Source organism: Thunnus maccoyii, chromosome 4 (genome assembly GCF_910596095.1).
Source record: "Thunnus maccoyii chromosome 4, fThuMac1.1, whole genome shotgun sequence".
Lineage (NCBI taxonomy): Eukaryota > Metazoa > Chordata > Actinopteri > Scombriformes > Scombridae > Thunnus > Thunnus maccoyii.
Genome location: NC_056536.1, coordinates 26,018,105 through 26,124,955, shown reverse-complemented (window position 1 = coordinate 26,124,955; position 106,851 = coordinate 26,018,105). Strand labels below are relative to the sequence as shown.

Genomic DNA, 106,851 nt, shown 5'->3' with positions numbered 1-106,851 from the left:
ATAGATAGACAGATAGACAGATAGACAGACAGAAATAGATAGATAGACAGACAGAGATGGATAGATAAATACATAGCTAGATAGACAGACAGACAGATAGATAGATAGAGTACTTTATTGATCCCAAAGGTAAATTAAAGTGTTACAGCAGCCGCTTAGAGACTAGAGATATAACCATAACTACAATATACTATTTGGTGAGTATACATATCTAGTCGACATTGTGAGTGTATGTGATGTGCTGTTGTGTGTAGCTTTGTATTTTGTCTCCTGTGTGTTTTTTGCTTTGTACTGTTTGTTATTGTGCTGTTATATGTTTTATTTGTAAGGGACTGCAGATGAAAATAATTAGCTTTAAGGCTAACAACTCTGGTGCAACACATCAAATATTAACATTTATGTTTAAAACTTCACATCGTCCCAATAAATACAATACTATGACACTGTTCATGAATGGGATCACTGTGACATCCACTAGTGTGAACAAAAAGCAATCGTATTTGCAGAAAAATCTCTTTTTTTATATATATTATTTGCATCTCTTTGAGATAAGTCATTAAAATACACAGTGGGGATTTTCATGACATTAACTTTTTGTCAGACTGAAAGATGAATGTATTATATAAAGTGGATGAAATATGAGTTGAAGTGAGTTTATTAATGTGAGTTTCATCCATGAATATGAAATGGACCAAGTGTTTGTACTGAAACAGGTGACAGGTGCCTCCTGATTGTTCAGAAGTTACACGTTATAAAACATTTATGAGAAGCATCCAATCAGACTGCCCACACTGGCTATTTATACAATGAGTCCCGGTGGCCGTGAAGGTGTCACCTGAACACATATTCATCCGCGTAAAGTGTAAACATAAGATAGTCCACAAAGACGAACATTGTTCTACAAGTTTCATTTTACTGTTACTTAACAACACGATGCGGATTATTATCTGTGACTTTATTCACAGTTAGATACAAGCTGTTGTCGCCCTACAATAAAACTCTTAAACTGCAGGATGTATTTTTTTAAGAATTAAGACTCTAAACTATGGAGCAGATTCCATTATATAAGCCAGCTTCTTTACTTAATATGGAAATGTTTGAGTAGTGTGTTTATTTACCTTAAAGTATTCAAAATGAAGTAGGGATTCCAATCAAATGTTTAAATTTTGTGGTTTAGGATCAGAAAATACACCTCAATCCCAGCCAAGTTCATCCCATAGCCTACTTTCTGGCAATAAAATGGTAAGAGGTGTAATGTATTTTAGAGCTGCAACAATTAGTCGATTGACAGAAAATGAATCGCCAACTATTTAGATAATCAATTAATCGTTTTGAGTCATTTTAAAGAAAAGAAAAGAAAATTAGCTTTTTCCAGCTTCTTAAACATTGCTGGTTTCTATAGTCTTCTATGATAAACTGAATATCTTTGGATTGTGGACAACACAAGACATTTGAGGATGCAGCTTGGTCTTTGGGAAACAGTGATCGAACATTCTGACTTTTTATATGGACCGAACGACTAATTGATTAATCGAGAAAATAACTAACAGATTAATCGATAATGAATATAATCGTTAGTTGCAGCTCTAATGTATTTCTATTGAACGTTAAATTTAGCATCATGCAGTTAAAACCAAAGGTTGCACATTGTGGACACCAAGGAACCCCACATCTCTCATTAATTTCACAATAAATAAGGCTCAATCAAGTGCCAGGACACTGTAGAGCTGCAACAATTAGTCAATTAATCGATTAGTCACCAACTATTAAATTAATCGCTAACTATTTTGATAATCAATTAATCATTTTGAGTCATTTTTTAAGAGAAAAATGTCCAAATTCTCTGATTCCAGCTTCTCAAATGTGAATATTTTCTGGTTTATTTAGTCCTCTATGACAGTTAACTGAATATCTTTGTGTTGTGGACAAAACAAGACATTTGAGGACGCCATCTTGGGCTTTGGGAAACAATAATAAACACGTTATGGACCAAACAACTAATCAATTAATTGAGAAAATAATCGACAGATTAATCGATAATGAAAATAATCGTTAGTTGCAGCCTAACTAGATTGTGAAGTTACTAAAGTTTGAAGCTATAAGCAGATTAAAAATGAAAATGTGACAATATGGTGTATTTATATAAAATGGGGTGTAATGGACAAACAATAAACAACAAACAACATGTTTATTACACCACAGCACTGACAAAGATCCAAAACATTTACATAAAAACAACAATCAAACCGGCTCATCTCATTGAATTAACAATCAAGCACACATAGTCATCCTTTCAACGAGACATTAAAACAAACATTTTATTATTATTATTATAAATCAATCACAATTCATCAAGTATTCACAGCAAACTTGATTTTTGTTATCTTAATAAACATAAATCCTTGTATAATGACATCCAAGAAGAAGAGTGTAAAGAATATTACTCATTCCCTGCAGCGATTTCTACTTTAATCCAGGTTTACATTTTATTTCTCAAACCAGTTTTCACTAGTTTATACACACACACACACACACATACACACACACACACACACACACACACACACACACACACACACACACACATACACACACACATACACACTCTCACACAATTCAATTATGGTTCCTGAAATGTCTGAAGATACTGTTAAGAATATTTTTTTAGTGGACATGAATTGCACCTGACTGTGACTCTGTGCACGACTGTTATCATACTATCATACTTGTTTTCGCATTATAAGGCAGCATTAAAAACATTTGCTGCATATCGTGTTTAATAATTGTGTGCTGAGCAAACTGAGAAAATAACAGTTCATATAATATCATATAAGTGATCGCGTCACCAGTAGCCTGTGACTAAACTTAACACACGCATTAATGAAGAAGTGTGTGGTGTCTAGTTTTTTGAGCGGACGTGCTCACTGCCGTGGAACATTCCCCTCACTGTGCGTGGATGTGTGAGTGTGTGAGAGTGTGTGAGTGTGTGTATGTATGCGTGTGTGTGTAAAGCTGCCTCTTCTCGTGTTGATGTCGACCGAGTCTGACGGTGAACAAACGGGATAAAAAAAACTAAACACTTCAGGAAAACCGAAACACGGTGTTCCTTTTTTAAAAAAAAAAAAAAACCTAGCGACCTGTCCTGTCCTGTCCTGTCCGAAAACGATGAGCCAGCCCCGGCCGGACGAGTTCAAGCCTCCCCCGGAGTGCCCGGTCTTCGAGCCCAGCTGGGAAGAATTTGAAGATCCTTTTGCTTTCATCAATAAGATCCGTCCGATCGCTGAAAAAACGGGCATTTGCAAAGTCCGGCCGCCTCCGGTGAGTGTGTTAACCGCTGATTAACCGACGCGGATGCTGAGTTAGTTGACCGTTGAGACGGCCGTTGATGGACCGAGCGTCTCGGGGATTTAAAGGGACTATTCAACATGGCGGAAAGGCTATGTTCATTCTTTGTGCTGCCACAGACAGTCAGCTCACATTTTGGGGTTATTTACGTCGCAACCGCGTCGTTTTTAACAGACTCTGAGCTCGCTAGAAGTGATATTAATGTGTCAAAGTGGATATTAGTTGTCGTCCACCGTGTGTCAACAAAGCTTCGCTGGTCCGGTCATTGAGCCGCTCAGCTAGCAGGCTAACGTTAGCCAACAGCTACCTGTCATAATTCAGCACACCGCGTTGACTTAGGTGGCTATGCGGAAGCTGTTCGGCTGCGTAGAAGATGATAGTGATGATATAATCATAATTATATATTATTATATTATATTGTATGTTTGTATTTTTGGCCCTGCAACCCTGCAGTTATTAGTGAATTGTAGATATATTTGTTGACGAGCATCATGATGCAGTTGGGTCAGTCAGTATGTGTGTATGTGTGTGTGTGTGTGTGTGTGTATGTGTGTGTGATCCATCACCTCTCGATCAGCTGGCAGTTTCTAATAAATAACCGAAGCTGTGTGTGTGTTTATTCTTGAGGGCTAGGCTTAACCAATGTCCTCTTTTTGCGGTGGAGTATTTAAAAGAGAAAGAAAAAGAAAAAAAAAAGAGAAGGTCCCACGGTTGCACAAGAAGTACATGAGGTTATTTTAATTACGAAGACCACTATTGTTGTTAAATGACAAGTTTTTGAAGTTTATGTCTATTATACAACATTATTGCACGTTATTGTCATTTAAGTGTCTTGTGAAGAGGAGCCTGTGTTCATGTATGAGCCTGTGTTGTAGGGTGTTGTCCTCCATGTTGGCTTTGTGGTAAGCTGGGCTGGTGAGTGAGTCTTCCATCTGGCCATTTTGTGTGCCAGTGGGGGATGTTGGCTACTGACTTAAACCAAGAACTTGGGTCTCTCTCCTTTTTATGATTAGGGTATTGTCCGTACACATGCTTGACTGTGTGTGGTATGGATTGTTTCTCGTGAGCTAAGCTGGAAAGCTGGAAAAGATCACTGTGTTCTTTCAATTTCAGCAGGCCTTGCTTTTCTGTCAAACTTGATTTTCAGTTTAAAAATCTACAAATGTGATCTACTTTGTTCGTCTGCCTAATTTAAGTTTAGTGAAGTCACTATGTGTGAAGAATTATTTTTACAAATCCAAAATTTGTGTCCGAGCTTTAAAAAGCTATTGTCACAAGGTTATATCATCATGAAAAGAAAAACAAATTGTAATATGACTCGTCAATCCTAAAATCTGCCCACTGCATAACCACCCAGATTATATGCCATGATGACCTTCATGTGCTGTTTTGTGTATTTTTGTTGCTGTTCAGGGTTGGCAGCCTCCATTTGCATGCGATGTTGACAGACTTCACTTTGTTCCTCGGATCCAGAGGCTCAATGAGTTGGAGGTGAGCTTTGATACTCAGATACTCAGATACAGACTATATCTGTATGTGTGTGTCCCAGAAAATTCTCTAAAATTGTCAATTGTCTGTTTTCACCTCATTAATGTAATTACAGGGTATGTGCAGGCTACACTGATAATTACAATTATGTAATAAAGAACAATCATGTTATTAATGCCTGTAATATTGTTATGTAACAAAGGATAAACTGCAAATTAAGACTGGAAATGAATCCAAACTAATTTATTTATTTAAACAATAGGACACACCTCCTCGTTTTCTTGGATGAATATCAGCCTTTTCAGGTTATTTTTGGCGCCTGTTTTATTTTTCCCAGTACATTTCTTGGTTTTCTTTAAATGCCTTGAATTCCTTGTCATGGTTGGTTTGTTTTAATTGAATTTATTTGTAGCTGACTGATGTCATTGCTTGTATGTTTTCCCAGGCACAGACCAGAGTCAAGCTCAACTTTTTGGACCAGATTGCCAAATTTTGGGATTTGCAGGGATGTGCCCTGAAGATTCCTCATGTGGAGAGGAAGATTTTGGATTTATATAAGCTAAATAAGGTTGATGATTGATGTCATTACACCTCATTTTTATATTAATTTTCAAATACCACCCATACCAACAGTACCATTAAAGTCACTTACTGTCATTTTCAGCTGGTAGCAGATGAGGGTGGATTTGACATTGTCTGTCAGGGCAGACGATGGACCAAGATTGCACTACAAATGGGCTTCGCCCCTGGCAAAGCTGTCGGCTCACACCTGCGAGGGCATTATGAGAAAATCCTCTATCCCTACAATCTCTTTCAGAGTGGAGCAAACCTCCTGGTGAGTTGAGCACTGCATCAATATGGCTGCATATTGTGTTCGCGATGAAACACTCCAAGAGAAGCTGTCGCACAAACGGCAGTGAGTGGCTCATCTGGGAACAAAGACCTAATAATGCGTATCCATACCGCTTATTGCAACCAATTATTTAATGTTACAGTCAAAATTAAATTACAGATTCATATGTTAAAACCTTTGTGTTTCACTTTGAACAAGAAGCCACTAGTCCTATCAGATTTGAAGGGAATATGGATCGCATCAATACCATTTAATGGAAATGAATGCATTATTAGGATACGCATGTTTTGTGTTATATTTTATTTAGAGATGGCAGTTATTACTATTATTACTGTTTTGCGGAGCTCTTAACTCTGTTGTCTGACTAATACACTGACCGTGAATTTATCATCTGGTGTCTATTGATGTAATTTATCTATATTTGCATCCTAGTATTCCATAACATTTTACAAGAGAGCTTATCCAAGATCATTGGATTGGTACTGTGTGACCTCTTGGATAGGTCACTCTAAATCGTTTAATTACCCAAGCTCTCTCTTGCCTCAGGCACCAGAGGCAGCTTCCAAACTGATGCGTTTGGAGGCTGATCCTGAACTTGAAAAGGTATGTTTGTGTCATGGTTAAGAAGCCACTTGGCCTCACAATTAACAACATGCATGTTTATCTATGGCTGGGCAGTGTATTGTATTTGCAGCTTATTGTTGTAATATTTGCAGACAGAACATTGTGAATTAACCTGTCTTTTTTTTCAATGTTTAAATGACATTAGCTGGTTTTACAGCTAATGGATGACAATAAACAGGCTATCAGCACCTCTACAAGATAGTTTACTTTGAACAATTTACATTTATCTTGACTCAAATGTAAAAAAAATACAATTGGCAGCAATTAGATGATCATTATTAATCAGTACTATTATTATTATTATTGTTATTATTAGTAGTAGTAGTATTAGTAGTAGAATTTCTGTTCTCTTCTGTCGTTCTCTAGTGCTACTATAATTAATTAAACTGCAGCTCTCAAGAGTCTGACATTCATTACCCGTACGCTGCTGCTGCCTCAGCTCAAACGTGTCCTCCTTCTGATTCGGCATGTTCCTTCTTAGTTTCTGTGTTCCCTGTACGGGGTGACAACTAACCACATCCTTCTTATGGCCTATTTTTTCCCTTTAGGCTGCTAAAATGGAAACTAAATTAATACCAATTGATGTGTTTCATATAGGATGTCTCACCATCTGTCAGCCACATTTGACAGCTGCTTGTACTTCCTAGTAATTGTCACATACAGTAGTTATATTATTATCACTGGTAGACCGATGTAATAATGATATAAGTAGATCCCTTCGGAATGAAAGCTGTGGTAAGCTCACACTTCCTGTTTTAAATCTATCCAGTGTGTATTTGCATATTCATATTAAAAGCTTCTTTCCATTCATCCGTTTGAGCCTAGCCAAGTATTTCCAGGCACACAAATGCTTTTTTTTTTTTTTAAAAATAACCAGTGAGTTGTAGTTTTAAGGCAAGTTAAACTTTATTTTTACAGCACATTCATACACAGGGCAACACAATTTGCTTTACATAAAATTACAATAAGGTCACAACACAATCATAGAAGTGCAAGAGCAGAAGATAGATATGCATCAACAGGTGTTAGTGCGGTTATGCAAAAGTCAGTGCAGAATATACAAATGTCAAAATATACAAAAAAAACACACACACATTAAGAACTTAGCAGTAGACTGTAGTGAAAAGTATAGTTTTTATTTTAACTGGCATACTGTTTTCCTTCAGTATGTTCAGAAGCCAGTCCAGCCAGTGGAGAGTGCAGAAAGCATGGAGGGCTCTGACATCAAGGACTACAAGCTGCAGGACCAGGCTCAGAGGCAGCTGGTCCAGACTCCTGAGAACTGCCCCGGTGCTCGCAGAGCCAAACGCATGAAGTGTGAGGTGGGTGTAGTTGACGAGAGCCTCAGACACATGAAACCAGCAGTACTGACTGTCCCTCACATCCATTAACGTTTTGCCATTACAATTTAAGTAGTTTTAAGTTGTCTGTAGCCTCACTTGTCACTTTTTCTGTAGACCGTCTGTGTGAAGACTGAACCAGGTGAGCCAGGTGACAGCAGGCCGAACCTGAGGCGGAGGATGGGCTCTTTTGTTGCCAAGCCAGAACCAGGTCAGCCTCCAGTAGAAAAACATAGTCATAATGACAGCATTTATAGTATGTACTGCAGGAGTTCACATTAAAACATGACTAGGCTTGGTAACAGTAATATTTCCTGTCCTCTTGTAGAGAAAGAGATTCCCATTCCAGTGAAACAGGAACCAGTCGAAAGTAAGGAACCAATGATTGAAGTTGACAAATCCAAGCAACGGTACAAGAAATACCTCCCTCCAGTTCCTCCGAGTCCAGTAAGTCTTTTATCTGCTAATTGTGTCAAATTTCTTCAAAAATTAATAGGCTAGTCAGTTTAGTGCATCATTAAAAGTAAAATCTCAGCTGTAGAATATTTTTCCTTTGTCCGTTGTTTATATAAGTTTATCGTTAAAAGGACTCTCATTAGCTTCTGTTAATGTGGTTTCTTGTCTTACTGAGAAACATAAGTTTGCAATAGCATAAAAGATAAAAAAGATACAAGAAAAAATGAAAAATTGACAGGAAGAAAGTAAAAAGTGGCAGAAATTAAGGAAAATTTAGTTTTAAAACATGATTGAACTGTTACATAACTCAGAAGATCGTCTCTAAATTGGAAATTGACGTGACACAACATTTCAACTTTCACTTCCAGTTCAACTTTTTAATATTTGAAATAAATTTGGTGTGTTTTGGTAATAAGTTCCAGTCTGAAGCGGTTCTGTCCGAGTGTTTTACAGATAATTTATGTGACTTCATTGATTCATCACAAACCGCTCGTGTGTTCTCCAGGTGGATCTGGTCGTATGTTTGATGTGCGGCAGTGGGGGAGATGAAGACCGTCTGTTGCTGTGTGACGGCTGTGACGACAGCTACCACACCTTCTGCCTGATCCCTCCTCTACATGACGTCCCCAAAGGAGACTGGAGGTGCCCCAAGTGTCTGGCTCAGGTGAAGATAAACTGCACTGCGGTTAACTCGATGCACATTGACTCTTGATTCATGATGCGAGTTATAAAACCAATAAGTCTGTCTTCTCATAAAAGACAGTTTATGTTTATGAAACGGCAACAAAACATATTTGACATATTTGTTCAACTATTTTTTCTTCCTCGTAGGAATGCAACAAACCTCATGAGGCGTTCGGCTTTGAGCAGGCATACAGAGACTATTCCCTGCGTGCATTTGGGCAAATGGCTGATGCATTCAAATCTGATTACTTCAACATGCCAGTTCATGTAAGTAGAAAGGTTTCAAAGTAGGTTTGTCAGACTCTTTTATTATATTTTATATTTCAAATTTAACGTCCTTTTCATGTATTTTGCAGATGGTACCTACAGAGCTGGTGGAGAAAGAGTTCTGGCGCTTGGTGGGAGCCATCGAAGAGGATGTTACTGTAGAATATGGAGCAGATATTGCCTCAAAGGAGTTTGGGAGCGGATTCCCCATTCCGAATGGAAGATTTAAGGTTTCCCCGGCTGATGAGGTAAACAGATTGCCAAACACTGAAAATATTCCCCTGAAATAAGTCATCCAAAACCATACAGCTCTGTCTGTGGAATCAAAATGCAGCAGTCGTGTCTTTTTAGTGTATTTGGTAGCTTCAGTCTAATGTAACGTTAAGCAATATGAACTGTATATTGAACAGTAATTCCTTAGTTATTGATCTGAATGTGTCGTGTCTCTTGCAGAAATACCTCAAGTGTGGCTGGAACCTCAACAACCTGGCGATGATGAACCCTTCAGTTCTGACTCATGTGACAGCTGACATCTGTGGAATGACGCTGCCATGGCTCTATGTTGGCATGTGCTTCTCTTCCTTCTGCTGGCATATTGAGGATCACTGGAGCTACTCCATCAACTACCTGCACTGGTACTTCAGAAAAAAAACATCTGCTGATACTAAAGATACATTTCTAGATTTTGCCGTGGCTTCTGCTGCAAAAATCTGGTCTAGATTTTGTTTTTTTTCTCATTTTTGGCTCGAGTGAACTAAAGTCTTGTGTTTGTTTTATTCACTACTAAGGGGGGAACCCAAAACCTGGTACGGAGCTCCTGGTTTTGCTGCAGAGCAGTTGGAGGAGGTGATGAAGAAACTGGCCCCGGAGCTGTTTGAGTCTCAGCCTGACCTGCTGCACCAGCTGGTCACCATCATGAACCCCAACACCCTGATGGACCACGGAGTCCCAGTATGTGTTTACATGGCTGCTTTCACCTGCACTGATGCTTTTCATGTCTCATCCACAGCGACAAGCAGCTGATCTCTCTGTAACACAAACACAAACCATCTTTTTTGTCTCACCTGTTCTTCAGATTTACAGAACAAACCAGTGTGCTGGTGAGTTTGTGATCACGTTTCCTAGAGCCTACCACAGTGGATTCAATCAGGGCTTCAATTTCGCTGAGGCGGTCAACTTCTGCACCGTCGACTGGGTACGCATCATTTTATTTGTGTTAGCCTGAACAGCACGTTGTAGTTATTTGTAAAAGAAATAGAAAATCTGCTTCATGCATTATTTCATAAGAAGGAAGCCCATATAAAGAGAACTGATTCTCAGTATTCTTTTATTTATTCGTTAAAGATTTTATATTATTACACAAAAAAACAACAGCTAGTCTAAGTGATGGCTGAGCAACAAACACATACTGGTATGAGTTATTACTGGTTAGTACTTCAAGATGAAAACAGGTTACACAACTCTCCTCTAGTCCGCTACGCTTCATTCACTAAACATTTTCAGTTATCAGCGTTGTTCTGAGGCTGTTTTCAGTTTCAATTCATTGATCAGTGGTGTGACGGATGAATCACAATAGAAAACGTGTTTACAAAACATTATTAACATTCCTCTCTTAAAAAAGAATATTTACAAAACACCATTACTGTTGTTGAATCGCCAGAATATAAATAAATGACATATATTACAATCACCTTTGTTAGAATATTCTTTAACAATCTTTCATCTTAACCCATCAACGGGGGGAAAAAGGTTGAATATACATTTTTCAATATAATTCTGTATTCTTTCAAACACTTAAATCCCTTCCATTACTTAACATGTATGAATAACCCTGTTTTCAAAGCCAATCTGCATTTGACCGCAACACAATCATCCATTTTACTAAATTTCCAGTCGTTCTAAAAAAAAAAAAAAGACTGTTATTTTAGAGCAGATATAATCCAGTTGACCCTACGGAAATAATTTCAAAACTTCCCAATTTAGAAATCCAGAATGCCTCCTCCTTAAGCAGCAATTTCCCCAAATCTCCCCTCTCTTTGGCAGACATATCCTCTTAGTTCCCTTGTATTTGACGTAATCACCTCGATGATTCATTTCCATGTAATGCTCTGCAACTCGATAGGTCAATGAATTGTATATAAGAACTAGAGAACTGGCGCAGCTTGTTTTGTAATTTATCAGAAATAGATTACACATGTAGATTCGACACGCCTCCCAACTGTTTTTACAACCCATTTCTTTCTTTTCTGTCATACCAGATGCCTCTTGGTAGACAGTGTGTTGATCACTATCGAATGCTGCACCGGTACAATGTGTTCTCCCATGATGAGATGGTGTGCAACATGGCCTTGAAAGCAGACACACTCGATGTGGTCCTGGCATCATCTGTCCACAGGGACATGGTCATCATGATCCGAGAAGAGAAGGAACTGAGAAACAAAGTGAAGAAAATGGTAGGATACTTAGTGTGATGGTGTTGATAAAAACCATTTTACTGTACATATCGCAGATTTCTTAGTGTGCAGATTCTCTCTCGAGCTTTGTAGGTTTGTAATACAAAGGTCAAGGCTTTTCTTTACAACAATAACAAGTTAAACACAGTGTAAACAGATATCATATGTTCACTCAAGCAAACACACTCACCATTTCACACTTAACTTGCTTTCAACACCTTTGTTGTCTCACATCTTCAGGGGATGTTGCGTTGCCAGGAGGCAAAATATGATGATCTCCAGGACGATGAGCGGCAGTGTGTCAAGTGCAGGACCACCTGCTACCTGTCTGCCGTCACCTGTCCCTGCAGCCCAGGAGTACTGGTGTGTCTGCACCACATCAGCGATCTCTGCTCCTGCCCTATCACCAACTACACACTGAAGTAAGTCCCACAGGAGCTGAATGACAGGCGGTAAACAGAGATGAGAGAGCACAGGGGATCTGTGAGATGTTAGAATGTAATGAATATGTTTTTTTTTACCAGTGAAAACTCTGCACTTCCTTAAGTAGATTTGTGCATCTATTCAGGGTAAATTCATTGCTTTATTTCCTCCTGCAGTTACAGATACACACTGGACGACCTGTTACCCATGGTGAACGCTGTGAAGCAGCGAGCTGAACTGTATGATGACTGGGCCTCCCGTGTGGCAGAGACTCTGGAGGCTAAATTGGAAAAGAAGAAAGGTAAGAGAGAGAGAGAGCAAGTAAGAAAACAAAGCAAATGTTTATCATTATCACAATCACAAACAAAGCCATTGGTTTCTCAGTAATGTGTTGTTAAAACTGTGAATGTTGCTTTACGTGCCAGACTGTGATTAACGAGGTGTCCTCTCCCTCAGGCCTGCCAATCTTTCGTTCCCTTCTTGGTGAATCAGAGTCCCAGCGGTTCCCCGACAACGACCTGCTGCGTCGGTTACGTCTCGTCACACAAGATGCAGAGAAATGCTCCTTGGTGGCGCAGCAGCTATTGAACGGCAAGAGGCAGACAAGGTAGCGTTAATACACTTTACTACAACAGGTTTAGTTGCCTTCACATTTCCTTAGATGTTTCCTCTCGTCAGGAAATAATACTGAGGTTAATTTTTTCATCCGCTGGACGCCCTCCTCTAGGTATCGGTGTGGCACCGTGAAATCACGGAGCCAGCTGACGGTGGAGGAGCTGAGTTCATTTGTGCGGCAGCTGTATAACCTTTCCTGCAGTCTTCCTCAAGCCCCGTTGTTGAAGGTAGGCTGAGGTTGAGATACGAATCCTATGATGTAAAATTTAATTAATGTTAGACATTTAGACAACCACATAGTTTGCTGTGGGATATAATATATTGGCCAGAACGTAAGACAATATTTTAATCTTGAAATTATATTTGATAAAGTGTCTTATATAATATAAGACGATATAAGTGTCTTATATCGTCTTATATTCGAGGACTAGACAACACAGTCTGAAAAATGCTAACTGTCAGAAAAAATTATTTTGGCCACTTCGAAGAGCCTGACAGGAGAGAATGTGAATATATAACTGATAGACGAGCTTCATAAATATGGGATTTATGTTCTGCTTTAATGGAAGTGTTTCAGTTTTATGAGAGAAAAGGCTTCGAGGATGAGGACTTTTCTCTTTCTTCTTGTATCTCAGGGAAACTTTCCCAACAGGCCGCGTATGAAAGTGTGTCAGGACTTCAAAAAGTTGCGATTTACTGTGTAGTTTATTCAAAAAAATAAAATATATATATGTTTTGTATCATGATAAGGAAATGCTAATGAGCTCTGGCTTCAGCCTACACCTTTAATAAAGAATTATATTTACACTAAGACAGAAATCAGGTATGCAGAAGCATTAATCCTGAATACCATTACATTTGTTTTGATGTCTGTCTGTAGGAACTCTTGAATCGCATCGAAGACTTCCAGCAGCACAGCGAGAAGGTCCTGGCAGATGAAGTTCCCAGCGTCAGCGAGATCCAGAGCCTGTTAGATGTCAGCTTCGACTTCGACGTGGAGCTGCCCGAACTGCCCCGCCTCAGAGTGAGGCTGGAGCAGGCACGCTGGCTGGAGGGGGTGCAGCAAGCCAGCGTCCAGCCCTCCACCCTGACTCTGGAAACCATGAGGAGGCTCATTGACCAGGGAGTCGGCCTGGCAGCTCATCCGTCCGTGGAGAAAGCCATGGCACGCCTTCAGGAGCTGCTCACTGTGTCCGAGCACTGGGAGGACAAAGCGAGCAGTCTGCTGAAAGCCAGGTGAGGGCAGCACTGACTGATCCGTCATGGTGTCAGTGTCTAAGCTTCAAGGTGGAAAAACATCCAAAACATCAACAAGAACATGTTGTAATAGGTTGTCATGCTCTGTTAACACTAGCTTTAATCCAAAAAAACATATGCAAGTCATTACAAAAATGTTATTTTGTCAGTCTTAGCTGTAACTTTCTGTCCAGGTCTTTGCACTGATTGTACCTGAAAAATGTAATATTACGTCAGTGCTCCTGATTTTGCTTCATTTTAATTCCAGCTAGTGCAAAATGAGGCTGCTAGAATATTCAACAAGATCAACAAAAAGTGAGCATCATGTTTAGTTCTGCCCTCATTCCATTGTTACTCAGTGCTGTTCAGTATTAACTGTCACAAGTTGCTTTTCAAAGGCTTTTTAATGGCATGGCTGTCAGGAATGTGCATCTCTTCTCTCCATTATCAAATCAACTAATTTAAAGCTGGGGCTTAAATTTCTACATTTTCCAAAAGTGTTATGTTCCTTCACCATGCTTAGTTTTATCACAGCTTTGAATTTTTGAGCTTCACAGCATTTTAAGTGTTGTTTGAAATAGTATTTTCAAGTGTTTTGCCCGAGATGTTTGACACTTTTTATGACATAAAGGTTCTACTCCATGTAAAGAGTGCTGGTTTTCAATATAACTGTAGGTTTTAAGGTACCCAATAAAACCTGTGTGTACAGGATATTTCCAACGTTTTTAAAGTGTTTGTTGGAAAAAATAATTTTTTGAAAGCTTCCTGTGAGGATGACTGCAGAAAATGTCATGACATTTAGTTATTAACTTGGAGGTGATGGAGGTTTGTGTCCAGTTTTTATCACCTTCAGTATATCATGTCATTATGTTTTACTTCCCACCAGACCACCACACTCCATAGAGACCCTTAGTGCTGCTGCTGAGAAGGCATCTGGGATCCCTGCTTACCTCCCAAACTGTCTTCTCCTGAAAGACACCATCAGAAAAGCCCAAGAGTGGCTTCAGGAAGCTGAGGAGCTTCAGGTTAGTACGCTCTTGACATTTCTGCTATGGTTTGATTTGGTTTGACTGTAACACTGACATAACTCTCTGTTTTTCAGGCCAGCGGTTGCATGCCGTTGGTGGACAGTCTGTCTGACATGGTGCTACGAGGACAAGCCATTCAAGTCCACCTGGAGCCTTTAGACAGGTTGGAGTCTTTAATGGTAGAAGTGCAAGAATGGAAAGAATCTACAGCTACAACGTTCCTTCAGAAAGATTCAACCCTCAGCCTGCTGGAGGTAAAATCCCAAAAATGTTCAAATAAATATTACACTCATGAGGATATCAGGTCTCAGCCTCACCATTACTTTGTTCAACACAGGCCCTGTGTCCAAGATGTGAGGTTGGAAATGTAGGTTCTCCAAAGAGGAGGGCCAAGAAAGGGAAAGAATCACCCAAAAGTAACAAAAAGAAAACACCAAGGCTCAACACTCTCAGTGACGTGGAAAAAGCGCTTTCAGAGACCAAGGATTCTACCTCTGCAGTAAGTGTTCGAACACATCGTTCACACAGCATGAAAACAGCACGTTAACAGAGCTGCAGCATCAGTCCTCCATCGATATCTACACAGGATGTTGTAGGTCACCTGTGTTTTGGCAGCACTCAGAGTCCAATCAGTGTAGTTACACGCACAAAACCCAAGAAAACAGATTTGAAATTTTAAAAATGTCCTTCAGGTTGCAGTTTGGCAGGTAAAGCACCTGTGAAACCTGAGTAACTACACAGCCTCTGTGGACAGCTTTATTAATTATAATAAGAACGCATTTGTTCCATCAGACATGTATAGACACCGTGTAAGAACTGCTTTAAACATAAATATAAAAGGAGCTGAAGTCAAAGGGATTAACGAGCTGTCACCATCAGGAAATGCTCTGACTGTGTCTTTGTTTTATTCACCAGATGGCAACTCTGGAGGAGCTGCGGGTAAGGGAGATGGAGGCTTTCTCTCATCTCAGGGCAGCAAATGAGTCAAAGCTCCTTCCCACAGCGGACTGCATGGACCTGAAGGTGTGCGTTTGTCAGAAGGCGCCCATGGGGGCGATGCTGCAGTGCGAACTCTGCAGGGATGCGTTCCACAGCGTGTGTGTCAGAGACCCGTCAGACTCCTGCGAAACACAGCCGTGGCTCTGCCCGCAGTGCCAGCGATCAGAAAAGCCCCCCTTGAACAAAGTCCGCCCTCTGCTAGAATCTCTGCGGCACATAGGTGTGCGCCTGCCGGAGGGCGACGCTCTTCACTATCTGGTTGAGAGGACAGTTGACTGGCAGCATCGAGCTCAGCAGATCTCACATTCTTGTAACCTACCGGAACTGGAAGAGCGACCGGGAACTCCTCCGACTCTGACCAGCTGGGCGTCAGGCGGCAACGACACTCACAACAACACTCAGGTCATTCATCTTCTCCTTCTGACACTTTTTTTTTTGTAACAGTTCACTGAAAAAGTCTTATTTACAAATGTGATGTTTGGGATTTTGATGTTTTGGATGCAGGCTCCTTGTTTGACTCCAGAGTGGAATAGGACAAGCCATGCTCAGACCGTCTTCTACACCGAGCAGAGATGCATACCGCTGCAGGGTGAGTGTCGCCTCATTCTGAAAACTATTCCTTCCCATTGTTTCATGTGACTTAAATGGTCAGATTGAAAAAAGGAGTTTCGGTTAATTGTGCATTTTGTTCTGTGTGTTTGCGTGTGACAGGTTTGAGTCGGGAGCTGGAGGAGCTGATGGTGGAGGGGCTCCTGCTGCAGGTGTCTCTGCCCGAAGTCCAGAGCCTCTACCATGTTTTATTGGACAGAGCCACCAGCCAACACACAACCAGATGCATGTCGCCACCGCAGGACGATTCAGACTGTGACCAACACATGCAGTTTAACTCTCAGGGAAAAAATCTGCCACTGAACCAGGTATAAAACCTCACCACCGAGTGAACGCCCTCAGAAAACTTAATTTAAAAACTGAACGTCTGTTTAAATTTGTTGTTTTTCATTTTTAGGACGGCGTCAATGGCGTGAGGGAAACTATGACTGGCTCAGAGAAGAAAGCGAAGCGGCATCTGGAGAGAGAAAGTCTAGATGTAGAGCACAGAGGGAAGGACAAAAAACACTCTCACAAAAGACAGAAGATGAATAAGAAGAGGCCGGCCTCCACCTCGTCCTCCCTGCGCTCCGATTTCTCCCAGTCTGATGACTCTGATGAGGAAATGGCTGTTTGTCCAGCGGAGAGGTGTCAGCTCCCAGAGGGTGACGAGGTGAGAAAAATGTCTGTAGAAACTCAGATTACCTTTTCTCTGCAGAGGACAGTTTGTCTTCCACTTCAGGGGGACGTTATCTAAATACAGAACATATACAATAACTATCAAGTGTATCAGACTGTGAATGTATTGAGTTTAAGAGCAGAGGAAGACTTTGATGATTGGACTCCATCAAAAACAATAAAACATCATTATTAACGGGGGAGTTGGGTTTCACAACGGTCGATCTGACGGACAGAATTACAGGATCACAATGATATTTAAAGAGCAGCATCCAAGGACCAACTGGCTCAAGCAGAAAGATGATTGGCCAGATATGATGAGTGAAAGCGTGACAGCGTGGGAAAGTAGAAGTGACACATTAGAGCGCAATCAACTCACCAATAGAGGAATGAAAAGTAAACGTGGGAGGAAAAATCCTTCTTATTGAAATTTCACCAAATATATATAATTCATTAATATGAGCTACGGCTGCAACTAACGGTTATATATTATTGATTCATCTCCCGATTATTTTTTGTCCAGCAAAGTCTAAAATCTCAATATTTTCAATTTCCAATCATAAAATGAAAGAAAAGCAGTAAATCATTTCAATTTATAAGCTTGAACCAATGAATGTTTTTCAATTTTGCTACAAAAATAAAAAATAAATAATTGCAGATTAATTTTCAGTCGATCAACTAATCGGTTACATGTTTTATCTCTAATATAAGTACATGAACATGTATTGGTTCTGTGAAAATTACACTGATGTGTTTGTGTTTTGTTATTTGTCTTCTGAGGTCATAATTCATGTCTTTAATTTCTACATAGATTCACTGAAAGACGAAATATTTGGTTCTTTTTCTCAGTATCTTTATTTCCTCCAGCAGATCAGTATGATACTAGTAGGAAGACAGAGGTTGACCTATCCTGACTTTTATTACCTATTATGGGTTTAGAATCAAAAATAATGGATCTCACATTTCCCATAATGCAATTGGAAAGCCTCTTTATTTAGACCGTCCGTGACTAGTAAACACCCACGTCTTTCAAACTCCACATAACCACTTAGTAAAACAAGCACATCGAAGCCGACGCATCATCAGGGTTATTTCCTCCTACGGAGTCTGTTTTCATGAAGTCGATGAGTAAACCCGGAGGCTCGCTCTTCTCTTCTTTTATTTCATTATTACTGAAGCATTAAATTTTAATTATTGAATCGTTTCAGCTTAAGGATTAGAAGAGGGAAAGAGGATTTTAAAACAATAATTGTAAGAAAGTCAAGGCAATTTTATTCATTAAGCACAAATCACAAATTTGCCTCAAGAAGTTTTACAGCCTGTACAGCATAAAACACTCGTCTGTCCTCAGACCTGCAATGTGGATGAGAAGAACTTTTATAACAGGGAAAAAAAATGGAAGAAACAAAGAATAAAGATATTTGTGGAAGTGGGAAGAAAAGAGAGAAAGATCAGTGGTGTGACCCTTTAAATGTGTGCTTGTGTTTTGATCGAGATAACTGAGAAACATGATTTAGTGTTTAATCCAAGAGAAGCTGATTATTATTCTATTATTATTAACATTAAATAACATAAAGTTTATTTATATGGAGTAAAATACTAAATACACAGAAATACAAGAAGAAAAGATAAAAATAGACACAAAAATAAAGATATTTTACAATAAAAGTGAGTTTTCTGGAGCGACTGAAAACAAGATACTGATTTTTTTAAACTCCTGCGTCCTCCTGCAGGTGGACTGGGTCCAGTGCGACGGCAGCTGTAACCAGTGGTTCCACCAGGTCTGCGTTGGTGTCACGGCCGAGATGGCGGAGAAGGAGGACTACATTTGCGTCAGGTGTACACTGAACGACGGACACATGAGAAAATGAAGACGAGAGGAGAGATGTTTGTGAAGGATGGCTGCCGGTCGTCAGTCCGTCATAACAAGCCACCAGTCACTGATCCTGTATCACCCTCTACCCCCCCCCCCGCCCCCCCCCCATCCCCGCCCCTCCCCGCCTCCCACCCCCCCCGCCCCCAGTCCCATCTGTCCGACCCTTTTGTAACAACGGTGCTATCTCCTCTTTGACTTGGTGTCCAGAACTATAATGTTTAGTTATTTTTTTGTATTTTTACATATATATATATATTATATATTTCTTTCTTCTTATGAAATGTTTGTGGTTGTCTAAACGATAAAAAAAAACAAAAAAACAAAAACAAACACAGGATGTGAAGTGTGCTGCATGGGATTCCAATACATTGACGCAAAGGAGTCGTACAACAGTAAAGAGGGTTAATCAAGGGTTAATATTATCTTCTCTGGAACCTCCTTGCATGTTAAACCAGAGCTACAGGGTCGAGGTTTTCATCCCCTATCACCGCAAAAAAAAGACTTACATTTTTTTTTTTGTTTGTTTCTTTGAAATCCAGTGTTTAGTACGTGCATCTTAATATAATTATTCCCTTTTTTTTTGTAGAATAGGTTTATTTATCTGAGCAATAATTTTTTGTCTGAATTGACTTTAAACGGCTTGATCTTCTCCGCTGAGTTGTGTTGGTGCTTTTTTAGCTGATGGTGTGATGATGTACAGAAAGCTGCACAGATGGATGGATTCCAGCTGCGGAGTTGTGATGTAGCAGGACCGAAGGAACAGACTCTGCTCTCATTGTACCACCGTGGCGTGTAACCCGGCGTAGGATACTGCAGGAAGGACTTGGGGTTGGGGGTGGGCGGGAGGGAGAAGTGGGGGAGGGGGGGCGATGGGGTGGGGGTTAGCTGAAGATGTTACAAGTTTATATTGTGGAATAAAGCCCTTTTGTTCTATGGAGAAGTCTCGTCCTTTCACTGGAAAACGATTAAAAAAAAAAAAACACCACTAGATGTCCTCGTAAACTCAGAGGCAGCACATTAATCCATCTCTGTGTCTAATTAACGTTTACCGCAACACATGTTTTATTTAAGTAAAATTACTAACTCGGTTGTCATTGTGGGTTACATGAAGTTATTAAGAGTTAATAAAAGATACAAACAAAGAAATGTGACCTTTAAAGTGGAGCTATTATTTCATTGCAAAGACTTTAATTTCTTTCTGTGGGTGTCAATAAATTAGATCGGTGATGATATTAAAAAAAAAAAGAGAAACCACTCAGCTAAAACACATTTAAACAAAACCAGTTGAAAGCTTCAAGTTCAGTCTGGTGGATTATTATTCCTCTGGCTGTGCACAAGCAGCCTTTTAAGAAAGAATTTAATGACTTTAAAAGCCTTTTCTGCTGACAAACTTAAAAATATTACTTTTTTTATTCTTTTCTCTCTGACTTCAGTTTATGATTTTGCTCTTAAATCAATACATTTTAACAGCTAAACCTTGCTGCACTTCTAAGACTTTTTAAGACTTCAGACAGACTGAATGATCCTGCTCTTTAAAACGGGTCATAAAAGCAGAGAGAGAAAGCTACTGACAGCAGGTTCAGGAGGAAATCCATCAGCGTGAGACTATAAACCAGAGTAGTGATCATCCTCGACTTGCTGTGTTTTCAAAAAAAAAAAAACGTGATTTTCTTGCTCCACCGGCTCATCTGCCGTTTTTTTCTGTGTGTACCTGCTTTTTAGAACGAACCCAACTGTTGATTTTGTCAAACCAACAAACCTTTGATATCTCTCTGATGGATGTTTTCTGTTTTCTTCCACCCTCATTATTATCTTCTTCACTTGCACGGTCACCTCTTCGCTCCACCTCAATCTAAACTCTCAACCAACAATCAACTCTGAGCCGTCTGTGAGCTCTCTGCCCGACAAACACAGCAGCCAAGCGTCCAATTACTTTTGAACCCCTAATCTTTGGGCACTGTCTGTTAAAAGGGCTTCGTCTCCCAGACAGTGCTTTCTATACTGATGAAAACCTACTCAAATTAAAAACTGACACTTTAATGTTTGTATCCATTACTTTATTTCAAATTGATGTGCTGAAACACAAGAGTCTGTGTGTCCAAATACTGTCTGGACTGTATTTATACAGTATATATATCACAAAACGAGCAGTGACATCATTATCTATCTTATCTAATCACATTCAAGATGTCACAGGGCAAATAAATACATACATGTGAATAGACAAGTGATACAATAAGATAAAAACATGTAATTTTCTATAATAAGATGCCAGAGGTTAACAAGACACAAGAGCCATTACAAGAGACATTAAAAACATGAATTATGTGTCAAATTTTCAATTAATATGAATATAAATGTAAATAGACAAAGAGGAATATCACATGCTGTGTGTGCATTTAGATCCTGGATGGAAATGAAGGATTGTGTGTGTCAGAGGCTTTAGACTGTGTGACTATAAAGCATCGATGGCAGGTGTGAAAAAAGCCTTAATGTCACTCGTCATCAAGCAGCAGCGACGGGCCTCTCTGACGGCTGTTGAGTGATGAAGAACTGCAGGATAAAAAGGTTGTTATGAACAGTTTATTTCTATAGCAACTCTCAACAACGAGGAGGTTCAAAGTGCATGAAAAGGATTAAAGAGAAGAAACGCGATTCAATAGAAAAACACATAAAAATAGGATTTAACTGTAGAAAATGACTGATCTGATGTGCCATTAACTAGCTACAACAAGTGAGGTTTTATCAGGGTAAAAACATGTTGTGGTGTTTTGTTCTTGGAGGCTACAGGATTGAGATAAACCCCATGATCTATTATTATTATTATTATTGATCAAACGTACAGATCAGATACTTTACAGTGAGGCCTTTGTGGCACTTTTTGTCCTCTGGATCTTGAAACATTAAAACAAAACACCAAGTATCTCCAATGAGAGTTTAAAAAGACACTGAGGGAAAAAAATGTTCATGTCAGTGAGATTAGATGATGTTTTTTATTTTATCAACACAGTCACCGAACATAAACAACAGCAATGTGATTGTTTCAGATCTTGTATCATGATAAGTGAAATAAAGCTGTATGACATTAATAAATCTACTGTTACAAAAGCACAAAACTATTATATATCAAACTATTAATATTCAGAACATATTTCACACATTTCTGCTGGACTTCTATCTGGAGTCTTTTGTGTTTTGAGGAGAAATTTCCTCCTCTAGCAGCAGGAAGTGAAGCTCAAAGAGTGAAAACAGCTCCTGATGTGAAGACAAATTAAATTCCTTTACAGGAATCTGCTGCCAAACCAACGAGCCGTTTAACGACCAGACAGACAAAGACAATTCTTGTATATCTCCTCTGCAGCGGCTTGTCTTCAGTGCAACGTTCACAAGCACGACATTCACAACAACAAAAAAACAATGTCCACCTTCAGTATGTCTTTGTTGTACAATGAATGAATGAACATTAATTTAGCTGAGATGCTTAATAGCCTTTTAGACATTCGGCTCTTAATCTGCTTCTCACTGAAGGGGGAGCCAAAACCCGACAGAGCGAGAAGAGGAAGCCAAAATATGACAAACATGGAGGAGGGTCATGACAGAATAATAAATACTGACTCCACAGATTTAGATGTACAGTAAATAGTGTGACATTAAAATACATGACCTCATGCAAAAACTACCAAAGAAAATAATGCTGAAGCAGAAAAGGACCAAAAAAAGATTTTACTTAGACTTAAAGACCAAAGGGTCTATCAGATGTGACAACATAATACAAAACTATGCAGACAAACAGAAAAAAGGCTTGAACGACATTTTAAGTGAGTTTAATGAGACTCAAACTCCCCGAAAAAAGACCTTTAATGGGTAAAAACTGGAAACAAAATTAGGAGGAGCAACAGAGGAGGAATCTGTCCTCTAGGACAGACAGACATGAAATAGATGTTGTGTGTACAGAAGGGAAAAAAGAAGCAAATTGACAACATAGAAAACAGAAAACACATAAACACTGCTAGCTGCACAGACTGGAAATGTGTTATAAACAACAAAAGTTTAGTTCAGCGCCTCATTAACTTTAAATAATATATAATAATACAAATAACCTTGAATTCTGTTGTGTTCTGTTCAACTCGCAGCATTTCTGTATTTGGTTGTTTTCTGTATTTGCATATGAATATGTATGTGTTGTCAGATCTGGTGAGGATGGGAGGTACTCTTACCATATGTAGGCCTACTATACCTACATATATATATACACGTACACACACCATATAAGTACTCTCACTATATAGTAAACTGAATCTCAATAGACTGAAAGGCTGAAACTATCTACACTGCTGAACATGAAACAGCAAAACCACAAATGAAAACGAAGACTTTTCTACAAAGACGGGCTCCTGTAGTGTTGTACTCATGATTATAAAAGCTTGAACAAAAAGGATTCTGGATTATTTTGTCTGTAAATACTTGTTAACTCTAAGAATTTTAAACAAGTCCTGCTGAGATTAGTTGATTAATTGAACTATTGAATTAGTCGCCAACTATTTTGATAATTGATCAATCGTTTGGAGTCATTTTTAAGAAACAAAAGTCAGAATTCTTTGATTTCACCTTCTTAAATGTGAATATTTTCTGGTTTCTTTGATCTTCTATGACAGTAAACTGAATATCTTTGTGTTGTGGACAAAACAAGACATTTGTAGACGTCCCCTTGGACTTCCGGATACAGTGATTGACATGTTTCACCATTTTCTGACATTATAAGAACAAACAACAAATTAATTAATGGAGCAAATAATCAACAGATTAATTAATAATGACAATAATCATTAGTTGCAGCTCTTGTCAAAACAGCTGTATCATGAATGAATATCCATTAGCACCAACACATTAACAGGATGGATTTTTGTCTTTACACATTGTTGATAAAAAATAATAGTTAAAATAAAAATGTCTGAAATATATCAGATTTGGTTTAACTGGTTGACTCAGGAAGTGACAACAGCTGTAAGGATATTAAAACTTTTTTTTTTTATTCTCCTCTTGATAAACTGTGCGTCACTTCAGTCGATCCGTCTTTTATTCTACACATTTGGCTTGAAGCTCGATCACCAGTGTTGCACTGAAATGACAATAAGAGACTGTGAGTCTGCAGTTTGTGTGATGAGTCTGAAGGACGGTCAGTATTCATGGGGTCTGTTTGTAGGACGCCAGTGAAACGGACTCTTTATATGATCCTGTTTACTTTACTCACAATCTAATCATAAATCTGTCATTTATGACTTCTATATCTATAATATATGACTGTCACTGTGGTAATAACTAGTTAACTTGTTTGTTTGAATAAAAGCAGGAACATTTTTGTTTGACCAACACGGGAGCACTGTCCTCAGCACACAATCTATCAAATTGTATTTGCAGTCATAGGTCATGATGATGCACAGCCTCTGGTCTGTCATGAACTCAACATCCGTATTTAGCCGATGTAATGAGGAAGATATGCAGTCAGACAAACTCATCTGATCCATTCAGTCACTGGGCCGTGACCAGCTGCGAGTTTCATGTGGACGTTTGTCATGTCAAGAGTCACAGGAAGCAGACACACAATGACAGAGGAAATATGTAAATATAAAGTGGACGATCAACTGAGGGGAATATTTATATACTTCTGGTAATGTAACTATAACAACTACAATACAGAAGTGCTCAGTGTTTATCACAGAGCTCACAGTGAAACAGTCTGGTGAACTGAGAAAATAAAAGGTCATGAAAACAGTGAACATGTTGGTGTTTAGTTACATCAATAAACAGACTGCTTGGGCAACTTAGAATTGAGTGTGTGCTTTAAAAAGTGTGCTTAAAGGAGTTATCCAGCGATTTAGTGTTAAACTTCCATAAAGTTTGGGGGAGTTTCAAGAGACAGATTTAATTTTTTTTTTTTTTAAAGAGGACAAAACTGAAGCACCAGAGGCCGAGATGGTCTGTGTCAAACTTAAAATATGTCCTCATCTTTCAGTCTCTGTACTCTCAGCAGGTTTTCTGTCTCAAGTCTAACTCAAGATAAGCCCTATGACATCATCAGGGTTAGAAAACATTGGACGTCTGTTTACACAGAGTCGTACTTTACATGACAAATAAACTGATCTTTATGTGTAAAATGGCTTGATTGCCCCTTTATTTTATAAAGGTACCAAAAGGTGAAATGCTTAAAGGATAGCAACAACAGTCAGGAGCCCAAATGAACACTGACACATGTTTTTCTCGCTGTCATCATTCCTCCTGTTCATACTGGCCATGAGAAGATCCCTTCATAATGCACTTTCCATGTAAGTCCAGTCCATTTTATTTATATAACACCAAATCACAACAGAAGTTATCTCAGGGCACTTTTCACATAGACTGTGTTCTTTATTTTACAGAGACCCAACGTTCCCTCATGACCAACAGCAGCAAGAAAAACTCCCTTTAACAGGAAAAACCTCAAGTAGAACCGGGTTCTAGGTGGGCGGCCATCTGCCTCGATTGGTCGGGTTGAGAGAGAAAGAGGGAGGGAGGGGGAGAGCAGAGAGAGACACAGAGAAGCACAACAACAACAACAATAACAAACAATAACAACACTTATAATAACAGAAATATGTCTAATATCCACAGTCACCCTTCTGTGAAAGAATGTATTTAAAAGTTTATTTGAAGCTAATATGAAGCTTCAAGTCGATATCTGTCAAAGTCTTTTTAGTGCCAAACTCCGCCTTTTTGTTTTGATCCTTTGACTGCAGCTGAACAGGAAAACACTGTCCGTTGAGACACAAAGAGGGAATTTCTTGCTAAAAAGACTGAAACTGTGGAGGATATCCACTTTATTTGACTAAATCAGATGGATGAAGCCTCATTTTATCTTCAGATAAACTTTTAAATACATTTTTGCTCAAAACAAGGACTGTGGATTTTGTCCCTCATCACTTACTGTACATTGAAAGCACATTTTTAGGGGATCTTTTAATAGTCAGTATGAACAGGAAGAATGATTACAGCGAGAAAAACCTCTTTTAGAGTTCATAAAGACATCTGACTGTTGTTTTAGACTTGAAAAACTGTGAACATGTCCTTTAAGTCATAGATTTTATTATTATTATTATCATTCAGTGAGTCTGCATTGTGTACAATTCACAACAACCTCTCAAGGCAGTATGAAGGTGACTTAACTCTCCTGCAGCATTTTGCTGATCATCAGACACTCCAAACACCAAAACATTGGCAAGACAAATGTGTCATGACTCAGATGTGCTTCCTTCACCACAGTGACCACAGCTGGAGAGCTACGTGGGTGCAGCTAAATATCACATCACCTCTGTGTCCACTGACTGCTGGCAGGCGCTCAGTCTGCTCAGCAGCACCATGTGATCTAAAAGTTAAATATGTACTGACTTATCAGATTACTACTCGAGAGGGACACAGTACATATTGCAAGTGCATGTATTTCAGTTTAGGAAAGAGTCGACACCAAACGGCTGCATCACACATGTTACACGTGTTACACATGTTACAGATGTTACACACATGTTTTGAATGATCCATCCAGCGACGAGTGAATAACATCACAGGATTTTGATCTAAAAATACAATGAAACAGGAACAGAACTGACTCACATTCATGCTTTAAACCATATATATGACAGACACCTAAAACAACAAGCTGAGATCAGATGATGACTGTATAGATGTTGAATATTACATAGTTATGTTGTATAAACTGATCTCATTGCAAATCTAAAATGCCTACGGGCACAAATATGAGACTTTTTAAGTCACAAGGGGGGCATCTAAGCACTCATTATTGGATTCAACTTCAAACGTCACCTCAAAAATCACCTGCCAAGCACCAACTCTCAGTGCAGCTGTGCTATTTTTCACAATCTGAAAAACGTCGTGCAAGGTTCTCTCTGCAGTATATTTATATACATATCTTATCTTATATCTTATTTTCTTCTTGGAGTTTTTGTGCATCAGATATAATTTCAGAGATGTTATGAGATGTTCAGCTTTCTGAATAGGAATATAAACAAAGTGTATATTGTGAAAATGTGATATTTTTTTAAACGTTTAAACAGAAAACACGTGTTACTTTATATGAGATGAAATTCAAAAAGAAACATACAGTTAAAATATGCACTGCTGTTGGTATTATATCTCCTCCACTGATTCTTGTCACTGCAGTAACACTACCTAGAAAAGATGCATCATACACACATCAAGATAAAACCTTTTTCAGTCATTTCAGAGTCTTAGATTCCATAATCTTTCATATTTATCAGCTTGTTCATGAAATACATTTTCCTTCCAGATTGTATCATTACCACCTGTAAATACAATCAATTACTTTCCTGGTCTACTCCTAAAAGTAGCAATATCAAACTGTGAAAATACTTGATTATAACATATTAGAACAGAACAGAACACCTTTATTGTCGTTGCACAGCAGAACAACAGGATTGAAGGTACAACTTCCTGAAAGGTACTAAGAACAGGATGTTCTGTAAATAGAGTTACGAGAACAGATAAGTAACATACACTTGAATATACGTGATTCATACACCTCAGATACACAGTGTACATTCACACACCTGTTCTTGTGTACTTCATCTACGTGCTCACATTCATGCAGACGCACTCACTAACTCCTAGTTACATACGTACATATCAAAGTAAAAATAAATAAATGAGTAAATAAACTAGCATTGATGGTAAACTTACAGACATTCTCAGTTATTGGATGATCAGTATTGCACATAAAACATAAGGAAGCTGTGGGTTGGGGGGATGTTAGGAGGGCAGAGTTCAGTTCTCTGATGGCTCTGGAGTAAAAAGTATTCACGAGTCTGGAGGTGCTGGTCTTGATAGACATGTAGCAGGGCAGAAAGATGGTGGCCGGAGTGGGATGAGTCTTTGATAATGTTTGTGATGCAGCAGAGGCACCGGGTGCTGTAGATGTCCTCCGATGTAGGCGGATGTGTGTTGGTGATCTCCTGGGCATATTTAATGACTCTCTGGAGAGACTTTTTGTCAGCTGCAGAGCAGATGGCATACCACACCGAGACGCAGTAAGTGAGTATGTTCTCTATGGAGCAGCGATAGAAACTGGAGCTGCTCGGGACAGGTCGGCCTTCCTAAATGTCCTGAGGAAGTAGAGCTGCTTCTGTGACTTTTTCACCTGAGAAGTGGTGTTGGTTGTCAGGTCCTCAGAGATTTGGGTGCCCAGGAATTTGAAGATGGGAACTCTCTCCACTCTGTCTCCATTGATGTTTAGTGGAGCCAGATCCTCACCCTGCCTTCTGGAGTTGATGATCAGTTCTTTGGCTTTTGAGGTGTTGAGTGCCAGGTTGTTGTCGGAGCTCAACTCCACTAGTTTCTCCTCTCTGTAGGCTGACTCATCCCCATCACTTAAAGGTGTTTGTGCTGTGGATTGGAACACAGTCATGGGTGTAGGGAGCATAGAAGAGGGGGCTCAGCACATAGCCTTGTGGTGCACCAGTGCTGAGTACCAGGGTGGGGGAGTGATGGGGCCCTAATCTCACTGTGGGCTGACTGATACCCAGATTGAGCTGTTTGGTGACCATTTTGCTGGGGATGATTGTATTGAATGCGGAGCTGTAGTCTATAAACAGCATCCTCATGTACAGTATGTCTCCTGGTGCTTGAGTTGGGTCATTGCCGTGTGGAGGGCTGTAGCAATGGCATCCTCAGTTGACCGGTTGGATTTAATATGCCTTAGGACCAGTCTCTCAAAGCACATCATGACAGTCAGTGTTAGTGCCACTGGTCTGAAGTAATTTAGGCCACTGATGGTTGTCTGTTTGGGGACCAGAACAATGGTAGCAGACTTCAGGCGTTTTGGGACGGTGCACTGTGACAGAGAGCGGTTGAAGATGTTGGCGAGTACCCCTGCCAGTTGTAAACCCTCTCTTTTATTCCATCAGGACCGGCTGGTTTCTGTGGGTTGACACTACTTGGTAGGTTAACCCACAGAAAGGTTGGTAGTTAGCAGTGGTGTTGTCCCAGTTTCTACCTCTTCCACATGAGGGATCTTATAATGGTCAGTATGAACAGGAGGAATAATTATGGCAAGAAAAACCTGTTTCAGTGTTCATTTGGGCACCTGACTGTTGTTTTAAGTCAGACTTAAACATTTATGAACCCGTCTTCTAAAAAGAGGACAAAAGTGTGTGTTTGAATTTAACTTTACCTTCACCTGGACAGCTGTGATTGGCTGATCGTGGTCCAATCAGAGGCAGCTGCTGTCTTGTCCCTTCCGTACATTCACTCTGTGATTTAGCGCACACACATCGGAGCTCGGTGAGTGTCTTGTGAAGCTTTACTTCTGTCTTAAATAAGCAGTTTGATAGCTAATTATCCAGCATGTGACTTCATTAGTTTACTGATAAGTCCGTAAACATGTGTTTGAGTCCGATGAAGACACAAAAACGACTTCTGGCTGGACTAATTGTGGGTAAAGTAGCTTTAGCTCAGAAGCTAGAGGATCGTAGTTAGAGGCTAACGGTGGCTAACGACTAACTAACGAGCTGTCGATACAAACACGGGCTGTAGTTGAAGTGGTTTAATGTCCGACTGTGTCTTGTTCGCCTTCAATTTGGTAGTAGTTTATTCACATAGTAAACGGGAATCCGGCTGAGGGCTCAAAGCAAAGTTTGAAGATATATAAAAGGAGATTAGTTACTTCTTCTAATGCTAACTGGCGAGCTAACGCATAGCGGCGTTAGCTAAACAGTAACCGTTAACTTAATATGGAGTTTCATGTTTCTCAGACAAGAAATAGCGTCAAACTGTGAGACCAACTTTCTTTCCCTGGCGAGCCAACATGAGTTAAACCTCTGTTTGTGCTGCACAGCTCGCCGTATCTTATCCAGGCTAACAGCCCATAACGTTAGCTGGCATTTACCAAATGCTGCTAGCTGCATGTTAGCGGTCAAGCGGTAGTTTGTCGTGATTAAACTAGTTTTTTGCCAACGCCTGCTACCTCCAGACTTGACGTTAAAGTCACTTTTAATTTCTGTCGACCCCGTTAATTCTACAGACTGTGGTGCATTTATTTTTAACGGTGTTAGTCAGTCAGTTGCATTGGGAAACTAATAGCCACACCCTTCCTTTCGAAATCAACTACGCTGCAAGTTGGCACGAAAATAAGTTCATTTTCATTTTATTTAGCAATCAAATACCAACGTTGCACAACTCGTTTAACTTATAAAGTCGTACTTTTATAGAGTGGACTTCTAAAAAAGTTTTATAAAATGATGTCAGCTAGAAGTATGATTGTGCTCTTCTGCTATATTAAAATACATTTGTGGTTTCTGTATGTTGATATGAACCGAGGAGTTGTATTTATAGCCATAACAAGCTGAAAACATAGTCAGTGGTGGAAGAAGTATTCAGATCCTTTACTTAGGTAAAAGTACAAATATAGCAATGTAAAAATACAACATTTCAAGTAAAAGTCTTGCATGAAAACGCCTACTTTAATAAAAGTACAGAAGTATCAGCAGCAAAATGTAGTTAAAGTATTGCAGTAAAAGTAGTGGTTTGGTTCCTCTGACTGATATATTATTATATATGACATCATTAGATTATTAATACTGAAGCATCAGTGTTAGAGCAGCATGTTACTGTTGTAGCTGCTGGAGGTGGAGCTAGTTGAACTACTTTATATACAGTTAGCTAGTTTAGTCCAGTGGTTCCCAACTTAGGGGTCAGGCCCCTCCAAAGGGTCACCAGATAAATCTGAGGGGTCATGAGATGATTAATGGGAGAGAAAAGAAGAAAAAACAAAGTTCTGAGACATAAATATGTTCTCAGTTTTGGGACTTCTTTTCTAATCTTTGATTGTTGGTGAAATATTGGATCATTTGAACATTTATTGAAATGAAACCATGTGAGAAGTTTAGAGGGAAAAATCACTATTTGGTGGAGCTGTTAACAACTCATAGACATCTGAAACGTGACACCGACTACACACTGCTTTTTGTAAGATGTCAAAAGCAAAAAAGGTTGGAAACCACTGGTTTCATCTTAAACAATGTGTTGTATTTTAAAAGCTTGTTATATTATCCGTTGTGTCAAATCTTCATCTGAAAAGTAACTGAAACTGTCAAATAAATGTAGTGGAGTAGGAAGTACAATATTTCCCTCTGAAATGTAGTGGAGTGGAAGTATAAGGTAGCATCAGATGGAAATACAGCAACAGGTCTTTTAATGAGTAAGTTTTATTTGTTACGCAACATGTGACAACTGACCTCCTGACATAGCTTAGGCGCACACAGCACATTGATTGGCAATAAAAAGTTATCCCTCAAAAGCATTACGTGTGATTGCACACACAGCACAGCAGATGCAAAACTTGAGCAGGTGACTATAACCATTCTTCATGTTGGCTGTTTTTCCAGTTGTATCCGCTGTGTCTGCCTTTCTAAATAGACAAAATATTGAGTTTTGTAGTAAATTATTCCAGTTGTATGTAGAACAGAGCTGATTTTAATGTAATTGCATCAATGTTGTTATAATTTAGGGTCAGTTTCCTATCTGAACAGTTTGGTGTAGCCCAGCTTTCTGGCTCCCAACCGACCCTCAGCACCCTGTCCGCTGACATCAGTGTACCTGAGGATCCGCCGGCCCCCTACCCCGTCCCCCCACGTCCCCAGATGTAGAGGGAGTTGTCATCTGCAGTAGCCGTGTACACAGTAAGTAACCGGTTTTCACAGCATGAATATGTTTTTTGTTTCACTGAACAGATTTTGTGATAAGTCCACTTTTTTTGCATTTGTTAATGGGGTCAGATTTTTGTTCATGCATTGTTGTCAGTGTGCAACACAGTGTTTGTTACACAATTTTAGCATTTCAGCCTCTCAACAAGGAAGCACTCTTGTCAGCAAAGCCAGCAAAAATTCACGAGTAGGATTGGTGAAGGTTGTCAGCTCGAGTGCTTGATACTTGAAAATATGCGAGTCCAGGCTCATATCTTATCAGAGGAAGGCTTAGGTTTGTTATCTGATGTCAAGGCTTTTAGGCAAGTTTTCTGACACCCACATAAATGTGCATTTTAAACAGTATGATTTGCTTTTACGCACATTTCTAGGCTAACAAAAGCATCAGGCACATGTTTGCGTCATCTCTAGGTGCACCCCCTCGCCCCGGTAATGATTTCAGTGCAGTGTTCATGCATGCACCCTCTGATCTCTATTTTCTGTTTGTATGGTGCACTTGAGTAGAGGAGGGTCATTACAATGGCCCTTTGTAGAGGGCCTCGTGTGCCTGTCTCTCGCTGTGGGTTTCTGGTGGTGCTTCATACGTCGTAGTTAGAATTGCAAATGCCGGTCGAGTGTGACAGAGTGGTTTTTGTATTGTTTGTCTCAACGTTTGACAAAGGTCCCACAGACCTAAGTGTGATTAGTAGATTCAAAGAGGTTGTTAAATGAGAATTTACTGCGCATCACCCCCTCTTTGACATTTATACATCAAATGAATAATACATTTGCATTTTAGAATAGCGTTTAAAACACAGCTCCTTTTTAATTTTTCCATCACACGTGCTCGTACATGTTTGTGAACAGTATTGTTATATCATTATTGGCTGCCCTAGATATCGTTTTTTTTTCCTTTGCCACCACTAATTATCTCTTAACACCACCTTCTAGTTTAATTTAATATCGAAAGTGCAACTCAAGATGAAAATTCTGTAATTTCTCTCTCTCATTCAGTCAAGTCTCCTGTTTTTGTACGCTCAAAGTACACAGCAAATAAGGCAGGACTGCTTCAGTTTACTTTGAAGTACTCGCATATGAAACCCACAATGATGTCGGGTTTTATTATCAGTATGAGGACGTGATTGTACCAGCGTTCACACATTTTGACGACAAAGCACAAAAAGACACCTGAGAGGAAAAGCATTCTGTATCTTTCATTGGCTGCTTTAATGATACATTAACTATTAAACTTTTTAAATCTGCAAAGATAGAAAAGATTTTGCCACTTTAAATTCACTCGATGGTCTGACTGATTGTAAGAAAAAGCCTCTTTTCTTCACCCTAAACATTTTCATGCCTGTGACTGTTCTCCTGCCTGCCAGTTTTTTTTTCTAGGCCACGTACTAAACTGTGTCAGGCTGATGGAGTTGATGATGGGTCATCCTTCGTGGCCTTTCTCTTCCATATTGTAATGAGATTAAGTTATTTGTGGCACTGGAACTCTTACCTGCCAACTGCTCTCCCATTTTCAGGATCTATTGCGGTTTTTGGCTTCACAGTCTGTCTTTTAGGTAGAAGTTTTTATTATAGAGGCACTTTGTTATTCTCTGATGCCAGTCGGTGCTTCTATCAGGTGAAACACTGGACTGAACTCCTGGACTTCAGGAACCAGTCTTCAGTTTCTTTCAACCCTTCTTGAATTTTTTTTAAAAATGTTTTTTTCAGAGGCAACGCCCCTATCATCATGACAACTGAAGTCCCATGGTAGTGGGTGGGAAACAGCTCTTTTTTTTTTTTTGGCAGAGGAATGACGTTTTAATCCTATGATGACAGTTTGTTGTAGATACTGTATTGACAGGGCGTTCACACTGCCATCAGCGTAGTTAATGGTTTCAGTGCTGTACGTACACAGCAAGTAACTTTAATCTGCTGCAAAAAAAAAAATAAAAAAAAAATGTTTGGTTGCAAACAGACTGGACTTCAGTAATTTGTCAATGATGTTGATGACAGCCTGAAAGCAACGTTGGGGGAGATTTGACACTTAGCATTTCTTTTTACACCTCCTCAGTGCAAATGGAATATAGTTGTTCATGGACGCTGCAGTCAGATGATTAAAATAATTAATCAGCTTGTTTAGATTTAGCTGAATTTTTTTTTTTTTTCCCTGCAGCTGAAAATGACTCAGCCACCCTTTTAACTCACTTTAAGGACTCACTTCTCTGTCCTTTCACCGCAGACCTTTGTGCTGTCCAGTGAAGTTGCCTCACCATGCGTGAGTACAAGCTAGTGGTGCTGGGATCAGGAGGCGTGGGAAAATCCGCACTGGTGAGTGACGGCCGCTGCCGTGCGAGGCACAGAGCAGGACTGACAACAGTTTATTACAAATTTATAGTAAAGTGATGTTATTGATGTAATTGTGTTTTTTTACAATATTTTAGTGCTAAAAGTGAGTATTTTTACAAAGAAATGTTTAAAAATTGAGGTGGGGTGGGGGCGACAGTAAGCCTGAGACAGGAATCTTCAACAATATAAAAGATCTTTGTGTTGATGATGAATCGTAATATTCAAATATACAGTTTGGGTATTTTTATGTTGTAAAAGAGATTTGAATGAAATAGTGCAGCATGGTTCGCTTCAGTCTTGCTGTCTTTGCATCATGTTAATTGATAAGTGCACCAGTTTTTGACTAGTAATGATTTACTGTCTTGACATTTTCCTTCTCTTCATTCGTCCACTTCAGACAGTCCAATTTGTGCAAGGCATTTTTGTGGAGAAGTATGACCCCACAATAGAAGACTCCTACAGAAAGGTAAGCTCAGAAAAAAAACACTTCCTGATCTTTTTAAAAGCAACTCAGTGATTGGTTGTTTAATCCATAAAAATGTTCCTATTTGTTTTCCTCCAACAGCAAGTCGAGGTCGACGGGCAGCAATGTATGCTTGAAATCTTGGACACGGCTGGAACAGTAAGTCGAGTCAGAAACAGGAAGCAGATGCAGACGTACAAGATGAATGCAAACAGGCCTCTGATGGGTTCTCTCGTATTCTCGCTTTGTAGGAGCAGTTCACGGCTATGAGGGACCTGTACATGAAGAATGGTCAAGGCTTTGCTCTGGTGTACTCCATTACAGCACAGTCAACATTTAATGACCTACAGGACCTCCGGGAACAGATCCTGCGAGTAAAGGACACTGAGGACGTAAGTGTGATACTCCCAGTTACAGTTTTTATCTTTATCTTATCTATCAAGTAATTAAGTGGACTTTTTTACAGTAATTGTTGTAGCATAGAGGAATGTGAAACATGACAACATGGAAGTATCACATTAAGATACTACGGAAATATATAATTTCAATGTCTGTCTGATATATCTTATTCCTCTGTGCTATAGACCTGCGTTTTTGTCCAAAAACTATTACAAACACGTCAATGAGCTACACCAAGAGGTCAAGAGGTCGCAGTTTGTACCACAAGAAGCTGACAAAGCACTGTAAACGGAACCGCGCCCCCCTCGTACAAGGAACTTGTCTCCTGAGACTGAAAATGTGATCCCTGTCATTAGACTTTTGAATCCTTTCTAAACAAGCTACAGTAACCAAACTCTTTGTGGCGAAGGAACTTGTCACCCAGTGCAGCGGTGTGGCTCATTGGCGCGTTTTTAATAGTTTTTGGACAATGGAGGTCTATGACACAGAGGAATAAGATATATCAGGCTTTTCATACTCACATAATACGTGTAAGTAGGTTCAGTTCATTGCTGGCTCGGCTCTGCACAAGAGATTCGTTGATGATATGAAAAATATAGAAAATCTTCAGCCTTATCCTTTTAACATCAGTAAAAAAAAATCACATCATTTTGCATGTTGTTGCAAATCTTAACACAGAAGAAGAGACTTCACAAAACACTTGATCTCTCACTGTATCTGATTCAAAATCAAGAAATGCATAGTTTTTATTGGACAGCGATAATGTTATTTGATTAAACTGTATGTATCAAGATTAAAATGGTTAATTTTTCCCCGTATCTCCCGGCCCTGTAATACTGTACGACACCTCCTCGGTCTACAGAGAGTTTCTCTCCAGCGATAACCTTTCAGTGTCTTTCTGTATAATGTGCCTGTGTAACCTTGCACTGCCTCATTAGAGTGCGCACTGTGGGGGAGAGGGCAGAGCGAAGGGGGACAGGAACTTTGTGAACGAGGGTGGAAATGTCAGAGCTGTTGTTAGATGCTATCTGTCACTTTCAGTCTCGGTGTCTTCATCTTTTGATCTTCAGAGATCTACAGCATGCTGTGTGTGAGCGTTATTTATTTATAGCAGGTCGCTTAATTGGACTGTATATCCTGGTTAATGTCTCACTTTGCTGTCGAGTAGCATTTACTGTAAAGATGATCTTTAACCAGGACTGGGTGATAAAAACATGTGGTAGATACAATTTATTAATTTATGTTCAGCTGTAAGAATGAAAATGTTGTACAGAACAAGACTTGAGCTTCAAATAAACTTTTTTTTTTATGTCACAATCAATCAATCAGGTTCCCATGATCCTGGTGGGAAACAAGTGCGACCTGGAGGACGAGCGTGTGGTTGGGAAGGAGCAGGGTCAGAATCTGGCCCGTCAGTGGAACAACTGTGCCTTTTTAGAGACATCAGCTAAATCAAAGATCAATGTTAATGAGGTGAGTTCAAATACTACATACAGCATGTTCACCGCAGAGATGAGCTACTGAGGTAATTTGAAAAAGAAACCATGTGAGAGAAGGCTTCCTCTTACGTTTCTGCATTAACAGTCAACAAAAATCCAAGTTTTGCTAAGTGACTTTGTTTTATATTGAGAGCTGCAAGTCTTCCTTATTTCCTTTTTAGTATCCTCTTCTTCCATTCCATGATGAAATGACTCAGATGTTTCACTGCAGACTATTAGTGCTGCGATCTCTGAAGCAAACAGTTGAGACCGTCGAACTTTTTCCTTTGTTGCAGATTTTCTATGATCTGGTGCGACAGATCAACAGAAAAACGCCGATGGAAAAGAAGAAGACAAAAAAGAAGTCGAGTTGCACACTGCTCTAAAAACGCCCTCCCACAGTAGCTCCAGGCCAGGTGAGTGGGTGTCGAGACAGGACGTGCACGGCTCCCGCTGCTCACTGAGCTCTGGATTGTCACTTAACATTTAGAGGTCCGCTGCAATAATTGTTAAAGTAATTTCATTACTTTTGACAGCGAGCGACGAGGTGTGGTAAATGTGTTACAGTAATAAGAATAACACAGTAAATGGAGTTGAAAGCTTTATGCTGACTCATTTCTGTATGTTTAAAAGCAAGTTTGTTTGGTGGAATTGAATAAATTAAAGCCCTCTGGTTCCTTTTTGCCTTGTGGGACCTTTCAGATGTACCGTCCTCTGTTTTAAGATGTAGTGTTGAAGGTTAAAAATGTTACCTTTTATTTAGGGAAATCTGAATCCAATGTTCAGTGACAACCAAATTATTAAAATCTGAATATGAGGAAGTGCATTTTTAAGGCCTCACCATTAAATTTTATGCAAGTTTTATGTAAATAATGTAAATCTTTAAGCCTTTATTGAATGTTCTGGCTCCATCTGCTGTGGGAACATTGTAACTGTACTTCAGATAAACCAGTTTTTTTCATGTTCTGGCCCATTTACTATGATCGATGTACTGCTCTCATACACTACACTTAAAATGACCAGCTGCTATGCACCAAATTATTTTTGTATGTGGATGTAAATCATTGGTTTACAGTCCTCTCACTTTGATATGAAAACCAGCCTCTGGAGACTTAAAGCATGACTGAGACAAAGAATAAACTCCAAGTCAACACAATGTAGAAAAAAACATTTTTAAAAGTATGAAAACACGACAGCAAAATGTGTGTGATATGTGTTAAAGGGCAAAGATGTGCAAAAACACTGGTATGGTCCTTTTTTTTTCTTTGGAAATGTATTGATGAGTTCTGAGACCGACATGATCGGACTAATTTAGCCGCACAGTGTTTCGCATTTAGTGGATTGTGTCAACTCAAAATCTTCTGTGGTGTGACCTGAGAGGATGTGGTTGTCTCAACATTCACACCTGCAGTATTTGCAAGTAGTCAAGTACTTATACCTTGGTGACACATTTCCAGTTACTGCCACAGTGCCCGTTAAGACTGAAACCATGTGGAGGTTTATCAGATCTCACTGGGACACAATTGATCAACCAAACCATCGTGTGACTCACAAATACATGACTCAATGGAGCTCAGATGCTTTATTGTTTTTTTTCTAATTCTAAGTCATTAACGAATAAGTAGGAACAACTGTACATCATGTAAAAACACATAATTTTAAGTGTAAAGTACTGAAACGACAGGGGAAGCAATTAAATGATATCTAAAAACATATTGGCCTAATGATCATTTAAAAAGACATAACATGATATCTTAAATGCTTTCTGTCTGATAAAACTTGTCAGTTTAAGAGAAGGAACATATGACTTAAAATCATTGCTAAAAAGATATATTTAATATTTTTATGCCAAATATTATTTCCAGTCTCATCAAGAAGAAACTATTTTTGATATTAAGTGATAAGTGAAGTGATTTGGAACGAGAGTTCTGCCATAATTTAATTGTGATTAGACACAAATAATATTCAGGCTGAATCCAGAATGACACAAACAACTTTTATTTATTTTATTATTATTAGTCCTAAAACCAGTTTTTAGGCGCAGTACTGCCAAACACTGGACTAGAGTAGCATTAAGTGTGGGTGAAGTCTGCTGCATGTTTAGTCAACTAAACTTTATTTGTATCACATCTTTCATACAGGTTAGTATAATTCAAAGTGCTTTACAGATGACTGACGAGCTGATAATAAGACAGTACAGATGAAAACGGTAAACAATCCGAGACTAATACACAAGAATACAAATAAATATTTAATAAAAACAATAAAATAGATTTAATACAATAAAACTTAAGTAAAAACGTGATAAAATAGATAAAAGACTGACAAATAAAATAAGAGGGATTAAAACATTTTAAAACAAGCAGCACATTTCAGATGTGGGAATGAAAACACACATCAGCACTGAAAGTCTTTAATATTGTTCAGTCTATTGAAACAAACACAAGTGATCAGTTCATTGATCTTTTTAAAACCACTGTTTGGTTTATTTTCTCCACTGTGGAATAATTTCCAGTCTGTTCTTATTTTAATAAACACCCAAAACGGATTTAATCTCTAAAGCCAGGCTTCTGTTTCTCTGCAGACGGCTCATGTTCGACAGATTTATTCTAACAAGTTGTACTGACATTATTTTTTTTTTCTCTTGTACGCAGAAACTTGTAATGATTAACTGTTCCCAGTGGATCATGCCAGCATTCCAAGTCCTCTCCAGAACATTTTGAAAGAAGGCTGACGGAGAAAACTCACCGCTCGCAAAATGGCAGGAGACGGCACATAACTCAAGATACTCTTCTCTGCTTTTTAATGGCAAAGAAATCCACCTCTTTTTTTATTTTTTTTTCTCCTATCATCAGCCTGATGACAACTTTGTTTTTTTGTTTTTCTTCTTCTCCAAGGTGTCTTTCTTTTGGAAATATCAATGTTAAAGAAGAGGCCATGGGTTTAAATCCATATACTGTACGGGAGCTAAAATGTTTTTATTAAAAGTAACATCAATCTTTGGCATATTGTGACAATACGTTCGCATAAGATACCATGTGAAATGTTGGCCTTCTCTTACATCTCTGCACTAACAGTGTCAACGAAGATGCATCATTGTCCATAAGTTACTCGCTCCTACTTACAAGGATGTGTATTGACGATATAACATCTTTCCTAAGTGACTTTGTTTTATATTGAGAGCTGCAAGCCTTCCATATTTCCCATAATATATTCTATTTCCATTTTTGCATAATAAAGCTAAGGAAATTAGTATTTTATAGACTGATGGGGGGAAAAATGGTGCGTTCTGATTTGTGTCTTGAGGCTGAAAATATATTGTACTAAACCGACTCTAATATTGCTTCTTGTGTTACCCTGTCACAGATGATTTTCCAGCTTTTATGAATGATTAAATTTTAGTACATTTTCATTATTTTTGGTCTGGGTTTTTTCCTTATTGAAACTGTTAAATTACTTAAATGTTTTTTATTATTGTTTTAATACTTATGAAATGTTTCTCCTCAGCAGATAATAACTAGGAGCAGCAGCACCTCGACGAGCTGAAAGCGTTTCCTTGAGTCAGAAACGAAAACAAAAGTCAGCACAGTTTGTGAAAGAGGAACTCTTGACTGGAGGCCCTCAACAGCAGGCACAGAGGGAGTGGAGTGAAGGCAGCTAAAAGCAGAATAGAAACTGATCAGATGATGACTCTGGCAAAGTGAAGGCGGAAGGGTTTCAGTCAGCTGCTCCACCTCAGAATGATGGTGAGACACAAAGGGCCTCTTTACGGTGTCATAACACATAACTGCAAATATAATTTCCTGATGACCTGCGTCTGTATAACATGTAAAAGATTTACACCAGAACACTACGCTACAATAACATCTACACGCTAATAGGGGAAAAAGGTCTGAGTACCTAATGTTTAAATACTTTAGTGGGTAAATGTTTATCACTTCTCTTCAACAGACGTCACAAAGTGCTTTGAGTATTCCTGTTTTATGTTACTTCATACCTCTACTCCACTACATTACAGAAGAAGTTATTGTACACTCCGACAGCTGTAGTTACAGGTTAAAGGATGGGTTCAACAGTCAGCAGCCCAGATGAACATTTAAAGACGTTTTTTATTGCCGTAATCATTCCTCCTGTTCATACTGACCATTAGAAGATTCCTTCAAAAAGCACTTACAATGTAAGTGATGGAGGCCAAAACCCACAAGCCTCATTTTGAGCAAAAATGTTTTCAAAGGTTTATCTGAAGATTATATAAAGCTTCTGCGGTCTGAGTTGGTCATCCCTCTTTCCGTTTTCCTGGACAGGGTTTCTGTTGTTAAGGATTGTGAGAAAAATATGGAAATTTGTGCTGAAATGGCTGCAACTTTGAAAGATATCTACTTGATTTGACTCATTTGGACGGCTGAGGTCTCATATTAGCTTTAGATAAACTTTTGAAAAAAGGAGGCTTGTGGATTTTGTCCCCATCGCTTCCATCGTAAGTCCATTATGAAAGGATCTTCTAATGGTCAGTATGAACAGGAGGGATGATTACAGCAAGAGAAACATCTTTCAATGTTCATTTGGGCTCCTGACTGTTGCTTTAAGACTGACTTGAAAAACTGAACCCGCCCTTTAAGATTTTACATTTAGAAAAAATAAAAGACAAAGTCAAAGATTGAGCTAGTGGTTCACTCACTTTTTGACTTGTGACCTTCTGTCGTTTCAGATGTGAGTTGATCGTTGTTCCATTAAAAGTGCTAAAACTGCTTCTCAGACGATTTAAATAATTGATGAAGCTTAAAAAAGCAAAGTAGCCAATATTTCACAAAGCTGAATTTGTGTAGCAGAACTTCTATTTTCTTCTTTCCTCTCCCCTGAATCATCTCAGGACCCTTCAGATTTACCTCGTGACCTTTTTTGAGGGGGCCGACCCCTTGGTTGGGAACCACTGGACTAAACTAGCAAACTGTATATAAAGTAGATGAAACTAGCTCCACCTCCAGCAGCTACAACAGTGACATGCTGCTCTAACACTGATGCTACAGTATTAATAATCTAATGACGTCATATATAATAATATATCAGTCAGAGGGATGAAATGAGTACTTTCACTTTAATACTTTCACTTTTACTTAAGTAGGATTTTGAATGCAGGACTTTTACTTGTAATAGATTATTTTTACATTGCTGTATTGGTACTTAAGTAAAAGATCTTCTGCAGAACAAGTATTTCTATTTTTGATATTAAGTACATTTAGCTAATAATACTTGTGCACTTTCACTGAAGTAGGATTTTGAATGCAGGACTTTTACTTGTAACGGAGTATTTTTACGTTGTCTCACTGAAGTCATAGATCTGGGTCTACAAGGAAGAGGATTTCTGTTTCTGAATTTCTTAAAGGGCCCATGTCAGCACTCACAGTGTTTCTGGTCCTGCTGGGTAAGTGGTTAATTGTACCTGTGCAGGATTATGATCCAGAATAACTTCATGTGCCAGATGTGATCCAGCTTCAAGCCCCCTAAAAGCGGCGGATAAATCCTGTATCTAAAGGCATCAGAACAGACCTGCAGCTTTTACGTCGTCTCTACTAAATTCCTGTTTCTGTATATATGATCACCGCTGATCGATGAGCGGCGGTGACTCCCATCTCCCTCACCTACCCTGGCCCTCCTCCCCGCCTCCTTTCCCCTCCCTCTCTCTCCCACACGCATGCATACAGACCGACAGGCTACGCGACCCCCCCTCCCTCCCCCCTTCCATCATTTTCCCATCTCTTACTCACTCTCTTCCCTACAACAAACATGGCCGCGAAATCTGATGGTGCACCCGTCTCTCTACGAAACGAAATCCCACCCGAGTGTCCTGCCAGGTCGGACCCGCGGCCTCCCCAGCGCCGTCCCGCCGAGCAGCGCTACTCCCTCCCGGACTGCTGCTGGACGCTGTGCGCCCTTTTGGTCTTCTTCTCGGACGGGGCCTCAGACCTGTGGCTGGCCGCGGACTACTATCTAAGGAGGGAATACTGGTGCTTTGCACTGACTCTGGTCTTTGTGATAGTCCCGTCCGTGGTCGTGCAAGTGCTCAGTTTCCGATGGTTCGCCTACGATTTCTCGGACACCGCGGAGAGCGGCACGGCTGCGGCCGCCGTGGTGGCGGCGTCGGGAGCGGAGGAGAACGACTTCAGCACCAAGGACAGCGGCGAGCGGGGCGCTGGCCGCACTGCCGCGGCCGGGGTGCTGCCCAGGCCGGGCACCGGGGGAGGAGCCCGGGGCTGCTGCAGAGTATTCATGTGGCTCTTTCAGGCCATCATTCACATCTTTCAGCTCGCACAGGTCTGGAGGTAAGTCTGGACACTCAAAACGTCTGAGGGGAGGGGAAACTACACATTATGCCTCTGCCTTTGTGTGTGTGTGTGTTTGTGTGTGTATATGTGTGTGTGTGTGTGTGTGTGTGTTTGCGTGCATCTGTGTGTGTACAAGCATCCTTCAAGGCCCAGCATCACTCCCTGTAGCTTAAACGCTTACGAAATCATCCAGAGAGGACTGTGCCCAAAATGCCAGAATGTCTTTTTGTATTGTTTGACGTTTCTCCCCAGCTTAGAAAGGGAGAATTATTAGACTCCACCCACTCCCCCCCCCCCTCACCAACCCCAACCCCCCACCACCCCCCCTGACGCGCTTTTAGGTCAATCATCTCCCGGGAAAATCATCAACTCATCCTCACCAATCGCCTTATATAGAAAAATAAAAATTAAAAAAAATCCTTTGTCTTTTGGGGTTTGGGCGAGATTGGGCCAGACTGCTGAAGAAAATGAATAGTCATAAATGTCAAGAGAGTTGCTTCCTATTCGCAGAGATATGTGTAGCCTACTCGCCTCTCCATCACTGTTTAGTGTATTTTCAGTTCTTAGCTGGAGGCTTTTGCTCTTATGTCTGCAAAATCCCTATTCTCAAATCTCCCAACTGTTTCTCTCAGCTGAGCACAAACATGTTTAATTACCGGGCATGCCGTGAGACTAAAAACAAACCAGTGTACACTTTGGCATTACTCTCACATGGATGGTAGTAGGTCTGTAGGTCAGCTACTCAGTCAGTGATGGCGAGGCAGTGCTCAGGCTTAGAGTGCCCTGATCGGTTTTGACAGGCTTGAACTGCTGCCAGCCAGGAGGAGGCATTCAGCTGAAGTGTGGTGGGAGGAGGGTTAGACTAAACGTGATGATATTCATAGACAAGTCATACTTTATTGAGATGCTGGGATGTCACAGAAGCGTAAATTATGCGTTTATACATGAAATCAGATGCAAATCAATTGTTTCATACATCTGCAGGCCTGCATAATCTCTGTCTGTTTCTATCTTTGTGGTCTCTCTCTTCCTGCCTCTTTAGACAGCCCAGTGGGCAATATATATTGATTCCTTATTTCCTCCTGGAGACTTCTGTGTGTGTGTGTGTGAGAGAGAGAGAGAGTGTGTGTGTGTGTGTGTCCAGGAGCACATTAAAACATTGTGGCTGCACAGAATTACCGGTAATGCCATTAAAGCTGTTGTGTGTACTCCGTTCAATTGCTGCAGCTCTCAGACCAGCGTGTCTGCACATTAAGAGGATTACCGCTGTGTGTTTTACCCTCAGCTGTTAACTCAGGAATGATCCGTCACTGATACACAGCTAGTCAGGTGAGCCGGGATCAATCTGGGCCGGCTACCAGAATTAAGTGTCAGCGCACGCGAGATGTGATACGGGTTGTGTTATAAACAGAAAGTGCAGGATGAAGCCGAGTGTGTGTGTGTGTGTATGTGTGTGTGTGTGTGTGTGTTTCCTCCTGTGCGGCTGGGTCTTTGACCCTCATTACTACACGTATGCTCTATTTTCTCAGCGTGTTACATCCCAAGGCACACTTTGTGTAGCAGGAAGCAGAACAAAAAAGGGTTACACAGATTCCCGTGTGGTTCACTGGGCTTGTTGACATAGGGCTCTTCTGACCCTTCTCCCCGAGGCAATTACCGAGACATTTATAGCTTCAGTCCTCCGTGGCAAGCACCAGTCTTTTTCAAACATATACAGTCAAGTGCTGTGTAGTGATAAAGGTAATGATTTACACATTGTATATTTGCATAGTTCCAGTAGATGTCACATGTCACCTCATATCTTTAAAGAAAAACACATTTGTGCAGAGATATGTTTGCACAGAGCACGTGTGTGTCTACAAACGATGTGTGTTGGTTACACAAGGTCATTATAGAATAAGTTGAGACTGGTTGTGGGACAACATGTCAGCAGAGCTCAGGAGTTGAACAAGGGATTTACAGTGAGCTCTTTTTTTTTTTTCATAACCGTCAATCTGAAGGCTGGATTGAGAGTATTTATTTGGATTTCTTTTCTCCCCTCAGAGCCTCATATTTTGCTTTTCTGCAGCTTTCTGACTTATTTTATTTGAAGAGAGATCGCAGACAAGCTCTACATTCTCCCCCTCTGATGCCTGTACTAAAATTAAAACCACAGAGCTGCTTAGTTCAGTTTCAGTCTAATCTAAATCCCGGAGGAGCAAGTAACCAGCTTTTTGGCAAGAACTACTGACAGCTCCCAGAGTTTGGAATAATGAGTTGACTTCTGAGAGTCTATGTTTGATGTCCAAAAGTTTTTGAAGCACAGTATTAAGACCTAAAATTCTGACGAATCTCACTTTTTTTCAGCAATACTTAAAGCACTGATGAATGTTTCTGGTTTGTGTTCTCTGACGCACAGGTATGTCCACGCCCTGTACTTGGGTGTGCAGAGCCGCTGGCACGGGGACCCCGAGCGGCGCCACTACTACTGGCGCATGATGTTCGAGAGTGCTGATATCAGCATGCTGCGTCTGCTGGAGTCTTTCCTGAAGAGCGCCCCTCAGCTGGTGCTGCAGCTCTCCATCATGATCCAGGCCAGTCAGGTGCTGCCCCTTCAGGGTGAGTGCCTCCAAAATGACCGATCATCATGCACAGTCATCATCAACATGTCAAAAATAAATCATGATATAAGTCAATCACACATCTACAGCCCACGCTGTGCTTGATGACTCACTTGTGTTCACCTGCTCTGTGGGGGTACAGAGCAGGGGAACGTATATCTTGCTGTGCTAAATGTGAAGACAGTTACCCCGGAGCCATTTCCTTCCTGTCTAACTTCTCTTGCTCGATCTGTCTCCCAGGGCTTTCAGCCTCTGCCTCACTGATATCCCTCGCCTGGATGATCGCCTCCTATCAGAAGGTGCTGAGGGACTCCCGAGACGATAAGCTGCCCATGACCTACAAAGCCGTCATAGTTCAGATTCTGTGGCACCTGTTCACCATCGGGGCCCGCACGCTGGCCTTCGCCCTGTTTGCTTCAGTGTTCCAGCTTTACTTCGGCATCTTCATCGTGGCGCACTGGTGCATCATGACATTTTGGATAATTCAAGGCGAAACGGACTTCTGCATGTCCAAATGGGAGGAGATCATCTATAACATGATGGTGGGCATTGTGTATGTTTTCTGCTGGTTCAGTGTGAGAGAGGGGCGCACTCGCTGCAGGATGCTCATCTATAGCCTGACTGTGTTCATTGAGAATGTGGCGCTCACCACTGCCTGGTACCTGTACCGCGGCCCCCGTACCTCAGACTTCTACGCCGTCATCATGGTGTGCGTGGTGGCCAGCAGCTACGCTCTGGGCACCTTCTTCATGTTTGTGTATTACTGTCTGCTGCACCCTGACGGCCCGGTCTCAGGGTGGGGCTATATGGTGGAGAAGGAGGTGGCTGTGGAGTCGCTGGCCTCCCCAGCTTCTAGCCTCCCCCCTGACCTGGTGAGCAGCCCCCCCAGGACCCTCCAGAGAACTAAAGGGTCAGACAGAGAGCAGGGGCCTGGGGTAGACGGAGATGTGTTTCAGGTACGACCTCCTCGGGGAGCTCAGGCCCCAGTGCGCCCCCTCACACCCAGGACAGAGGGGCCCGTCATCCGAATAGACCTGCCCAGGAAGAAGTACCCCGCCTGGGACGCTCACTTCATTGACCGCCGGCTGCGTAAAACCATACTGGTGCTCGAAAGTGCTGCTCCGGTCACGCCCCGGATACAGTACCGCTGTCTGGGCACACCCAAAGAAGTGATGGAGTACGAGACCACCGTGTGATGTACTGAAGGTGCTGTGACTCAGCTCGCTGCCGCGTGGACGTCCTGTCTTAAAACGGCAGGTGGATGACTCTCACCGAGCAGTCTGTTTCAGCTCCGCGCCTACTTGCTTGCTCTCTGTACTGTCAAGCAGTGGAGACAAACAGGCAAAGAAAAGGAAGGAGTGTATAAAGGCAAAGTGCTGTGGTGTTGTCTAATGATGGTGCATATTTAGGTTTCTGTATCATTTCTCAGGTCAGGGTGTGGTACAGGAAGAGGTCGAGGTTAAAGAGTCAGCAGCAAAGCTCGCTGTCACATGAACTTAGAGAAGCACAGGCAGGAAGGGAGGTGGAGCTGTACGTTATCAATCAGAGGCAGAAAGTCCTCCTCAGTGAAGGTGCTTCAGCACATCTCACAACAACAGAGACGACCCTTCAACATGCATGATTATTTATGGCAGCTAGATGTACAGGAGTGAGTAGGTGAGGCATTTAAAGACGGTAAACTCGCACTGTAGTTTTAAACACAATCTACAATTAAAAAGAAGCCAACAACACAGATACTGATCTTCACAGTTTCTCCTAGGTATTCACTCATGTTGAAGGAGTCTCTAAAAATGCTGCTTCGAAGCTGAAGTTCAAAAGCAACATTTGAGTTGAATGTAAAAACAGTTGAAAATGTGATAATTTGTGACAAGGCTTTGAGCATTTTCATGCTGTTAGTGGGATAAACGACATTCCTGTGGTACTATATTTGTTTTTTTGTTTTTTTTGAGGTAAGCTAGAAAATAAAAGAGATATGTGTGTGTTTACAAGCAATCTGTTGTTTTTGGGCCATGCCATCACTATTATTACAATAAGATACACCTTCTTCAAGAATGTGTATGTACTGAACTATAGCTACATTATGATTTCCAACACATTTGCAGGATGTATTCTACTGACATGACTTGTATTTTCATACTGCATCCGTTACACAGTGAAGGCGACAGGTTAGACATTATTTTTCATGTAAATTAAACTCTACAAGGAAGATGAAGTTATAGAGGGACAGCACTGTCTGTAATTGTACTGTATCCATACGTTGTTGTGTGAAAAATGTAAAAAAAAAAAAAAAAAAAAACAAAGAAGAAGAAAAAAAGATATTAGCTGCAGACTCCAGACTCCTAACAGAATAGCTTTGATATTATCGATGGTACGGGCATGTGGTACTTTCTTTAATCAGGGTTGTTTTTTCTATAGATTAGTCACAAAAGGGAAGTTTCTGAACCATGTGTGTAAGCGTGTTTGCGTGTCTGTGTGCGTGTTTGAGCTCACATACCAGCATGTGTATGGGTGTATGTGTGTGGAAAGACTCCTGCCATGTGCATTTACGTTTAATTTGAAATTGTGTCACTGAGATATGACAGTTTTGTTCTAAACACTGTCCGGTCGTCAGCTCGTTTTTCCAGATGACACAAAAATAAATAAATTGCCCACAGATCACCTCTACCGGCCCTGCTGCAGTAACAAAAGCCAGAGAGGCTTTGATTATGGTGCTAACTGTTTGAGTCCATCATGTAACAACCACACGGTGTACCATAAAAGGAGCTTATTGTGGCAGGAGTTGGGCGGGGCTGTACCTCAAACACAAAGCTAGAATCAAAAAGCCTTAAACTGGTCATGCCAGACTGTTGCCGTTCAGAGCAAGATAAAAAAAAAAAAAGATTAACAAGAAGGTGAAGACAATTTCATTATGTTGTTGTTGCTAAAATAAAGAGCAATGTGTTTACCTGACTTGTGCTGAGCTGCTGCCTTTTTACACAGAAACACTGACAGACAATATGAGATATAGATAGATAGATAGATAGATAGATAGATAGATAGATAGATAGATAGATGGGAAATTTTCTGAGTATTTACAGCAAGACTAAGGGTCTACAGCCATGCTAGTGGTTCTCTTAGCTAATGTTGTTGCTTGTGTATCATTCATTAACTTTTATACCTTGATTTGAGTTTGGAATTAGTGTTTTTTTTTTTGTCATTGTCACCGTCTTAGTTTAGCCTGTCAGCATGCTAACATTTGCTAATCAGCACCAAACACAAAGTACAGCTGTGATGGGAATATTGTTAGTTTTGATACAAATTTTAACCTGATGATAGCGCTAAATATCAATGTATGTACCAAATTTTATGGAATTGTCAAGAAATTTCACTCAAAAACCACAAATGTCAACCTCAAGGTGGCACAAGGTGGAAAGTCAGTAGGATTCATATCATGAATATATAGCCAATCCATCTAGTAGATGTGGAGATATTTATCTGGATAAGTGAAATCTTTGACCTTGCTGCTGGATGTGCTAGAGGAGGAGATTATATCTTTACCAAATTTCATGGCAATCCATCCGATATTTCTTGAGATATTTCACTAAAAAACAACCTCATGGTGGCACTAATGGTCAGTAGGATTCATCCTCTGGGGACCATGAATGTCTGAACAAAAGTTAAAGGAAATCCATCAGATAGTTGTTGAGATATTTCAGTCTGGACTAAAGTGGTGGACCAGTCAACTGATACTCTATTGTTATCCCCAGAGCCGAGCCGCTAGCGTGGCTAAAATGGAACATTTTATTTATTCATGAACAGTTTGGTATTATTTTCTGTAAATTTTATCTCTACATAATGGCCTGATCATTCGGGAATAAGAGGGTGTGTCCAAACTTTTGACTTGTGCTGGTTTTGGTGGAGAATAATTTATTCCTTTCATCATAATTTAATTTATTCAGTTTTTTGTCCAAGCACAATCAAATTTAGTCTAAACATATAGTTATAAATTGATCAAATATATCAGCCTTAAAAAACCCAACATGTATGTGTCTAATTATAGAATGTAAACTCCTCCGCATATCATACTACCCCAAATTGTCAGAGAATTATCAAGTACAGTACTTCATGGTAGCCACAATCAATATATATATATATATATATATATATATAGCTAAAGATACTGTAGAAATAGATAGTTCTACTTCTAAGGCGACAGCAATCTTGACAGATTGTTCTGATTAGATTGAGACTAAATCCCATCTCTGTGTCGCAGTAGATCAGTGGATTAGCAGCGGCTCTGAAGTTGCCACTGATACCTACTGTAGTTTATATCCACAGAGGTCAGTGACCTCTCAACAGATGAACCTATTCTTCAACACAAACAGCACTCTTTGGCGTGCTCTTATCATTGTAATTCTCCTGAACAGTGAAGGGAGGATTTAGTCTATTCTATTGATCACTCCCACTGAGGAGATGTAGAAGCTTTCACACTCCGGTCTCTGTCTCTGAGAAACAGACTCAGGCTTCATGTTTGCAAGTCAATGGAGTGTGAAACCAGAATCAAAATCCTGTGCAAACTGTCCAATTAACTCCTGTTGCTGTAGCGAAATGAGAGAAAAAGCAGCCAAGCTGTTTGCCAGAGCTCGTCTTTGATCTCACAATCACAGTCTCACATTCCTCTGACTTGTTCACAAATGCTAAATAGATAAGATGAGATAGCTGTTGCCATTTTATCAAAAGCAAAACTGTTCTGATGTGAAAACCGCAGAGCTGGAGGCTGCTGTGGTTGGTTATTTGGTTTTATCCGAATAAATGCCAACAGATCATTCCTGGGCAACATATAAAAGAAGAGACGTTTTAATGATAGATAGAAACAGCATCAGAGGGTGGACAAAATAATGGAAACACCAGCCCAATCTTGTAGTGCATTCTATCACCTTTGTGGATCTCATGTTCAGTTGTTGATTGAAGTATGTGGTGATTTTAATAGCACCTTATAATAACACACCCTTTCTAAAGGATTTATAAGTTGTAACCAATGGCTTAGTAATAGTTTGTAAATGATTAAATGCTTTGTGGATCAGTTATAATCCATTAATATAGACAACTTTGGGGTGGCCAAGTAATGAAAAATCATTTTTACTGCTGTTTTATACACTTATGTGCCAGTTTATTAGGTACAGCTAGCCAAAACTCATGCTGTAATAAAACAGCCCTGCAATAATATCATACCCTTATAGAAGGTATAATGTTCTGAAGTGTTTTCTAAAGGTGTTAAATCAACTCTACAGTCATTTTGGAGGCTGTTGAATTGTATTATTTTATACTGGCAGATGTTTCTAATCTTTAATCCATCATATTTATATTGATGAGTGGAAAAACACCTGAAAAACACCAGCAGCACAAACTACACAGCCTCCAAAATAACTGTTTAGTTGAATCAACACTTCTGTAAAACAGGTTCAACAAAAACTGAACATTACAGCCTTGATGAGGGTGGGATTTATTGCAGGGCTGTTGTCTTAGACTGCATTGTGTACCTAATAAACTTACAACTGAGTGTATGACGCTTGTTTCATCTTTAGCTAATCCTTAGATCACTTAATTAATCAGAAAGGTTTGCATCTGGGCCAAAATCCATTATCATTTACAACTGCAGACTCGATGCATTATTGTATATACCATTTATAAGACTTATAAACATTTATAATACAGACTTGATGGCTTATCAGAAAACAATGAATGTTTATCACTAAAATGTATAACTGCAATATCACCAAACAGAAACCATAAACACTAGCCAGACTGATTGTTTACAACCTGGAAACCCAACACATTATTATCTGATCCATAAAGTTTAAGCCATTATACCTATTATAAAGGATTTTTTAAAAACTTTATAATGCTGCATGAAGAAAAGCATACTTTACAATCCAGTCTGTTGACTGTGGCCTTTTCTGAGGTCTTCATGCCACCGAGTGCCTGTATATTAAATATTTTCACTTTAATGCATTCAACATTCCCCTATTTTATCTTTGATAAGTTTATACTAATCTATTCGGCCCATCTTTTCCACTGTTTTTTGTGTATTAAATGGCTTTTGATACCACAGTTTGTGGGACTACAGAATATTGTTGCGTTTGTGTCATTCATCAGTTTTCAGACCTTAATTTGATTTTGGAAGAATTAATGGGAAATTTTATATGTTTAGGTTTAGGACAATAATGTACTGCGTGGTTTAATCAATACCTGTATAACCTATATATGCAAATTGGTGTCAGAAAAGTCATCAAATTGAAGTTGGTGTCTGTGAATATGTCTTTTGTTTCCAGCGTACCGCCCACTATTCCCACACAGCCAATCAACAGCGAGCAGGAAGATTCTATTTGCATAATATATCTATGATCCAATCACCTACGACTATGTATAGAGTAAACTTTGCATAATAGCTATCACAGCCAATCATCATACAGTGGGGGCGGGGCTACAGCGCTAGTACCGGTCACTCGTCGCCTTTGCGTTCAACAGCCACATTTCAAACTAGAATGGCGACCGCTTTCTGCGGTCTACAGTCCACCGGCAGCAATAGTAGACCGGCGAAGATACACCGAGAGCAACGGAGGAAAGTGAGGGACTCCAGAAAGAGGCAGGCGGCTTTGTTGTTCCTCAATAATATTTCCCTCGATGGACGGCCCCAGTGTCAGCTTAGCGATGGAAATTCCGACCAAAAAGCCGCCGAGGAGCAGCGACTCATGGAGAGAGACGACGGAGCAACGGTCGTGCCCCTGCCGGCGGATAGCCAAGCACCGGTCGCCCCGGTGACAGAACCCGCCGCGGCCGTTAGTAGCTCTTCCTTTAGTTTTCCAGGGGTAGTCAGTCCTACCCGACCTTCTTTGGTAATGTCTCCGGGTCCTGCTGGGGCAAGTGCTGTGGGGACCAACGAGGTATTTTTGGAGGGTTTCGGTGCGGCCGAGACGCTGCTCCCCGACACCCCTCTGTCTCCTGTGCCCGTCGGACACCAGCCCAGCTGCTCCCGTGTCAAGTCAACGCCCGCGCTGAGCCCGGTGCCGGCCGGTAATTCCCTGGATTCACGGCAGAGGTGAGAATATTAGTGGTCGGTGTTTCCCCCTCGGGCCTTTAAACGAAACTTCCGCATAAAATGAAACCAGCAGGTACCAACAGAAGAATTCACTTTGATTCTCATGTTGTAATGTTCCAGTATTTTCTTTGGTATAACCTCTTAAAATATAAAACTTTATGACATGTGAAGTGTAAATAGTGTAGATATATAGATAGAAAATGCAGTTTATCCTATGTTTACAATATGGTTGTTTCACTGCTCCTTGGTGTCCTGTGTTGTTAGTGTCTTGGACATAAATCACAATCACTTGCCTGCCTCAAAATAAATCATAACTTATGTATGAGCTGTCAGGTTTATGATGTGAGGAAGAAAATACCCTATTAAATCTTGCCTGTCTTGTATGAGGAGGTTTGGATTTGGCCTTCTACTACTACTACCTCTACTACTAGATTTACATTCAAATCTGTGTTGTAAAGAGATTTACATCACTGTACAAGTTCAGATTACAGAGCATGTGAAAGTCCTTTGTTGGGTTTGATGTTAATGAAGAGGTCTTTGTGTCTTTCTCGGTCTCTTCTCAGGTTGAGGAATGTCTCTGGTTCCCCTGGACCCAAGGTGCCAAAGAAAGTCCACTTTATCAAGAGTATGAGGCAGTATGATACCAGGGGATGTAGGTGAGTCTCCGAAAGGAATTTACATAAACATTTACATACAATTCACAATAGAGGAATTTACGAGAAATTCTTGCAACACCAAGTTTCCTGTCAGAGAAATTAAAAAAAAAACAACAAAGGCTGTGTTATGTTGGACTGTGAAATAGGCCTTCTCTAGCAGTGTTATACTCCTCCCGCTAGTATTGTAATAAGCTGCTTATCTCTGGCACAGCGACTTAGTTTGGCCCACAGAGGAATAACAGCGGTACAGCTGCTGAGTGGTGATTGCTACAGTGAATTTAATCACCCTTGGAAGCTTTGCAAAAGCCAAAAGAGGTGCAGTGAGGAAATGTAACACCCTATTTCAACAGTAAGGTTACCCCGAAGCACGACAGCACTGAAATATCACACTGCTGGCTTTCTGTGAAGCTCGTTGACCAGTTTAGAAAGTTAGAAAAACAAGAGTGTGGTAATGTATTTGTTTTAATTTGTCTGTAGACACTGACAAAAACATGTAGTTTTGTTCTTTTTTTAAATGCCCACTTTCAATACCATCAGTGTTTTTTTTCTTTAATTTATCCTGCATTTTCACAACATCTCGCCGTCAACCTCACATTCATACCCACATACCTGCTAATGTGTCATGTGTTTTCTGCTGGTGTGTGCTAAACAATGATGTAGCTATAACAAACGGGCCCTCGGGTCTGACTTTCTGTTTCTGTTTTAGGCAGTCACACAGCAAGCGCATGTTACTGACTGAGTTGAAAGCTCTCTAGGTTATATAACGAAGCTAATTAACACCAGTAGATTTTTCTGTGTTGCAACATTGTCCGCTGTAAGAGATTTGATATCTCTCCCTCAAGGTCTGGCCTGGCTGTTTACTGCTGAGCGTCACAACAGAGACTGCTGACTGTATGTTGTATTGATTGTTGTTGTTGTTGTTGTGAGGAGCTGAAGACCCCCCTTGGCGTTTGTGCAGTTTTCTTATAGTCCCAAAAAAAACACTGTTGTGTTCACTGGCTATGGTGATGTTTAGTAGGTTGTGATCAGTCGGTTTGTCCTCATTTTCGTCAGAAAAATAGGAGTACTGGTGAATGTGTAGCACGTTTGGTGGTTGCTTGTCCCTTGTTTTATCTAGTTCAGCTCTTGGCACCAGTTTGTGCCTCTCATGTATTAACATTATATTGAGTGTATGCCTGCGGGGCTGAAGAAACAAAAACAGAAGGGATAAGAAGATCTTAGAAAAACACAGAAGGTTGTTTAACAGCACTTCTGAGGGTATTTCCAGAATCCTCAAAGACTCTTTTAATCGTCTTCATGAAAAAATATTCTGTTATCAGATTAAAAAAGGTAATTTTCCAAGTTGACATCTCCTTGCTCAGTTTGTACAGCATAAACCAAATTGTCAAAATATTATCAGTTACTGTATGTTGGTATATGATGATTCAAGCTGCAATGATTGGTTGATTAATTAGTCGATGGACAGGAAATTAATCTGCAATTATTTTGATAATCGAATAATCCCTGTAGTCTTTTATTGAAAGCAATAAGGTGAAATGTTTGCTGCCTCCAGCTTCTTAAATGTGGGAACTGTATGTTTTTCTGTGTCATACACGACAGTAAACTAAATGTTTTTGGGTTGTTGACTGTTGGTCGGACAGAACCAGAAATATGATGACTTTGGCTTTTAATATTTACTGACATTTATAGATGAAAAGATAATGAAAATGATTGTTAGTCGCAGCTCTAATTTTGATGTTACTTTCTAATATTTTATTATTTTCACAGAAACTAAAGCAGTAAGTAGTGACACACCAAGCAGTAGTCGATCAATCGATTAATTACCAACTGTTAAATTAATTGCCAGCTATTTTGATTATGACGGACCAGTCCTTTAACCTGAGTGAGTGATGAAGTTACATCATTGGTCGGCCGGCTGAGTGTTGGAGTTTCCTTATTGGCTGATGCTTGTTCATAATGAATCAGTGTGAGATGATGGAAGCAGAGGACAGCAGTGATGCAGAGCGATGGTGTCTCTGCTCCGAGCTCAGACGCTCTCAGCTCCGATGTTAAATGCAGTGAAGTCAGTTAAACTCCTGTTTTAAACAGATATATACCAGCGTCTCTACCGTCTCCTCCTCTATTGTCCAGTGTGATCCACTCTGGGGCTGGCAACGCTGTCAGCAGCCGCCAGGAGAGATGCGGTGCGTTTTGATTTTATGAACTGAACTAATAGCAGGACGCACATTTCACATCACAAACAATGAACATCAGCATTAAAACACGAGTCTTGCAGGTAAAACATGCGACTCATGTAGCTGATATATCAGTTTAGTGTGGGACGGCTGCTCTGCGGGTGCGCTTGATTTGACTGTAACTGTGGTAACCGGGCGGAGATAAGCCTCATGAATTTGCACCCAAAGTGCTGTCAAGACATTCGTTTACAGTTTCCACCGCAGCCTACATGGACATTGACCAGGAAAGAGGCAGAGAAAAGGTGCATAGAGGCCTGAAAGAGAACAAACAGTTAAAGCCCAAATATCACTCTGACAAAACACTCAGTACAGAGTGAAACAGATGAAAGAGCAGCGGGAGTTAACAGATAATTAGAATAGTTATAATTAGAATTAAAATAAGTTCTATTTCAAATCAAACATCCCAAGATACTAGTGAAAAGTATTGTTCTTGCAACTACTTTTATAACTTTTAACCACATCATGTGATCTGCTACTTCAGTACTTTACCAGCAAATATTACTGGGACCACTACAGCAAGTTGCAGATAAACATTTAATATCCAGGAATTCACATTGTAGACACTACTGCTCACCATTCCTGTAACAACTTGGCCAGTGGCCACCATACACGGTTGGGCCATATACTAGGTTTGACCTGGTCTTGTTTGAGAAAAGAATACCCAAAGTCTGATTCCAGCTTCTCAAATGTGAGTCTTTTCTGGTTTCTTTACTTTTCTATGATTGTAAACTAAATATCTTCGGACTATTGTGGACAAAACAAGAGATTTGAAGACAAGAAAATTGAGAAAATAATTGACAGATTAATTGATAATGAAAATAATCCTTAGTTGCAGCTCTAATTTTGACATATATGTCATTGCAGGCTACTTGGATAGGAAATACAGTCTTAAAACTCTTTACTGTGCAGCAGACAGAATATCTTTCCATCCTGATGACTAGAGGAGTATTTTAGGATTGTAGAAGTATTGTTAAACAGCTGAGATTGCCAGTTATGTATTTTTAGGAATTTTGGATGCTTATCTCAGTGATCAGATAACAGTTAATACCCGAGAGGCACAAACTGGGGCTCGTCCCGCTGTTAAGATTCCCCTCCTCCTGCTCTTAGCTTTAGATTGTTGTCGATAGCTGTTTAGCTTCAGTTGTGACACAGATCAAACACAGAAGTGGCTCCAGTCCTGATGAATGCAGTGACTGTGGTTGTTGCTTGTAGACTGACACACCATCTGTTTTGTCTGCCTGTACTTGCTGTGTCCTGCAGGATCATGCTGATTTGTGCCAAGCGGTCGCTATACGCTGCTTTCTCAGTGCTGCCGTACGGAGAGAGTGCTCACCTCAGGTACAAAGACAGCAGCATCTCAAGCAGATTGCACCCCCTCACCCCCGCTTTTATGTTTCATCAACCTCCTGTGTGATCCATTTCATTCTCAAGGAGAGGGCAGCGTGTTTGCAGCATGTGGTGAAAATGACATACATGTGACTCTTTCTGAACAGTGATCCTAAGCTGGAGGCTCAGAGACAAAGGCTGTCGTCTGTGGTGGCCGTAGACCTGCTGCCTTGTCTTGAAGGTGTGGAGCTGGGCACTTACGGCAAGGTGAGTATTTCTGACATTCACACACGTCTCTCAGATGTATGAATGAAACGGAAACACACACGTTACCCAGATAACGTTTTCTTGATTTGAAGGTTCGACTGTCTCATTTTTTCCCTCCTCAGACTGTGTCCTACGCTCAGTTCCTTTACCCGACCAATGCCTTGGTGAGACAAAAGAGCGGCGGCGCGCCAGAGAACTGCACCGCTCAGACCCCTCAGTCGCGTTACCGTGGCAACGGGCAGAGGAACTTCACCCCTGCTCGTCTGAGCAACACTGTGGCACAGGACTCATGTATGGCTCCAGGTTTAGGCTTTACAGACACACACACACCTGCCGTTTGACTGACCTCAGATACTCTTACACTCTCTGTTGTTTGTGTTTTTCAGATATAGAGGAAGTAGCAGTGGCAGAGTACGATCCTAACCTGCTCAGTGACCCTCAGTGGCCCTGCGGGAGACACAAGAGGGTTCTGATATTTGCATCATATGTGGTGAGTTTTCTGTTCATGATCTCATACGGCAGCTGTTTGTCTTTGTCTCAGAAATTAGGGACAGCGTGGTTTAATTTGACTTGTAAATTGTTCTGATGCAGCATGTAAGTCGACCTCCTGCCCTCTACGACTGTAAAATACGTCTATTATGTCTCGTTCACATGATTTTATTGCTGCTTACCAGATCGCGTCACAAGACTGTAACTAGCGCATGTGTGAAATGATTCTTACTGAGACGGTTTACAAGAAAAGCCGTAAAGTTTTATTGAAGCTATAATTCATGCTTACATGAGGCTCTTCTGTATCGACACGCTGGTGTGTTTCTCTGTCTCTGCAGACGACTGTTGTTGAGTACGTAAAACCGTCCGACCTGAAGAAGGACATGAATGAGACCTTCAAGGAGAAGTTTCCTCACATCAAACTGACGCTGAGCAAGATCAGAAGGTACATATTTATTAGATTCTTTCTAAGAAAACTTCTAAAAGCCTTTTGAAGGTTAAACGTTTCTTTGTGGTTTTTAAAACAAGTCACGCAGTGCACTTTCTCAGAAAACTGATCAGTTAATGTGACTTTTTTTTTTCCTCTCTACTAGCCTGAAGAGGGAGATGCGGGCCATGAGCGAGGACTGCAGTCTCCAGCCAGTCACCATAGCGATGGCTTTTGTTTACTTTGAGAAGTTGGTGCTGCAGGGTCGTCTCAACAAGCAGAACAGGAAGCTGGTGGCAGCTACGTGCGTGCTGCTGGCTGCAAAGATCAGCAGTGATCTGCGGAAGCCAGAAGTCAGACAACTCATTGATGTGAGTAAAGTTTCCACAGAAACACACCTTGTTGTTTATAGAGAGTGTGAATCTAAAACAAAGCGGGACGTGTTGTTTTATTCTAACACAATAAGAAGTGGAAAAACCTGTAACACATGCAGTAGCTGCTCAAGGTTATTTACCAAACATCTTTTTAAGCTCCCGTATCATTCAGGATTGGACACATGTTCTTCACAATGTTATGCAAGTAAATGCAAATGCATTAGTTGATGCTGAAGAATAAAGTTTTATTACTGCACAGCGAGCGGCTGAGAAGAGCAGCTCCTCTAATTCATCTGCTGCTGAGTGAACCAAAAATTAAACCTCACGTTTAAGTTTTAACAACGTTCCCATTAAACATTGATCAAATGTATTGTATATAACAAGAGTATGAAAGCAAAGAAAAGCCATAATAATGTGAGTCTTAGAAGAAACTGAATACTTAATTTTGTAATTTAATCACTGCTGAATATATTTAACTTTAAACACCATCTGTCTGAATTTATGCAATTTTAATTTCTTCCTTTGAAGTTCAAGACAGTAATTTCCAATTATGTGACTTCCGAACTTAATTTTCTTGCTCATAAATTCATATAATTCATACAGAAACGTTAAGCGTCGGGGTTTTCCAGTTGCTCATCTGAAAGATCAGATGACTGACAGAATCTAACCTGATTGGACAGAGATCTGATCAATTCCAGGCAGGCTTGATTGATTGATTGATTGATAGTCTGGATTTTCATTTTGAATTTCAGTGTTTGAGTTTCATCAGTCCGATCTGAGTAACTTGACTTTTAGATGTGTACAGAGCCCAGCGGGTGTCACTGAGGGGGAAAAAAACTAATTTAATAATTTGTTCTCGTTAATTAGTAATTTGTTGGACTTATTACTTACAACAAAATAAAAATGTTCCAACATATTTGACTCATTTTTAAACGTGTGTAGGAAACTACAGAGTCATTTATCATCAGACTCTGACTGATACTGCTGCTGTGACGGGATAATTAATAATTATAAATAATTTAATGAAGTTACCGCTGCTGTGCCACGTGTGTAAAAATGAGCACAGCTCCATTCTACCGTCATGTGATGGCTGCGAGTATTTAATAAACCCATAGAACATAATCATTAAGATTTATTGATTACATGACAGACTGTGAAAATGAAAGACGACAAACTCAACATACATGAAAGCTGTTCTGTGATTTCAGAGAAGTTTGAGTCACCAAGTGCTCTGCGTTGTTTATGGAAAAATAAGTTTTTCTTTCCCTCCATGACGTCTCCTGGGTTCTGTAGATTAGTTTTAAATATATTTAAATAAATTTTTTTAATATTGAACAAGTGAACTTTCCGTCTGAATTGATCTACCCTAAAAAAATAACTTAAAATCAGTTTTTGAAGTCCTGCAGCTGGGAATTATGTAGTGAAATTTTCAAAGATTGGAATTTAAAATGACACCATTTCAAGTTCTTTTTCAGTTCAATAAATTAAGTTGTATTTAAATATCAATATTATGTATTCAGTAGTGAATAAATTTCACGATTATATATTCAGTCCTTATTAGATTTAAATCTTAATGGTCTTTCTTTACTTGCATATCAGAGCAAACTGTTCCTACAGTAGAAAACAATTTGAAATTAATTTATAATCCATAAGAGCAATCTCTCTGCCAATATAAAATAATATTTCACAACTTTCTATCAGGAATCATCATGATCACTGTCGACTAAATAAACATTTCTATTGGACGCACTTAGAACTGCAACAATTAATCGGTTAATCGATTAGTCAATGGACAGAAAATTAATCTGCATCTATCTAGATAATCGATTAATTGTTGTCATTATTTTTAGGAAATAATGACAACAATGATCTAGTTCCAGTTTCTTTGTTCCTTTATGACAATAAACTGAACATCATGTCTTGTTTTGTCCAAAACAAGACATGATGTCGTCATCGAGTGATCAACATTTTCACCGTTTTCTGACATTTTATAGACCAAAGAACTAATCGATTTGTTTGGGTAAATAATCATCATGTTAATTGATAATGAAATAAACACTTTAACTTTAATATCCCCAAAGGTGAATTTGTCTCGTAGACTTGAACATAAAACATAATAAATACATAAAACATATTACAAAATATATAAAAACAAGCTCAGCGTACATCAATGACAACATAACATAAAACACATCCAGCCGTTTTCATCCCACATGATCAAAATAAAATAACTAATATTTCACCGTGTACAATCATCTGCATCTTTTTCACAGTTTTAAACTCAAACCACATCATAACATGTTTTCCCTTTTAAACTCCTCTGTTTTCACCCCCACGGACGAGCAGAAGCTGGAGGAGCGTTTCCGTATAAACAGACGCGAGTTGATTCCTCTGGAGTTCCCGGTGCTGGTTGCCTTGGAGATGGGACTTTACCTCCCCGAGAGCAAGGTCATGCCGCACTACCGCAGACTGGTGCAGCAGGGTTAGAGAGGATACGGTGACGTCTGACTGTCCGCTGGTTTCATAATAACATCAGCCACCGTGTGTGTGTGTGTGTGTGTGTGTGTGTGTGTGTGTGTGTGTGTGTGTGTGTGTGTGTGTGTGTGTGTGTGTACGTGTGTGCGTGTGTGCGTGTGTGCGTGCGTGCGGGCAAAGTAATCAAGACTGTGAATGAGAGAACTGACCGAGCGTGTTGCGGTGGATCGACCAGTTTATAAGCTGTGGTGTTTGAATCAAATAATTCTGGTACTATTTATTTCCTGTCAGTCGGGGTTGAGTCGCTCTCTGTAAATGAAGAATAACTAGTTTACATTTGTTGACAAATATTTTAGACTTTATGGCATGTGTGTGTCTATCTGAATGTCTTTGTACGTGTGGCGTTCTGGTGTCGATCCAGTCATGACCTCTATGTTAGAGATGTTCAATGAGCACGTTAATTGTGCTTTTATTTCGATTTCCTCGTGACCTTTTTTTTTTTTTCTTCCGGTACGTCATTATATTCTTAAACTCTATTTAAGTGAAATGTACTGTGATGTTTGTGTTTGTGGGAAACTCTTAACCTGCACCTTTCTCTTTACTATCCAGCCTGTATAGTATTTATTATGATCAGTCTTTGAAAAATGACAAAGATTCACACTGTTGGTTTTGTAAATGCCTTTTAAACCCACTGTGACATTGAAGCATTTTTTTTAGCCGTCAGACTAAAACATTATACTGTAGATTGTTGATGGAAAACATGATTCTAGTTAGTTTAGTCTGTTATTGGTGAAAGAACAAGAAAGTGGCCTTTAAAGGGGACGTAACATGCTTAGTTCCAAATCTTTTTATTCTGGGGCTCTACTGGAATATCTTTACATGATTTACAGCTAATAAAACTCCATATTTATCTTTATACTGGCTCTGTATACCCCTCAGTTCAGCCTCTGTCTAAAACAGGCCGTTTTAGCTCATGTCTCCCTCCCGATGAGCCCCCACGATCCAAAATGTGCGAGTAGACAATGTGAACAACGTTAGCAACAGACACTATGGAATTTGATGATCTGATGCCAGTTCGATGGGGAAGTAGAGGTCATTTGCAAAAGGAGCGTTCAGATCATGGATGTATTATAAGAACTGGATACTGGACTCCAAGATGGCGTCTATTCAATCGAATGAAAATTTCTCACCTGGCGCATGAGCCAAAAACGTTTTTACCCTCCAGGTTTGGTTCTGCGTTGTGCGGCCCACTGAATACAAGCAGTAATGTTTCTACTGCTGGTCCCACTTGTGAGCTCCTGCTCTGCCCGAAAACTTTAAGTTGGGGTGATGTCACAGTTTTTAAAATCCTTTTTCTAGGCTCTAGGACATTTTTACAAATATAAAACCTCCATTATATATATATCATAATACAAAGAGTAATACTTGACCTTATTTTCCGTTCAAGGTGTCCTGTCGACAGTATTACAGACGTCTCTTCTTTAATGGTGGTCTATGGGGAAAATGCGATTTGGGCCACAAGGGATTTTTTTTTGCTGCAATACCGCGGTTGGCCACCAGGAGAAATTGACAGCAAGGCTGAGCGGTGGCGCCATATCCAGTTCTCTTAATACATCCATAATTCAGAGCGAGCTGAAGCCCTGACTTTAGATTTTCAGTGAGCATTTTTATATATATTCACCTCGAGTTTTGGAAGTCTGACGTCCGACATTATAACAGTATATAAATGGAAAAGCGTGTTATGTCCCCTTTAATTGGTTCGTGTTCATTCGACATGTAAGGAGAAGATTGTACTGTTTGTCCCACAATAATCCAGCCAGATACAATCACATATTAATCATGTTCTTGAAGAGAAAGAAAATGGGGATTTCAGTTCAGACTCTTGTGGCAGCTCCGTGTTCAGACTTTGTTGAAAAACTGTGCTAATATACATTATAACCGCTGTGGTGTCACGTGCAAGGAAACAGGATTATGGAATCATATTATTTATAGTAAATGTGTTTTTGTTTTTTTTAATATTTCATGTCATTACCCAGGGATATGTTTTGTAAAATGCACTGAAATTTATTCCTCAATAGTCTGGCTAGTCGTCACATTTTTCATTTCTCAGGAATTTTACTTTCTCACATCTTCGAATGGCTCATAAAATCTAACCCAAAGAGAAGTTTAAAAGTTATTATTGTAGCTGTCATCAGTGAAATCAACCAGTGCTCCGTTGTAAGTCAATGGAAGGTAAATGATTGTGGTGCTTTGTTCAGGAAGGGAGAACTTAATACCTTCAACAAGTGTTTCTTCTACTTGTACTCGACGGTATTAACCTGACTGCAGTACTTAATTACATAGTAACTCCTCAGATTTAGATGTCATTCGACATACAAGTATGAAAAAAAAGTGCCTGAAACTACAACGGGAGTGAAATGGTTAACCGTCTTTATCGTAAGTGATATTTAGCGTTGACATTTCTAAAGTCTTTGCTGTAGAGATCTTAAATGTCAAGGTTGTTCTTGTCTGGGAGAAATAATCTCTAACACTTTGGGGACAGTCTTTACAGTTGTAGACATGATGGTGATTCAGTTTATTGTGAGTCCGCAGTGATGAAAAAAACTGTATTAACAAGAAACGTCCAAATAGATCTGTGTAAGTGCAGAAAATGTACCTGAATGTTTGGTGTCAAATTGGTAAAAGTCTTTTTTTTTTTCATACTGTAAAATGAATGTTTTTGAAATATATTTTCAGACTCTGAAAAGTTCTTGCAGTTTGAGGTTTTTTTTTTCAAATCAGCAATTAATAATTTATAGTGTGAATGCAGCTGTTTTCTCTTTGGTACGGATACTAAAAGTACAGAAAACTGGAAATAAACACAAACAAGACAAAAAAAAAGTGGTTCTCATGGTTTTACTGTTCCCTTGTGTTAGGACAGGACGGGCTTGTAGCTGACATGCAGGTCAAACACATGTTCGATCAGTTTATATTAATTCAACACTGAACACGGCAACATCAGCTCAGAGGGGTCTGAGTCACAGTTTCTACTATATTACCCATAATCTATATCCTTAATGTGTAATAGTTACAAAACAGCAGAAGCAGCTAAATAAATACATTAAATAATTATTAGTTATTTTTCCTCCTTAAGAGTTGTTAGTCCAAACTCATGTCTTCGTCGTCGTCTTTCTTGTCTTTAGAGTCTCCGTCCTGGTTGGACTTTGTCTCAGTCTCCATCGCTTTAGCAAAAGCCTCCACGTCTGCAAAAAACAAGAAAATGATGAAGAGCCCTGCAGGATTTAAAGAGTTAAACAAAAGCCTCAAATCTCAGACGGCAGTTCAGTCTCCTTGGGCCGCACTTTGTACTTTTATCTAGATTCAAACTTTTATAAGGTTACTGCTCTTTGTACTTCATCCCATTTGTTCATCTTTTTTCACACTTTGACAAAATTCTTTGGCAAAAACTTGGAACATATTGTGCTCTGAACTTTCTGTTCTCAAGTAGTAAAACCACAATGTCAGAATATAAAGTTCACTAAAAACCCTGTATTCAAATGTACTGGGACAAGTACAGAAATGTTATCAGCAAAAAGCACTTTAAGTATTAAAAGTGAAATTACTCATTATGTAGCACAGCTGGACAGGAGCCAAGCTGCTGCTGCTGCTGCTGCTGCTGCAGTGTTTTATTATTGTATATAATAAGAATGGAATAATTATTACTGATGCAGTAGTGTGTAAGCATTTTAATCCTGTAGCAGACTTGAAGGAGCTCGATTTAATCATTTTATACTCTTGAGTACTTTATAAAAATGTAAAATATACAATTTTTTTAAGATTACATGTTTTGTATGTAAAATCTTGTGCTGCGTTCACGTCACATAGGAAGTGTAATAACGAGATTCTGACTAGTAAATAGTGTTAATACCAGCTTCCAAGTTGTAGTTGCGACTAGAAAACTAAGATTTCTCTGAAAACACTGACGTGTCCGACTGGCTGCTAAATACTACAGAAGTACTTTAAAATGTAGCAAACAGGGAGGCCTCACATCAGCCAAAGTCTGTTGTTCATGTCGGTTAAACCCAAATTTAATGGATATAGTGTTATGTCGTCAGTACACTGTATTTTTAACTCTAATTCTAACGAAGTCCTAAAGATGAGGTCTTTCCCATCACTGGACAAAATCCACAGTCCCACATTTGTAAATATTTATTAAAAAGTTTATTTGAAGTTAATATGAAACTTCAGCCGTCCAAATCAGTCAAGTAGATATCCTTATACAGTCTTTTTAGTACCAAAGTCCCTCTTTTAGTTATGAACCTTCCACTGCAGCTGAACAGGAAAATACTGTCCGTCAAGACAATTAGGGAAATTTTTACTAAAAACACTGCAACTGTGGAAGATATCCACACGGCTGAAGCTTCATATTATCTTCAGATAAACTTTAAAATATATTTTTGGTCAAATTGAGGACTGTGGATTGTGTCCCAGTACGGACAGGAGGGAAGATTACAGCGAGTAAAACGTTTGTCAGTGTTTATTTGGGCTCCTGACTGTTGTTTCAAGACAGACTTGAAAAACTGTGAACGTGTCTTTTAATCTGCAAAGTAACTACAGCTGTCATATCAAAAAGTACAATATTTCCTCTGAACCCTGGTGAAGTATAAAGTAGCATAATCTGGAAATACTCAAGTAAATATACTGAAAAGATGTATCCTCTAGATGTATTAAATCTGTCCTGTAAACACTGGAATTCGAGCTTTCTAGCAATGAAACATACGGCTACAGTGTCTGCATGATGTGGGCAAAACACAGACCTCCTTTGTTCGCCGCGTCGACGGCCTCAGCAGGCAAACCAAACTGGTTCATTAGAGGTCCTAACTGCCCGGACGCCAGAGCGCTGCTGAACATGCTCATCGCCTGCAGAGAGACAATAAATACCAGAACAAGATGCTAAATACTAATAAAAGAGAGCCAGACGATGACCAGAATCCTGCCGAGAGGAGAAAACACTCTTCTTCTGCTATTTCTGAGCCCAAGGACAGTAAAATGTTAAATGTCAAAGTCAGTCTCAAGCTGGAAATAAGAGCCAAGAATGTTTTATGTGTTTATCAGATGTACAGAAGCTAATTTGATTGATTTTTTCATGATATTAGAGTAATATTTTTTTACTACACAGTCATTATTTTCATCTTGACCAGGCTGCTGTTAAATAGCAAATTAAGAAAACAGAAAAGCAACTTTTTCACATTGAACTCAAGCACAAAATTGTCCCAAACGAGGGAAGAAATCGTTATTTTTACCCCGTTTTCAAATGATAGAGTTACAAACAAACGGAGGTGATTGGAAACCGCGGAGGGCGTCCAGCGAACGCTCTTACCTGCTGAAACTGAGGCGAGCTCAGCGTGTTGTGGAGCTCCTCGGTGCTCTGAAGCAGAGACTCTCCGGTGGGCAGATAGGGCATCAGCCTCTGCTGCACCTCAGGGTTGGCCAGGATGGGAGCCATGACCTCAGGCGTCAGGACGCTGGCCAAGTCCACTGCAACAACAGACATCGCCACTGACTGGTTAGTTCATTCTCTTACCTACTAATTATAAAATCATTACTCTCTATTTCTCTCTCGGGTTTGGCAGCTTGGTTTTCACAGACTTCAGTATGATTAGATTTTGTATTTTTGTGTAGAAATCTGCAGGCAGGTTCGATTATAATCTAGGTCAATCTTAATCTAGGTGACGCACCCTTTAAATGACGAGCAGGAGTGTTATTCTCTCTTAACTAACTGGTTTGTATGAGAAGTGACTCAGCAGTTAACCGCCATTGATGCATTCAAATGCAATGGGAATCTCAACGCTCAACTAATTGTCAAGTTGTTATTTATTAATTAACTAGTTTAAGAAATTCACACACATTTATCATAGTTTTCAGCACCAACTGCATCAAATAATGACTGAACACAAGGCTGAGACGCAGTGTTTTACTGCCCTCTGTGGTTGAAAGTGGAATAACAGACATGCAGGGTGTGGCCAGACGTGTGCCTTTTTGCACCTGGGACGACACGCAACAGTGGTGTCACAGGGTCCTGGAGTACACGTGTACATCACTCCAGCAAGGTGAGAAATTAAACCACTAGAGGTCAGAAAAGACAAGAATCTCTTTTTAACTTAATGTGTCCACTTACAGTATTGGTGATGCTTCTCTGCCCACATTCATGCACAAGCACCAAGGTGATAATTATCTTTATTATCAATTAATCTGCTGGTTATTTTCTCAATTAATCGATTCATCTTTTTATCCATAAAATATGAGAAAATAGTTATAATTTCCCAGAGCCAAAAGTGACCTCTTCAAATTGTTTGTTTTATCCGACAATCAGTCAAAAACTCAAAGATATTAAGTTTATTATCATATATGATGAAGAAAAGCAGAAAGTCAGAGAAGCTGAAACCAGAGAATGTTTTGTTTTGTTTTGTATTTTCTGACAATCAGCTAATCAATTAATCAACTAAAAAGACTGTAAATGTGGCAGATATCCACTTGATACAACTAACTCAGACTGTTGAAGCCTCATATAAGCTTCACATCAACTCTTAAATAAATTTTTGCACAAAATGACTGTGGACTCACTGTGGATTTTGTCATCACTTACATTAAAAGCACATTTGAAGGGGATCTTTTAACAGCCAGTATGAACAGGAGGAATGATTACAGCGAGGAAAACCTCTTTCACTGTTTATATGGACACCTGACTGTTGTTTTAAGACAGACTTGAAATATTGGGAACCTTTACTTTAAACATTAATTTGGAGTCTTGTTTGTATCGACCTGATGAATGTTAGTCTCCTTGTAGCTCTGTTGTGCTCTCCACCAACGCCTGAGCCTTTGTCTCCTCGATGTTTCACTTTTTGTATTGTATTTTTTATTCTTCATCAACCTTTCCACTCCTCCTACTCGTCATACTCTAGCTGTTCATAGCAATCAATCACACCAGGTTTTCATCAGAAAATGCATCCTCTGGTTTTGTGTGTGAATCTGTGGGCCGAGTAAGGGTGATAAATATTATCCTGGGAACAGGAACGATGAAGAGTTGTGTTTAATGTAGTGCAGCACAGTAAAATTAAATCAAAACAGTGACAGATAGATTGCAGGGTTTGTAAAGGGCTTCCTGCTTCTGCGACAAACTGAATTTATGATGTCAGAATTACACAGTATTACAGAGACTGTTGGGTTCATAATGTTAATTATTTGCTGTATAATTAGTTTAAATTCCACCGTTTAGTTCTTGCAGCTGGTTGCTCACCCGAGTACGACCCCTAAGTTGCAGTTTTCCAGTTAATGGACCAAATATGATGTCACCCATGTCCTTTCTTGATTTGCCTGAAGCCACATGACCATATATCCAACCCATCTTTGTAAAAGCACCATTAGCTGATGTGTGTCTGGATGTACATGATTGGTTGTCTTTTATATTAGTTTTACCTTTTTCCTTCATTCCTAACTACAACTATACTACAAGTGTTGCTGGAGTTTTGACCTCCGTGCACCTTTGAAGTATGTGAAGTTGTTCCAGAAACCCCTACTCTGCATCTACAGCCGGTCGCTCACCTCCCTGTCCGCTGGCAGGCACGTTCATGGTCGCCAGGATGCTCTGCAGGTCTCTCAGCTGGATGGGCTGCGTGGGGTTCGCCGCCCCTGCTGCCAGAGACGTCACAGCCGGGGTGGAGGGGGTGGTGGCTGTCGGGGAGGCCGCTGAGGTGGCGGAGGGAGTGATGGGTGTGGTGGGAACCTGGGAGGAGCCGAGCCGACTGGCGGTGGAGGTGGAGGTCGGGGTGACGGCAGTGGACGGACTGAGAGGAGAGAGAAGATGGTTATTAAATCAAACATGAAGCAGTTAGATGACATCAACCTGTGTGTGATTTTCTTATTATACTCAGTTCCCTTCATCTGGTTAATAAACTTCTGCTTCAGTTATTTCCTACATTTAAAGACTGATGTGCTTGTTTGTGAGCATATAAAGTGAGATGTGTCTGTTTGTAATTTATTTACTGAGGTGTTTTTTTTGCCTCAGAACTTTGTAGTTTTTAATAAAGTTAATGGTTTTTGTTCTAACTAGCTTGTTTGGGTTTTTTTTATCTTAGTCCAGCATCTGCACATGTGTTTCTATTTAATATGTATTTATTGTTGTTGCAGTGATTCTCTTTATCTGAGATCATTTTCTTCTGAGGGAGACAATAAAAGTGACCTTGACCCTTGACCTTGAAAGCATTTCGACAACCTCAGAGAATGAAGGGTGAACTCGGTGTGTTCATAGAGAATAACAGTGTAATATGCATAATATCAGCAATAATATCAGTCAGTTTAACAGTTGTTGCTAGTTTGCATTCTGATCTAAATTAATTAATTAATTGAATCAATTGATTGATAAGTAAAAACGTCATACACCTCAAGGCTCCAGACTCTCAGTTATCAGGTTTTGCTGCTTTTCTTCCCTGGTTGTAAGCGGAGAATCTTTGGGTCTTTGAGCTTTAGGAAAGTTTGATTTTTTTGTACTATTTTCTGATATTTTCCAAACCAAACAATTAATCAAGAAAAAAACCATCAGATAATGAAAATAATGGCTAGTTGCAGCTCTAAATGTAACAGTGAATGAGGAAACTGGTATCTGCTGTCTCAAAAGAGATTTCTCCCTTTTTTAAAAGCAGCACAAAATCCACTTTTACTGGACATTTTGGGGCACTTTAATCTTTGGAAGAAAGCTGTTGACTGAAAGCTCCAGCAAATTTCTAAAAAGTGGACCTTACGCTAAGATTTCTTTCTGCTATTTCCAAGGTCAATGATGAACCTTTAAGCTCAAGATTTTCTTCTGAGTTTCCTTTAGTTTGAACACTGAAGCAAAATGGTGAGTCTATAAAAGCCCCCCTGCATTTTGATAATGTTGTACTGACATTAAAACTAAATAAAAAAAACTGTTTCTCCTTTCTTTCATCTGTCACAGCTGCTCCTCAAATATTTCTTGGCAACGTTGCTTTTTGTTTTGTTTGGTAAATGATGCTGTAATAATAAGAAAAAATGCCACCAAACATCCAGATATACCCAGCAGGAATAAGATACCTTGTGGAGGAGTTGCTGGCTGCAGGAACGCTGCTGCTGCTGCTGCTGCTGCCCAACAGGTTGGCTAAACCTGGACCAGCCAGCGCCCCAAGACCACCTGTCATCCAGAAACATGAAACAGCATTTACCAAGATACGCCTCTCTTTGGAGAACGTCAGCTCTGCAGTTTTTTGACCTGCTGGTGCAACACGTCAAGTAAAAAAGTTACACACCGATCCCTCCGAGTCCAGTCGGTCCAATGAGCTGCATGAGCTGGTTGTGGCTCATGTTACCCAGAAGGCTTTGCAGACCGCCCTCCCCTTCACATGAAAACAGAAGACAACATGTGACACTCAGCATGACGATGAAATTCAGTTTTAAGGTGATTTCTGACAGCATATTTCAGGTTCTTGCATGTTTTAAGACAACAATTAAGAGGATGTGTGTATCTGTTACCTCCCAGAGCAGACAGATCATGTCCTCCACTGCCGCCGCTACCGAGAGCGCCGGGCATTGGCGGGTTGTTGAGATACTCGTTGACTTTACGGCAGTGCTCCTCATCCTTGTCAGTCTTGGGCTCCTAAAATCAGAAAAAAAAGAGAGAAAACTTGTTCAAGTTCCATTTATGTTGCAGTAACTGACTCCTTGGTGATGAATTTATGGAAAAGAAATAGTTTTCACATTTATCTGATCATTAAGTAGTTTAACTGTATTGAGCCATGATATTATATCGTCTTCTTTCTGCAGCGATCACTTGCATGTTGATTTAAAGTTATGATAAATCAGAAAAATACAGAAAGAGTTGGTTTGACTTTCAAATGTTTAATAATAATTCTGCTGTTATTCTATATTTTTCTTCATGTCAACTAGTTTCTTCCTCCGAAGGACTCACAACACTGTTAAAAGCTCCCTTCAAAAGTTCTGTTTCATTACATTAGAAAATGATTAAGTATGTTTTTAGCTAATATTCTTAATAATTTTATCAGATTGTGATTGTCTTTATAAAGCACTTTGGTCATGTATGATTATCAACGACCCCGTGTGTCCTCTATGCCTACTTTAACCTAATGCCATTAGAAATGTGCTTCAGATGCTTGTATGTAAAACAAATAGAAGGAAGTTTGTTTTTTAATGCAGAAGTCATTATTGTGAACACAGACAGACTGATAAATGTATTTGCACTTTTTGTGTTTTTAGTCTACATTTGTCTGTGTGTGCTTCTGTTTGCAAATTCACTCGCCTCAAATTGCCCCTTGGAGGAGACAAATAAAGTATTCTGAATTTCATTGAATTGAACATTTGTTGTTTTTAAACGTGGTCTATAAATACACTGACTTCACACTTGGCTCTTTGTCGGTTACAGAGGAAACAAAACAAGCTCAGCATCTGGACAAAAAAAGATGTGTGTGTGTGTTCTGCACACTGAATGTTGGGTCTCTGTATATTAAAGAGACCTGCTCTGTATGAAAAGTGTCCTGAGGTAACTTCTGTTGTGATTTGATGCTATATAAATAAAATTGAATTAATTATTATCAACAAATCCTGTGAAAAGACCAAAATTGAAAATGCTTCAGTCTGTCTTTGAATACTCTTTGATTCCCAGCCCATTTGTTGCTACTTAAGATGTGACTCTTTAAAACTTATCACAAATATAGAATTTTATTTTTTTTAAAAAAGCTGAGTCATTTCCTAAAACAGCTGGGCTATGATACTCAAACAGGAGTAAATAATGCATTTACTGGGGACTAATAAATGCATTTCAGGTGTGAATTAACACATTTTTTGGTGCTCTGAGTATTTAAGGCAGCAGGACAGTGTGTGTGTGTGTAGAAGAGCCTCTGAATAAGCTGCAGTGTTTGTGTGTTCATCATAATAAAGGAACATGTTACCAGCGGTGCAACATTGTGACTCACTGTTGAGTTTTTTTTTTGTTTGTTTTTAGACAACAATGGAGCTCTACGGCAGAGATAAATAAGCTTTATTATCAGGCTTTGGATAAACACACAATACTTGTTTATAGACGCAATTCATTGTTAGTTTTGGTCCTTTAAAGAGATTTGTTGACAATAAGAAGAATATTGTAAATCACCAGACGTTTACTTACCCACAGTGACAGAAAATGTGTTTGAAAATAAGTAAAAAAATCATGAGGTCACTGCATGTATGGTCAATGTTTTCTCTTGTAAATTTACCATTATGAGTGTATCTGTCATCAAGTTAAAGCTTCATGAACATCAAAGTGTGTGAAGCGGACGATCCAGCTGCATACCTGCATCCAGAAGAAGAGCCTTTTGGATCCAGCTTTGAACTTCAGCACATAGACCCGTCCGGTGGTGCACTGGTTCACCCGTTTGAACTCACAGTCATCAGGGAAGATGATCAGGTCCTAAAATCCAGACATGAAGAGAGATTAGATTAAAAAGATTGAAAAGTCAAACACAGAGCAGCCAGTGTTACATGCAGACGGCGTCGCCTACGTCGTCCACGTTCCCGGTGGTCCGATCCTTCCAGCAGAAGTGGATGAGGGAGTCGTCGGTCTGCTGGATGTAGACCTGACCTTTGCGCTTGTCGGGGGTCACCGTGCTGCCCTTCATGGTCATCTTACCGGCCCGAAACTCCACCAGATACTTGCTGGAGGAGCCACGGGACCCAGACACCATGCTGGGAAACAAAGCTCCAGACGCCATGATGAAGATGAGGAGGATGAGCTACTGCTGGGACAACAAGGAGGAAGTCTGTTACAAACCGAAACACATGAACTCTGACTGAAACACGGGTTGATGGTATGTAGCACTGCAACGATTACTCAATTAATCGCCAACTATTTTGTGTAATATTCTGCTACAATGTGGAATACTGGTGCAATATTATTTTCCTGGTTTTATAAACTGTAGTAGTTTTATCGATTTAATTGATTTTATTGTGTTTTTTTGTTTTTATTTTTTGTATGAGTGATGTAAGTTATGTATGTATGTTTGGAAGATAAATGCAGTAATGCTGAGCCCAAGAAAAAGTTCCCTAAGGAGACAATAAAGTATCTTATCTTAACTATTCTGGTAATCGAATAATCGCTTCAATCATTATTTGAGGAAAAATGCCAAACATCTGTGAGTTTATGGTTTTCTTCGAGTTCTGTGATAGTAAACTGAACATCTTTAGGTTTTGGACTGTCGATCATATAAAACAAGACTTCAACTTGGGTTTCCCACTAATTTCTGACATTTTATAGACATAATAAGCTTTAGTTGTCCACTCAATTCTAACATATATGGACAATCCTGCACCTTACAGTTTATATAGCATATCAATAACATTGAAAAGTGCAGCGTATACTCAGTAAATGGTATATTCTAGTCATGGTTATATCAATAGTGTCTATTCTATTTTTATTTATTCTATGTATGTTTATATTTGAGTTAGTCTATATATTGTATATAATTGAGCCTTTAACTGTACTCATTTCCTTTACCTGCCTCATTGTTTTTGTATTTTGTGATATCTGTCATTTTCCTTTTGGATCTGTTTATCTGTTTATCTTTTCTTATGATCTTGTGGGAGGAATGAGAGCAGGTTTGGTCCCAGATATCAGACTGCTGCAGGTTGTTTTCTTCTTCCTGCTGAGTCACTCCAGTCTATTTATAACCAGTATGTAATTTCTATATATTATAAACAGTAATTCTTATTTACAAATACATTTTACTTATTTTTCTAGCCTTCTACATGTTAACAATTGTTTTCTAATTACCATAAAGAGATAATAATACTCTTCTAGACTGAAATGAAACATCATATTGAGCAGAAAATAAGAACCAGACGCAGATTTTAAACATAAAATGTGCCTGGAACCTGACTGATCCCAGTGCTCCCATAATAAACCAGCTACTGGGGCAGACTGCAGCCCCACAGACGCCCCACAGATGACTCTGCATCCTGCAGCCTGCAGCCTGTTTTCAGCTACGTGAGGCCGCGACACACCGACACTTTTTACGTTTCATACACGCGGACAGCACGCGCAGCTGACCGCCACGTTACAACCTCAACACATATAAAAGAAATAAAATGATCGTACTTACATTTCTCTCTCTGTGAAATAACGTTCAGCTGCAGAACAGACAAACTCACAGACGATGGTTGTGATTGGCTGACTGGTACTTGTGCCTCGATGTGATTGGTCGAGCCGTGTGTCAGTCTGAGGCCTTTAAAGCTCATGTTCGGTAGAGATAACACTACACAACCTGCTGGTTAAATACAGACAGTGACGCCGTTATTTAACGGAAGCCGAGAGCGGCCATGTTTGCAATTATTTTTTTTAATGCCGTTATTTCGAGATCACGAGATAATCAAGCCTTTTTAACAAGAGAAAAAAAGGTCGTTTCCTTTTAGTACTTATAATGTTTATCCTTCATTCTACCAACATATTTAACATACAAGAATAAACTACTGTAAGAAAGAACCACCATAACAAAATGTTGACTTATTTCTACTCAAAACACTATTGGTCATGTAATTAATGTCATCTGAAAAAAACAACAACCAGATTATTATATTTTTAGGAAAGTTACAGTTAATTTGCATATTGTGTAAAACAAAAAATATGTACTTTTCTTTAATACAAATTGCAGCTTTTATCCAAAGATATAATACAATCCTTACACAAAACCTTCAAAATGACTCAAAACCACAAATATGGATATGCAGGAAAAAGTAATTGGATTATCTAAATCAGTAGGACCATGATATTTGTTGCAATTCGTCTAGTAGATGTTGAGATATTTTACAGGATAAGTGAAAACTTTGAGCTGAAAGTCATTAGGATTCATTGTCTGGGCATCATGAATGTCTGTTTATACTTTTATTGCAATCCATCCAACAGTTTTTGAGATATTTCAGTCTGGACCGAAGTGGTGGATCAATCAATCTGTACTTTCTCTATATGAGAACTTCAACTTTTTGTGTCTACATGTCACAACTTTCACCTGGTCTGTGATGTAGCAGAAGCTCAGCAATCTCTTTATGATCCGAGGTGGTCAGAATCACATGGAAACATTAACATTTACCTTTTCACCATTTTTATCCCATGTCATGCTTCAATTTTATGTTTATGCTATTTATCAATAGTATTTATTTACTTAATTTTATATCAGTTTGTCTTTGTATGTCCAGGTCCCATGTTGGGTTGTATTTCTTCTTTTTGTTGTTGTTGTTTTCTTCTTTTTGTGAATATTTGGATGAGTGTTATGTATTTTTTGTCTGTTACAGAATTAAATCAAATGAATAACTCATCATACTTCATTTAATTTAACTGAACATGTCCGGATTAACCTGTTTAAAGGCCCAGTGTCGCCGTTTCTCTGTGAGTTTTGTACAATAAATTTATCCTACTAACAAGTATTGTCTGTGTAGCCAAAGCCTGATGTTTCTTATTCATCTGTGCCATAAAGCTCCATTATTGTCCAAAAACTATTAAAACACATCAGGGAACCAAACTGTTGCATTGTGTGACATGTTCCTTCATTACCATGAACACACACTTTATCTTGAATCAGTCCCACATACAACATCCTGCTGCAGGAAATACTGACTATCACATGAAATCATCTCTAAAAATAATCCCCAACATTTTATTTACTTCTCTTCGAGTGATATTTGCTAAAGACTACAGTGTACAGCTGTTTTAGGAAATTACTGAACCTCTTTTAATAAATGAAATTATTTATGCGGATGGGTTTTGGGACCACAGACACACAGGAAATCAAAGGGAAGTTCTGTGAGATGCTGAACATACGGCTGGTTTTGGTCCTTTCTTGGAACTTATTGACAATAAGAAAAATGTAGAGAAACTCCAACTTTATCCTTTAAAGTTTGTATCATGTCAGAGGATCTTGTGCTGTTTGTGATGAATATTCCCAAATAATCAATTGTCAAATAGTCAAACTCAAGCTCATGATGGGCCTTTATGTGTTTTGACTAGTCAGTTTTATACACTAAATTATATTAGTGATGTTTCCTGTCAGGTTCAACTATGGGCCAGTGTTTTCAGGATTTTTCATTGGGGGGGATGTTAACCAACACAGTGGAAACACATTTTTACTTTTCCTATTTGTAACTGAGGTCTAAAATAGTTACAGCTTACTATAATATTAATTTGGCTAAAAGTGATTCATATGTGAATGTTCTCTGTTGCACTTCGAGACTAGAAACTCAGTTTATTCGTTAACCACACATGATAAACAGTTTGTTTATGGTTGATTGAAACTACTGTTGTAGTTACATTAGAAATGAAATCAACACATCATTCCTGTTAGATTGTCACTCATTTATCGAATAGGCTGAAGTTGGGGAATTAAAAGAGTGTAGGAATTCACACTTTAAAACTTCAGGGGGACAAATATCTTTGCTGGAGGGCCAGGTTTGGCCCGAGGGCCGCTATTTGTCTACCACTGCTGTAGAGACTCTATAACTGTACAGATCAGTGGTTCCCATCGTTCTTACCTCAATAACCAGTAAAGGAGAGTGATTTTTATCCTCTCAGATTGACTTGAAGAGGTAAAAGTATCCAGTTTTTCCACAAGAAACAAGCAAAGATTAGAGAAAAGTCAGAAAAAATACATTACTTTGTGTAGCAGAGGGACGTTTCATCTTCTTTTCTATCCTATAAATCCTCTTGAGAACCTTCAGGTTTATCATGTGACCTCCTGATTGGTACGAACACCACAAACTGGTGCTGCTGTAAAGATGTGATGATACACCGAGAAAAAAACCCGATCACACTATCACACAACGACAGGGCTGCTCGTTTGAATAGTCCATAATTTATTTCTTAAATATGCCTTGTATGCATATAGATGTGTGTGGTATGAAGAGGAAACAAAAGATCACTGAACATACATGTAAACATTTTCAATTGGATGCTAGACATAAAGACAAAGAGGGAAAGAGTATGAGATCGTATCGAACCTGCACCTTTGAGTATCTGCGGTCGTCACAAAGTGCTTTGAATTCAGAGTAAAGCTGAGAGCAGCTGGGGAAGACACGTAGGATGTTTCACTATACAGTATGTGCATAGGACAGTGAGCGTTCAAATGTGCAGTTTTATGCAATGTTAGTGCTTAGAAACACACAAAAAAAACACCTCTATACTGTCTTAACAACCGCACTAAAGAGTTATATTATCATCAGCACACAACATTCATTAACTGGTGCCTCTGTAGCATCTCAAGCTCATGTCAGCTACTAGCTACAGAGGAACTTAGTGTTTTATTTGTATTTTTCACATTTCAGGAGACTGGATGGATCCGTTTGCATAGGTTTATGATGCCTGTACCATGTAGTTACCACTTTCTGATAAGTCACCCTTTATAAAGGGTTTAAGCATGAATTAATGATTTTATATTAAGGCTTTATAATAACTTACTAATGCTTTATAAATCATTTATGAGTCATTAATAACTAATAATAACTTTTGGGTTGCCAGGTTGTGGAAAATCCTCCAACAGCATCGAACTTTCTTTGTCTTTTTAGCATTTTAGTTCATCAGGAAGACCTTCCAGTGATAAAGGGTCCCATATTTCTCCCTTTATAAAAAGCTGTCAAGACTGCAGTTATTAATTGTTAATAAGTTGTTAATAATGGTTCTTAAGTTTCTCAGAGTCTAGTATGCCATCAGCTTATCAGTCAACTGCTATTATATGTCAATATATCATTAAAACGACGGGTTCACAATTTTAAAACAACAGTCAGGAGCCTAAATGAACATTGAAACAGGTTTTTCTTGCTGTAATCGTTCCTCCTGTTCATACTGACCATTAGAAGAAGATCATCTAAATGCATTTACAATGTCAGTGATGAGGAACAAAATCCAAAGTCCTCGTTTTGGGCAAAATTTCATCTAAGTTTATCTGAAGATAATATGAGACTTCAGCCACCACAATTAGTGAAATATTAATGTTTTTTTGCCATGTTTATCTTTTCTCTGTAATGCGAACTTGAGTGTCCTAAAAGCTGCCTTAAAATAAAAATATTATTAAATAAAGTGGATATCTTCCAGTTTTTTGTGTCTAAACAGCGTTTTCCTTTTCAGCTTCAGCAGAAGCATCGAACAAAAACAGCGACTATGGCAGTAAAAAGACTTTAACATTGAAAGATATCTACTTGATTTGACTCATTTGGACGACTGAAGCTTCATAATAGCTTCAGATAAACTTTTAAATACATTTTTGCACAGAAGGAGGACTGTGGATTTTGTCCTCCATCACTTACATTGTAAGTGCATTATGAAGGGATCTTCTAATGGTCAGTATGAACAGGAGGAATGATTACAGCAAGAAAAACATGTGTCAGTATTTATTTGGGCTCCTGACTTTTGTTTTAGGAGAGACTTGATTAAATTGTGAGCCTGTCTTTTAATAAAGCAGTCCGGTTCCGGCAGCGGACCTTTGTTGCATGTCACCCCCCATCTCTCTCTCCCCTTCCTTTCCTGTCAACTCTCTCCACTGTCGCCATAATAAAGGCACAAAAATGCCCTAAAAATATATATTTAAATGTTAATAAGCAGTTTATAAATGGATTCAGGTTCAGATCCCCTGCAGCTCTTTTCCAGAAGTTAGGTATTCCTTCCTGATGAACTAAAGAGTGAAAAAGACAATGCAAGAATTTCTACAACCTGGCAACCCAAAAAGTTGGCTTATAAATGATCTATAAAGTCTTTAAAAATGATTTATTAACCATTAATAAAACCATTAATTAATGCTTATCACAAAGAGCTACCCTTATTTGCTGCTACCGCGTCTGAAAACACGGCTTTGATTGATGGAAAAAACGACGTCAAATTGAAAACGCAGAAACAGAGTGAAGTGTTCCTGTGTAAAAACAAATGATTATAATCAGGAGTCAATATGACGCAGCGTTCTCTTTAAACCAAAATGCTGTGAATCCCTTTGCTTTAAAGTTCTATATGAATACATTTACAGTATTTTCCTCAGTGCAGAAAACATCTTATGGCTTTAACTTTGTGTAAATAGTCATCTTGGTGGCCATGCATGCACCAATTATTATACACATAATCTATGTTACAGCGGAACAATAATATAATGTACCAACAATATGTGTTTACTGTTGTCAGTAAACATGGTTAGAAGCAGCTTTCTTTTCTACTGTAAGTCTCTATTCACAGAAAATGATCACACTTGTGAAGTTTTAGGGATGTTTAGTGCTAACTAAAATAGACATCTAATATTCAAATAGGTTATATAAAAGTAGCGGATGTGTGTTTAAATAACCCCTGATATCTGAATGCGACTTTGACAGAAGTGTGTGGTGGGTTACGCTACTACATTATGGTTGAGTACTTGAACTAAAAATGAAAATAAATCCTCTAGAAGTCAAGAGGTTTGTGTCCTGCAGCGGCACGGCCTCCGCTCCAGAGATTAAAACCTTCGACGGGTGAGTAACATACATGTGGACTATCGTTGTCAGAATCATGATTAGGGCATATAAAGATGAAGGTGGTTGATGTTTTATCAACATTTACAGTAAGTAAACTCTAAAATTCTCCTCAGTTTTACTTCTCGTGTGGTTCACAGTTGACTTGATAAACTGTCTGATAACATTTTTTGATATCAGCTTTTCATCGATTCAAAACAGAGAAAACGGTACCGGCGAGCGTCCGCAACGTCACATTAGACAAATCTTAGATGCTGAGAGAAAAAACAAAGTGAATCCGATCATCAGAGAGGAGATCTTCACACCTCCCTGTGTCAATAAATGTTGGGACAGTCAGTGTAATTCCTGTCAAAGTATCCACCTGTGTACAGCCAATCCTCAGCTCCTGTGTGAGGGTTCGTTCCCAGCTGGAACCACCTGGAGAGACAGAAAACACGCAGGACGTCTTTTTAATGACAGGGTTAAAGGAAATATTGTATAACGTGAGTAATGTACAGTCCTGAGAAAATGTTAAAACTATGATCTGAGGAGCTTGAGACTGCAGGAAGTTTCCAGGACTTTTTTCTGCATTTAACTGGTCTTTGCACCGTCAAGACACACGGCTGCTAAATAGATCATTTACTCCAGATGAAGTGTGATTACGCAGTTTTTCTCCTATTTAAATGTGTCTTTTTATAATGTCTTGTGTTTTATTTTACATTTTGTCTTAATGCCTTTTATGTTTTATGTAAAGCACTTTTAATTGGCTTGCTGTTGAAAAGGTGTGACAGAAACAAACTTGCTTTACTTATTTTAGGACAGTTTTTTATTTTAACAACGGCAGAATTCCAGGAATTAGGAGACACTTATAAGCCCTTTTTATACATTGAATATGTAACATTAAAATGATGGATCAACGCATTTTCTCTCTGTTTCAGCTCTCCATCCTGACTACAACAGTGTTCTTCTCTCACAAAAAAATTAGCTTTTTGCAAATGGTCTCCTGAGCTGGAAACACTGGTGTCAACGCAAATCGTTTTCACACAAAAACTGTGTTTTTAGGTGGCACAATATGGACCAAGCGGGTAGTTCTGGGTCTATGCAGAAGTGCCTAAAACCTGTATTCTCACTAATGGTCAGCAGGGGGCGACTCCACTGGCTCCAAAAAGAAGTCTGATTGTATAGAAGTCTGGGAAAATGACCCGACACTTTCCTAATGAGTTTATGGTCTCAATCGCTAGTTTCAAGTCTTCTTCAATACAGCTTATATTCATTTTGTAAATTATGGTCTCATGTAGAGTTAAATATACGATAAAGCAGGGTATGCTTTAGGGCATGGCTACGTTGTGATTGACAAGTCGCTACCACGGCAGTGTGTGAGGTGCTGTAGTTCACTTCTGACTCCAAAAAACCAAGATGGCGGCGGTCAGAATGACAAACTCAAGGCTCAGAACAGGAGTCTACAAACCAATGGATGACGTTACAGTGGCAACGTCCACTTTTAAACAGTCTATGGTATAAACGTAGTCTCAGACATGACAGGAATGTTATGGAAAGAGCGGAAAGGTGATTTGAAAGTAAAGACATGAAGCAAGAAGAGTTTTCTGTTCTCTCACAGTCTGCATCACTGATGGATTTTAAAACTTATTTTGCCATTGAAGCTGAAATTATTGACCTATGTGAGCAGGAGGGACGTTTAGCCCTGACTCTAATGGTTAACTCTCCAAAAACAAAACAAAAATTAATGTCTTAATTTAACATGATTAGACAGCAACATCTGCTGCCTTTCTGAAAAGGTCGAACAGTGCTTGAGTATACAATTACTAGATGACAAGACGTTTAGTTGGGTCTCTTTTTTAATTCCTATTTGTTCACACGCTGTATATTAAGAGTTGATATTCATTCATTCTTACAGTTGACATGAAGGAAAACTGAAAACATAGAGGCAGCGCAGGTGTGATTATTATTGTGCTTTTTCCCTCCTTTACCTCCAAACTCTGAGGGATAAATGACATTTTAAAACTGTCTCATTCCTGTTGTTCTACAGTTTATTATGAACTCATTTTATTTTGTTTGTGTATGAGAGATACAGTGAGTCAGTGCTAAATTTAGAGTGTTTTCAGTCTATCTGTGTATTTAACCTTCTGTAGTGACTTTTACATAACAGTGAGTCTGACACTTGACACGAGGCCAACTTGTTTTACAACCGTCACATTTACGTAACCAGTTGCATGACAGAAAGGGGACATATTTGCAACGTTATAAATTTGTGGTTTTATAAATACAGACCTGGTTGACCACTCCTCCTCATCCTTGGAGCGCTCTCTGCGAGCGTCCCGCTGTTTCTCCTCTAACCGCTCTTTCTCTGTACTTGCTGTATCTGTAAAAACACAAAAACGTGAATGAAGAAGCCGTTAGAGAAACATATGAGGGTCCTGGTGACGGAGTCTTTGTGTGTAGAAGGATACATGCGAGTCAAAACCTCGCGTTTATGTGAGGTCGGTGTTACCTGTGTCTCCGTTTTCCATGGCTCTGATGTCAGGCCTCAGCCGGCAGTCTGTTGGTGGCAGTAGTCTCTCCATGCCGGGCTCCAGCTCGTTTAGTGTCATGGCAAAGCTGGTGAAGTTATACATCTACACAGGAGGACACAGCAGGTTACAGTGGGAAAATAACATCTCTGTTCAGAAACTGTTAATAAACATTACTATTTTTTACTATTTTTTAAATTGGGCAAAAATTATTCGGTAGAAAAGTATCTCCAGTGAAAACTGTTGATACCGAGGTCTGGTGCATTGCTAGATACTATTTCAGGTACAGTAAGTAAATACATGTTTATTTTAAATAATTTAGGTGAACTGAACAGAAACATAGCAGGGAGAAGCTATGTCAACAATAAATGTAAAACACATTTATCATCGCCCCTCGAATCTAAGTCGTCCAAGCTGAAGTTAAGAATGTAGCATCATTTAATGTGTGTGTGTGTGTGTGTGTGTGCATGATATAGACCTGTGCTGAGTGAGCAGGCCGTGGCATTATCCTCCACAGTAAGGCACTTCCTGGTATCACAGTCACAGTCTCTTGAACTTCTGGCATCTCATCTGACTCCTCACCTTCACAACTATGTTCCTACACACACACACACAAAGATAAATGACATCATCAGACATGGACCACTAGCTTGACTTCACAGTACGAACAGTCCAAATGCAAAAAGGTGATTCACAGAACTACAGTTGCAACAAATTCAACACTCAACGTCTCTCAAGCAACAACGTATGCCATTGCAAGACATCACATATTAGTGCTGGCAATGATCTAATCATACACTACACTTTGAACATAACTCCAACTAGACAACAGCAGTAGCACACTACAGATACCAAAATACATGTTTACCTTACCTTCTACTAAAGCCACTGCATGTTAATGTGAAAGGAAAGATACCGTTTGAGAAAAGAATTTAGAGCGGTGAGTAAATTCACAGATTATTTCATGCTGTAAGACAGAGAAAACATGTCAAAGACACATGTGAGAACAAACTGGAGGCAGAATTTCATCTCAGGAGGCAGATCCGGGTCCGTATTCATCAAGCGTCTCAGAGCAGGAAATCAGTCCTAAATGGCCAACAATTCTCAGAGTGATGCAAATATGTTCCTCCTTTTATGTCTACAGCTGTTTTCACATATGAACTCCAGACAACGTCCAGAGAATCATGTCCGGACATTTTCCAGAGTGGCCTCTCATACATGTAGCACACAGCGGGAGATTATCCAGGTCAGACGCCTGCTGGAAATACTGCAGGAGGCCGGACATGACGCAGAAAGTATGCTGTAGTTGTAATTCTGCGTTTTTAAGCTTGTCATCAGAAATAAAACTACTTTTATTTTATAATAAATCACAGGAAGTCCTCTCTCCCATCAGCGCTAGCTTCACAGCGGAGCGTTCAGGCTCAGTCGAAACAATGCAGCTTAGCTTGCCTGTTGCATTTACTCAGCACCAGTTGCACGTGTAAAATAGCAGCTGTGGATGAAAGGCGAGCTGACTGCTGGAAGTCAAAGATGTTGTGTTTAAGTTTATGTTCTGCTTGTTCAACAGTTGTATTTACTCGTACCGTCTCCCTTACTGCCGGATTTTGTTGCACTTACAGCATCGAGCAGTTGTAGCCCACTCACTCGCTTGGACTCAATCGGACGTTACATGGACTTTGTTCTAGGGAGCTGGCAGGAAACGTCCGTTTAATGTCTAGTCTGACTGATTCGGACATTTGTGTTCAAACATACAGCTCCTCAGGGTAATGTCCGGAAAGATTTCAGGGTTGCAGTGCATGTATGAAAGGGGAGTAAAGAGTAAACAAATTTCATCAACTTTCTTAACTCAGGAAATCGCTCCCACCTCAGACAACATTTAGGAAAGTTCCTTTTAGGAACTGCCAGGAGATGGCCTTCATGCAGAGACATACACGCACAGAGGAGAGATATTCACTGATGTTAAAGGGTACCGTTTAAGGAAAAAATGAATAATTTTTGTGATGCTCTCCACATAAACAGAAGTCCTTGCAAACTTAAGGCAACAGGGAAAATGCAGCTTCACAACTCTGATGATTTGGGTTTGTATCAGTTTAAGTTTAAGCAGATTCATTCAGTTACACAGGCTGCATTGAAGCAAACTGTGCATCATATTATTATAATACATTTCAACCAGCTGTGAGGACACATAAGTTAACAAGGAGTGTCACTGGGAGGGAAACTGGACAGTGGAAGAGAAATTTCATGATCTCCATGTTGAGATGGTTTGCAACATCATTCCTGCAAGTGAAATAATGCACAAAATATGCAAGATGTGGCAATATTACAGGTATAACAGAACAATGAGAGGGCTGAGTCAAGTTACCAACTATTTTTAATCGTTTTAACGTTTTTTTTTAACCACATGAACGACTTGTCAGTGTTTACTTACAGTGTAACATGCAAATGTTTTATTGATAAATATCATCAGTAGATTTATTCATTTTGACATATTTTGCACATATAACCTAGATAACTTGATTACCAACATTATTTGATTTATACACATAAGGCAAACACATAAAAAATGCTATTTTCTGTCTAGTTTTACTCTAATTAGTGTATCAAACTACAAATGTTAGAAAACTATTATAATTTCTGCTTTGCACCTCTGAGTGTTGTAAAAGTCACAATAAGACTGACTCTTCTCCTGGCTGAAGGTTAGTGCAAGAAGCTTCATAAATAAATGTCGAGTTTTAAAGTATTCTAAAATTAGTCCTTGGTTATTACGAGCGATTCTGAGACGCTTGATATCAGATTTCAGTCAGAGCAACATCTACTGTACTTCTAGTGTAATTCTAAACACTGCTCACCTGTTTCAGCTTTTTTGAGTCTCCTCCCGTCTTCTTCTCTGACTTCTTGTATGCTTCATAGACCTTGGGGTCCACGCTGTACATGCACTCTGTCCATTTTCCGTAGATCACTCGCCGCTTCTTCTTACTGGTTCGACAATAACGACATAAGCTCAGTTCACAGAAAGTAAATCACACAAGTCGCCTGTTGTCGCAGTGTTGTTGTCCTGTTCTTACCTTTTGTCTTGGATATGACCTTCTACTTTGTGCAGCTCTTTCCCAAACATGCCACACGGTTTGAAGTTCAACACGCACTTATCTCCCGTGCTGACCAATTAAATGCAAAAGAAATATGTTAATCAATAAATAATCAGCGATCCAGACATTTTAAATCTTACAATAAAAGTATTTGTTACCGTACTTGTGGTTGAGTATCTCCACTGTTCCGTATTGCTCAATCCAGAGTTTTCCTAAGATGATGTTGTGCACACAGCACATTGGGTTTGACCACGTGTACGCTTCTTTATGTCTGTAAGAAATTCACAGCTTGGTTATATTGACTTTATGGCTGTTTTGTAAGCGTTCACCAGTCTTGACTGTGAAGAGTATAAAGTTACAGTCTGTGTTTAAATATCTGAGTGAGTGAGAAAGCAAACAAAACTTTTATAGAAATATTGTAACACACTTCATTCTGAGGGAAAAGTCAAGAATAATCAAAGCATACCCACATGCAAACACTAACAAGTAGCATACTGGCCCGACTATAAGACAAACCCCCTTTTTTCACTTTCACACTCGTCCTGCTGGTTAAAGTCCTCATCTTTGAAGTCTTTTCTCTTATAAAAGTGAAATAATAAATCGCACATTTGTGTATCTTGTCTATTAGTCACATTTTCTCCAGTCAGGCTCTTTGAAGTGGTCAAATATTTTTTCTGGCATTTGTCAGACTGTCTGTTTGTCTTTTCGAGCTCCTCGTCATCTGTGACAGCAGGAATTTCTGGCTGCTTGACATTTAATTCTCAGTGTGTTTCTGCAGTAAAGATGTTTTCACTCGTCACAAATTTATTTCCTTCGTGGCAGAAAAACATGTTACACGAGCCTTCAGAAACTCCTGCGGTTAAACTAAAAACACTTTTCAGGCTGACTGTAACAGACTCACTATAAACAAACTTGAATACACTTTCTCGCCTAGCAACAAGGCTACAAATAACCCATAATGCAACACTCTCTGTAGGAGCTTGTGTTACACCGGTACACTCTCATTGAAAAAGAATATCAAATGTTTCAAGCGTTATTTCTAGAATAAATATATCATCTTAATCAATTATCAATATTCGGGCCAATACGGTCATTAAGACAATTAAATGAAGCTAAAAGCACAACAAATCAAAAGTGAGTGAGGATGCAGAAATCTACACAGATTAAAAGACACAAATACTCACTTTAGTAACTCCAGTGTCATCGTGCCTTTGGGGTCAGCCTCGACACTTTTGCCCCAGAATTTGAGTTTCGGGTAGATGGAGCCATGAAATTCGAACTCTTTCTTCAAAGACTCAGCATGGAAGGCACTGATGGGGGGGTGGTGGCTCACCTGCTCTGAGATCAACCTGTATCCATCGTCCTCTCTGTAAAAAAAACAAAAAAAGAACAAAAACAGAAGAAAACTCACATTAATTAACAAGATTTCTATTTACCAGCAATGCAAAACTGTACTAAGCAATTTCAGCTTCTAAAAGGCGTAAAAAGTCTTCTCTGATACCTTGTGAGTTCATATGTCTCCCCCAGTAAAGGATTAAATGGCTTTCCAGTCCTTTCCCACTGAGATGCTACAGCTGAAACTGCAAATGCAGCAACAATCTGTCACAGAGACATTAATGGTCATTACTGTGCATTTATCTGTCCAGATGTGTTTAGAACAACACTGACGACACAGAGCAGAGAGAGAGCAAAACAAGCGGAAAATCTGACAAGAACACAACATCAGAGTGTTCATTTTACCTGCATGCGGTCTATGGAGTCAGGTAAACTGCAGGCTTTGTGGATGAGGTGAGTGTGTTCCATGTACTCCGAGATTCTCTGGAGAAAACTCAGCGGCTCGTTAAACTCAACCGGCATCGCTATTTTGGATAGCTCCTGCAAGAGACCAAAAAAAACCCAGATAAATAAGCATTAACATACAGTATATATCCAAATTTTATACCAGATTCAAAGTGTGACTCAGCAGTGTTATATAATACCTTCCTTGTAAAGGTCCTGCACCATACTACTTTCCTTTTATACAACAATGATGCACTGCCTTTTAACTGTAGTAGTGACAAAAGATGTGTTTTTTTTATTTATCGTATTCAGATGTTCATTTAAGTTATTTTTGGATCTTTCAGATGGCTGCAAAGAATGCATTCCCCAAACCAATTATAGCCAGCTGAGCAGAAATAAGAGCAGAAAGAGTTCACGCATGACTGATCTTGTAGCATCACGATGAGAGTGGAAACAAGTGCACATTCAATTATTTAAAAAAATACTTGTCACACTCACCCCGGACTCTGACTACAGTTTGTTTGCAGCAAATCTGATGTTAGAAATTCATATTATATCGTCTAAAAGAGTAACTGCATAAAATATCAGCTTTCCATAGTAGTTTTGTATTCTCATAGTTCGGTTATGGAGGAAGCAGGTAGGACTCACCATGCCGATGCATTTCTTCAGTATGCTCCACACACTGAAGTTGTTTCTGGAGATCATTTCAGATGGCAGGGTTTTCCTGGTAGACATTTTGACCAAAAAAGATTAAAAAGATCTTGTGAAAAATTAAAAAAAAGACCAAACATCTGACAGTGTATCTGTTAACAGCTTACTAACCCTAACCCTAAGCACAAAAAGTGACAGGATATCGTCACAGAACACAGTTTAATACACCAAAATCTAAATGACTAACTAGCTACAGCAACAGATACTCTGCAGTGGAGGAGTGCTCATAAAAATGTGTCTGCTCTGGTCTTGTCTGCTTCCACATGTAAGTGCATGCATGTTGGAGCACCTCACCCAAATGCTGTAACATGCATACATATGTACATGCATACCAAACTTGTGCATGACCCCTCACCTGCGCTCCCATACTCCATTCTCCTGTGCAGCGCTGCCGTCAGTCACCTGCTTGCTTTCAAACACCAGGGCATCCTTAAAACTGACCTCACAGGAATCATCTGACTCCAGCCCTGAAGAAGATGCACAGAAAAGACGCTTTTCATTCATTTTAACACAAGAAGCAAGTATATTTAACTACTTGAGACCTCTGGCAGCCGATCAATCTGCAGCAAGTGACCCTGTTAACTGGCGACTTTTGGCTGACTGCGTCCGTGGTTGCTTGTAGTGATGGCAGCTGTTGAAAAACACCAAGGGAACCTACGGCGGCTCGCGAAACTCACGAAAAACGCGAAAGGTCCTCTATAGAGCCAGCGTTTGGTTTGTCCGTTCTGGACTACTGTAGAAACATGGCGGTGCAAAATAGCGGTCTCCGTGGAAGAGGACCTGCTCCCTATGTAGATATAAAGGACTCATTCTAAGGTAACAAAAACACAATGATTCTTATTCTCAGGTGATTATACACTAATTAAAACATACTTATGAATATTATGTTCCACTTCTGCCAAGTCTGTTCTGCTAAATTTTACACACTACACCTTTAATTACAAGGTTAAGGTTAATTATTGGGTTAAGTTTAATGTGAATATGGGTCACTTTTCCAACTGAAAATAATGGTGTAAAATCTTCTGCAGTGCTTATCTATACGTTTTGTTTCCCACATTAAAAGGGGACCTATTATGCTCATTTCCAGCTCTATATTTTTATTCTGGGACTCCACTAGAGCAGCTCTGCAAGATTCACAGTTCAAAAAACTCCTTATTTATCTTATACTGGCCCTTTATGCAGCCCCTCAGTTCAGCCTCTGTCTCTCAACAGGCAGTTTTAGCTCCTGTCTCTTTAAGGCCCCCCTCCCAATGAGCCTACTCTGTTCTGATTGGCCACAGTGTTGCCAGATGTACGATCGATAGCTATCGTATTTGCATGATAATTTTGCCTTCTGTACAATGTAAGGTCAATGATGGCAAAAGTCCCATAATGTACCATAATTTGATCATTTTGTGACAGTTAGTAATAGTAGTTGCAATCAGTCTAGGCTATTTCATTTTAATTCCTTTCCCAACACACCAGGATAGTAAAATATGGATCCTATGTCTGTGTTTATGCTTCTATTCTCACATCACCTCTTTCCAGCCAATCATGCTTGTTGTGATGATAAATGTGACTCATGTTTATCATCGCAACAAGCATGATTGGCTGATAAGGTAAGCATGTTATGTATTTAATTCCAACGTAGATGCTGAACAGGCTACAACTCGTGTTGTTATAGTTTACTAATATAGCCTTTAGTTTATTGAAGAGCTATGCTTTTGTTTTCAGTGTTGGAACATTTTTATTTGAGTGAGTCCCAAAAGACTACCCCCTTCCACACATAACATAACTACATCAGCAATTTATTTTTTTTTAAATAATGTGGCTAAATTTGTAGGCAGTGTCAAAATGTTGTTTGTTTCTATAAATACGTGTTTTCTGAAATTACACATTTACGCCACATTTATTTTAAGCCTCTGGTACGACACATTTCCCATCTGGCAATGCTTATTGGCCAGCTTTCCAGAAGCCTGCTAAGGGGCAGCCATATCAGAGTCGTGTTAAGTTACCGCTGATGAAAATACAACATTCCCTGCTTCATATTAAAAGGTTTTAAATGACTTAATGATGGGAGACTTTTAATGTGAAGAATTCACAGGAAATTAAATGTGTTCCTCACCAAATTAGAAGAGTTTCGTTAGGCAAAACAACATATGGAGCTATTTGGAGCTCTTTGTTCAGCGGATCAGTTAGAAGTAATGCAGGGAGGCATAGTACAAGCAGAAACAGCCACAGTGATGATGATGTTTGATGAAGAGCTGCAGACAACCAGCACACCTCCAACAGGTGAACAACTCATTTTATTTTGCCATGCTGTGTAATGGAAAAAACACTCACAGCATGACAGCTTGACTCAAGTAATGGCTCAGCATTAACACCCAAAAAATATTGGAAAAAATACCATAATGTTAGCAGAGCTGAGCACTGAACTTGCATGTTGTGCTGGAGCAGATGACCATATAAAGACATCTGTCACGAGCTGACATCACCTCGGGTTGAAAGTAGAAAAGATGTTGGAAACTGAGCATTTAGAGCAGTGAAGCCCGTGCTTTTTGCTCACAGGGATAACGTCTACAAACGTTTATCTCGTTATTCGACACTTTGGGCGCGTTTAATATAAACATCCGACATTGTAACATTATATGTCTGACTGAAAAGAAAGAAAAGCATAATAGGTCCCCTTTAATGCTTCTTGCTCAGCACACATATTTCACTTGCGTAAATAGTTAAGAACAGCACAGATTCGTATGTATGGAAGTCACCAGCTAACAGGGTCACTAGTAAGATCTGAAACACCTGTCTCACCTGTCTCCGCGTCGTAAAACTCCTCCTCGCTGTTCATACTGAGCAGACAAAGTAACTGTGCGTTACTCAGAAGTCATGTTTCCACCAACCGGCCCAGCCTCTCTGCAAAGCATCACAGACAGCCAGACACACACCTGCAACAGCACGGACACCGCGTTACAGCGAGCAGGGCAGCTAGCTGGCTGTGGAGGTTAAAGCCAAACATGTGTCTTAAGCTTGCTATGAAATAAAAATAACCGCTCGCTGGCTCTCTGCTCCCCAAACAGCCTCAGCTACTAGTTAACTTAGCTATCTGACTAGCTAACTAGCCGTTAGCATCGCTGAAGAGTGGGCAGCAGAGATTAGCTAACGCTATCAACACACTCACTGACACACAAATACCAACACGGAGACGGACACGAAGATTTAAACACAGTTTAGTAAAGTATACCTGTGAATTAAGGTCAAATTAGAGCTCTAGTAACATAAACAATCGAAGAGAGTACAGTCGCTGGAGCAGGGCGGAAGTGGGCGGCAAGGACACCGTGACTGACAGGTGCGTCGGCCAATCAGATCGCAGCCAGGAGCGGACTAGAAATAGAAGGCAAAGAGCAGAAGTTCAGTCCAGCTGCTGTTTTCAAGTAATAAACAAATAATGTGACATTTAAGTCTTCACAGGACTTCATTACAGGCTGGATGGAGGTGACTTCTCAAATATCGAGTTAAATAATAGGTCAATTCATATATTAATATGTATTAAGGTTGTTAATGGCTTATATGCACGTTTTAATGGGGTCATAATTTTTCAAGTCTGTCCTAAAACAACAGTCAGGAGCCCAAATGAACATTGAAATAGATGTTTCTTGCCATAATCATTCCTTCTGTTCATACTGGCCATTAGAAAATCCTTGCATAATGCATTCACAATGTAAGTGATGGGGGCCAAAATCCACAAGCTTCTTTCTGTGCAAAAATGTATTTAAAAGTTTATATGAATCGAATATGAAGCTTCAGTCATCCAAATGAGTCAAATCAAGTAGAAATCTTTCAACGTTACAGTTAAAGTTTTAAATTAAAGCATTCAGTTTCAATATATCATCTGTGTGAAATATCTACTGACTTTGGCTGATGTCTATCCTTTCTATTTGCTAATAATACATTAATACATGATGAATATCCATTAATAAATACCCTTGGATTAAGCCCAACAAGTCTGTAGATATAAATGTTAGTATGACATAATAAAGTGTTTTATGAATAATCCATTAAAGGCATTCTGGTCCAGATCCTCTGCAGACCTTTCCTAGAGGGTAAGTTGATCCATTGAAGGTCTTCATGATGAATTAAAGGGCTAAAACTAGAAATGAAGCATCTTGCTGGACTCAGCAGAAGGAGGATAAACAGCAGCCAGAGATTATTCCCAACCTGGCAACCCAAGAGTTGTCCTTAATACTGTCTTATAACTTCTCTATGAAACATCTGTAAAGGATTCATTATTAATAAGCATGTAATAAATGGTCTATAATACACATTATTGGAGTTATAAACATATATAAGGACATTTTAAGTTTTTATTAATGTGTTGTATATGTCAACAATTTTCCTATGAAGACATATTTATTACAATTGTGTTTTACTATATTGTCATTCATTATCTGTTTATACACCAGCATCCATACCCACAGGAGGAGTTATAGTTGTTGTCAAATGCTTTAATAATCACTTAAACTGCTTATAACTTCATTATAGTGCTTTATAAGCCATTTATTAAATATTTATATTCTGCTTATACATGCTAATATGGGGGTTAAGTAAAGTTTTACTCCTTTGATTCATAAAAATGACATTTATCCAGATATCCATTTATCTTTTTACTTCATGTACCCGTTCTTTACTTCTTTTCTATGGTGGATGTATTGATGGACAGCACACTGAGCAATCAGAAACCCCGCGTGTCTCTCGACACACCTACTTTTGTGTCCAATGAGAGGAGGAGGAAGACGATGGTGGTGATGAAGAAGACCAGTGAGCCAATAATAAAACCATCTGGATTCTGCTCTGCACAGGACAAAGGTGTGGCACTAAGAAGGAGTAATTAAAGGCTTAATTAATCAATCAAAGTATGTTAGTATCATTCCATTAAATATTCACCTGAAAAAACAGAAAGACATTAAAAAATGTGACGTATCCTGCGAAACACCACGTGCTCCATTCAGTGACTGCAGGATGTCTTGATTTTGTTTTAATTCAATTTAAGTATGAAGACGAACCATCTTCAACATTTTGGGCAAATAACCAAACAGATAAAGGGTGTGACGCAAAATGTTTCCAATTTATGGCCACAGAGGACAACATGCGCGTTCAATTAAATAAATTAGTCCTTCCTAATTAGCTGAAGCTCCGCAGGAAAACAGAGGAGGACGCTGTGGTCTCACTAAACACGACTCAAGTCATCCACAAGGTGGCAGCTTCATACCTGTGATCAGTTAACTCTGAAGTTAGAGATTGGCTTCAAAATACATATGAATTATATATATATGGCAAATATCTGAAACCTCTTTAATCAGAGTCCCATTTAAAGTGTCACATAGAAGTGAATATATTGAAGTGATTGAGGTCTACTGAAGTCCAAAGAGCAGTTTTTAGTTAAATGGGCGATTTGCCAAGTAAATATTTAATCAATCAAGCTGCTGCTGATGTAAATATATAATAGCTGCATACACAGAGTGACAAATGGTTATAATTGGTCTGTTTAATTGGTTGTCAGATTTCCAAATGAGAAAGTAGAAATATGGTATCAGATGTATAATAAAAAGGACTCAACTGCGTCAAGTCATTAGAGAAGGACACCGGAAAAACTTCTGAAATAAAAGCTTATAAATTGTATGTCTGGTTGAATTTGAAAAGAGGATATAGTGATAGAAATGTTGGTCGTAAATCTATTTTGGGGAATAGGATAACTTCTGTTGCTTCTGTTACTTCTGGATTTTAATTTTGCTCAGTTATTTCTATTATATTTTATTTTGTAATGTAGGCCTAGGCTATATGGCTAAACTATAAATAGTTGATATAAAGTAATCCAAACTGTGTAAATGCTTTCTTTAGGTTATACAGATGGTTTATAAAGATGAAAAATTAGGAAAATAAATGCTTGAATTTGGTGATGAGGGGGGGAAAAACATTACTTTTTTGTCAAGGGTCAATTAAGGAGCTTTATTTTGCAAATGATGACCGGAAATCAAGATTAATTTGCGTCACATTGACCATGCGGGTCAACGCCTGCCCTCATCTGTGCGTGCATCATGGCAAAGTTTCAGTCCTCTGGATGACGAGCACCCGGTCGGATCTCTTCAGTGAGCTTAGAGCTGCGGACTTTAACTTTTACCACATTTGTGAAAACATCATGATCACCCCAAACTGAAAAAGCTGAACTTATTTTTATTTTTTTTCTCACCTGAAACAGAAGAGGAAGTTGTGAACGAGAGTCGGGATGAGCAGAGAAGGAGACAAGAGCGCAAAGAATGCGCTCCGGAGCCAGAAACTACCCAGGACGCACCAGCAGAGTGTCATCCAGAAGAAGAAGAAAGAAGCGTCTTCTAAAGATGCTCATGGTGTCTTTCATTCAAAGGAGACACAGTCAGGTCAGTGCGACTCCGGGAAGGAGGTGAAAACAGCGGCACTGCTGGGAAAACGTCCGGGAAAACCCTCATCAAATGTCCCCGTAGAGTGCCAGAGGAGCCCCGGCGCGCAGAGGAAACTGTCCGATGCCAGCAACGCTTCAGAGGACCTGAGCAAAGACTCCGGCTGCCTGTCTGGGAAACTCTCCTCCTCAGACAGCAGCTCAGAAATATCCGACTGCCCCTCCGACGGCAACAAGCAGGACTCTCCAAGCAGCGACAATGAATTAAGCTGGACAGACGGCAGAGCTTATGTGAGCCCGGACAGAGAGGAGAAAGACGACGGCAAATTGTGCGCAAAAGCAGCGACGGATCCCTGCGCTCTGCACCCCGATGCTGCCGGAGGGGGTCCCAGTTTGTTTAACTCTTCAGGAGCATTTATGGATCTTATGATGGGAGAAACAACCGAGGACCTCGCCAGGGAGGTGGAAGACCTGAGATCAGAGAACGAGTATTTGAAAGTAAGTCTAATTTACTTTAGATTTAATTTAGTTTAATTCAATTTGTTTAACTTGATTTGCAATTTTAATTATATTTGCATGATATCCGGGTGGTTTGCATCTACATTTCAACATATCTGTGAGTTGGTTTGTGCTTCTTTATGAGATCAAAAGTGGGTCCCAGAGAGAAGCTCACAGACTCTGAACATCAGAGCCGATTTTCTGTAAACGCTCACGTCAGTCTTCATTAGTGACTGTAGGACAAATAAGAAACCGGCATGCAACAATCAAGAGTCAAGAGTCATTTTCTAAATAAAACTCTTATCTTTGACATCAGGAATATTTTCTAAACAGAAGAGGAGTCATCGACTGGAATGTGTTTTTTTTACTAGTGCAATTAAAAAGCAGGAAATGACTCAGTAACTCAAAGTTGTGACTCGCAGATTCATCTGTTTGTTGTCATTTAATTGAACAATAACATCAATGCAGTGTGAGTGGTGGAGGCTGTTTTCCTTTCACTTTTAAGTGTGTAAGACTTGCTTTATAAATACTGTAGTTCTATATGAGTCACTATATCACTTGAGCATCAATGTTTTTACAGGAAGATGAAGTGAGTTGGGAGTTTAAAAAAAACAAACAAAAAAAAACAACTAAAAGGTCCAGTTGGAGGGATTATTTGCTTGTTCTTCTCCTTCTTCTGTGTTACAGGAAATTAATAATAAATAAATAAATACATAAGAATAGGGAGCACATACAAGGGCCAGAGACCAAGTCACAAATAAAATGGACAGAAAAGAAACACATATCATATTCACAGGATGTTCTCAGTGGTGATTGAAATCTAATCTACTGAGCATGCTCATAAGATGCCATTTCTACCATTGCATATACTCATCCTTTCAAATCCGGAGATTCAGCTAGTTTCCAGTGTTTTAAGTCTGGAAGCTGTAATCATACCCACTATAATGAAAAATGCACACGTTGATATATTTAGTATTTGAGATCTGTCCCATAATAAACATAAATCAGCAGTCAAAAGGATTTCTGAATCAAACCATCCATCAGCACTTTGATATCTGGCCTACAATGGTACATTTTTGTCTATATACAAAGTAAGTGAAGTGAATGTTTCCTGACTTTAAATTTCACTTCAGCTGCTCAGAGCGAACGTGAGCTTGAGTTGCCATAATAGACAATAATTAATTTACTTTCATTTCCTTAAAAAAAACAAAGCTTATTACATATTATTTCAATATACATGTGGATAGTTGACAGTTATGCCAACGAGTCTGTGAGGATGCACTTAAGCTTGAGCTAAATGCTAACATAAGCATGCTAAAATGCTTACAGTAAGAATGCTGATGTTTAACAGGTGTAATATGATAAAAAATAAATAAATAAATAATACATTTAATTTGTGCTGCACTTTTCATTCATAGTGAAACTCAAAGTGCTATTTACCTTGTTTACTATCTTAGAGTGTTAGCGTGCTAATATTGGCTAATTAGCACTAAACCTGAAGTGTTTGATGGGAAAGTCATAAGTTTTTGACTACAGAATTCGGTCATAAACCAAAGTATTTGACAAAGTTTATTGATCACCAAAGTTATTACAAATCACCCTGAAGGGAACATGAAGATTTGTTCTAAATTTCATGGTAATCCATTCAACAGTTGTTGAGATATTTCACTCAAAAGCACAAATGTCAACCTGGTGGTGGGCGCTAAAGTCAAGGGATCACCAAAGTCAGTGGGATTCATCCTCTGGAGATCATGAATGTCTGTACAAAATTTCATGTCAATCCATCAAAACAATTGTTGAGATATTTCAGTCTGAACCAAAGTGATGGACCAACCGACAGACTGTGTGTTGCTAGCATGACTAAAAACAGATTTTAACAATATGTCTGCATTCCTGGTCTTAATATCTGTATTTGTGTGTTTCTCCCAGGATGAGGTGGAGGAGCTGCGCTGTGAGATGCTGGAGATGCGTGACATGTTCCAGGAGGAGGAGGTGTACCAGCTGCAGGAGCTGCGGCTGCAGCTGGAGCAGGCCAACAAGACCTGCCGCATCCTGCACTACCGCCTCCGCAAGGCAGAGCGCCGCAGCATTCGAGTAGCTCAGACGGGACAGGTGGACGGGGAACTAGTCAGGACACTGGAGCACGATATCAAGGTCAGAAGTTCTCTCGCTTCTCCTCCCTCTCTGTGTGTGCTCATGTGGTCACATTCACTCACTCACTCGCCACCAACAAACAGTAAAAGCTCCTTCTCTTAAAATTGGCTTCTGACTGAATCACTGCCATTCCAGTTGCTGACATCAAAGTGAACACTTGCTGTTCGTACCACAAAGCTATTTCTCATTTCAGTACACTAAACAGTGATTGCCTTGTTCATGCACACTGAAAGACTGTAATCAGTTGACAGCACACTGAGTCATGACTGTTTGCTGTGCAGTAAAGTGCTCCCTGCTGTTGAGCCACACCACAAAAATTTCATTAGGTCTAAATGTCTTCATCATGCATCCTGTTTATATTTTTGTCGTACCGTTGTGTAATTATGTGGTGGGTTGTTCTCCATGAGTAGGAAACATAAAAGCACAGTAACGCTCATTAGAATCACAGCAGGTCAATCTCTGTGTTGTTAAATGAGACTCTGTGGTGGCGGCTGAACTCTGTTTCTTTGAATCGGGCTGTGCATGGTGTGAGATTCCCACCAGCCTCACTAGACGCCCACCCTCAAACCCGTCCATCCACTTATATGAATTCCTGTCACAGCCTAACCAACTGCTGCACTCAGTCACAAAATAAATTATGTTCATGAGGATAAAAAAAAAAAAATGGGGCAAAAGATTTTCTCACAGCTCTTGTTTTGATGGGAGTAATCTGCTTTGTTGGCTTTGCTTATAGGTTGCAAAGAGTGTTTCCCTGCGGCTGTACAATGAGCTGGAGGCTGTGCAGAAGAAGAATTCCCAGTTGGAGTGGGAAAACGAGGCGTTACGTGAGAAGACGCAGGAAATGGAAGTGGCAAAGCAGGTCCTGCAGGCTGAGGTGGAGAAAGCAAGAGAGGTGGGACATTACATCAATGTATTTTAGACAAATAGGGTCTTTAATTGGGTCTTTATATGCAGCCTTAATCTTGACAGATCCATAAGCTGCAACCGCCAAAACGCTCCATAAACATCCATCCCTTTAGTCAGGAATCCCTCCCTCCATTTCTGCTGTTACCCCCCACAGCTGCACCCATCCCAGCCAGTTGTCGCCCTCATCCCTCTGTCACCCTGATGTCAGATGACATATGACCCCTTACAGATCAATGATATGAGAGGAGGGCACGGCCGGCAGCTGCCTGGTGCCTGAGCAGGGTGAAGCAGCCTGGTATGCTGAAGTCTGAACTCGAGGCACAGCTGACATCCTCAGCTGAGAGGACAGAGAAAAGGGAGACAGGGTGCAAACGAGTGAGAGATTACAAATATAGACTCTCTCTCTCTCTGGCTTTCTCTCTTTCTGGTTCTATTAAGCTCGGCTAAATCTGGATCAGCTTGTATTATGGCATTCGAAAAGGCATACTGACCTACAACCATCAATGAACGGTGGCTACCACACCCTCACAGTGACTGAATTTCCAGTCTGCTTTTTATTCTTGTCGCCTCTCCTGCGATAACGATCGTGCACTCTGGTGACACGTGTTTGGTTTAATCCAGGATTCGGTGCTTTGGCATGAGCTCAGTCTGGCCCACTCAGCTGAGACAGTTGCTAGTCCCTTTGATCCCAGCAGGGAAATCCACTTAGATTACCTAATCTAGGAGCACAAAACACAGTCTAGATCGATGGGAAGGAGGATGAACATCTCAGAGGCCACAACTGGACTGTCTGTGACCCTGTTTGTTGGACTTTAATGGTAACAGTGAGCAGCACATGCCTGAGCAATAACGAAATCAGGATTTGAGAATGCAGCACAGCTTTGAGCAATTCCTCTGTTCAAGAAATGTCAACGTTTATCTCCATCATGCATATTTTTATTAGTAATGTCACATTCAGGTCACATTGTGTCACACACAGCCTCACTGACCTTGAATTGAAAAGACTGTGACCCACTGCTTATGTTATCCACTTCTAGTCTGTAGAAGATGACTATTATTAACACTGCGACATCCTGTCTAGTGTCTAGGAGTGAGACAATACTGCCACACAGACGCTTACATTCCTCTCATGCTCAGACTTGGAGATTAATTCACTCATGTAGAATAGGGATGCACTCGGAGGTGAGAAAAAGCTTAAATTAAATGATTTTGTGCTTTCGTAGCCCACCGTGGACATTGCATTTATTGCATTTAGGTGTCTCTGAACGTAGCACAAGGGCATGATGAGTATTTTAAATTACATTTATTCAGAAGTGACAAGATTGATACCACTCTAATGTCTGTTTAATTAGAAGCTGGAGCCATCAGCCGGCTAGCTTAGCTTAGCATAAAGACTGAAAACAGCTAGCTTGGCTCTGTCCAACGGTAACAAAATCCACCTAATAACACCTCTGAAGTTCACTCATTAACACTTTATATCTTGTTTGTAAAAGTAATTTGCGGGTTTACAGGTTGTTATATGCCGCATGGTTACAACAGGACTCCAGGAAGGCCAGATGTAGTCCTGCAAAAAGTCCCCGTAAAACCACAAATTGTTGTTTTTCCACTTCAGTTTTTCTGCGTATTACACAAATCTCTCTGATAATTTAGTTACCTTTGGACAGAACAATGATAACTGTTTCCCTCTGTTTCCAGCCCTTATGCTAAGCTAACTGGCTACTGGTTCCAAACAAATATGAGAGTGGTATCAATCTTCTCATCTAACTCTCCACCAGAAAGGGAATAAAGGATTTCCCAAGGTGTCGAACTTGATCTGTATTTGTATCTGCTGATCTTCGGGAGATTTCAGTGAGGTTTCTGTAGAGCTTAAGTTCTTCATGTTGTCATGTATATCACAGTTTTAAAAGGTTGATAAAGATGTCCAAAAAAATGCAGTTGAACTTGTATGTTTTATGCTTAAATTTAAAAAATCAAGACATCTAAAACCATTTTCATGTTTTTTTTTAAACTGGCTCCTAAGTGACAACTTGCTCGGTGGGATCTGTTTTTGGCCGAGATATTTTATTTATCACGCTTTTGATCAAACTCTCCATTTTTTTTGTTCTCCAGAGCTCTGTGAAGAAGAAAAGCATCAGATCAACAGCCAGTAAGGCTGAGAGGAGGCTCTCTCAACAGATTGAGGTTTGATATATTCATTATTCATGTCTCTCTTCTTCAAATTTGGCAGCACACATGAGAAATTGCATATTGCAGTATACTTGTTCATCATCCCCACCAGAATCATAATCATTGTTGTGTGTTTGCTGAAGGATGACAGCGCCGATCTCAAGTGCCAACTCCACTTTGCCAAAGAGGAATTAGCTCTCATGTGCAAGAAGCTCACAAAGTTGGTGTCAGAGAGTGAAGGCATGCACGAGCGGCTGGCCAAATACCACTCAGCTTACGGCGACATAGATGCCGCCCAATCACCTGAAGGCAAACAAAACTCCAACCACGCCAGGGATGCAGAAGTCAAAGTTCACTTGAAACTGGTTGAGGAGGAGGCCACGCTCCTGAGCCGGCGCATCGTAGAACTGGAGGTGGAAAACCGTGGACTGCGAGCAGAAATGAGCGACCTGAGAGAGAAAATAGGAGGAGGAGGGGAAGAGGAAGAAGAAGATAATCGGGATGTGTTGGAGGAAAATCTGTCAACTTCTACGCCAGTGAAGGACAGAAAGGGAAGGGAACAAAGTTTGAAAATGGACGAGGAAGCAGCTAAAGGTAAAAGTGCAGAGGAGACATCTTTGCTTTGCAGCCAATCACAGGCTGAAGGGATGATCACCACTTGTCATATTACTCGAGAAGGTCCTGTAGGTGGTGAGTGGGACCCTTCAGACAGTCATGAGAGTGATAACAACAAAAACCTTGACAGTGGACTCAAAGGAATGACTCTGAAAGACTACGAAAGTCTTCTCACTCTCAGAGATCACTCCTGCATTTTGAGTTCAGCCATCCAGCTCCTGATGACACCACCCAAAAATGGCCATTGCTCATCTCCCTCATGTGCTTTTGTCTCTCCGACAGATGTGGACTCAAAGGGTAAAGCACAGGCGATTTTCCTACCTGGGCCTTTAAATGAGGCATTAGAGCTTCTACAGGCCATGCTGTTGGCTTTCATTGGGAGGGTGGAGACGCTTCTAACAGGAGAAGATTTAGGCAAACTCTCCCTTAGCAAGGAAGGACACGTTTGGGATACATTCTCCTCTCTCTGTGGAGAAAGTCCAGATTATGACATGGATCAAGAGTCACCAAGTAAGCGGGAGTGTGTTGAAGATCTCCGCACAACAGAAGTTAAAGAGAGAGCAAAACAAGTGACACAACAACCTTCCTTCCAGTGGGACCTAATCCACAGCTGCAGGGACCCGAAAATGAAACTTTCCCTGCAGATTCTGTGGATCCTTCATCAGTGGTGTCAAGTTAAAGGACCCGGCCTGCAGGGAAAAGAGGTGCAATTGCAGATCACTTTCATTTACTGTTTCAAATAAGCAAAAATATGGAGCTTGTTATAACAGACATTAAGGTAAATATCTGATATATCTTTGATTCAGGGTAGAGACAAAACCGTGTCTGTGTTGCGGGGTTTGTTGCTGAACCTCGGTGCAGAGCTTCAGGATGAGTGGATCACATTCGATAGTGAGGCCAAGGCCCTGCAGGGCAAAGCAGCTGAGGTAAGGATGGTGTTTACCCTTCAGGCATATGTGTCCCCCCTGCTGTGTGATACAGTGGGAAGTCCTTCTGATGATCTCTCTCCCTTGCCACACGTCCTCTTGACTTTCAGTTCAACAGGCATCATGAAAAGACTCATGCCAGAGTATTTAGGCTAATCTCTTGTAGAGGCTGCAGCCAAACAGGGCAGGCATGTTCAAATCTGCTGCATGATGAACACACACTGAACTGATTCTCTGTATTGTGCAAACCTCTGGAGGTACATGCATGTAACTCTTCAAACGATTCTTAACACTTACAGCTCCTTAATGATTGTTTCCAGCTGCTTGATAATACAAATACAGCTAGTCTTAATGCACCCCAGATAAGAAATGTAATCTAACATTTGAGTTGTTGCCACTGAACTGTTGGTGCTTTGCTCAGCATGACTCAAGATCTGCTTTGCAAGGACCAGATTTATTTCTTTAATGGTTGTTTTTCCTTTTTCCTTCTAACTCCACTGACTAGATTGTAATCCCTCCTTTCCTCAGAGGCACATTTAGTTTGCGTTGATAAAACAAGAGTGCCACGGCTCTGTGAAGCTGTACTTTGGCACAGCAGTTCTTGGAGCTAAATGCTAACATGCTGATGTTGAGCAGGTACAATGTTAACTTCCAGTTTAGCGTGTTAGCATTCTAGCATTTGCTAATTAGTGTCAAACACAATATACAGCTGAGGCTCATGGGAATCATCATTAGTTTTGTAGGTTTTTCGTCAAAAACCAAAGATATGGACAAATTGAAATGTTCTAATTTCTCATTTTCTTTGTAGTTTTGGCAGGAAAGACAGCAGAGCAATGTAAAACATTACCAGCTGTGGGCCTGACTCAGAAACTGTTTTCCAGCAGGTTTTCTGACATCCCACAGTGATGACAAAGAACAATAAAATAGCATAAAAACATGACAAACAAAGAAACACTAAATGACTAAATAACATGCCTGTTTTTAGGAGTGATATGAGAGTTTTTTCCCCTTTTTTTATCTGATGATGACCCTAGATGAAAAGTTAACAGATCATCAAAGTGATTACATTCATCCCGAGGGGATCATGAATGTTTGAAGCAGATTTTATGGAAATCCATTCAATAGTTGTTGAGATATTTCAATCTGGACGAAAGTGGTTCATCGATACACAGAGTGATGTTGCCATCACTAGCTCCACTCTACTAGTGGGGCTAAAAATTCTCAGAAGTAACATGATTTACAAGTTCAGTAACCATTATTTTCCTGTGTTTGTTCTTTGCTCAGAGTGCTGTCAGTGGTATCTTTCAAGATGATCATCAGTCTGAAGCTGACAGGTTGGTGTTTTCTACCATCATTCACATTTTGTTCATGAGGTCACTGAGGTCGTAACTCATGAATCACCTGCTGTGTTCACAGAATGTGCAGCTCAAAAGGAAAGAGACTGAGGCGACAGTTTTCTCCATATGACTCCAAGAAGAAGAACTGGTGCTATCTGAACCAGGAAGCTGCCCAGCTGGACCGAGAGGACCCTGTTAAGACGTGGGACCATCTAATCATGCCGCTGAGCTTCCCTGATCTTGACTTTGAGCAGATGTCCATGGAAAGAAGCCACACTGCCCCAGAGAAATCTACCGTCCGCATCTACTACAGCCCCCCCTCAGCTCGCAGAGTCCAGCTGGCTCAGCTGAAGCAAAGCCCCGTCGCAGACGCAGAATCTGTCGACACGTCCTCTCCTTGGTGCACGCCGCCGACCTCCTTTTCTCCTCTTTGTCTGGGCTCCTCTACTAACCTGAGCGATGACATGAAGGAAATGACGGCCAGCTGGAGGCAGACAGTTCACGGCAGTTCACAGGTGAAGAGAGGGAGATTATTGGGGCGGTGGGTGGACGTGGCCTGCTCAGGCACTCAGACCCACATGAAGCCGCAGATGGTGAGTGTCGGTCTGCAGACAGATGGACCGGTCAATGTGAGAAACAGCCCTTCCCGGGTCCTGAACTCCTCTTTGGTCTCTGCCCGAACTCACCACATCTCCACCTCACTGGACAGAGTAACAGGCAGAGGCGAGAGGACCAGATCATCCACCTCCTCGCCTAAATTGTACCGAAGACACTCTGCATCCGGTGCATCCTCTGTCCCCTCATCCACCAATTTGAGCTCCTCCTCATCTGCGTCCACTTCAAGAGATCGAGCACTGTGGAACCTGTCTCACCAAAGCCAATCTGGCCTCACATGGACCCGCCAAACCGGTCACAGAGCAGCTGCAGGACAGAACCACAGCTCTCTAAGCAGTGAGCTTTCAGGCCGGAGTGCCAAGCCCCCCAGCAAATCTGCAGGCGCCAACCGTTACGGTTTGGTCACAGAGTTCCTGCGCAGGGTGAGCGGCCGGACGGCAGAGAAACCGGTACCGGTGGCGGGGCAGAAGATGAAGAGCAGCGTGAAGAGTCTGGAACGTGTTCCAACAAGGCCTCCGGCCGCCACGCTGCACAGGAACGACAGCGTGACCAGGATCGTCAACCAGAGGTTCATGAAGCAGAGAGAGGAGGCCAGTCGAGCCCAGAGAGAGGAGAAAGGGAGCAGCCTGAACCACGGTGTCAGACACAGCAACAGCACCATCACAGCTGAGGTGTGTGTCACAAAAACATTATCTGTTTACTTATGTGCAAAAACACCAATTAATGCCAGTTTATGAAGCTCGTAATGTTCGTTTCTGTTGAAACTAGAGCTGCAACTATCAATTATTTTTATTATCAAATGATCTATCGATTATCATCTTGTCTATACAATGTTAGCAAATATTTTGAAAAAGGCCGATATAATTTCCCATAGCCCAATTTGATATCTTCACGTCTTGTTTTGTCCACCAGTTTACCATCATGTACGAAAAAGAAAAGCATCCAATTTTCACATTTGAGAAGCTGGAAATTTTTGCAAATGTTTGGTATTTTTGCTTTTTAAAATGTTTAAAAAGATTATTCGATTGTCAAAATAGTTGCAGATAAATTTTCTGTTGATCGACTAATATTTACAGCTCTAGATAAAACTCCTGTGTGTCACTTATAAGACTGTAGCTTTTACTGCTGTTAGGGGAAGAACTGCTACTACTTGTGAGCTCTGTTACTCTTCGCCAGTGCAGTTTTCTTGTATTTAAGTTATATTAGTTATATTTTTACAAGATTTACAGCTTTCCACATTTCATATTTTTCTTTTTTTGTGACTGATGTACCAATAATTCAAACAGTGACTGTTGTAAATCACAAAGTCAGCCATAAAATGAAGTCATTAGGTTGGATACCCGTTAGTCATATGTGTCAACTTTAAGACATTCAGCATTTATGTGAGTTTTCCAGAAAACTAATATGGGTACATAGAAGCTAGATCAAGTAAAATCATCAAAAACTGAACATGATCTCTGGTGCTGCAATGAAAAGTCGATTAAAGTCAATCAACAGAAAATTCATCAACAACAGTTTTGATAAATGGTTAATCATTTATCAAGCAAAAATGCAGAACATTTCCTGGTTTCAGCTTCTCAAATGGGAGGATTTGCTGCTTTTCTGTGGTTTGTATCGTTGAATATTTTGGGGTTTTGGACTTATTGTCAGATAAAACAAGAAATTTGAACATGAAAAATTGTGAGGGACATTTTTCACTATTTTCTGACATTTTATAGACTAAATGGTTGCTTGATTACGCCAAAAAATAATTGATTGAAAATGAAAATGATTGTTGATAATTAATTATCATTAAGCCTGTTATAGAAGCTCTAACATTCCTACTATTATTTTATTACTGTCAAATATTTCTCTTCTGAGTGTTTCTGTCTCATGTCTCCCTCTGACCAGGACGGAAACTATGACTGCAGCTCCAGCAGCACCCTGACCTTCTGCTTCGCTCGTCCGTCTCGCTCCACCCAGAGACAGGCGTCAAACCAGAGCAAACTACAACGACACAGATACTCGCCTCCAGTGAGCGCGGCTGCAGACTCCAACCGTGAGTGAACTGGAGGAGGAACAGCAGCTATACTGACACCATCCAACAGCTGAGAGTCACGGGACCGCCATTTAAAATGTAACCCTTAAATGTAAACCCTGCTTAACTGCAGGATGGTGAACTGGGAGAGATGTTAGACTATGTATGGGATGTTTAGGAGAGTTATTTTTTCTTTTGGTGCAATTCATAACACTCCTTTTGCTTAATCCTTATATTAATTACTAGAAACTACAATTTTGCAAATGTTGGATATTCATTCATACATAAAAAATTTAAAACTAAAACAGACTTTTGCACTTATATTGTGATGTAATTTTATATAATCTTTATGGTATTTTGTAGAGAATAACCTCATGTTTAATTGAATAAACTTCTATGATCTGACCTACAAGCATACACTTTATTGTGTTCTGTCTTTGCTTCACATTCACACCTCCCCTTAAAATCTGTAGATTTTATGTAGGTTGTAGAAACTTGTTTACTCTGCAGTAATCAGCTGCTTCAGGTTGGGGTTGCTGGCAGTTGCGTCACATGTTAAAAAAAGATAAAGTAACTGCTAAGTAGTTAATAAGATAAGATCTCCTCTCGTGTTAGGGGCATGATCCCCTTCCATCCTCTTCCTTTCTAATTGTGTGGCTTTCATTGTCATTGAAAACACTACAGCCAGCACGTTTGCAGCTTTGAAATAAACCTGGATGCTAAATTTTGAATCATTGAGTCAAATAGAAGCTCAGATTTTCTTGCAGCTCTCACATTAGATCAGCTGAAATACTTTGCCTCCTCTCGGTGCGGGTAGCAGCTGGCCCGTGCGGTCAAGGGCAGAGCGAATGTTAGAGTCACAAAGTCACACGGTGTCACGTTTCTACTCACCATACATGTTCGTCTACTGTTGCACACAAAACACACACAACAATGTGGGTTACATCCCAGTGGAGTATCTCCAATTTACCATAACCCAGTTTCACAAGATTAGTGAAAAGGCGCCAAAAACACATACAAAATGGGCCAATGCAGTAAACAAGTAAAGCAAAATTATCTGACAAAGGTGACATTCATGATTAATCCTTCCTCATTCACATAGACTGTATTTTACAGTATGTTTACAAATGGAACAAAAAGCTGTAAAACACAGATTTTACAATACAAAATAGCATATGAACATGACATTGTCATTACAAATCCTTTTTTGTTGTAAATATATTTCCTTCAGTGTACTTTTCAGAACATACTATTTTGCCACAAAAGTCCTGGATAAACTGTCAAATTATTTTTTATGTAATTTGATTATTTGTAACATTTTTCATGAAAATTGCACCACCAAATTACAGTATCAACTAAGATGGATCAATGAATATACTGTATAATTATAAGAATATTTTGAGGATACATTTAAAATAGTCATTGTACACTCACAGTAAAGGAATAATCAAAAATTTGGGGAGAAGTGCTTAGAATTGAACAAAAAAACACAATTAAATTAAAACATCGAAAGACAAAGGCCACAGTTATGGGTTTTGACAGCTTTTCAAAATGTTTGAGATGTAGTTTTTTATTCCATTAACCAGAGCAGGAAACACTTAACACTTATTTAGCCATAAGCAGTAGGCGATTTGAGGGGGGATGCCGTCCCTCTTGTTAGCAAAATAACCAAAATGCATCCCACTTGTTTACCTGCCACCCCCCCTCTCCATCCCCTACGAGCAGAGAGAGTACAGGGGCAGAGGGGTAGTTCAGTTGAATCTGTCAGTCTAGTCTGCCTGACTCATTGATCCTATATCTGACTGAGGTTTGTGCAAGTTAGAATTTATGGCACCAGCCTATGAAATATCAGTAGCTGAACTGTGCTGTGTATTGATAAATCCATGGCGCTGTCCGTGGTGCTGAAGTAGCACACAGATTTGTAGTTGCGCCTTTTTCTCTCAGTCCCTGTTAGAAATTAACAAATCACTGACTGGCCATAAGTATG

General features: G+C 39.8%; 7 protein-coding genes across 15 annotated transcripts; 5 read left to right on the top strand and 2 right to left on the bottom strand.

The window, feature by feature from the left end:
- The first annotated feature begins 2,917 nt into the window (after positions 1–2,917).
- kdm5bb (lysine (K)-specific demethylase 5Bb) lies at positions 2,918–19,050 on the top strand. Of its 2 annotated transcripts, XM_042408955.1 has the most exons (28): positions 2,918–3,318; positions 4,759–4,836; positions 5,279–5,401; positions 5,498–5,668; positions 6,233–6,289; positions 7,477–7,632; positions 7,768–7,861; positions 7,979–8,097; positions 8,612–8,770; positions 8,938–9,057; positions 9,147–9,305; positions 9,511–9,692; positions 9,846–10,008; positions 10,133–10,252; positions 11,316–11,510; positions 11,751–11,932; positions 12,110–12,234; positions 12,390–12,540; positions 12,661–12,775; positions 13,429–13,784; positions 14,671–14,809; positions 14,887–15,066; positions 15,150–15,311; positions 15,728–16,213; positions 16,316–16,400; positions 16,523–16,728; positions 16,818–17,072; positions 18,811–19,050. In XM_042408955.1, exons 1-28 carry the CDS (start codon positions 3,166–3,168, stop codon positions 18,946–18,948), a joined length of 4,629 nt encoding a protein of 1,542 aa, XP_042264889.1. In that variant the 5' UTR covers positions 2,918–3,165; the 3' UTR covers positions 18,949–19,050. The 2 variants fall into 2 exon arrangements, with proteins under 2 accessions (XP_042264889.1, XP_042264890.1); XM_042408956.1 differs by lacking the exon at positions 6,233–6,289.
- A 10,162-nt stretch (positions 19,051–29,212) lies between these two features.
- Positions 29,213–39,797, top strand: rap1aa (RAP1A, member of RAS oncogene family a). Of its 2 annotated transcripts, none has more exons than XM_042408936.1 (9): positions 29,213–29,300; positions 31,525–31,696; positions 33,936–34,024; positions 34,440–34,508; positions 34,608–34,664; positions 34,757–34,897; positions 36,234–36,377; positions 36,679–36,798; positions 39,037–39,797. In XM_042408936.1, exons 3-8 carry the CDS (start codon positions 33,968–33,970, stop codon positions 36,766–36,768), a joined length of 558 nt encoding a protein of 185 aa, XP_042264870.1. In that variant the 5' UTR covers positions 29,213–29,300; positions 31,525–31,696; positions 33,936–33,967; the 3' UTR covers positions 36,769–36,798; positions 39,037–39,797. The 2 variants fall into 2 exon arrangements, with proteins under 2 accessions (XP_042264870.1, XP_042264871.1); XM_042408937.1 differs by having other exon boundaries at positions 29,224–29,300; positions 31,547–31,696.
- Positions 39,798–41,960: 2,163 nt separating this feature from the next.
- Positions 41,961–48,220, top strand: xkr5l (XK related 5-like). Its single transcript, XM_042408929.1, has 3 exons — positions 41,961–42,702; positions 45,104–45,303; positions 45,546–48,220. Exons 1-3 carry the CDS (start codon positions 42,167–42,169, stop codon positions 46,499–46,501), a joined length of 1,692 nt encoding a protein of 563 aa, XP_042264863.1. The 5' UTR covers positions 41,961–42,166; the 3' UTR covers positions 46,502–48,220.
- Positions 48,221–51,755: 3,535 nt separating this feature from the next.
- On the top strand, positions 51,756–63,377 carry cables2a (Cdk5 and Abl enzyme substrate 2a). Its single transcript, XM_042408930.1, has 9 exons — positions 51,756–52,383; positions 52,947–53,039; positions 56,534–56,611; positions 56,767–56,866; positions 56,989–57,157; positions 57,253–57,356; positions 57,694–57,800; positions 57,949–58,153; positions 60,503–63,377. Exons 1-9 carry the CDS (start codon positions 51,830–51,832, stop codon positions 60,641–60,643), a joined length of 1,551 nt encoding a protein of 516 aa, XP_042264864.1. The 5' UTR covers positions 51,756–51,829; the 3' UTR covers positions 60,644–63,377.
- Positions 63,378–63,511: 134 nt separating this feature from the next.
- Positions 63,512–79,518, bottom strand: LOC121895607 (proteasomal ubiquitin receptor ADRM1-like). Of its 3 annotated transcripts, none has more exons than XM_042408935.1 (10): positions 79,500–79,518; positions 72,175–72,408; positions 71,967–72,083; positions 70,154–70,277; positions 69,931–70,017; positions 69,719–69,815; positions 68,213–68,454; positions 65,991–66,148; positions 65,428–65,530; positions 63,512–63,873 (listed from the first exon to the last, which is right to left on the bottom strand). In XM_042408935.1, exons 2-10 carry the CDS (start codon positions 72,382–72,384, stop codon positions 63,770–63,772), a joined length of 1,242 nt encoding a protein of 413 aa, XP_042264869.1. In that variant the 5' UTR covers positions 72,385–72,408; positions 79,500–79,518; the 3' UTR covers positions 63,512–63,769. The 3 variants fall into 3 exon arrangements, with proteins under 3 accessions (XP_042264869.1, XP_042264866.1, XP_042264868.1); XM_042408932.1 differs by lacking the exon at positions 79,500–79,518 and adding an exon at positions 73,771–73,859; XM_042408934.1 differs by lacking the exon at positions 79,500–79,518 and adding an exon at positions 73,771–73,828 and having other exon boundaries at positions 72,175–72,411.
- On the bottom strand, positions 78,400–90,560 carry LOC121895606 (oxysterol-binding protein-related protein 2-like). The gene is made up of 14 exons (XM_042408931.1): positions 90,442–90,560; positions 90,012–90,145; positions 87,577–87,688; positions 87,159–87,234; positions 86,472–86,606; positions 86,233–86,330; positions 85,916–86,098; positions 84,895–85,002; positions 84,711–84,800; positions 84,495–84,621; positions 82,124–82,243; positions 81,627–81,750; positions 81,407–81,497; positions 78,400–79,555 (listed from the first exon to the last, which is right to left on the bottom strand). The coding sequence occupies exons 2-14, from the start codon at positions 90,046–90,048 to the stop codon at positions 79,453–79,455; spliced, it is 1,404 nt and encodes a 467-aa protein (XP_042264865.1). The 5' UTR covers positions 90,049–90,145; positions 90,442–90,560; the 3' UTR covers positions 78,400–79,452.
- A 1,302-nt stretch (positions 90,561–91,862) lies between these two features.
- Positions 91,863–105,226, top strand: si:ch211-197l9.2 (protein SOGA1). 5 transcript variants are annotated; one of them, XM_042408924.1, is made up of 10 exons: positions 91,863–92,063; positions 93,454–94,128; positions 96,058–96,282; positions 97,016–97,174; positions 99,298–99,369; positions 99,498–100,673; positions 100,776–100,895; positions 102,180–102,229; positions 102,312–103,518; positions 104,738–105,226. In XM_042408924.1, the coding sequence occupies exons 2-10, from the start codon at positions 93,481–93,483 to the stop codon at positions 104,891–104,893; spliced, it is 3,813 nt and encodes a 1,270-aa protein (XP_042264858.1). In that variant the 5' UTR covers positions 91,863–92,063; positions 93,454–93,480; the 3' UTR covers positions 104,894–105,226. The 5 variants fall into 5 exon arrangements, with proteins under 5 accessions (XP_042264858.1, XP_042264859.1, XP_042264862.1 ...); XM_042408925.1 differs by having other exon boundaries at positions 91,863–92,110; XM_042408926.1 differs by lacking the exon at positions 91,863–92,063 and adding an exon at positions 93,101–93,343.
- The last annotated feature ends 1,625 nt before the right edge of the window (positions 105,227–106,851 follow it).

Coding starts and splice junctions, on each gene's coding strand:
- kdm5bb (XM_042408955.1), top strand. CDS start 3,166: ATGAGCCAGCCCCGGCCGGACGAGTTCAAGCCTCCCCCGGAGTGCCCG. Junction 7,633..7,767: donor CCAAACGCATGAAGTGTGAG/GTGGGTGTAGTT, acceptor CTTTTTCTGTAG/ACCGTCTGTGTGAAGACTGA. Junction 14,810..14,886: donor AGGAAGCTGAGGAGCTTCAG/GTTAGTACGCTC, acceptor TCTGTTTTTCAG/GCCAGCGGTTGCATGCCGTT.
- rap1aa (XM_042408936.1), top strand. CDS start 33,968: ATGCGTGAGTACAAGCTAGTGGTGCTGGGATCAGGAGGCGTGGGAAAA. Junction 34,898..36,233: donor GAGTAAAGGACACTGAGGAC/GTAAGTGTGATA, acceptor TCAATCAATCAG/GTTCCCATGATCCTGGTGGG. Junction 36,378..36,678: donor CAAAGATCAATGTTAATGAG/GTGAGTTCAAAT, acceptor CCTTTGTTGCAG/ATTTTCTATGATCTGGTGCG.
- xkr5l (XM_042408929.1), top strand. CDS start 42,167: ATGGCCGCGAAATCTGATGGTGCACCCGTCTCTCTACGAAACGAAATC. Junction 42,703..45,103: donor CAGCTCGCACAGGTCTGGAG/GTAAGTCTGGAC, acceptor TCTGACGCACAG/GTATGTCCACGCCCTGTACT. Junction 45,304..45,545: donor TCAGGTGCTGCCCCTTCAGG/GTGAGTGCCTCC, acceptor TCTGTCTCCCAG/GGCTTTCAGCCTCTGCCTCA.
- cables2a (XM_042408930.1), top strand. CDS start 51,830: ATGGCGACCGCTTTCTGCGGTCTACAGTCCACCGGCAGCAATAGTAGA. Junction 57,158..57,252: donor CACTGTGGCACAGGACTCAT/GTATGGCTCCAG, acceptor TGTGTTTTTCAG/ATATAGAGGAAGTAGCAGTG. Junction 58,154..60,502: donor AAGTCAGACAACTCATTGAT/GTGAGTAAAGTT, acceptor ACGGACGAGCAG/AAGCTGGAGGAGCGTTTCCG.
- LOC121895607 (XM_042408935.1), bottom strand. CDS start 72,384: ATGGCGTCTGGAGCTTTGTTTCCCAGCATGGTGTCTGGGTCCCGTGGC. Junction 70,018..70,153: donor TGATCTGTCTGCTCTGGGAG/GTAACAGATACA, acceptor TTTCATGTGAAG/GGGAGGGCGGTCTGCAAAGC. Junction 66,149..68,212: donor GCCTGCCAGCGGACAGGGAG/GTGAGCGACCGG, acceptor CTGTTGTTGCAG/TGGACTTGGCCAGCGTCCTG.
- LOC121895606 (XM_042408931.1), bottom strand. CDS start 90,048: ATGAACAGCGAGGAGGAGTTTTACGACGCGGAGACAG. Junction 87,235..87,576: donor AATGGAGTATGGGAGCGCAG/GTGAGGGGTCAT, acceptor AATGTCTACCAG/GAAAACCCTGCCATCTGAAA. Junction 86,331..86,471: donor ACTCCATAGACCGCATGCAG/GTAAAATGAACA, acceptor TCTCTGTGACAG/ATTGTTGCTGCATTTGCAGT.
- si:ch211-197l9.2 (XM_042408924.1), top strand. CDS start 93,481: ATGAGCAGAGAAGGAGACAAGAGCGCAAAGAATGCGCTCCGGAGCCAG. Junction 96,283..97,015: donor CACTGGAGCACGATATCAAG/GTCAGAAGTTCT, acceptor CTTTGCTTATAG/GTTGCAAAGAGTGTTTCCCT. Junction 99,370..99,497: donor GGCTCTCTCAACAGATTGAG/GTTTGATATATT, acceptor TGTTTGCTGAAG/GATGACAGCGCCGATCTCAA.